The sequence below is a fragment of the Haemaphysalis longicornis genome, unplaced genomic scaffold, assembly GCF_048455015.1.
Source record: "Haemaphysalis longicornis isolate Haplotype H1 unplaced genomic scaffold, Haemaphysalis longicornis Haplotype H1 scaffold_12, whole genome shotgun sequence".
Classification (NCBI taxonomy): domain Eukaryota; kingdom Metazoa; phylum Arthropoda; class Arachnida; order Ixodida; family Ixodidae; genus Haemaphysalis; species Haemaphysalis longicornis.
In genome coordinates this window covers 2,202,441-2,317,866 of record NW_027526225.1, presented here as the reverse complement: position 1 = coordinate 2,317,866, position 115,426 = coordinate 2,202,441, and the positions used below count along the sequence as shown (strand labels likewise).

The 115,426-nt window shown below is 47.2% G+C and overlaps 1 protein-coding gene across 2 annotated transcripts; it reads left to right on the top strand.

The window, feature by feature from the left end:
- Nucleotides 1-11,763: 11,763 nt before the first annotated feature.
- On the top strand, nt 11,764-88,268 carry LOC144162255 (uncharacterized). Of its 2 annotated transcripts, XM_077692714.1 has the most exons (14): nt 11,764-11,946; nt 15,139-15,875; nt 16,609-16,647; nt 26,668-26,775; nt 30,134-30,257; nt 31,943-32,136; nt 38,290-38,427; nt 43,006-43,072; nt 58,680-58,817; nt 68,532-68,698; nt 71,545-71,805; nt 72,665-72,819; nt 82,713-82,815; nt 86,485-88,268. In XM_077692714.1, exons 4-14 carry the CDS (start codon nt 26,701-26,703, stop codon nt 86,686-86,688), a joined length of 1,626 nt encoding a protein of 541 aa, XP_077548840.1. In that variant the 5' UTR covers nt 11,764-11,946; nt 15,139-15,875; nt 16,609-16,647; nt 26,668-26,700; the 3' UTR covers nt 86,689-88,268. The 2 variants fall into 2 exon arrangements, with proteins under 2 accessions (XP_077548840.1, XP_077548839.1); XM_077692713.1 differs by lacking the exon at nt 16,609-16,647.
- Nucleotides 88,269-115,426: the final 27,158 nt, after the last annotated feature.

Here is a 115,426-nt window from a genome sequence, read left to right as displayed (position 1 = left end):
CTCTTGCCTTTCAAGGCCAATTTATAGCCTATGAAAAAGAATAAATAGTCGAGATTGCGAAGGGGAGGAGTGGGAAAGCCAAATCAAATAAGATAACCCAGAGGTCATGGCATGGTCAGATGTAGGGCTGAATGTTGAAGGACTTGCCACTTTCAGCTGATAAGGCCTTTTTGTGGTGGTCAATCGCAGCTTTTGGCAAAGTGCTGGTTGCTGTTTCGCATCACCAACGCATAATACCTTCTGGTTACACCCCAGTGGGAGTTTCACAGTATCCTCTGTGGGTGCTATCAAGACCGTCAATCCGCCTTTCTGTCCTGGGAATTATTGAGAAGTCTTGTTTGCCCTCAGTGGCTATGAAACAGTTGACGTTAGTGTTGTTGACAGGCATATATGCCAGAAGTTCAGAACTGCGGCTGTTGTGATTCCAAGCATGGGAGAGTAACCTGACGTCTCACACTCGACCACAAGACAACCTCTGCTGCTGTAGAATTGGTAGCCATCCGGGAGGCAATTTGTTGAGTCTCTTGTGAACCACCTCGAGCGTGGACCTTGTTCTGTGACTCAAAGCCAGCACTCCAGGTTCTCAGTGGTGTTATGAGGCAAGGATCTTATTATGCACTTGCTGTAGAAGGGGTAGAGTTATGCTCTTTCGTGGTGCAGCAGGGCCATGTTTTGACGATATGGTGGGTTCCAGGTGACTGTGGGTTGGCGGGCAATGAATGGGCTGACGTGGAAGATAAAAGGCTTCAGCAGACGCAGTAGTCGTGCGCCTTCTGTTTGCTAGATCGGACACGAGCGCTCTTCTCACCGCTGCTCTCCGCGGCGCCACGACGAATTACTGGGGCCAACCTGACCACCGCCACAGGAGACTCCATCACCTGGACCCTGATTGCAGGTTTCAGATCTCCCAGTGACTCATCGAAGCTACTCGTCGCTGTTCCATCGACTGCGGCTCGGCGTCGCTTTCACTCATCGCTACCAACACATCATCGGTGGTTCGAGTGAACCTGATTGTGAATCGTGTCACGTACCGGAGACTATTGAACATGTACTGTGCTACTGTCCCTGCTATGCGGATCACCATGGACAGTTAGCCACGTTGCTAGCTAGGTTAGACAATCGGGCATTGTCTGAGGACATCCTTCTGGGACCCTGGCCAGAACCGCAGTGTTCAAACAAGGCCTTCAAGGCAGTGTTGGCATTATAGTGAACTAGAATGATCTAGTGGCGCGAACGGCGAGGAAGGGGCGTGCTCTTCTGTGTAGAAAACACCAGGTGGCGCTGCTGCGCCATCTTCGAAAGGCGCCGCCGCGGCAGGCTGTCGCTGTTCCGATGTTGGGTAGTAATTAACCCTTAAAAAAAAAATGCTACTCGCGTCTGGCATTTCCGTACCTTGCTAGGAACGTTTTGTTGCAAATCTGCCCGTTTGAGCTGTAGGGAAACGGCTATACACCATTTTCCATAAGCAGCCGGGAAAGGAGGAAAATACTCTCAAACCAGTTCTCTCGGCGGCCGACCAGTGTTGCCTGTGCGCGCTGGGCTGCTAACATCGCTCGGCGCGGCGTGCTCCGCTGCGTAGTTCAGGGGTATTTCGCACCGAGTGCTTATTTTTTGCGGAACTTTCAACTGTTTTAGCCAATGCTGCGATGCCGTTCAAGGCGCAAACGTCGCTTGGTCAGCACTGCGCGGTGATGGGTTATTGAACAACCAGAGAAAGCGAGAAACAGTCGCTGACAGTGTGCACGGCACTGCCTGGAGAAAATGCAGTGCGGTTGCGGCGTGTTTTTGCTGCATCGCTTCCCAACACACACCGAGTTGAGATATTGGTGGATGCCGTTGATAAATCGCAACGACTTTGTACCAACGACCAACTCCAGGGTTTGTTGGGGGCACTTGGACGGCAAGCAGACGGAGCAAAATCCATTTATCACACGCAAAGCTGCGACAGGGAACGGAACCCCCTGAAATGTTAGAAGCAACTTTATCCTTTACAATACAGCATTGATTGGTTGGTTGATTGATTCATTCATTCATTATGGTGTTTAACGCCCCGACGCTTCATGGGTGATGAGGCGCGCCGTATTGGAGGGCTGCGGGTTAATTTTGACCACTTGGGGATCTTTCACGAGCGCCGATACAATACAACACAACAACTTCTGGTTCCTTGTAGTCAATTTAAAATACCATATATTGTTTGGTCATTACAGCCGATTGACATTAAACAATACCCTTTTCATCTAATCTATAACCTTTAAAATCACGGTGTTTTGTTTACTTTTTTTCACGCCAACGCATTACACTGCCAAACGATATGAAAGGATAACTTTCTCCATCGCACACTGCTGGTCGATAGCAGGATAAGCAGGCAGCCAAATGTGGAAACGCAGCTCGAGATACGCGTGAACGCTGCTTTTTGGAAAATAGCTCAACCTGTTCACAACGCGGTCAAAGGAAAGCTTCTAATCCTTTGCGTTGCCACGGAATCTAAAGTATTACAATTACAAAACAGTTACTGCTGGTCGCGTAAAGCATTTGTGGTGCAAGCAGCGGTTTCACAAAGGTGAGCTCCGAGCGACAGGCCACATGCGCTGCGCAGAGTTAGGTCAATCATGATCACGATCATGATCAACCAATATTAACTCGCCCGAACGTCAACCCTTTTGCTCAACCTTCGAATAGTAATTTGACTGGTTGTGCGGTCGTGTTATTTTTCAGCCCGGGTAATTTCGTTTCGTCAGTAACCGTCATAAGTCTAGTTAAGAAAGATTATATTGCATTGTAATGTCAACAGCGTAGCAATCGCCTCGTCGAAAGTCCATCGCGAGCACGGATCACCGTGACCCACATATGCTGTGCGCGCTCCGCATTCGACGTCCGCGCTTCTGTAAACATGACTTATCGGTGAACATAACAAGCACGGTGGCGTTGAAAACACGTATTTACTCCCCGATATCGATTTCTATGTCAGTCGGTGCCATACCGGTACGTTTGCATCGCGGAACTGCGGAGCACCACCGGCACCACCACACTGCTACTGCTGCTCGCAACAGCCGGGGTCGGAATTTCCCGCTCTGGCAGCAAAATTAGGACCTAAAATCCGTCCGCAGATGATGAAAACAAAACAGAACACACACACACAAGCACTGCAACCGCTAACTTAACGCCAAACCACTACGGTTCATTCGGTAATGCACGGATACCGAGCAGACACACGCAAAGAACGGCGCACTTAACAGCCCCCCAGGCGAAAAAAACAATTGGAGGACCATTCGGACCTGTCAAAAACACAATTGGGCCAAATGGAACCATTTGCATTTTCAAATGGTTCCATTTGAACCAGTTGTGTTTTCGGCAGGTCCGAATGGTCCTCCAATTGTTTTTTTCGCCTGGGCCAGCGCGGAGGGTTTCGGCGGTCGCTTCATAGACGGCGCTAGCGTCTGGTCAGAAAAAGCAAATGGCGGCGCCCACCTCTAGCAAGGAATATCGCCGCGAGCTCGACATGTAGGTGGCGACAGCGTCGCGCTGCTAGTGTGGATGCTCCGCTGAGCGGCCCGTAAGAATGCACACTGTGGGCGCGCTTCGTGCCTTTTTTCCGCCGTATGTGCGCACGAAAGGTGCAAACAAGAGTGGTATGCTGTAGTTCGGTTCCTCAACGTTCGATGTATAGCATGGAAGCGGCAGTCAGTTTTCATTACTAAGCCAAAAAAAGCTACGACTCATCGGGAATCTCAGAATGGCCGTAATTGTGACAATGAACTTGTACGCTGTAGCTCGTAGCAAGCTCGATCTTTCCAGACTATGGCTTTGAGCCTTCAATAAAAGCATAAATAGAAACAAATCAGGAAGCCTCGATCTCTGAAATTTAGTTTACAACGGCAATCTCAATCACTTTCACTGGTAGCATGACGCATTCTTGCATTTGTGGGATGCCCTGAAATGGTAACACTGCTTAATTGCCCCGAAATTCTTTCAAGAGCTTACGATATTTTTTGTGTTCAAAAGACAACATAAAATTACTGAATTTTGATCAGCGGAGAGATATAAATGTAACCGCTCTAACGGGTCTTTTAAATGAAATTTCAGCGACTCTGAAGGAAAGTTTGATGAATAACGGTTTCGGATCACTTATTTACGGCTTTCGTCGCAAGGGAACTTGCGAATTGAATTGCCAATGCACGCAGTACAATCAACATCTCATGTTTAGCTAGGTTTCCGCAAAGTGCCAAGCAGGTTTACAGTGTGCAAACGAAACTTCTGGGACCTCACAGTGAGCAGAATTTTTCTGTTACGGCTGCTCTGTTGACCATTTGCGTTCCTTTTAAAATCTAACAGGTGCCTGCAACAGCGAGATGTGTTTGCATTATTGCGTATAAGGTCGCTTACGAACCCTAAAGATGGCAATAAATGAAGTTGCGCTGTTGCAGATGTATTAAAACATTTCCTTTTTATTTCTCGTTGCGAATCAGTGCAACGGGTTCCCGGTAACTACTTTGTTTTGTAAACTGAATATCGCATTTGTCTTGGCATTTAATTCTTGAGGAAACAATGAAATTCTGTGCATTTAGTTTTTTTTTTTTTTCAGGAAGGGGAGGGGGGGGGGGGGGTCCTTTCAACGTTGCAAGAGCAGCGAGAAGAGAACGCATGTAACGCGAAAAGCCAAACTATAGTTATCAGTATTACTTCCAATCGAAACTACACTAGGCGTCGTGTTCTGTAGCGGGGAAAAAGCAGTATGTACACGTATTTTCAAAACTGATTAACCCCCCTTTGGTCCGAGATTGTCCAGGAATTGTGGGACGCCTTTTTCAAAATTTATTGAAAGCAAGCATTGTGGGAAAAAATTAAAAAAAAAAACAGCGAGTCATGGCACACACCCCTCACACATGTGGGCAACAACGCGCATTATATTACGCGTTTTCTCCTCTTTCTTTAAACTTAGGTCCACCTTAAGAGGTTAAGACGTGACCATATTAGGCATTTGGTTATGCTGAGTGAGACACGTTTCTGGACAAGGTGATTCATGTCGGATTTGAAAATGATATATATGAAAATGACACACGAAATGCCACTTGACTGACGCAAACTCACAACTGCTTAATTTTACCGAAAAATCCCCCCTAAATACTCTTGCGCATCCATAGAAACGTATTTTAAATAATACGTAAAATTAGCAACTTGATACAGTTGAAAAATGTTTATTCTTCCTGCTCAGTATAAACAACGACTGTCCAAAAATGGTATTTATTTTAGAAAAGGTACGGGAAGGACACGATCACAGAGGCGCTTGCGGGTGTAAAATACGTGTCCGGTAATGTATGGGTGATAGCGCACGGGTCGTGTGCAGTGTAAATGTTTTTGTTTGTTTCTTCTTTCTATAAGGACACAGCGCAATTTTACAAGGGTGTGGAATTTGCACGCGTATGCACAGTTCTTGTCGCTTCTTACCCGTTTCGCGTACTAAACTTTTATCCTTTAAATAATCACCACGCCGCCTTCAAAAAGCACCCTTCGACGTTCCCGAAACGGCAGACGACTGCACTCAACAATAAGAAAAGTGCAATGTATCGAAACAATGTTTATAACACGGTGCACACTCAAGCGGTGACCACAGCGAAGATGTTTCGTGGAATTAAACCAGCGCATTAATCCGCAACGGCCGCTGATTATTGCGTTTCTAGAGGAAATGCGCAAGCAGAGGTAACTATGTCATTGCTTACTGCCAAACGAGCCCACATATTGGTTGTTTCGTCGTGTGCAGCACGCGTCTTGCGCCGCACGCAACGTGAAAAAGCAGACGACGCGAGAGCGCCATCCACACTAGGAGCGGTTCGTCCCGCCGCCGCCAGGGGCCGACTCTGTTCGCGCTCGGGGCGAATAAATCGAGTTGTTTGGTGTCGTCTGCTACCTGCGCAGACGATCGATGCGAGCGTACGCGTTCGATGTGCTGCCGGCGGACAACTGCTATGTTTAATTCTTTACGAATGGATTTACTTTTTATATTTACTGTAATAAAGTCCCGGCATGAACCTACTTGTGAATTTCACTCTACAAAAGCAAATTATACCCAGTATTCACGCGTCCAGTAGCACCCGGCTGATTTTCTCAGCAGCAAAGTTTGCAATAAACAAATTACCTTCAGAGGAAACTTTCCCCAGGCACTTAGTGCTGAAGGCAGCGTCTCCAAATGTGTCGTTTGAGATCGCAGCTTCTGTGTTAGCACGTGTAATACATCACTAAACCTCCTAGTCGTCATGGCCCCTTTGCAGGCCGAACTGCTGTCAGCTTCTTGCAGCACACTGTTCGCAACAGCTAGGGAATATATGTCACCGCTTCCGCATAACACACCACGAAAAGAATGTTTGCGACGACACTTTGTCGTCATGTGGATAGAAGAGCACAGATTTCTCGTGAAAATGTCTAGCTTTTTTTTTTTTTTTTCGTATCGATGTCGTATAGCGAAACGAACGTTTCGATCGTCGGCACAATTTAGCCGGCACCAGAGCTTTGAAGGAAGCTTGACTTCTTGAAGATGGCTCATTGTGAAAGCATCATTCCACAGAACTTGCGACTTCATTTGATGAGCACTGCGGAGAGAGAGCCTCGTGTTGTGGCTGGTGCACCTCATCTTTTTCGGCTCTTCAGCTTGCTTGCTGGCTGCCGAAACTGAAACTCTTGTCCGCCTTTTCCTTTGCGGCTTCCGCGTGCATGCTCCGCGCAGAATTCGAAGCACAGTCAGGCAGGATGGTAGGTACAGCACCTGGAGCCAGTGACAGCTTCCCGCGTACAAGTCGCACTTTACAGACGTTTATTACGTGGATGTAATCACGCAATAAGCACTCGGGCTCAAAGTGGCGCTCACCAACGGCTGAAGATATGGTCAAGAGTTTGTCCAGTCTTCCCAAATTTTGTCCCCACTTTTTGCACAGTTCATCGTCCAAAGGAGCGGCGAACAAAGACGCCTTGGGAGCACCTGCAGGGTAACCACTGTGACAACCCGGAGCAAAGCAATAGGTGTCCGTCCTTCGTTTTGACATCGCGTACCCGGCCTGCAGCCAACCTCTATTCGACAGCACTCGCAATAACTATATTCCTGACGATTGTATACCTCTTGCTTCTGTGGAACATCACGGAAACGTAAAACACGCAGAAAATGAAAAGCCGGCTTCAGCCATAAACAGACGGAGAGTTTGTCCGACCGCGCGCCGCCAACGTATCGCACATCCGCTCGTATCGTCTGCGCCGCTAGCAGACGATTTGTTTGTAGCCGTTGCCCGATGGCTCAAACGGGTCTGATAAGCAACAAAACGTTCCTAGAAAAGTACAGGGACAACAAAAGTGAGCATCTTTCTTCCATAAAGGTTAATTACTGTACCACAGTAAAAAACGGCAGCGGCAATAGCTAGCGAGCGCCCCAAGGAACGGCCCGTGCAACCGCGGTACCGTTTTCGAAGAAGGCGCAGTGGCGCCCCTGGCGGCGGTAGACGCGCTTTGCTTCAGCCCGAACGCTGCAAAGCGCTCCCGTTCGCGCCACTGGATCAAGACATTCTAGTTCACTGTAGTTGGCATTCTCAAAAATCAGCGGTTTGGCACCCAGCTAGATTTTAGCCAAATCACGTTGTGGTGAACTATTAAACATGTACTGTTCATGGCAGAAGCATTTTTGTATATCCTCCTCAGACCTGGTGGAATGTGTGGCCACACAGGGGCGAGAAAAGCACATTTTTGGAATGTCTGCAGATAGTTTATTGCACAATAAAAAAATTGCACTTCTAGATAAAGCGGATGTTGCGCATCAGGGTGTGCATTATAATGCACACTGGGTCTTAAAACATACTATTTGTACAACACTCATGTACAAAAGAATTCAGCTGCTGCTCCTTACAAACAGACCTCTTATTTCGAGTGGAACTGCTTGTAGCAGTTTCGCATTGCTGTTACGCACAGGAAAATGTTGCACGTTGTGCACACGATCAGCTTCTTTATCAGTGAGTCCTAGGAGAAATAAACGCTAAATTTCCCACCCAAGAGCAAGGAACACATGAGAGTGTAAAGCGGATAGGCATGCAAAAACATAAATTGAGACCGAGAGTGCATTATAATGCCCACTGCAAGAAAACAGCTTGCGCGAACAAAAATGTATCCATTTAAAGTTACAGTTCGTGCGGCAATTACTCCTAAACACTTTGCGAGTAGATTAAAACAATAATTAAAAAGTATTACCCGACAAGTATAGCGTAAGTTGCAACTAACTTGGACGCCTCGAGTAGAACGTTGATGTCGAGAAAGACGCCATGTTTCTAAGCTCAGAACGGCGCTCCCGCTGCGGTGCGCTTCCTGAATTCGTGGGCAGATGGCAGCACATGATAGAGGATGTGGTCGCGCGCGCGGTCTTTGCTGTAGCAGTGGCGCGAAATTTAAAACCGAGGTTGAAGCAAATGTGCATTTTAATGCACGCGAGGTCTGAAGAGGATATAGTTATACTATCACCTCTATGTCAATCATCATACCTGTCATCCTCTCTATCTATGCTCTTTTCCCCCTTCCCCCACCCCCACACAGAGTAGCAGGCCAAAGACTATGCGATCAGGCCGACCTCTGTTTTTTTCCTTCCATTCCATAAATTTCTCTCTCTCTCTCTCTCTCTCTCTCTCTCTCTCTCTCTCTCTCTCTCTCTCTCTCTCTCTCTCTCTCTCTCTCAGTATTTACCGGTTTACGTTGGCTGCCTCTTGATGTGCACTAACCGAAAAATGTGAGTTTGCCCAATGTTTGGGGGGCTTTTCTGGAGAGAAGTAATTATGTCGCATAAAGCAGTGTGGGTCCAATTTTCCTTTGCCTGTACGACAGCATACGGTATTTCAAGATAAGTGAAAAATGCCACTCTCGAAAGCAGTGCCTAAGGTTACAGTACCAACGAGTTCGGTATGCACCGTATGTATGCATGACAAGAAATCGAATCCACTGCTTAGTGTCAATGGAGTACGCAAGGGGAGGTCGAAGAGGCCACGGCCCCCTGCGAAATTCTGGGTTAAGGAGAGGGGAGAGAGTGAGAGAGGCACGTTTATTTAGAGTGACAAATGTTTATTCTGCCTATTATCCAATGGCGACTACTGATAACTATTTTTCTGTCTCAAGTGGCACATCCACGAAATTTATGTGAATTCGACGTCTTCTCTCAACCCAACGATCAGCCATCTTTCAATGCCCCTGAAAAAACGTAAACAGAAGGCTAACCAGAGTATGCCCCATGAATTCCCAATTTTTGTTCTTAAATTATTTTTGGTTTGTTTTTCTTTTGTTTTGTTTTTCTTTTTTTCACCTTCACATATGTTCACCCCCTCATATTATACGTTCATATCATATGTTCAAATGTTCTTAAAGGAGGATTGTGGTCTGTGGAAGCTCGAATACGGGTAGAAAATAGAAAAAAAGATGCTATGTTTTCTTTGCATGCAATGCCATTTACTGTAGCGCTTTCCTAGAGAGAAATCAACATAACGGTTGTACTAAAAGTACAACCGTTGTATCGAAAGCACATTTTAAGTATTGCTCGGAATGCGCTGCACTGAAAAGTAACCGCACATTCTCTTCTTTGCATCTGAATCCACCAAACAAACGTTAAAAAGTATACAGTGTATATGACAAAATGTATTTCATATTCATATATGCATGCACGCATACTACTGTGCAATAAACCAACAACGCAGAACCACAAATGTAAAATGCTATACCTTCGTGACTTCCCTGCGGAACTTGAATGCATATTTAGAATTAGCCTTAGCGGCTCGGATGAGTTACTCGTTTTCCCTCGCCATCTCGGCAGCATATGTGTTGTTCCCCAAATTTGGTTCCCTTCCATCTCGGGTAGTGCGCTCGCCCGCGTATTTTCCCTCCTCGCGTGTCATTGGGCACTCTGTGGACACATTTATCATCGTAGTTGCTGAATTTACGCTCATAAATCCCGCAAAAATAATCGCAGCACGATGGCTAACAAACCGGCCATGCAATGACGTACCGGCAACTGGCCCGGTGTCTAAAAAAACGGTCGGGCCAGTCAAAAACCGAGCAGGTGGCGACCCTAGTTCTGACTGGTTTTGATCTTGGGTGTTGTCCTGGATGGATTTGAAAGAGGGAGCAAAAGCTCATTTTGTTTCAAAGATAGCAGTGCGATAAAAATGAAGGAAGCTCACACTAATGCGAAAGACTTAGCAGTATCAAAGCTGTATGCAACCTTCACGACCATCACGACGGTTTAAGTCCACGATTGCAGACGATTTGCTTCTTCGTTGCTGCAACCATAAAACTTTACTCCATCACAACTGCCTTCATTTTGGCGGAAGTGGTAATCATTAGGCATCACCTTGGAGGGGCGTACGCTATGACCTGTCTTTCTCGTTCCGAGCAAGTGTTGCAACGACTACGGCGAACGCTGGAGGATTTTTTTTTTTTTTTTGCCTGTCTTGGCCAACCGCCCAAGTGAGTATGCGTGGCTTGAAAACGTGCGCCGATTTTGCTGGGTGGTCGCCGCAGTCTTGGCCAATCTCTCTAAGTGGGTATGCTTGGCTTGACAAACGTGCGCTGGGGACGCTGGGCGGTTGTCGCGAGGCACGCACGTACGAGCAGTAGGTTTTTTTTTTTAACTGTCGGGTGGTCGCCGCGAGGCCCGCGCTCACGTGCGCGCGCTTGGCAATTTCTTGGTATTTTTTACTGCGGACACGAAAACTTACGATTTGCTGCAGAGCTTCGCTCTTAAAACACACAAACGGAGACAAGAAAAAAACTGCGCTGACAAGGACGTTAATTCCCGTCCGCCCGTGTCATTATTATTATTATTATTATTATTATTATTATTATTATTATTATTATTATTATTATTATTATTATTATTATTATTATTATTATTATTATTATTATTATTATTATTATTATTATTTTGCGCTACTATCTTCGAATCATGCTCCAACTCGCCCGATTCGCCGAGCAAATTTTGTTTTTCTCGATCCATTCATTCGGTCATTTCATTTGCAAACTTTTTTTTTTATTTCAAATTCAAATTCTGGTGTTTGCGCGGAAGCTACGCCTGGGCTGTAAGGTGCATCGTAGGGGAAAGCTTCGGATTAATTTTTTACCGCCTGGGGATCTTTACAATGCATCGACAATTTCGAAACTGCGATACACGGGCGAATCTTTTGCTTTTCGCCTCCATCCGAAAAGCGGCCTTCTTCGAAGTTCGACAGCTGCATATATCAGCAAGGTGAGCGATTTGCTAGCATGCATTCTGTTGCGCTTCGCGCTGTGGCCGAAAGTTTATCTGGTCTTCCCTATCGCAACTTGTGCAGCTGGGGAGACCAATATGACAGGAATGGGGCTTCTCATCAAATTTCAACAATTTGAGGTAGGGTCGACAAAATAAACAGAGCTGGAACCTCGCAGATTTACTGGCAATGCGTGAATTGCGCGAATAATTTAAAGACCTGGCCGACGTCGAACTATACATTACGGCCTGCTTGGCAGGCTGAAAGAGCGCAATAAATAAAGCGAAGTTTTTGGCTGCCTTCTCGTAATTCAAAAATGGCGCGCTGCTGGCGCCCTGGTGTTCATTAACAGAAACGATTCCGCACTCATTTCTTATTGTCAAAGTCTTTCAATGAAACTTCAGAGAATAAATTGAAAAGGAAGTTTTGCTAAGTTATACGAAAGAATAGCTCGGTAAACAGGAACCAGAGTGCTGCGGCGATTCATCCCGTCTCCCGCGATATCTCGCGCGAATCCCTGTGCGCGAATGCCGAAGCCGCCATGTTTTCGTGAACACTATTTTCAACTCGGCGTGTGGTTATGTGTTCTTTCCGTGCGGCGTGTTTTTGCCTCGATCCTCACACGAAATCGGGATGTTATCGCCGACACTAGCGTGCCACGGATGCGCCCCACCGACGACATCGCCTGAGAGAGGTTCGTGGGCGTTGTTTGTGTTTGTTTTGCCAAAGCGGCGCCGCTGTGGTGCCGTGCCGCAGCCCTCGGCCGCCGAGCACGCCGAAATGAAAACACAGCCACGCTCGCGTGTGTTCCCTTCACGTCTTCCGGCGAGAAACCGTCCTGTCGGCGCGACTCTGGGGCAGTGGTGTTGGGCTCGCTACGCGCGGCGGAAACTTTCCGTCCGGTTCGGGCGTCGAGTGCGACGCATATGATCGTTGTTTGTCGCTCGCAGATGCTCGGCTTTGGCGGCCGCAGCAGCGGCAGCGCTTTTTCAGCGTCGTCCGTTATATTGTTGTGCTGTCGCCGTGTGCAGGCTCTCGCGGTTTTGTTTTGTTTTCGGCGCGTTGCGGGTTCCCCGCCTGCTCCGATATGGCACTGCGCGTCGCCGCTAACCGATGCCCGCTTTTACTTTTTTTCACGTTTTTCTGAGAAAACGGTAGCAGTAATGCGCCCGGGAAATTACGCAACGTTTCGAGATGTCGCCCACCAATGCTGTTGAGAGCGGCAGCGCGGGTTATACCTCGGAGTTCGTCCAGTACTCTGCTCCAAACAGCGGACGATTTCGTTCGCGGGCGTCTGTTCGTAGCATAGTTTTGTTTTTTATTACTGTTCGGCTGGCTGTGACAGCGCGGCGACCCGATGCTGAGAACGCGCTGCCAGCCGCTTTCAGAGCACTGACAAAACGCCGCGCCCAAAAAAGAACGCGCTAGAAAAAAAACGGGTCGACCAGCCATCTAGACCTGACACCTACACCATTCACGCGTCGCCAAAACCCGTGCAGACCCTTTTGCGGAGACTTCGTTGACTCCGCACCCAGAAAGCGTTGTTGCACCCGAAAAAGGAGACGGAGCTTCGTTTTTTGCTGCCATAGAAACGAAAGCGCCTTGGTTGATCGAAAAATTCGCGAGCTTCGGAAAAACTGCGCGGAGATTCCTTGAAGGGTGTTTCACGCACTTTGTGTTACTAAAGGCGCAGGGTATTGCTTTCTCCTACGTTACAAAACAGCGCCGTTGTCAGTAGCGGTGCGCGTAGACGGACGAGCAGACGGGAATAGAAGAAAAGCAACAACAAAAGCCCGTCAAACTTCGCAGGCTTAACCGACCGCGCTCTACTTTTGGTGGTATCCTTGCAGATTTGTTTGAACAGACGCGCGTCGCGGGTTCGCGCTTACCGAAGCCCCCCTTTTTTTCATCGAATCCGCCCGTTGTTAGTGCTTTTTAACCTATATCGGCTTATTTTTCATTCTTAAAACGGGAAGTTGAAGTAAGTCGCAGTTCCGCTGCGCGCGGGTACGCGCGTTTTATTCCAAACACGTGTGAAGCCGCGTCGGCGTGTTACATTTTGCTCGCGTGGCGATAGACGCACAGTGTACTCCAGGGAAGGGGTTTGTGGCGGCGTGCGTAAGACGGCAAAAAGAAAAAAAAAAAAAGAAAACGGAGGAAAGGAAAGCTGTGCTGGGAAAAAAGACCCTCTCGCTTTCGTAAGCAAGTTTTGGGGCGATAATCTTCGTCGCCTCCGGCGTCGGCGACGGTCTGTTTGACTGGCCGCGATCTTGACTGCTGAAGGCGAGCAGAGCGTCTTGAGACGCGTTTGTCGCGCCAGTGGGGACGTAATGGTGTGTGGGAGAGTCGGTTCCCAGTCGCATGAGCTTTTTTTATTTTATTTTTTCATTCTCTCCCTCTCTCTGTCGTTGTTGGATAATGACTTTGCTCGGAGTTCGTCATCCTGGAGAAATTCGCTCAAATTGGAAAGAGCAATATTTGCCTCCCCTCTACCGGCGGGAATTACCCCCACCCCTCCTCCTCTTTTTCTCTAAAGATGGAAATTGAGCGGAAATTGCAAGCTGCGTCAACCTATGATATCCTTCCATTGACCAGTCGTCTCAGTGATTCATTTTAAGGATAAAATTATCGCTTTATAGTTTAATTCAGCTTTGCATTTAGTTTGCCCGTAGGCATTCATTAATGCATCATATCAGCAACAGCGACCTGAGGCATTCTGGGTTATCGTGGACAAACTTTCTGTCGTTACCGATTCGCCGGTTGAGGATTTTCAATTGTAAACTGCGCTTTTGCTGGGAGTATCTGCAGAAGTTCTTTCAGAGTTGCGAAGCCGTGCTCGTTAAAAGGATGCTGGGATGTGCATATTTTTTTTCTTTGCTGACAAGTTTGCTTTAACCAAGCTGACAAACAACTTTGATTGGTGTTGGCCTTGCATGCAGCAATGGCAGTAAACGTAACACGAGCGTTCTGTTCCCATTGTTTTGACACTTACTGTGGGAAAAAAATACAGCAAATATAAAGCTTGCAAGCAGTTGACCGTTGTTTTGGGTCATGAAGATACTTGAGTGACAGGCCTGCTGTAAGGCACAACAAACATGTGCCAGCACTTGTGGCAATTTTAAAAACTTGATTGTAAACGATGTGTGCCTTTTGTTTGGGGTAATTCCTCTCAATTCAGAATTGAAGCGCTTAAAACTGCAGGCAGTTGCCTGAAGGCGTGCTACAAGAAGGCGTGCAATATGTAGCCGCATAACGGCACCTGAACCACCCATGGGCTGCGACACACAGCGCGTATCTGTGGAGGTGTATTGGCTAATGCCTACTCCCGGAATTTCGCCTTCTGTGCAAGGCCCAATACATGAAGTGTTAGGTGTCAGCAGCTCAGCGCATACCTGTTAGGGTGTGTTGGTTGATGTTTCTTACCAGATCTTAATGCGAGGGCATTAAAGGACCCGCTGAGTGAAAGCATCCAGTGGTGACGTGTCAACAAGCGTCTGTGCTCTGGCCTCACTCAGTGGCGCAGCAGTCACCAACGAGCTAGGCCACCCTTCCAGGCCACTGTACTAGTACGGAGTCCGAAGTATCGCATCATCAGAGGCTGCATCTGCGACACTAGGGAAAGGTGGACATTAATGCCGCATCTAGAATTTGTACGTAGTGCTTAGGTGCCCTTGGAATTTTCTTTTTATTTTTGTGTGAGAAAAACAAAATGGTGTGCAAAATTTGATGGCTTTTGTGCTTGCTTTGTCTACACTAGCCAGCCGTTGATGGCCGTGGCGTCTGATCGCCGTCTACGCGGGCATGACATTTTTGTGTCTGGTGTCTCAAAGCACTTACCATTCCATGGACTGTCTTTCTCTTATTGTCCTTTGCCCTCTTGTTGCAGTGTCGGCTCTGCTGCTGTGATTCACCCCCTTCTTCACCCGTAAAGCAGCACACGGAGAGAGACCGCAAAGGACGCAGGATGACATTTCTGACCGCAGCCTGGAGCCCAGACATGTCGAGGTAGCAACTGCAGAAAAACCTTGACGACGCGCGCACGTCGGTGCCGCCGAGGGCGCTTGTCTTTCCACGACGCCTGCCGCTGCTACTTCACCCGACCAAAGGGAGCGAAATCTCTCTTCTTCTTGTGATTCCTGTGACGTGACGTGACGTGGCATCATGTAGGGTGCGTGCCCACAGACACCGTGTGCGCCGTTCGTCGATGCTTGAATCACGGCCCCGTTGCCGCTGCTGCCGCCGGCTTCCCCTCGTCGGGTGATTCGTAGGTGTGCGCGATTTAACCTGTGCTGTGCTTCGCGTGTGTCGTCGGGTGTGCCGCTTGTCTCGCCTCCGCACCGAAGAAGAGTATGGCAAGACTTTGGACGGAGTTGTGACGTCCGGTGGCGGTGTTGCCTGTGCTGGCGTGCTGCGGCGGTGCGGTGAATCGCGCGCAAAGCTCTGGCCACTGTGCGTCCCGTGACTTTGTCCGGCCTGCTGCCTGCCGCTGGATAACGTGCGAGGAGGGGAGGACGCCGGCGTCACGGCTGCGACCGTGGTCGTCCCGTGTCGGGGATCGAGGAGAGGAGGGTCCTCGGAGGCGAAGCTGGGTCTGCTGTGCCTTGAACGTCTTGGATCGCAGAGGTGAGGAGGAGGAGGAGGAGGAGCGTTTGCAGCCTTGAGGAACGTTAGGAAGCATTCTAGCCACTGGGAAGCTCATACGACGGAATTTTATACTAATATATGGTAGAGGAAAATCTGGATCCTAGTGTCCAGGATCCAGATTGTAACGACATGATTGTAAAAGATTATTTAAAGTTGTTTTTATCTGTAAAAAGGTGGTACTCTACAAGATTCCCTTCTCAGAAATTGTTTACAAGCTTTATGCAGGACAAGCGAGAAAACAAAATGTTACCCGTATTTGTTGATTTTGGTTTCAAGAGCGAAGAGAAGCGGTGGGGCTAGCTAGCCAAGTCCAAGTACAGCCACGACAGCACGAGATTTCAGTGACAGATTTTCCTCTAGTGTGTATTAGTACGAAATTTCATGGTACAATAGATTTGATTTCACAGGCTTTGTGAACAGCCGTATCCATAACCGCATCCATTTCCGGGAACAATTGGCTACATTGTAAAAGCGGGGAGGGGGATTGAGAAGGCATAAAAAGGGATACAACAAGCCCTTGCTGTAATGAAATCGCATTACTCAAGCTGTCTTATGGTTGTGGGAAAAGCCACTGCGGTGTACCAAGAGCACATCATACCTACTTTCCAGCGAAGTAGCATTTATAACGAAACCATTTTTGCTGTAACGAGGCTTTGCTGTGTAGTTATGAAAATCCCCGTCTACGTTTTACTCATGGTAACGCGTTTTGCAGGTGGCATGTGGTGAAGACGCAGAGTGCCCTTGAAGGGTCGTAAGTTTGAATTGCTTGCTCGTGCTTTGCATAACAGCACCGCTTTTAAAAAAAAAGGTGGTTCGTTTTTATGTACTGATCGACGAAATGACATTTGAAAGTGGCGACCTAACAAAGACTGCATCAGAATAAATGTGGGTGCTGCTTGTGATGCATTTTTTTTTTTTTAATTTGCGGGATTGGTATTACACAAGCTGAAAGTGCAATTGGCGAAAAGAAATTTGGAGTTTACATTAAAAAAAATATGTAAACACGTAGAATGTGATGGTGGGTGACAGAGTGAAAACAGCTTTTATTGATGAATTCGTAGCCCAAAGAACAAGGACAAGAAAGAGGACACACAACACGGCTACGAATTTGTCAAAATTCCCACACCAACTTGCCCTAGAATCCGTACTCGTGGGCTTTTATTCTTGAAATGTTGGTTATTTATTGATAACAAAGCAAAAAGAGCCAGCCTTACTCGTACAACATTTTCATATCGCAATGAAGGAGAAGCATCTTTACAGCACTCTTTCTTTACTGGTCGAAAAAAAAAAGAAAAATTGCTTTGTAGGCTGTCACGTAGAGAATGCACTGTTGTTACCAATCAATTTTTTTTTAAAACAGGCCACATCTCCTCTAGACGTTAAGCATAAAGCGGGCAAACATTGTGATTCTGGTTAAAATTCAAGTCCTCTCGTCCAAGATGAGTTAATAGGTGTGACAACAGCAATTATTTGGAAAGATTTTAGGCCTAACTAAATCTCTCTATATAGAAAGATGTGAAACTAAGTGGGACGTTGTGCTGATGGCACAACATTAGGCAAATGTCAAAGGCGTGATTGCATTGCAGGGACGGTGTCTGTGTTTTGTTTGTACGGTTGTCCAAGTTGTGACAGGTCCTGTTGAGATTTATGGGGAGACAAAATTTGCGAAGAAAGACTTCGGTAAGGTTCTCCTCCAATGATAATTGAAAAATAAAATACAAGTCGGGGAAGAGGACGTAATCCGAAGGCCAGTACTCTGTGGTCGCATTGTAGACTGGAAGGGCATTAGGCAATTTCTGCTGGCTCAAAGAAATCTGTGCGTTCAGTTGCTGCTTGTGTTTGGTGAATGTGGTGGAGTCTTCGTTGGTTTTCAAGTATCCCGCGCCGTAAGAAATGGTCGTACAAACGGGATTTTCGTATTGTAGGTAGACAAAAACAAAATGCAAGCCGAATGCGAATGAACCAAACTTGTGTTTTGCCTGCATGGCCTCTTAAAGCTAGTGACGTCTTTTGTGGGAGTAGAAACTATGCAGCCGCCTTGATTGGCATTTCACTGCGCAGCCCTGGGATGAATTGTGGCCACTGCTATCATTTCGATCATTGAGTACTGCTACCTTCTCGTTCGCTGTCTCAGCTACTAAGCTTTTTAGTCCACTTTGGTTTTCATTGTGACATTGCCTGGTTGGTTGCTTTCCCGCACCTGCTGCAATGAGTCGTCTCGCCGCCTGCATGCATTATTGCTCCGTGATTCCTATGCACACAAATCCCTGCTCACGCCTTAAGTCTTGCAGCACCGTAGTGTGCTGTGCAGATACACTGTTGTCTTTCTGTTTCGTGCTGTTTTTTAAAGGGGCCACACGGACAAAATACAAGTTTGTTTTATACGAAAGATTTCGTGTTCTGTGGAGCACCCAGCACTTGTCTGGCAGCAAACGATGCCGTATTCACTGAGAAGTTACTCAGTTTAAGCTAACATTTCAATTCTCCCGCCAAATCGTGTTTTAACAACGTCTGCAGTGACATCGTAAGAACGGGTCTTCAAGCTAAACTTGGTGGGAAGTGGAGCCTTGTTTACTGTTAGTCAACCCAGGTGGCACCACCATACCGCAGCGGGCCGTTTTCTGCCTTTGCTTTGTTTTTGACCGTATTTCTACCTGGCTTGTTTTTCGTTAAGGGAGAAAATAATCGTTTTCGCGAAACGTGGTGCAAGCTCAACAAATATGGTCCCTTAAGACACCGTCACTTACGCCAATCGGCCAGTGTCGTCTGAAACAACTCCAAAGAGTCGCACTGCTGTGCAGCTAAAACAAGCATAGTGCAACCTGAGTCCTTCAATGCTTCTCTGGTCATGAAACTCCCGGCCAAGTTTCGTTCGGGGACAAAGGCGACCGCGAGGGGCGCCACCGCAGATCGGAGGGCATCAGGCGGCCGCCGCTGCTCTGTAGCCAGACCGGCAGTCAGGAACGCAGTAGCAGCATGCCCGTTCGCACCAAATTTTTTCGCCACTCACAAAATGACAAGTCCATTTGAGCGGCCCACTACACGTAAAGTGAAAGCGCACTGCTGATAAGGCGGCGAGCGTTTGTTTTATCTTACTCCGTGGTCCGTTCCCTGCCAAACGCGCTCTGACCACGCCCCCGGCTGCCCTCCGATCAACACCAGCGCCGCGGCGCGGCCTCCCGGGGCAGTGTACGAAGCTCTCCCATAGTGTGACGGTGAAGTTTCCCAGAAAGGCATTGAAGGACTCTGGTGCAACGCAGTACCATCAGCAGTACACATCGGTACTTCGATGTTTTTCGTGTGCTTTCGTAAATTCCATTGTTCATGCCACCGTTCTTACTGCTGTAAAAAGAACGTGCCCTAAATTTAAGCGCAGATAGCTCGTTCGGCAAGCTGATAAGCTCTGCCTAATTTGTGTTTGCTTTTGCTGGCCTCAGCCAATCGCACAGCTGGGCACATACGACATCATAGGTTCTGTTGCGGGAAATTAGCTAGTGGGTCGCATGGCCATTCCCTTTTTCCCAATTATATGGCTGATTTAAGCGAAGTTTACAATAACAATGGTGTCGGTATGGCTCTAAAGAGGCAATCTTTCGAATGAAACAAATTTGTGTTGTGGTTGAATTGTCGTTTAACAAGGTCTGATGCACTTGCCAAGAACTCGCTGAAACAGCGGTCACGACAGTTGCGTCGGGTGCGAACGTGGCTGTTTTGCACGGCTTGTGCCAAATGATCACCTGCTCTGTTGTCGGAATGGCGAGTAGCCAAGTGGCACAAGCTGTCAATGAAAAACCAGGCGAGGAAGCGAAACGACCCAAACATGTTCCCATTGGCTTGCGCAACGAAGCAGTGTTGTTTCTAAATCTTGCGACGTTGTCCCGATGCTGAACGTTTTTTTGTTTGTCCAGAAAAGTAGTGCGTTGTTGCCTGTACAATTGCGTTTGTCTTTTTGAATGGACAATCCGTCAAACACGTTTTCATAGGGGATACAAGAAAGACAAAGGATTGCTCTGGGTTTATTTTTCTTGTGGTGTCCAGGCACCTTTGTTGGAAGTAGCAGCCACCTGACCTGCACACATGTGCGTCGGATGTTACCCCTTGCGCAAGAGCAACACCGGCTTCGGGGAGTGCAGTGCAGAATTAATTGTTTTTATGTCTGGGGGATGGTCACGTTGCAAATTGGAAGCATAGTGGGCTTCCCTGTGCAGTTCTTGTCTTCTTTTTCTTCTTTCTTATGTGTATGCGCACGTCTCCATGATGCTGGATTGTCTTGTACTTGAAAAAAATGCTGTGCCCAGCGGACTCTCTTCACGGCCCCTTTAATAAGTACTATCAGGCGGTGGCGTAGCCAGAAATATATTTCGGGGGTGTTTTTTTACCACCAGGAAAAAAAATTAGTGAGGGACTGTGCCAGATGCCCAAACAATATTTACTAGTCATTTTCTGCGTGCACAAATTTCAGAGAGTGGGAGGGGGGGTTGTTTTGACACCGGAACAATTTCCCTCGGCCACACCCCAACTGCCATGCTTTGGCTTTCAAAGCACGTAAGCAGGCAGAGGTCTCCCTGCTAATATATATACATAGGCGGTATTCGCGGAAAAGTTTAGTGGGCGATTTCTTTGCTTGGCAACACTGAAAACGGCCGTGACCGTGGCCACTGTGCCTGCGCATGCACTTTGCGCCTGCATCTCACAGAAGAAAAAAAAACACCAGCGTGCATCGTCTGCCGCGTTTTTCCTGATTCTTGGCTGTGGCGTCAGCAGATATAATCGCCTTCACATTATGTGAGGGTGCTCTACTTGCCCTCTAGCTCTTCGCATCCGTCGTCTCGGTCGTGATGAATGATAGCAGTGACACTTTGAGGTGATGCTAGGATAGAATGAAGTAAAGATCAGACAGGCGAGGAAAGAGTAGAGAAGAGTAGTTCCACTGTGGCTTATCCCGTCGCACACAACACGCCTCGAACACTGCTGGCTGGCGTCATGCTGCGTCCGGGAGACAAGAAGGCTCGAAAGTTCCGGAATGGTGAAACGTGGAGGCGAGCGAGCTTGCTGTGACGAGGAGCGAAGTTTGTGGTGGTTCCAACCACTTCGGAGTTCGCTGGAATGGAGTGTGGCCGATGGACGGGTACTGGGGAGCAGGGACTGGCACTCGTCGACCCACACCAGCAGGTTGAAAGCCAGGCGACATTCAAATCCAGGGTGGCGGCTCTCGGAGACAACGGGCCACCGAAACGAAGTCCCTCCGAGAGCGCCCTATGGCGAAAACAACGCTACGCGATACCCGCGGGCTTTGTAATCAGTACGCGCGGCAGAACCATGTGAGAGCTGAGGGCGCATTCCGCCACGGAGAGGAACACTTGTGGTACGTCGCTTAGATTGAAAGGCATAAACCCATGTTTCTCCACAGGGATGATCTTGGATGAGCGTTTGATCTCGGTGTGATGGCCTGATGCGTGTGCTGCCATGATGGTGGCCGTGCATCGCCGTTGCAAAGGCGACACACATGGTGGCCTGCATGCACGCCACGCCAGTGAATACAACCTATATATTTTTGAGGAAAAAAAGTCAGGTTTGAGGAGCAGGCCTTGCCCCTTCCACACACGCATGCATACATGCGCTCACACTTTCGCTAACTCGCTTCCTTCCTGATTGTGGCTACACCCACTGAACCCGAACCTATTCACGTTGCGCAGTGCGTGCGCTTTCTGGTTACTGACATTCCGCTGCTTTTTAATTGTTTCCTGACTAGTACAGAAAGGGCTGAATGGAGCTGACGGGTTTACAAAAAGTGCAGACTGCCGCGGGCGGCTGCCTCCAATTTCTTCACCGCGTGCTGGAAAGCTGGAAACGTATTTGAGAAACTTGGAAGCGGTGGTTCCGCTGATGGATGTATCGGTTGTCGCAGCCATATCAGGTGGCAGGAGAGGAGCAGGAAAGCTCTGATATTCGATCGTGGACTCGACGCAGAGCACGCACGTAGGTTCCTGCTCATTGATAAAGCGGCCATGAAGACAAAATACAACCATTCAGTTTGAAAGAACTCGTCACCAGCCAGCCTCCTCAGGTCCACTGCAGGACGAAGGCCTCTCCCACTGACCTCCAGCCGCTCCTGTCCTGCACTGCCCGAGTCCACAGTTTGTCCCCGAATTCCCTTATTTCATCCCTCCATCGGGTTATTGCACTTCCCCTTCTTCTGGACCCATCTCTTGGTATCCACTCTGTTACCCTAATTGTCCACCGGTTATCCGTTCGTCACTCTACATGGCCCGCCCATTTTGTTTTCTTTATTTGAACTTTGATACCTTCAACTCTAATTTGTTCTCTGATCCAGGTGGCTCGTTTCTGTGCCTGAGGGTTATTCCTAACATTATTAGTTCCATGGCCCGTTGAGCTGACCATGGAAAGAATTAGCCTTCGCTAATTCGCTCACTCCATTTAAGCCACGAAATACGATTAAAAATGTTGAAACACTTTCAAATTTCATCCTGCAATTACGTAATATGGGCAGGAGTCGAGCAATAGAGGCTGATACTAAAAACATAGTTGTTATTGTATTAAAGGCTGCACTCAAAATTTTCACCTTTTGAAAACACTATTTCCGTATAGTCTGCTGAAAAAGAAAGTTAGATGCAAAATACAACAGCGTAAATACGGGCGTGGATGCTGCAAGTGGTCAGCAAAAACTGGTGATTTTGAAACCGAAATCGAGAAGACTGCGGCCACTGAAGTGACGTTGCAGCCATCCAGCAAGCGGCCGGGTGGTCATCAGCTCAGGAGCAAGCCTGCGCGCAAGCATAGGGGCAGCAAACGGGTGAAGTGTTCGCAGCAAAGCTCGACCGGTTCTCCAGCTGCATGGCTGGCCAGAGGAAGAAGCCCCCATCAGCTGGAGCGTCACAGGCGCATTATGGCTGTCTACGCGATCCGCTGGCAGGTGGAGTGTGGTGTGCGGCGGAGCTTTCTTGAACGCTTCTGATGGATTAACGAGGCATTTCATGGGGCTACCACTCGTGTCCCAACCGATTTGGGGGTACTTACTACACATTAAAAATAAATTTGGTCAAAGTGAAATTTGAGTGCAGTTGGCCTTTAACTGCACATTACTATTCGTATGATACGGTTACACAAAACTACAGGATCCACTACAATCGCTCAGTAATGTCGGTGGTCTCGGTCAGCGGCCACTAGTCACACAAGATTCTGTGACGTCATGGAGAAGTTGCGGGAAATTGGCTGGAAAGTCACCATTGCTTCATCTGTTTTCATTAATATCTCCGTTATTTGTAATCGAAGATTTCGGTAAAATTGGTATCGTTGTAATGGGGAAAAAGAAGCAGTCTTGTTAAGGAACCAGTCTGGTGTTTTGTCTTCGTGGCTCCTTTAAGATGTTTGGCCGATTTAAAAAAAAGAGCTGATTTGTGCGCCATTTCAAACATGTTTCTCTCATCTCAGTATTTCTGGGAGAACTTCGCTGGTACACAACAGACTGCGCCCCCTAACCTTGTCGAAGTCGAGCGGCTTGGCTTGGCTTGGAATGGCAGCACGTGCTGGAAGCAACATTTGGTTTCCCAACATGTACAGAGCTGGCACTTCACGATGTCGATGTTAACGTGATGGTCGTCTGCAGCCTGCTCTGTGTTCTGTTCTGAAATGGGTCCAAGCCTCACACTTCGCGCGCACTCGACGCCAGCCGCTGGCCTGCTTTGAACACTTGTGGTATTCTCTTGAGCAACTGCTGAAAGGAGTTCCCTCTGCTCATCATCCATAGTGTGAGGTAAGCAGTTTTAAAGCGGCCGTGAAGACAAAATACATGTCGGGTTTGTTTTTAAAAAGACTGCCTCGTCCCAATAACAGTACTGCCAATTTCATCGCAAACTCGAAACAAATAACACAGATATTAAAGCAAACAGGTGAAGCCGTAACAATTCTCCAGCCACTTTCTGGCAATTTCTCTGTGATGTCACAGTCTTGTGTGCAATTGGAGGGCGTTTGCCTAAGCCACCGCCAAGAAATGTGACTGGGAGGATGTAGTGGGGCCTCTGGTTCTGCTTGATTGCATCACTTGAATGCTAATGTGCGGTTAACACACTGATAAAAATGTTTTAAAGATGATAGTCTTTCTTGGGCTACTTAAAGGTGCCATGAAGAGGAAATACAACTTCGTTTAATTTTAAATAAACTAGGATTCAGTATCTCACCCAGCTCCATTACAGCCCCAAAAGATGTTTTTTTTTTTTAACGAAAAAAAAAGCAGGAAGTATTAAAAAGCTTCCAAATTTTGCTCCACAGTGACGTGTTATGAGCAAGTATGACGTCATACGGGCCAACAATAAAACATGCTTTTCAGTGCGTTAACTGCACGTTAGCATTCAAGCGATGCGGTCAAATGGAACTAGAGGCCTCATTACAGACGTTCAGTCATGCAGTCATGTGTTGTCGCGACAGGTCAGTTAGGCGGCTGCCAATCGCGCGCGCAAACAAGGTTCCGTGACGTCATAGAAAAGTTGCGGGAAATTGGCTAGGGGGTCGCGACTGCTTCACACGTTTTCTTTAATATCTCCGTTATTTGTTCGAAGATTGCAATGATATTGGTATCATTGTTATCGGGACTAAGCAGTCTTTCTCACGAACCCAACTTGTATTTTGTCTTCATGGCTCCTTTAAACCCAGAAATTTTGGTTTGTCTGTCTGTCTGTCTTTCTGTGACTCGATTCAGCCACCCGGCCGAAGTGAAACGAAGTCTGCGCAATAGCCTTACACACTCGCAGCCAAATCTAAACGTCTAAGTCCGGTTTATATGTTCAAACTCGTCAACATTGTTAAACAAGAACATGACCTTACGCAAATATAAGACAGAAAATTAATACGCAAGGGATATTTACAGTGTTCCTTTATAAAAAAATCATAGATGCTTGAGTTTTGCTAAATAAAATACTACATCGAGTGCAGAAAAAAAATTCACACTGTCGCCCGTGCCGCTATAGCTTCTGGCGGCATTTTAAGAAATCAAGTGGCAGCAGTTACGAAAGGTTCCGCTAGATAGGTTCCACGTTCCGCTTGGAATGCACATGGACTAGGGCGATGCGGTTCTATATAACGTTAAAGTAGGGTGCCTCGATTCATGCGAGTCTCCGCCTTACAGCAGCACTGGCATCCAGGCACCCGGCCTGGAGCAGTGGAACGCGGCAAATTTAAAGCGACTTGAGCAAACCTTTAGCGTGCTTACCTTGGAAGGAGCGCGACACAAGAGGAACAACATGAGAGGCGAGCGGGAAAGCGAAGGGAGGCCTTTACTTGGCAAAGGTCAACAAAGACTATCGTCTTTTGTCGACATTTGCAACGAAAGGAGAAGATACGCGGTCATTTTTTTAGTGCCAGTCCATAGCATGCCACTCCTGCCCAGACTACATCCCTCTGGTGCAAAATTTGTGTTTTTAATATTTCGTGAATTTTTATGGTTAAAGAAATGTCTTTTACATCTGTAACGAAGCTGAGTTACCAAAGTTTAGTTCTTTCACATTGAGCAATTTTGTGTTGTGTCTTTAAAGGCCTGACTTCGATCTCCAGCTGTTGGGACAATTTTTTTTACATATGTAAGATGTGGCCTGTGCAGTCAGACCGACCATTGCACTGGATCACATTACAGAAATAGCGCTGCGGCACTTTTCATCATGTGCACTGACTGCTCATATCAGGCCACTCCCCAAACAACTTTGATGATGGGCAGCAAGTAGCTTCTAGCATAAACAGGCAAGATGCAGAAATGAGTTCCAAGTTACTCTGCTCCTGGTTTCCTTGTTGGTTGATGTGCTGCCAACGTAAGTTGCGCAGAATTCCAAATGACTGAACGCTGCAAAGTACAGTGCTACCTCACACCCACTACCTCAAAACTGGGTCAAATCCTAACACATTTATGAATTAGCCTCCTTATGGGACTCCTTACATTCCATTTTAGACTTCAGAAGCATGTTTGTTGATGCATTGTGTGTAATCTCTCCTGGATCTGATCTCAACAGTATCTTCTGATTCTGTTGTCAGAATTTTGCCACCGACTATCGCGTATTTGATAACGATAACTGGTCTACAAATGAGCGGATGCAAATTCTTTTGATGCTGTGATGGAAATGTACATTCTTCATAATTTTTGTTTCCAGTCAAACTTTCAAATCAATTTAACACCAGTGAAGCAGCACACGGTTTGGGGAAAGGTGTTGTGGCCTTTGCAAACAGTGAACCATGTCTCACTATTTGCTGGGTGGAGGGTGAAGCGGCTTGCGCCTGGCACACGGTTGTTGTGGCTACGTGCTTGGGCCAAAGTTGTTTTACATCGGGCATTGAGTCCAAGCAATAGATGCCTTTGTGACGTTCTTCCAGAGTTAACGCGATGCGTGCAACAACTTGTAATTTTGCAGGGCATTTTGATGGCACCGTAATGGTGTGTCCAAATGGTCGGACAACTTTTTCATTTATTTACTCTTGTGCGTGGGCTTTTATCAAAGGCTCCCACGATGTGTGACTACCACAATGCCTTTTTATATGATGTTTAGCATAAAAAAAAACCTTGGCAATGTCTGGCTAGTTAACCCCATTGTCGATAGGTTGTTTTAGCTGTCCTAGCTCTGTTTCTGGATGCGGGTGGTAGAGGCACTGCAGCTTTTGATTTCTTTGCATGAATGGAGGATGAGATGCACGCAGTGGTGTAGTGGTGGCGATGTAAACTCGTAGTGTGTGTGTGTACAACTAAGCGCTCTCTCTGTCTCCTCCCTTGCAGGCCTGTCATGGTCTCTGGCGGGGGGCACATCTAATGGCCAATCACCAGCAACAGCCAGCGCATGACTTTGCACCTGCCTGGCTCAAGATACCCACCTATGACACCACGGTGAGCCATTCCCTCCCCACGGTGTTGTGGTCGGCTGCGCTTTCTCACTCGCGCTTCTGTTTCGGCAAGGGAAGTGCCTGCAGTTTTATACCCTTGCTACACTGGCGGCTCGAATGCCTTTGAACCGAATGTCATTCGGCTCGGATACGAAGTTGGGCTGCTCCACCGAGCTTTAAAATGACATTCGGCACAAATGACATTTGAGCCGAAGGAGCACCTTGAGAGAGACTTTGGGCTCTCGAATGCCATTTCTTGCACTCTCACGCACAGTGTTTCAATTTAGCATTAAGAAATATATTACTAGCCGACTTAGTACAAACAAAATCTTTTCATTTGGGGGGTCTTTGCATACTTTTAATTCACTTAAATCGTGACGTCAAGATGTAATGATTCCATACTCTCAGCACCAGTGCGAGCAAGTGACAAACCGGTGTGGCCAGACAGCAGAAAACATGCACCCAAAAGTACAAATAAAGAAAACCTTGATTGCGATTGAGAATTAGATAGAAACTGTGTGAAAGCTTGCGTTATTTTAATTTGATATCATTTTTTACGCCCAAAGACTGCTGCTAAATTTGATTGTTGCATTTTTGTTTGAGTAAAAATGGAACACGATGGCAGCAGGGCCACGCAGCGTGGTGAATGATTGTAAAGCTTTCAAATGCCATCGACATTGTAGTGGAGCCCGGTGGGTTCTGACTGGCATTCAAAGCCCCTCATTTGAGTCTAATGGAATTTGGTTCAAAGGCATTCCAGATGCCAGTGTAGCCAGTGTATTAGTAACGTTGGGAGTTTGGGCTAGTTGGTTCACCACGATCCAAACTATGGAGCAGAAAAACGCCAGCAGGAATGAAGTGGGAGACATATGCAGTGCAGCATTATGTCCCTTTTCTTGTTCTTGCATGTGTGTGTTTTGTGTGCTGCGGCAGTGGACGTCTCGCCTTCACGTTGGTGTTCTTTGTCGAAGTGCAAAAAACAGTGGGAAGTTGTGTCAGCGGAATTAAAATGCTGCGAGAGGCTGACCAGGGTGAAAGAGGCGCAAGGAAAACACACGGGGACAACAGACTAGGACAACTTCAGTGAATCAGCTCCATTGGCGATTAGGAGTTTATAGCATGTGATGGTGTAGGATATAGGCCACAAGCTGTTCCGCGGCCGCTGAGCCCCCTGGCTTCTTGTCTGCAGACGCGTCTGAATTGACTGTAAATGTTTGGGACATTCTTGAGGGGCAGTTCTCAGCGAAATCTTGTGTGAGGTATCCGGAAGGGATCTGCAGCGTAGACAAACTTTTAGAGATTTTTAAAATGTTGCTAGAACTGTGGGAATTAAAGGAGTACTGACGGAAAATTTTTGCGTTCAATTTTTTTTTGCGGCTATAGGTGGTGCCCACTTATCACAGAATGGCATACCAGATTGTCCAACACAACATAAACAATTACTTACAGCTTCGTTTATTGGTGTCAGTGGTTTCGGTAAAGCGAACACTGAGGCAGCCGCCGTGACAGGAAGGCGCATTTGACGTCACTGTTCTTGTCGCATCGCAACCGATGCGATCTGGGCGCGCGCGCGCGCACCAGATCAGCCCGACTTGCCGTGACGTCAGTCCCAAAAACTGTGATGTGATGCCCAAGGTGGAAAAGCGCACCCCAACAGCACCGTGGCCGCCTCGATACGTCACGGAGCCCTGACGTCGGCCGTTTGGGTCGAAGAGCAGATGACGTCATGAGCTTGCTCGATGGCGCGGATGAGCTTTCTCGTGTGTGCAAGGATTAAAGTTGATTTGAACTGTGTTCTACTGAACGGTTATGGTTTAAACTTTTAACGGTTATCTCCATATACAAAGGAAGCTGTTTACATAGTTATCTGAAGTTTGAAATTTCGTGTCAGTACTCCTTTAAAGCCCAAAGTGTGGAGGCTTCGCGTCGCTTGTGAGTGAGTGTTGCTCACCATTGTTATACCCGTGCCACACATACACGAAAAATGACATTACGTGTTTAAGGCCTTAAGATAACCGAATGACATTAGCCGTGCTACACACGAAAACGCAAAGGCATTAAATGAGTTAGGCATGATGGCGATAATGACCAAAAAGAGAAATGCACGCGTATTTTAAAAGTTTTTAACGTGGAGAAAAATGTTTTACAATAGTTATAAATGTTTTCTGTGAAAGAAAACATGAGAAACAGTGTTTTCTAAACAATGGTATGAGCCGTTTCTGAAAGTGGCTTCAGCAGCTGCCGCGTCGCCTGTCAGCGGTAGCCAAATCCGAGAAAATTCAAAACGGCCAGTAACGCGATGTTTTGCCTTTTCCCGCTGTTTTTGGGAACTTCGCCTTCTTCAGAACTTCGCCACCAAGAGTGTACAAAAATCTTCTTACATCGAAGTTCAGCTACATTTCTGCATCAACGCTGTGGTGCTAAGAGTTTTCTTGGTTTCATTTGGTGCTCATCGCATCCAAGAATAGGCAGATTTAAGGCGTTCGTGAAGGCGAATGAGTTGTGCGGAACTCCTTAAACCAAAGATGACATTAGAGCGAATGGCATTAGATTTTTGCGTGTAGCAGCGAATTAATAGCGTTAAAACTTACGGCATCAAGTATTTAATGTCCTTTTTCGTGTATGTGTGGCACGGTATTAGATTTGTGCATCTCACCATTGCAACATTGCACTGTCATCTGCTTAGGTTTTTTTTTTTTTTCGTAAATCTCAGTCAAAAGCTACAGCTGTTTTGTCTACAACATATATAATTTCTCTTCAGAAAGAAATCTAAGTCTGCAATGAGGAGAACGAAACAATTCCTTGACAGTTTCTAATAAACGTTCTGAGATCAGCACGTGCGCACCTTCTAGGTTCGGCGACAGCCAGATATAGTAGATAGTGTACTAAGCAGCCAGGCAGCGCAGCAAGTATTGAAGGCTCTTTGCATTGTTTGTGTTTATTTGTATTTGCCCACACGGTCATAAAATTCCTCAAGTAGGGTTACAGAAGTGGCCAGTATAAAGGACCCTGCGGGAGCAAGGATGTTTTCTTGTCCCTCCGATCTTGATTCGTTCCTCAAGATGAGTCTTGCGAACAAAGCAGCTGTCTATGATGGAAGGGGATGCCAGTGATTCGAGGCTGTTTGTTAGAGTCCTTTTTGTTTCTAATGAATGCCTTCGTCCGTACGCACATTTTACCAGTACAAATAAAGGAGCTTGGAGGACTTACGAACAGCGTACGAGGTTGTTTCTCGCCTCTCCTGGCTGGGCGTCTATTCATTGCCTTGCAGCAAATAAATTTCGCCCACCTGTTCTTTCTTTCTGCGAATGTGCCGGGGGCCTCGTTTTCGAGTCGCGCTCGTTTTGTTTTCCGGTCTGCAGAAGAACCCAGACGGTCCGCAGCACAGCAGCCGGTCAGACGAACACCGACTGGCTTTCCACCGCCGGTCGGGGGGAAGCCTGCGGTCCGGTTTCCACGGCGACGGCTACCGAGACAGGGACCTGGGTGAGTGTCGCGTTGACGACGCCGCTCTCGTCTCTTGGGACGCGAAAAACGTCACGAGTTGCTGTTTGCCGACACCCGGCTTTCTTTTTTTGTTTTTTGGTTTTAAAGGGGGCCAGAATACAAAATAAAAGCAGTGCATTTGATTCATTAGAATCGAACTTGCATTTTGTATTATTTTGTCTTTGAGACTTTTTGACCCAAGAACAATTTGACTCTGCCTAGTGACGTCACTTTTGTGTGAAATTTGAAAGTTTGCCAATGTTTCTTGCGTGTTTCGTTTTCTTTCGGTTAAAAAACATATTTTGTGGCTGGAATGGAGCGGAGTGAGTTACTAAAGGCCAGTTCTTGGGCAAAGTTGTATTTTATCTTCATAACCCTTTTTAACGGAGGTTTTGTTCTTGGCGAGGTCAGTGTTGCTTGACAGGTGACGGTAAGATGTCGGTGCTACAAGTATGACCGTATTCGGCGTTGGCGTAAATGTGCGCTGGTATTTGTGAAACAGCAATGAAATTTTGAGTGCCAGTCACGGGTGGCCATGTTAGTTTAGGCTCACACTTTAGTTTTATTTAGAAATGACGGCAACCATCGATGCTTTTCTTTCGAAACTCCAGTTTACTGATATATAGCGGGTTTTAACTCTGAATTATTGAGCAGTTTTTTCCATTGGATTGCATCATCTAAAATTGGAGGGACCAGCACATCACATCTAGCGACTTTGAATGATCGAGAGTCCGCGGTAATTTAAACTGTTGCTGCCTAGAGCAGACCAGTGAGATGTATCAAGAGGTGAGAGAGAAAGAGAGGGCAAACTTAATTGGACATAAAATGAGTTGCCGTATTTTCAAGCGTATAACGCGCCCCTGTATATACTCCGCGCCCACACTATCATCCCTCCGGAAAAGAAAAAATCCTCGCGTATTTCCTGCGCATTTGATACAGGAAAGCTACTGCTCAAGCAACACATCATATACTATGTAGACAGAAAAAGTGTATGTTTAGCAAGTAGAATACACTGCTCTCGCTAGAGCTATCACTTCAGCCGCAGTCCTCACTGTTACACACAAAATCATCTTCACCTGGACACAGCTTGAGCCGGGTTCAAATTGAACGTACTCTTTGAGAGTGCTTTCGAGCGATTTAGGGTCATGACTTCGTAGGACGGAAGTCATGACCACTGATTGTCCACCACCGTACGAGGCATATTTTTGACAGTGTTCTTGTTGAGTAAGGAAGGTGCAGGCGAAACTGGAACGAAGAAGTGTGAGAGAAATTGCAAAAAAAGCGAATCCACATTGTGACCCCGTGTTTTTTTACCGCACTGTGGAAGCGGAGTAAAAGGGTAGGCCCGAAGGTGTACCTGGAACACGCAGCTGTTTCCTTCCATATGAAACGTAAAAGTGTGAGTGGACCAGCCAATGCCAAACCCAGCACAAGGCAGATAGAAACAGATCCCTGGAGCCTCAAAGCAAAGAAATGGCAAACTGTTAGGTGCCCTGTTGCACGCTAGAGCACGAGATTTGAAACGGGCACGACAGGATGTAAGGCTTTGAAGTGGCTGAAAGTGTAGGCCCAAATCGAGCGCACTTCGATTGCGGTTTTGCTTCGTGGCGACCTCCTCTGTGCTTTTGTTGTTGTCGTCGTCGTCACTGAGCTGGTGAAAACGGTTCCCCTTCTGCCCTTTGCAGGTGGCCGACAGTCTCCGCTCGGTCATGACAGTCGCGGAGGCCTCCCCTTCTCTTCCTCCCTGAGGCACGGCTCGCTGGACGCGGAGGACCGGCTCTTCCACCACTCGGCGCCAGGCCACAAGGGGCCCCCACCACCACGGCGGCCGCACAGCCGGCACGACTTCCGCGACTTCCTCCAGCCCCCCTACCACAAGGTATCACTGCTTGTTGGCTCCGTGTGGCTCTGAAGGCAGTAGCCAGTTCTATCCGGTCCAATCCAATCGGGAAGTGCAGTAAGCTTGCACTGCAGAACACTGAGCTGCTTGTGGGCCTTGTGAGGCTCTGAGGGTGATAGCCGGTCCAGTCCAATCCAATCCAATCCAAACCAATGGAGAGGTGGAGTCAGCTTGCATTGCAGGCGCCTGAGCAGTGCGTGTGTGTATTTCGGAAAGAGGTATTTGGAACTGTTGCGCGAGTTACTGCCCTTGAAGGCTTTACTGGAAAAGGAAGCTTTACGTTGCGTGATGGGGAGCAAGCGTAGTGAATATTGTTGCGTAATATTCGGGAAGTGGGGGGCAGTGTCACAAACTCTCACGTACAGCGTTTTTGTTACTGTATGGCGAAGGGATCATACCACAGCCCGTACGTCACCACGCTCCAGTTTTGTTTCATGTCCTGCTTTGTGTCATTTCATAATACTGTGCTGGGGTCGGTATCCTGTGCATTTAATTTAACCACTTTGTTTGCTTGGTGTCCTTGCGGACGTTTTCGTCGATGAAAAATTTTTCAGGCGGAGGCTTCGCTGTCCTTTGCACATACGGGGTGTTTTAACACTTGTGGGAACATCTTGAGAGTTGATTTTTACCAAATGACGATGGTCATTTGTGCCCATACTTTGCACGAAGGACATAGTTTAAGGGGGGACGAGGGTCTTAAAACTAACTTTTTTATTTATGGGTAGAAACTTATGAAAATGTCCACACAAATGTATTTTTCTCTGTAGATTTCAAATATCCAATTATATTTGAGCTGCTGCTGTTAGTTTGAAAGTTATCATGGAAAGTCTAAACCATAATTAGGTAATTTTAGGCAGCTTTAATGAACTTTCGCATTGCATTTTGTAGCTTTTTATTACATGAATTGATAGCCAGAGAGTTGCCATACCCGATAACATTCTTCGTTTTTCTCTAAAGTCATGGCATCCAAAAAAAATATGTCAAGTATAAAAGATGGCAGTATTCGATATTTTGGCTCATCAAGATAACTGCAAGTCATTATTTATGCATGGCCTAAATAGAAAAACTAAGAATGTCATCGGGTACCTTAGGTTGTACTGAAGAAAGCGGTACCAAGATTGACCTTATGAAGCAAAAAGAAGTTTCCAAAAAGCTGCGTAAGGCTGAGGTAAACTACCAAAAATGTGAAACTGAGAAAACTGCATTTGAAGTTTGGCCATGTGTTATAAAATGAACGGTCAGTAGTGTAACTGCAGTATTTCCCTGTAACAAAGACATGGTCTCCCCATTCCCAAATCTGTCTTTGGATTCCAAAAATGTCAACCACAACTGGAGATACCAGAGGCCAAGTAACGTACACCATCAGGAATTCAGCAAAATTTATCGACTTCAAATTGGTTGGCGTCTTGCTGGCGTTGTGAAAACTGCAACAGTCCTTCGTAAACTGCCATCATTCACTACAGTGCGCTTTGGTACCCAGAATTTTGGGTACGGCGGAGGAGGGAGGCGTGAAACTTGCTTCAGATGCCCCCCTTTTTTTGTTCTTTGGTGAGGCTATTTTAGTCATGGTTTTTGCGCAGGAAGTTTGAGAGGATACAGGGGTGGGACACTGCGCAGTGCGTTCTCTACAAATGCATCACGTCGTTGGCCCTGAGAAGAGCCTTTTGGGGGGGGGGAGGGAGGGGGGGGGGAAGTAGCCGAAAGGCAAGCTTTGTTGGCCTATGGCAACATGGCAGGAAACGTTCGGGCGATCCTGTGACAAAACTCTGAGCTTTGATTTCGCAACATTGAAGTTTTAAGTGGGAGGGGGTGCTTTCACAAGTTGCAGAAGGCTTGCTATACCACTCCAATGCGTGACGACCGTCCCCTGGTCATTCACGTGCCATCAAACAAGACATCAATGTTGTTTGGTGGCTGAGCAAGGTCCCTGTACAGCCCTTGACGACACACACACTATCTTCTTCAGAGGCTGCTGCAGTGTCCTCGCGAACCTGGACCACTTTTTTCAAGTGCGTTTGGAAAGTCTTGTGGTGTAGGCTAGCCTCTGTGGGATAAGTTCATCCCAGCACAAAAATCCGACAGAGCAGACACCCCCTTTTCCGCTGCTTTGAATACTTTTCGAAGCTGTTATATTCACCTCGAAAGGAGTGATGTTGCCAGATCCTTCGATGCTTGATGACAAAAAACGCTCCACACGATGTTCGTAAACCGAGCACGTCACCTGGAGCCTCACGGCGAGTCTGTACTGCCTGTCAGCCGTCTCAAATCCGGCGCCGCCAGCCCACACTTGCCGCACTCGACGTGCGCAAAAGGTCTTTCAGCATTGCCATATCCACTAAGACAAAATCTGCCGTATTCTACCTCCGAGTGCACCAGATCCACTTCAAGGAGGTCGAATTTCCGCTGCGTTGGTGATTTGGTCTCCATGCCGCGCTTGATCTCGCGTGCGTGTTCCGTACGCGCGGCGATCTCCTCCGCTGTGTATTACCTTGTGTCAAGTCGACAAGACGTGCTCGGACCAGGTCTGGATTCCCAACGTAGTTGGTCAGGCGATGGGACAGGCGAAGCAATACGAGGCGGTGAACAATTTTCATCCGGCTGAGTCGAGCAGCCCGAAGTTGTGCTACGAAGGCGGACGACGCTTTCGCTTCCCGTACGCATCACGGGTCGTCCTCATCAAACGGACGTCTCCTGGCATCAGTCACGAAAGTGTGCGATAAAAGAATCTCAAGAAACCGCGAAAATGTCTAGCAAAGCTACTCTAAGCGAGCGTTGCGCCAGAAGAGCGGACTCCGTCAGACGCGTGTAGCAGACGCCATGATGGCGAAAAAAAAAAAACAACTGACGTAGCAGTCGCGCCGACCAATGGGAGGCGTCAGACGACGAACTCAAACCGCGCGCGCGCTGCAGCCAATCGGTGGCCCAGAAGGGGCCTTCGGAAAACTGGCAAGGGCGGTCGTTCTACTCAAGCGACGCCATTTTGAGATGTCGCGAAATGCACACAAAGAAACAAGCTTCAAAACAAGACCAAGATGGTGGCGATCGGTCGGCTGCTTCGCCCGCGGCGCGCGCGGGAATTTGAAACAACTTGCCCGATTCGGGGCATTTCGTGGCCCCCGAGGCGTTTCAAAACATGATTTTAGAGTATTTCCCGATGGAATTTAGCGTTGATATTTTGAAGGCAGGTGCTTGAAGGTACAATTATTCCAAAAATTGGGTTTTCTCAAAATCAACATTTTGGCCATTTCTGACCATTCTAAGACCTGCGTCCCCCCTTAAGGTCCACTTTGTCTAACACTACAATCAGAGTACTGTACTCATCCGTTTGTTTTGAAATAAAGCAAAAATGTTGCACCTCTGAGGCCAGCTTTTGGAAAAGGCCTCGACAGGTTGCACAACCCCCTCTATCAGTGGAAAAAGGAAACTTGTTGTCTTCTAGCTAACTTGCACAACCACTTATAGCAACAGTGATGGAGTAAAGGTCATTGTGGCAGCGAAGGAGAAACAAATCGGCTCCAATCATGGGCTTAAACCATTGTGATAGTTGTGAAGGGTGTGTACAGCTTCGCTACCTTCAAGTCGTAGGCGTAGCTTCCTTCATTCTTTTTCGCACAGTTTGTTTGCCATTGCCGCAGTAGTTGATCAGCAGATTGAGCCTGAAAAATCACGGAAACGACTTGTGCCACGTTAAAAATACTCGCAGTTAAGGCACTTACAGCGGCACGCAGAGTAACAGCTGGCTGTGGGGACACATGCAGCTGCTACTTGCGCAGGGGCAACTTCCGTTGTTCTTTTTGAATTGTGTCCAAGTTTAGCACGGATGGCGGGTGCCACCGTTCGGTATCCTGTCAACTCCGGGGCCATTCCCGCAGATAAAAATGTCCTTCATTTGATGTCAAAATAAAGAAATAAGCGCAGTCCCAGATCTTGGGGTTAAACCAGGTAGACCATGAAATGCTGGCTTCATGGGAAGTTTGAGCTTGGGGCATTGCAAGTGTTTTGGTCAGACTTAACATTTCAAGTGTTTTTAAAAGTGTCTCAGCTCCCCGCACACTGCACTTTCGCACCCACGTGGTTTGACACTGGCAGGCAGCTCGAGCTCTCATAGTGACTGCTTTGTGTAGTTGGAAGCACGTAACCTTTTGTTTCGTTGTTTAGCTAAGTCTAAAGTTTGACTTTGTACTAAATGCTTCAAAGAAGGGATAATTCCTTGTGCCAATTGCGGCTACCTCTCAAACAACAATGGCATTACGCTGCCTTGCAGGCTGGTTTAGTGCTTTATTTCAGTTTTCAGAATCTTTTGTTCAGTATTGAGGTGTTGACTTTTGTTCGGTCACGAATTGCCTATACTGATTGATTGATTGTAGGCTTTAACACGCCGACACAACGCAGGTGGTGAGGTGCGCCGTAGTGGAGGGCTGTGGATTAATTTTGACCACCTGGGGATCTTTAACGTGCGCCGAAATCTTGTACACACGGGCATTTTTGCTTTTCGCCTCCATCAGAAAAGCGGCCGCTGCGGCTGGGAATTGCCTATATTGGTGTATTGGTATGAAGTGCTGGCAATTTGTTAAATGTGGCCACACGGACCATCTGGTGTGTTGTCAAAGCTGAAAACATGAAAATTGGCGGAGAGGGGGGAGGTGCTGTGAGGGAAGCAGCACTTTCGGACATGCTTGTCTTGTAAAACTCACGTGCGAGTCCGTCGAACTAGCTCCAAACGCAAACTGTGCATTCTGACTTATTGTATTTACTCGAATCTAACGCGCAACTTCTTTTTTTTTTTTGGAAAAATAGGTCCCAAAATCACATGCGCGTTACAATCGAGTACGACTCAAAACTGCGGCGTTGTATCGCCATCGACGTTTCAAGATGGCCGCTTGACTACTGAACGCGTAGCCAACGCTTAGTAGTTGGCGCGTGTTTGCCTTTATTGTCTGTGCAGTCTTTTTTTTTGCGTTCTTCTGTTCTTTCCGCGATGGAATTTCCCACTGCGAAGACACGGCAGGTTCACCACAATGCTGCGTTCAAGAAGAAAGTAATCTTGTGCTCTGAAAGCTATGAAAATCGGGCCGCGTCACAAGCGTTCAATGTTTCGGACAGTTGCGTGCGGGACTGGCGCAAGCAGAAAGAGGAAATTTTCGCAAGCAAGGCGGCACGCAAAGGGTTCACCGCACCAAAGAGGGGGCGATATCCCCAAATAGAAGACTCGCTGGCAGAGTACGTGCAGCAGCAGCGAGCGGCTCAGAGACCCGTAACAACAGAGCTGCCAAGGCAGCGACAGCGCTGCCCTGAACCGTCGTCGTGGGGACTGTCTTGCCGGCAATAACTGGTACATTCCATTTTGTACCACCTTTGGAATAAACCTTGGTTGTTCCTAGTGAGAAAAGGTTGCATTTTTTGTATTAAATAATGAAAGTCTAGTGTGCGTTAGAATAGGGGGCACATCAGGTTCGAGTAAATACAGTAAACCTTGCCAAGTAATTGGGTAACATTCGTATCTGTCTTCAGTGCATTTTTCCAGATGTACGTGAGAAAAGTTGACGATGTGTACTAGGAGTTTACCACATGACAGGCTTGTTTCATGCAGGTGTAGGTTTCGTTGTAGGCACAAAGCTGTTTCTATCTATCTTGTTACATAGCCAGTTAGGATGGTGTACCTTGTTCGAACTTTTTGGTGGCATAGAGTAGGGGTTAAGGACCGTATTACCTGCCGCAGTGGCTCAGAGGCTAAGGAGTTGTGCTGTTGAGCTCAAGGACGGGAATTTGTCCTGGCCGTAGCGGCTGCTTTTCTGATGGAGGTGAAAAGCAGAGACGCCTGTCTTACAATTTTTTGGCGCACGTTAGAGGTACCAAGGGGGTAGAAATTAACCCGGAGTCATCCTCCCCTACATCGCGCCTCAAGGCCCAGCTTTGGCTCGTTAAATTCCGTTAAAAAAAGCGATCAAAAGAAAGGAAAGGTGCAGGTTTTTTTTCCGTCTCTTGAAATGCAGAAAAAGAGAAAGGGGTTTTTCGTATTCCTGCGTAGCCTTTTGCACGGTCTCTTCTTTGCACTCTGGCCAGTTTTCGAGTGTCGTGGTTTCTCAAGAGGGGTGCGTCGATTTACGTTGCCGATTTGTGCATTGTTTGCAGATGAGTCCCGGAGCGCAGAGCGGTGCCGACAACGGGAGCAGTGTGGTGGGTCCCGGCGTGCCGGCGGCGACAGGACCCGCGGTCTCGTCTCAGCACGGCAAAAAAGATCTCTCCGGCAATAACTTCAACCAGGAATTTGTGAGTACTGCTGCCCGTCCCATTCTTCTGGCCGTAGCTTAGTGAAGGGACGAGAGGGGGTGAAAGCGTGGCATGCCAGTCATCTCTTCGGGCTTTAGCCGGTCTGCTAACTCTTTTAAAGGGACACTGAAAGCTGAATGAAATTTTGTTGTAACTTAAAGACTGTACGTATCATAGCACTCTCGGCTTTTGTTTGATGAGCAACAATATGTTATTTCCTGAGGAATCCGTAAAAGCAAGCTGCCATTTCTGTCTCCCACATCCCGTTCGTTTTTTCGTGACATCTCTTTGACCGAGGAGGCTGGCTTTCACTTTTATGATTTGTCGCCGACTAAATGAGAAATTCTTTTCACCGCTCCAGCGGCAGGTGTGCCTGCGTACACCAGACACGCAGACTACATCACACCAGCCGCGAACGAAGCAGCGACAAGCGCCGTTTCAAATATCTTGCTAGCGCTGCTGCCCAGCTAGGCGTCGCTCAAGCGGGAGCCTTCATCTCGCCTCGTCTGGCGATCATGTCCATCTCATATTCTCTTCTCTCACAGAACGCGCCGACTTGGCGTGAAATACACACTCGCCTCCCGCATCCGTCTCGAGTAGTTTTCGTGGCCGAGGCTTTGCCCGGCCCGAACATACGAAGGGTAGAGCTACGCGCTCACGATTTACGGATTATTTATCAGCAGCGGGTCGCAGTGAATGGAAAAAAGCACAAGTTTGGATCAGTCGGATAACCTTGTGCAGTAAAAACCCTAACCTTTCACGGGTGATAAGGTTCAAACCGGGTGCGGGCACACTTTAGCGATTGCAACATCCGTGCGCGGAGAACGGATTAGAAGCTCAAGCGGGTCGCCTAACCACCTGCAGTGCACCTTGTCCTTTTTGTCGTTTCCTGCAGGGGATATTGCTTGGAGAAGTTCGGGCATTCACCGTGGCAGGTTATTGACATCGCTAATTGCGCGCACCAATGCTTTTCCAAAACAAAAGTCAAGGCATGATGGCAGACTCTGAAGCGTGAGGGAAGCAGCCTGTCTCGCGATGTATAAAAACTGTAGTCTGTGTTTTTTTAAATAACATCGGCTCACGCAAAGTTATGATTAACATTTATTTCACGGGCTCAACCACTTAAAAGAACCGTTTATTTGAGGGAAACATTTATAGATGCTCCTCCAATGAGCGCTCGCCGTTCACAACTCTTGTGGCGTCAAAAACAGTCGTACTCAAAAGCGTTCAGGTCGTCGTTGCTTGTTTTCACGTTTCTGGCATTTTCTGCCTTATCAAACAACTGCTGGTTGCGAGAATGGGGTATTTAGATTCTCAGCGGAGTTATCTATCGATACAGGCCAACTTGTGTCCACCCTTTAGGGTCCCTTTAAGGCTGCTGTAAGGCATGGTTTGTATCGCAGTGAAGGTGAGTAGACACCTGTGTGTAACTAATTAAATCCGGCAGACGGCCATTGCAGGCGCTGCTTAACAAAAGGGGGAAGCCATGCAGGTCTTCTTTCTGGAGATTTTTGCGAGATGTCATGACTGCTGCCGAAATGTCATATACAGTCAAACCTGGATGGATAAAATGAAGTTGATAGAAATTCACAATTCTTCGTTACGTGCAGGGTTTTGTTGCATGCAGGTTTCGAGTGCGACTCGTGCGAATGAAGCAGAAAGGAAACCAAAATGCTAGACAGGAGTGAAGCTTAGCTCACCTTTGAGGGATTTATTTCGCAGTGAAAAACTGCGCTATTTGCACCAGCTGCTTTTTTGCACGAGCTTTGGCATTACACGGCATCCCAAAAAGGCAAGGTCACTTACCCCTGTGTTCACAAGAGTACCTTTTAAGGATCGTTGTTTCGAGAACCAAACTTATGCTGAAATGGAACTTTTTTTGCGAAGTCGATGCTCTTTTCCACAATCAACATTGTTGAGAAGGTGCGAGCTCGGATACTGTACCGGGGGCGATCTCGCCGGTGGAGACGGCATTTAAAATTGTGAGCTTGTCTTTGAAAAACCGAACTTCTCAAATTTCTGGCTGCAGGGCTCATCACTGCCGAAACGACACCACAGATAGCACTGGAGACGCACGACTACACGTTGCCAGGCAGGCCTAGCGCCTAACCAACACCGCACTCACACGTGGAAACGCATGGCAGTTTGCAGTGCAAGCGGAGTTTGCTAAATTAGTGCATTTCTCCAGCCGATTTTTCGGAAAAAGTGCAAAAAAAAAAAAAAACAATGACCTATCAATGTAGCGAATTCGTTACGTCAAAGTTATAACTGCCGGAAAGCCTTTCGTTACATCGAGGATGCAAACACGGATGCAAACTGGGGCTGAAAATGGGGAATTGAAAAACTGAGTTACATCTGGGAATTCGTTGCATACAGGTTCGTTACATCCAGGTTTAACTGTGTGCGCCACCCGATTTGAGGGGAGGTTGCGGGCAAAGTGAGATCTGCCAATGATTGCACCCTTTTTTTTTTAATTAAAGGGGCCATGAAGACAAAATGCAATTTGACTGATTAAGAAGACTGCTTCGTCCCAATGATAAGAATTTGAATGAAACTTCAAACGAATAATCTAGATATTGAAGAAAACGGCCGCGACACTCCCTCACACTTTCCAGTGATTTCCCCCTGACGTCACAGAATATTGTTTGTGCGATTGGTGGCCACCGAACTCGCCCATTGCTAAGACATGTGACTGGGTGATTGGTGGGGCCTCTAGCAATATTTGCACATCGCTTGAACGCCAACGTTCATTTTAACGCGTTGAAAATGAGGTTTTCGGTGCTGGCCTATGTGACATCACTTCTGCCATGTCACTGTCACTGTAGCGTGAGATGTGAAAGTTTTCCCAATACTTGTTTCATTTTTTTTCTTTAGTTTTTTAAAATTAATTAGGGGTATTTTCTCTTCATGACCCCTGTGTCACAAAAGAGAGAGATGGTTGGCCTCACTAGCTGGCCTCACCGAAAAGTGAGCCAAGAACAAAGAACATCTTCCTTTTCACAGCAAGATAGTTGGGGCCGCTCGCCTTACAATCAGTGAGCGCATACCCCGGCGGATAATTACCCGGCCTAGGGCGGCATTACCCCTGCACCTACCGTTAATTTCCCACTGCACTGCCCCTAACATTATTGTTATTGTTAATTATTATCATTGTTATTATTACCGTAATCCTGTATGATTGTAGGCCCTCCTTTTGCCTTGCTTGGGCGTTCTTAATTATAAAAAGCAACAATGCGGGGCACTTGCTTGATTGCATGGCTCGATTGCTCCCTTCGGTGGTTGCACTTGTAATGCCTCTGCTGGCTGTGCAAGTACTGCGAGCGTGTTCATGTGTACGCTACTACTCGCAGCACGTCTTGGGATGCATTCAGGGACCTCGGCACGTTCGTTTGCCGACCAAATGGCAATTTTTTTGAAGCGAAGCTTTCTACGCCTTGCGGATGGGGGTGTAGTTGCGCCAGAAGGCACTGCAGGAAAGCCAACTTCACGCAGCGGGCTTTCACAAAGCCACGTCAATCGCACCACACGCGTAGACAATGGGAGGTCCTTACGCACAGAACACAATACGGTAGAGCACTGGGATACACATTCGCATTGCAGTAGAATCGCTGGTGATGACAAACGTTCCACCATTGCATTCGCGTCGCTCAGCATTTGTTTTAGGTTCGATGCGCGGGTGTCGGATTTGGACTTTGGCACTTTGAATTTTGGACTTTTACTTTGACTCAGGTTGCGCGGGAGAAAGCCTTGCATTTTAACCATTTTTGTCTTAGGAAAGGGGCGTTGATTTTTTACATTGTGCCGAGGCATTGGGAGCCTCAGTTGTATTATTTATTTATTTATTTATTTATTTATTTACAGTATACTGCGGTCACGGAGGACCATGCAGGTGGGAACGTGGTGATGCAGATATACAATTTATGTGGCACGGCAGAAGCAACATGGCGCACAAGCACCTGAAGTAACAAATAGAGAAGGAATAGACGTATCGGCGTAACTAGAAACATTGAAAAATGGTTCAACTCAGCCAAGGAACAAAATAACACACCTTACAGAAGTGTTCAATACACATCACATCAAAAAGACACCATAGAAGTCTCCGAAAACAATGCCCGGTGTGCAGAATACTTGACTGCTAACAACAGATAACAGGGCATCAATAAAATGTCACCCTTTCAAAAGAGGCGAAATACAAAGGAAATGTGACAAGGTCATTAACTGGTTGACTGCGTTTCCAGATCAGTCAGCAGTGCACTCTCAAAAACACTTACAGATTCTGATGAAACAATTTTTTCAGACAACGAATTCCAATCAACAATAGTTCTAGGAAAAAATGAATATTTATACAGGTTCGTGCGAGTTTGATAAGGAAGGATGTTATGCACATGCCGATTTCTGGATGTGCGACTCAAGAAAGGCTGAATAGATGCGTGTGCATTTACGTTGTGCACTGTCGATGAAGGAAGGGTGTGTCGAGCGCCATCTTTCAGAAGAGCGTGGCAACCAGGTGCGTGCCTTGCGGTACACCCCGTGCCCTGTGCCTGACTGACTTGCTGGTGCTGTTTTTTGTGTGCGCAGCCCACGTTACCTGGTGGGAACGAGGCGCCTGCTCCACAGCCGGTGGTCACCAATGGCAGCGTCTGGGGTGAGTGCGCCGTTTTGTTTTGCCTCCTGGGGAAGCTGGACCTTCGATCGATGGGCTCAACAAGACGCGGAAAAAAAAAGTTCGGAAACAAAAAAAGACACGGGGAATAGAAGAAAACACTTTGAAGTGATTTTTTTTTTTTCGACAGAGCCAGATTTACTTTATTTATTTATTTAGGAATACTGCAGGCCAATTCTTTGGCCCTGGCAGGAGGGGCATTACATAATACAGGGATTAACAATAGTAATCCGAAAAAGGGTTAGAGTGGACTACACTAGCACAATGGGCAGACATGTTGCCAAAACAAAAACAGGAAATAGAATCATCGTCAACACTGAATAACATGAATACCGTATAAACCGGATTATAGGTCGAGTGGGAATATAGGTCGACCCCCTACCCTGAGGTGGGAAAAGTTGACAAAAAAATAATTCGGCACAGAAGCGCACTCACAATGTCTATATTTATTTTCGACGCCCGTCTGTCACTGCCACTCACTATGCCTGCCGAAGTCACTCGTCCGAGCTCTCAGAGTCGTCCAAGGATGACTGCTTCGCAGTCATCTTCCATGCAATCAGGCGCGTTGCTGATGAAGCACTTCCTGAACGCTCGTGTAACCATGTCGTCGGGCAGCGACTGCCAAGAGGAGGACACCCAGCTTGACACGGTCGCAACCGGCCCGTATAGGTCTTTTTGTTGTCGCCGGCTATCCACTCATTGTACAGTTCGCGGAGCCGGTCCGCGCATGGCCTCCGGAGCGATCGTGAGCGAAGTTCCCGGACGAAGTCCGCCACTTTGTTCTCCAACTCGGTGTGGACCGCTTCACGTCCACGGAACGATCAGTTTCGGGGGTTGCACGCGCACAGCTTGGTTTTTGGCTCCGCCAGTACCGCACACTTTTCTCCGAAACGCCTAACTGGCGTTGCGCCGCCATATTCCCATTCTGCTCGGTGACTCAATCGCCGTCAGCTTAAACGCCGCGGTGAACTGGCGTCAACTGCCGCCACTCATCTCGGAACAGAGACGTACAGAAATGTATGCACGCACGCGTAATACACGAGTAAAAGACAAAAAACTAGAGAAAAGCGAAATCAAATAAAAGCCTGATAGTGCGAGAGAGCAGTCCGACACGAGTGGCAATGGCGACGGACTGCGCTTGCACATTGTTGCCAGACAACGATTTACATTCTGCCAATGACCGCTATATAAGACGAGGGGTGACTTTTGTGCAAATTTTTTTGGAAAAAAACTCGACCTATATTCCGGTTTATACGGTAACTGAATAACATAAATAACGTAAAGCGAGATTGAGAAACAAGCGGGAGTTCGTTACCAGACCGCAAATGCAGTGCTGTCAAAGTATCTTTTACGTGTCAGTTAGGGGAAGTTTATGGCCCCAAGTAATTGAAAATTATGCAGTGAATTTGGGCAATATTGGGATGAAAAGTTTGGATTTGATTCATATTGAATTGAACCGGTGAAGTTGTTGCGGCATTCTAATGAAAACATTATTTAAATTGACCTTCAAGAATGGTGCGATGAAGTTTGGACGGAGAAGGCATTAAACATATGCAACAGGGCTTCAAGAACAGTAGAAGTATACATGAAGGGGAGATGAGTCCTCTTGGCAGCATTAGCAGCTCATTTTGAATTGTTCCGTAGGATAATTTTTCGTGGGCACACCTGAAGGCACTCACGAAGTAAGCAAGCTCTTCATGGCCTTGTTGTAAATCTCCAAAATGCTTCGCAAGAAGGCTGGTCATGTCTTCTTCTTCACCTGAATGAAATGGTTCGTACCCTCAAAGGGAGTGGGGAGGGGGGATCTGCGAGGGCTTGTAGGCGGTAACTATTTAGATATGCCCGGAAATGGTAAATACGGGAGTAAACAGATAAATATTGTGGGCTAACGTACAGGATAGCAGAGGACCCCGGCTAGCTTCGCTAGAGTACGCTACGCGCCGTACACTAGCCCTGCGGAATCCGAAGACTCACGCACGGGTTCGAGTACCCACATGCGGTAGACAGGCTCCGGCAATCCAAAATGAGGCTTTATTGCCTGGCAGATACAGGGCATACACCAGACAACACGACTATTGCTCGCGGGGAGACAGTGGCTCCTGTCGCTCGCTCAAGCCTCTGGGCTCAGACCTTGATATCCGTCATCACGGCCGCGGGAGCAGAGGAGGCATCCCGTGGCGACCGATCAGGGCAGAATCTCTCAGCAGAGTCCGTGGAGCCAACTGGGTTCACCGTCATCGGGGCATTCGGCGTAGGCACTGCCGAGCCAACCGACTCCGACCAAATCGCCCAGTCCACTCCCGGCGGAGCGTCCGTTCGTCCTGCAGGTCAGCTCGGAGGGGAGAGGAGATTTTCCCCAGGTCGGGGAGAGGGTGGCGCGAAGGAAGGTGGCAAACTGGTCCTCCTTCCCCCGCGCCCTCGCACACACGTTCGCGGCGAGCCGGTTCGGCGTGCACACGGGGTCACGAAGAGGTCACGACTGACGTGACGCGCCGGCTGCCCAAAATGGCGGCTCCCAGCTCGCGAAAACATGTGCAGGCGAGGCGTAGGGAGACAAGGGTCCCCACAATATAACCAGAGTTACTCCGTAAGGATGCGGGGGGAGACTAGATGAAATGGTAGTTTCACACCTCTCAATTTCAATCCGTTCACTTCTTCCGTTCACTTTGTTGTCGACGTCTAGAGACAGAGGTTTCGGTGATCTCCTAATTGCCGTCTGAATTCATGATACGCCAGCTCCGGGGGAAAAAAAAACACTTCAGAGAACACCCACAAAACAGTTTTTGTGGGTGTTCTACACCTAAACACGTTTTGTTCTAAACAAACAAACAAAAACACGTTTTTAGGTCTAAAGTTATTTGGTCGAGTCCAATGTGCTCCCTTAGTGGCTGTGGTGTCACTTACTAACACGACATGCCTTCACTTATAGTTGCTGTAATTTGTAGGTACACATCAAGAGGTAGTGCCACACTTACGTGCCCTATATAAGGGCCGACATCCTTCAATAATGGGAGGTCTGGTTAGTCTGAGTTTGGGATAAGCGCCTGACACAACTGTGGCACTGACATGGTACCGTTGCTAGAGTGGAATGGAAGCATAGAGTGGTTCAAACAGGCCCCAAAATGTGAGGGAAAAAAAAAAGTTATTTCTTTTGCAGTGCGCAGCCAGAAGTGGCGAAGACTGGAGATGCCGAGCGGAACGCGTTCCGCTCCCCGCTAGCAGACGACGCTCGCTTTCCTAGCGCAACTCGCAACCGCAGCGCCGCGGTGGCGAGAGTCGCGGCTGGCCGCCTTCTCTCCACGGCCGCGGCGGGGAGATACGGAACTGAAACTAAAGCGGGGCAAACTGTTCGCATGGCGACGCAGTGAAACATCCCCCTCGCGAGGGGCACGATCAAATGCAGAGCATTTCCGGGGCACGTTACGTTAATGTTGTTGCACTTGTGGCAACTGCTGACGAGAGAGCGCTCGTCAGCAGTAAAATTGGCAGCCTCGGTGCACGTTGAGTCCGAGAGAGGGGAGAGCGGGTCCTTGAACCATGCCTGGGCGCGCTATCGAATGTTGATCGCGCCGATAGCGAAACGTCTGAGCCGGGCATGTCGAGACGAGCGATGCGGACAGCTACGGACACCAAGAACGGGTGACATTGCGAGTTAAACAAATGCTCTGCATTTAAAAAAAAAGGGTCGAACCGTTTATGGGCACTGCGAGTGTTGCCCCTCCATCGTAGCGCAGCGGATGCAGTACTGCGCCCCTACGCAGAACACCCGGGTTCAAATCCCGGCTGGGCCATGTCCGCTTTTTTTTTTTTTTACATAATACCTCATTATGCATATAAAAGTGCCTAACTGCACCGTATATCGTTACTGTGCACTAAATCACAAGGTTGGTTTATGTTGCGCGAGTGTTGGGGGGGGGGGCATTTAAAACAACGCACACATACTGACACTTTAAAGGCCCGATCAAAGAAGAGGGCATGCCAATAAAGTTTAATCACTAGAATAAAAGGCTTTGATTGCCAGACATCCAAGCAATATCGCACATTTCTGCTGCCACGTCTAATGCGAGAAAAGCTGCAACTAAGAAATGAACAAAGAAATCCTGGTAATTGTTCATCATTGCTGCGGAGAACTCTCTGTGTGGAATATTTTTGAAGTAAATGGTGTGATTGAATTGATTGGAACAGGTCTTGTCAAGCCGTAACGTTTGCATGTACTGTGCTTCAGCGCGATACAGCCATGAACTCGTCGTCTGCGAGGGATGTATACTGTTGCATGTGTTTTCTCGCTAACGCGGACGACACATGTTCTCAGCAAAAACAAAAAGAAAGGGGAAAATGCACAATTATTGCTTGTATGGCCAAATTGTTTAAAAACTAAAAGCTAATTGCACTGTCATTCGCCAAATGAATAACAAAGATTACCCCATCCGTACTCGGTGATGATCGTCTGCTTCGTCATGACATTGATGGCTGCGCAAGTAGTGACCATGGCCGTTTTTTTTGTTCTGCCTTTGCAACTGACCAACTGACACCTGCTAAGGCAAGAAGCAAGCTCGTCATTGTAACACTAGATAAAAGGAAATGCTGTGGTTGAGGGTTCTGATCAGCGGGTGCATTGTATAAGTGACTTGGCGCCGTTTAGTAAGTTTTTGATAAGCTTGCACGAATAGATTGATTGTAGGGTTTTACGCGCCGACGCAAGGCAGGCAATGAGGCACGACGTAGTGGCGGCCGAAATCTCACACACGCGGCCGTTTTTGATTTTCGCCTCCATCAGAAAAGTGGCTGCCGCGGCCGGGAACCAAACCCACGTCCCCGTGCTCAGCAGCGCAACGCCTTAGCCACAGAGCCACTGCGGCGGGTAGCTTGCATGAATTGAGAATTTTTTTATGTAGAGGCCAGTGGTCCCGGTTAGAAACTATATGCTTCTAATTTTATTGTGCTGCCTGTGGTCACACTCGTGAAATATGCGGTTTACACGGGCTATTTTGGTTAGTTAGAGACGTAGCTTAATCAGGCACATATAGAAAACAGTGCCAGTTATTGATTCACAGAAACGGTGTCATCACTAAATTCTGTTGTATTTAGTTGTACACCGCGACCCTAATTTGTGAGCGACGTGCATGAATTCAGCTTTGTTACACCTTTAAAAACTGCGTTTGCTACACAACATTAGTTACCTCAGCATTGTAATCGCAGCGCACGCAAAAGGTTCTGTTTTGTGTATTTTGTATCGATGGGGAGAAAACAAAGCGAAAGGCCAGTTCCTGATTTGCTTATGGGGTTAGCTTATGTTATCTTTTTGCCCGTAGTAACATAAAAGGCACTGGCTAAACGAGTAGCGACAACAGGCTCTAAACGAGTAGCGGCAACAGGCTTTTCCGCAGTGCATGTGCACTCGCAGTGGAAGATAGACTGGATGATAAAAGGAAGGGGCCTTATCTTTTGGCCAACACCACACACTGATAAGGCTGTCCAACACCTTTTATGTAACAAAGCGTATGCACTGCTTCACAGAACCTCATTTTCTCATTGAATAATGGACAACTTTTGTCACACTCTGGTAATGATCCCTCTTCCCTGTATTTAAATGTTTAGAAGAACGGCAAACGGGTCAAAGTTTATCGTTCTGTGGCGTTTATATAAAGTGGTTGGTGCTTCAGCAAAGGTTGCGGACATTTATTATGGCACGGTCGTGGCACCTTGTCCTTTGGTGTTGCCTGCTTTGTAAAGTAGAAGAAGAATTCGACAGCACCAGAAAGATGTCAGAAAAGGCGATGCAAGCTTGAATGCCTTGGTGGATCATCACGTGACTACTAACCACGTCATTGATTGGGATTCTGCAAACACAATCGCATCAGAGAAGCGCCTGTCGACGCGACTACTTTTAAAAACAGTACATATTCAAACAACCAGAAACACGATTAACCGGTTGCGGGGTGATCTCCCCGAGATATACGTGCGCACTCTGCGCCACCGAACGTATAAATAGGCACGCCCTTTCAACACCCCTCTTCATTGTGAACAAAGGACGCGTACGGGCCCCGAAAGGTCTTTATTTGCTTATTTGTTTTTTGACAAGGCAAGTGCCTGTGTTTCATCTATGAATCCCCCTCGCTTGACGAGTTTTCGTCGAACCTTGGACTATAAAGTATTGTGTTTGCAAATTTGGGCCGGAAATGCGCCCGACGGAATCTGTGAATAAATTTTTAGGTGGGAAATGGTAGAGGTGAGACGTCAGGAGCGAAGCATTGGGCACTAATTCGTGCCCTTATAGGACGGCCTCCTCAAATGGCATCAGCAGCATTCATGCATGTGTGGGCATGTGCGGTGCAGACGTTAAAAATGTACGACTGAGGCAATGTCACTACCAAGGCAGAAGCCGGGTGCAAAGGGTTGCAAATGACGAGTGGTACCACCACACTATTAGGTAGTCGATTTGGGGGAGCGCCTGCGAGTTTGGTTTTAAAAGCACGGCCTAATATCCTGCGTCTCTGCGTGCATGTCCGGTTTCGTTCCTGAAAATTGAACGAAAGTTCGTGATAGTGATGCTTGGGACTTCTTTTGGTGTATTTGTTGCTCAAAGGTGGTGTGATAGCTGTTGTTTGTCAAAGTAGTAATAGGGGTCTTGGCAAACGCTTTCTATTGAGTTCTGATGTGAGCTCGGTGCGAACATCCAAGGGTCGGGGAACCTGTTCACGCAACTAACCTCAAGCTTCACTGCCCACGTGCACATTTGCACGCGAATGCGGTGTCTGCGTCTCGGAGCGGCCAGAATTCACCCTGTTTGGACGCAGCTCCTCGAAGATGCCATTTGCACCCTCTGGAAGTGGCACTTACCATGTGGATGTTAGTATTACTGCTATGAAAGAAGGCCTCAATTCATGCGTCAGCTCAAATGAGCCCTTCAGGACGTTTTCTCGTGAAGCCACCAGTAGTCACGGGGAAAAAAGCTGCGGCATGTTCCTCAGCCTCTGTCTCTGCTCACGGAGCTAATTTTGGTTAATTAGCCAACTTTGAATAATTAGCTAATTTCAGCTAAAAAGCCTAATTTCACCTTGGTTTGAAATGCATCCAGTTTCATGGATGAGCTTCTTGAAGTCAGTGCCGATCGCCCATTAAAGAGGCGCGTGAGTATTCGAAACTTGGAATAGTTGAGTGCAAATGCGATATTTGATTAAGCTTAAAATTGAATAACACTGTTCGAAAACTTTCGAATATCAGTTAAAAGTAACGGAAATATATGATTTTTTCTATCAACTCAGATGCATGAAATTGGGCCTTGTTGAAAATGAGAAATGGCCTGTGAAAGCCCACCCAAAATACAGGGTAATCTCAATAAGGTCATGGATGGTATTAATTTTGGGATGATATAAATTGGAAAAGTTACCCAGCCAAAATGCGTTGCGTCCACTGGGCTACATTTCAGTCGTCAATGAATGCAATAGATAATGTGGATCAACGAGTGCGTCTAGAGAAATAATATGGTCTCCGCAATAAGCTGTGACAAATGGTCGAATTCATGCATTTCAAAACAAAATTTCACCACATTTCACTGCTAAGACCGCTCCGCAATTATGCCAAGTTTTGTTTCATTCACGACTAACACTGTGAAATTATAGTTATCAAACATATACCGAGTTATCAAACATATATAGTTACACTACTAGTGAAACACTTTTGAGCAGGGTCATCGTGTGAGGTGTAACTTGTCTCCACGTAAAATACATCAGTTGAACTAGAAGCAGTAGGTTAGCTTTCTTATGGGTGTCTTCCAGTCTGGAAATTTTTTACAAGGGCTGCCCCAAGCTGGAGTGCTTTTCTAAGTACAGGTTTGTTACTCTGCTTGCTATAGAAATTGTAAATTTCAATTTTCGCATTGAGGAATCAAAAAATGTTTGATTCAATTTAAAAAATTTCACTCCGATACGAAACTAGTTGAACACATTCCTTCCTTGTTCAAGCAGTGTGTTTGCTTTGAAAGCAAAAAATTGCTGTATTCACACAGGCTTATGATTAAAGAAGCCATGAAGACAAAATACAAGTTTGTTCTATCCGAAAGGTTTCATGTTTTATAGCGTCCCCAGCGCTTGCGCGGCAGCAAATGATGCCGTATTCACTAAGCAATTAATCAATTCGGGTTAAAATTTTGATTCTCCCGCCAAATCTTGTGCTTTGGTGACGTCTACAATGAAGTCATAACGGCGTGTATACAAACAAACTTACAGCGCGCCATTCGGCTCTGCAGCCTTGCTTGCCGTCAAACCTCCGAGATGGCGCTAGCATAGTCAGCACTCCGCCATTGCTTTGTTTTTGACAGTATTTACACCTGGCTTGTTTTTGTTACGGTAGAAAGCAATCGCTTTGTGAAACATGGAGTATGCTCGACAAACAGGGTCACGTAAGGCAACGTCGCTTACGCCAATTGGCCAGCGTTGTATAAGACAAACCCGAAGCCCCGCAGTCCTGTGCAGCTAAAACAAGCATAGTGCGCCCACTACCAACAGCAGTGTGCATCGGTACTTCTATTTTTGCGTGTATTTTCTTAACTTTTGTTGTTTACCGCACCATTCTTGCTGCTGTAAAATGGATATGCATTGCATTTAGGAGCAAATAGCTCGTTCGGCAAGCTTATACGCTCTACCTAATTTGCGTCTGCTTCTGCCGGCCTCCGCCAATTGCACAGCTGGGCTCATATGACTTCATAGGTTCTGTTGCGGGAAAAGAACTAGTGGGTCGCATGGCCATTCCCTTTTTTCCTAATTATATAGCTTATTTGAGCAAAGAGTACGTTAAAAGTGGTGTCAGTGTGATTCTAACAAGGCAACCTTTCGTATGAAGCTAACTTGTGTTTTAAGTGCGAATGCACTTTATAAGCGACCCCGAACCTTCCGCCGTCCGCATAGCAACAGCTGCGGGTGCACGCGCTTTTCGTCTTCCTTAGCAACGGGGGGAGATAAGCGCGCGCTGCCTGGCCGCTGACATGGCACATACCCACGTGGGAGATTGGCCAGGAATAAGTGCGAATGCACTTCTTAAGCGAGCCTGAATCGTCGCGCTCGCATAGCGCCTCCTCTCCCCCCTCGCCTACTCTCCTAAAGCCCCTTTACTACTCTCCAGCTCGCAACACCCTCTCTTGGCGCGCCAGCCAGGCCACTACACTATATAAAAAAAAAACAGCATCCGGCGCCAGGTTTCGATCTGCGGACTTTGCGGCCGCAGCGCGACGCTCTACCGACTAAGCCACGGACGCGACGTTGATATCAGTATTAGTAACGCGCCTTATATCTTTAACGCATTCAAACTACGTCGTCAGCGGCGTGCATTGGCGACTCAGCGGCGTTATAGCGGCTTGATAACTGCGTGGTGTACACGTGATACTACAAACCCGCTAGTTCTGCATTCTCTCACGTGACTGCGCCTCCTCTCCCTTCACTCCGGTCGGCGCTTCGCAGCTGCGGTGCGCTGCGGTGCGGTGCACTCCTCCTCTCGAACATACACGTTAATTCACCAAGATTTCCGCAGAGGGACAAACGAGGCGTGTTAAGCCGAACGTGATCACGAGGGGGTGTTAATGTAACTAACGGGCAAAATGCCACCAAACTTCAACAAACTCCCCCTCATAGCATCACCCCGTGCTTCGCACTTCCTCATACTCCCCTTCGGGGAAATGCGGGGGAATTTTTTGTCTTCATGGCTCCTTCTTTAAGTGTTTGTGACTTGCTAAGCGTAGGCAGACGGCAACTTTGACTGAACTGAGCATGATATTTGGACTTCGACCTGAACAATGTTAGAGGAATACTGGCACACCCCCTCTGATCTCCCAGTGTCAGCAACGTATGATACGTCTGCAGTTCTCTATTGAGAAAGCTTTTGAGTCATGGGGCGAAGATGGTGATGAGACCCAACCTACGCACAAACTGTTTTTTTTTTGTTGTTGTTGTTTGTTGTTGCATGTAAATTTTAGCTGCGAGGCTGCATTCTTCCCATAGTGGTGGCTAGTGTGAGGCCTGTGGTTGGTGGGAGTATTGGCCCTTGCAACCGTTACTACTTCCAAGGCTGCTAAGGGAGATGACAGCGCATCTCTGAAGGTAAAAATCGCAACATTAGAAGTACAGTGTAAACATCAAAAGTAAGCTGAAGTCTTCTTTATTTACCACTTTTCGGTTTTTGTTTTTACATATCATCGCAAACAAATGAAACGAAAAAGGCCTAACCCCACTGCTGTCAAAAAAGCTCCTTTTAATTTTTAAGTAAACTCATTAAAACTTGCCAATCTTGCTGCTTTTTTTTCCCACTGATTTCAAATATTCCACTATTTTTTCAGTTGGTCGTATAATTTTCAAGATAATTGGAGATAGTCATTTTTGGGGGAACAATAGACAAAACAGTTTGTCATAAAACTGTCATCTTTATATTGATATGAGGTAGACCGGTATTTACAGGTGGCCGGTTACAGAAATCACGGTTTAAGAGAGCGCCGCCCAAGCAAGGGACCGAACTACACGCGCGTCTCCCTCAGCGTCTTCATCTCCCCTCCATAAATGATGCTCCCGACTCGCAGCTGATCTCGTGAGCCCTTTGCAGCAACTGTATCAAATGTCTCGTAACAATATTTTGCAATACTATGAACCCTGGCGAGTGCACTAAGAGCATCGGTTTTTAGATGCACTGCTTGGAACTAATTTTGCAGCTCATTAAACCTTGGTTGCACCAGTGGCAAGGAACCATTTCGAGTGCCCATTTCAAACACCAAAGTTTAATGAGCTGTAAAATTAGTTCCAAGCGGTGCATCTAAAAACTCTTACATTGCACTCAGCATGGTTCATAGGTTAGTTTTATGACCAACACACTGTTTTGTCTATTGTTCCTCCAAAAATGGATAATTATCTCTAATTATCTTGGGAAATAATTGACTGGCTCAGAAGATAACGGCATATTTGAAATCAGTGGGGAAAAAGAAGCACCAAGACTGACAAGTTTCGCAGAGTTTATTAAAAGAAATAGTTTTAGTAGGCGCTGAAAACTACTAGCCTGAAGAGGCTTTCTGTAAAGAGTGACAGCGAGGTGAAAACGGAGATGAGATCAGCGTTTTGACAGCAGCTGCATGAGCCGAACGGATGCAAGAAGGAGTCGTCCACGCGTGAATTCCGCGATAAATGCGAACACAGTGGTTGCTGCACATGGGCCCTTGGCATTGGACATGAGCCTACGTCTTTATGCCGTCTTGAAGAAAGAGCCGGCCACCAAACCTGACAATCGTATGGAAGCAAGGCGACGAGAGCTGCGGTGCTGTTACTGTTGATGCCGGTCTCTACCTTGACTGCTGTGCTTTTCAAGCTGCTTTGCGGGTTTATAGCAGCCGTGAAGAGCTTGAAAAAAAAAGAGGTCATGCGACAGGCATCTTTGCTTCATGTGCAGAGAAAACATGGAATGAAGTTCGCGTGCCAGGCTTGCAGAAGTGGCATTACGTGTCTGGCACAGACCTCAGCAGCACCGTTGGCGAAAGTGGAAGCTCGTCTTGAGGTTATGACCAGTGCGACTCCTTTCGTCTCCAAGGGAGTCTCCTATGAGCTTCGTCAGCGACCCAAACCATGGCATTGCTGTTGTCGATTTTCATGTGACGTCTTTCTGGGCTACGAGCAGTCGTGGGGTGCAAGACTTCTCTGCACTTTGTTTTTGAAGTACAGTAGATACCGGTTAAGATGAACGACACTTTTGCTCTCTTGTAACATCCACACTGCAAAAAACCTTCGCTGAAGATGAATTTCTGATAATATGAACATATTGCCGCAGTCGCCCTGAGTTCGTCCTAACGGGAGTGTACTGTACGTGAGATATTTATCCCAGTTGTATTAGGTAATGGGTTGAGAAAGCTTGTTTTGGAGATTTGGCGGCAGTGCAGTTTTGTCAACTTGGCAGTTGACCAATTGACTTGGCAACTTGACTAACTGCTTGCGTACCAACGATGTGCTAAGATGGCACAACTCTTTTTTTCTGCGGGGGAAATGATGACGTCTTGAGGAAGGACGACGTCTTGTTTCTTGAGGAATTAAGATGGACCAGCACTACATTCCGCCATTGTATTGGAATGGCTGCTATCTCGTAATCTCTGGTTCTGCAGTGATCACCCAATTTACCTGACGGGAGAACCTTAACCAACCTCCGACATCCTAGAGCCATTCCAAAGAAAAAAAGACTTGCTGAAAGGTGTTGACAGTAACGCTAACATGAAGTTGATCGTGCTGTTAGAGGCAGCAGCTTGTTAGCACCGAGGTTCAGCGTACGGTATTCAAAACACGCAGAAATGAGTGCTACAAGTGCATTTCTAATTAGCAACACGTCGTTAGAAGTCTAGAATTTGCTTGGGCTACCTAGTAATTCAGTAGCTTTATGTTGAAGAAACTGCGTGAGCGTAGAGGATAAGGAAAAAGTTAGTATTAAATTCAGGTCTTGTGAAGTTCATTTTGTTCATTGATGTGTTTGCGGAAAACATTACTGCTTTGAAGGTTGCTTTATTACTTGCGCATTGTCGCTAAGAGAAGACAGGTTATTAGTCGACAGTGAGAGAGCTATCGTCACGTTTTTGCTAGCCTTCTATTGTGTACTTAGGGCAATGAGTATCCAGATGTTGTTCTGTTTTTTTTTTCCCCTCGCCAATGGAGGATATTGTCATGATGGCGTAGGCATAGGCCTCCAGATTGGCTTTTTTTTTTTTTTTTTTCAAGTGAGCTCCTTAACCATGCAATACAGTTTCTTTAGTTTGAGAGAACTAGCCTTGGGGTAACTCGCTAAGGTCCATTCCAGCCATGAAAGAAGTTTTGTAACAAAAAAAAAATTCAAGAAGTAGTGAAAGACTTTCGCTGCTTTTATTATATGTTTTCTTTGATATCTCCATTTATTGTTTGAAGGAAGTTCGCAATAAAGTTGGTGTTATTGATATAAAAACGGAGCTGTCTTTTTAATAAACCAACCTTGTATTATGTCATCATGGCTCCCTTTAAGCTCAGGTTGGGATAACAGCGGCAGTCGATAGCTTCAAAACAAAAATGGCGATTCTCAACAAGGCGTGGTGTCATATCTTGAGATTTCTGTCCGTGGTCTAAATGCATTTCAGAGAACTTATTGTAGAATTTACTACGGGGAAACTTGGTGGGGGCAACTAGCTGTTCGCAGAGCGGCGACGGAATTGGTTTTTGTTGACTTTGTTGAAAGCTTGTTGATTTAGTTGGCACTACACAATAAGTACTTTTTGAGGTCCAGGATTAAGTTTGTCGCTTCCAGACAAGCGGCTGACACAGCATGCCAGCATGGGGAACGACAACAAGCAAGCTTGTAGGTGAGATAACGGCAGCAGGAAAACGATTCAGCGCCGTTGCTGCCCGCAGAAGAGCTTCAAGAGGGCACAATAACCTACTGATGCAGAAAAGGAAAGAATTCAGCACTGTTGCTGCCCGCTGAAGAGCCTAACAATGTCCAGGGCTGTTAAAAACTAGTTGTCCCTGTAGAAAACTTGACCGTGGTCCTGCCCAGAGCTTTTCAAGATTATTGTCGTCGCCATTCAAACAGCGGTCAGCTTATTCAAATAGACATCCATAAATGAGAAGTTTGGAAGTCTGTGAAGAGGACGGATACAGCTCAGTAATCACCAAGACCGTCACAGGAGAGTGTGACGGGGCACTTTGATTGCGGACTGACCTTGTGTTCACCTGCTGTTCAGCAGGACACAGCTATCATTAAGAAGGGCTACAAGGACATGGCAGCTAGCTGGACCGCTGGGCACATGAGGGACTGTTCAAAGAATAAAATCGGCGTTGTGCTGGATCCAGGCTTTCTTTTTTTTTTGCCTGCTATGGTCCTGAGATGCAAAGCTACAGCTGATTCGAATGATAGACTAGCGTCGCGTCAGTTGGATTTGTTGGCTGGTATTGGTATTTGTTTGCAACCGACAAGTAGCACACCCCCTGCGTTGTCAGGGCATGGTTTTTCGCAATGCAAACAGTTCCAACTATTCTCATCACGAGAAATGGTGTGGGGAAAATTGTTTGTTTATTTTGTTTTGTTTATTAGTGACTTCCAAGCAAATGAGGCATTTCTCCATGCTGAGAGAACTACAGGAGGGTCATTCAGTCCTTGGTCTGCAGTTGACCTGTCCGTTTTTTTTTTGTTTTGCTTCTGTATACACATAGTTGAAAGCATTTTGTCTGCAATGGACCTGTTGGGATTTTTTTTTTTTTTTTGCTTATGAATACAGTTACCTAAACGAAATTTACGAGATGTTCGTACTTCCGCCGGTGCAGTCACCACAAGGTTTAATAGGGCTGTTCAAGTTCCGAATTGTAAGGGCTTATCCAAGTAGCTTGTCATCAGCTGTCGAATATCCAGTGTTTGTTCTCACGCCGGGATACTCCGGAAAAGAAAAAAAAAAAAAAAGAAATGGAGGTTGCATGTGTGGTTGTGTGGGGTGCTTTGGTCAGTGTGCCGATGTTTCGCGATGCTTAGCGGTAACGCTACAACGTCAGCGAGTCGTCTTGAGCCCAGCGTCTAACCCGAAACACCCGGAGAAGCTTCAGAAGGCATTCGAAGCACGGCAGACGATCGTCGAGATAGCGAGCGGAATACGTGGTTGGGTAACCGGTGTAACACAGGCGAGGAGTGGGAAAACGGCGGTTACGACGCGCTCGGAGACGGTAACCTTCGCGCCGCTTTGAGGGCGCCCGCTTTGACGGCCGGTGCGGCCGGCAATCTCGGTTGGCGCCATTTTGAAATTCGGCAAAGGCGAGAGAGCGTTCGCCGTTCGGGAACAAGTGCAAAGATGGCGAGCGCCGGCGACGTGGAGTTTGGACCTTCTGAACGTGGGTTTCGGCGCGGTGTCTGCGTGAAATTTGGGTTGACTTGTTCTTCGCGCGTGGCTTGGAAGCCGTTCGTCCCAGCGAATATTTTTCGCTTGCATTCGGGGTAAATTTAAAAGACCGCGGTGATTTTAGTAAAGTAGTTTTAAAATATGCAACGCAGCAACGTTGCCTGTTGAAGAATGACATATTCTCGTGACGTTTAGCTTTTCAAGGGCGGCGTCGTCTGCTTCGGCGTAATGATGTTTTCAGGGGGCAGTTTCTTTTTTAATTGGTTCTGGGGTTGCGTCCGGCGGTGTTTTGCTTGCAGTGTCCACGTTTGGCGTTTTGGTTACATGATCCGATGTTTCTAGGCGGACGTAAGCCTTTCGTTGCCTGTTCTTTTTTTTTTCTTTTTTGACCGTGGTGACGGTGCTGGAGTCTCTTCCTGAAGTGAAGAAAGTTGGGGGGGATCATTTCCTTCGTCTTGGAGAGAACACGCGGAGAACGTCAAGGTCACGGCGATAAGATTTCTTACTGATTGGCCCTGGCGTCCCTCACCGACCAATCACGTACGGCGATGTTCGGTTGCGTCACATTACGAAGGATCGTCTCGCGGATTGTGAGAAAATCCGAGAAAATAATTCAAGAATCAAGGGAGGACAGTTTCTCGGGAGAGTTCCTGCCCGTCGTTCACGTGGGGACCTTGGGTTTCTTTTTCTTCTTCATCATCTTCGTCCTCCTTCGTGCGCTTGCAGAGAACCCGCGTAACTCCAAGGTCCACGGGACTGTGCTGAAGAAGGTTCACCTGATTCAGCGGCCCTCACCGCGGCCCGAGACCGCCGCCAGTCTGCTCGAGGCTCGCTCCAAGAGTCCCAGCTCTTCATCTGCGACCGGTAAGTCCCGGGGTTTAGCGATTCGCGGTTAGCGTTAGCGTCTCGAACAGCCGTTAGGCCTTTTTCTTCTTGCCTTCTCCAAAGGGCCCTTGCCGACGATTTTTGGCACTAAAGGAGCCGAAGGGCGGCGATGACGAGGCCTAGCGTTAGCGTATACGGTGCGACTGGGGAGACGGGCTCGGGCGTCGCTGCGCCGGAACGCTACGTGAGCGCTAAACGTTGTCTCGCTCCGAATACTTGGGCTGGTGAAAAATAAATTAACGTCGTCGCCGTGTGACTTGGTGAATGCGGGCACGGGTGAATGGGGGCACCGTTATACGTCGCCCGTGAGTTTCGCTTCGTTGAGCTCGACGATTGGTGGTTCGGGTGTGTTTGTGGCGCAGCGGACGCGCGGCGTTTTTTTTTTTTTTTTCGTTTATTAAGAGTTTATTCATATCCTGGGAGCTGTGGGGTACTGTTATTAGGGGACGTGGGTTGTGAAGCTTATTTTTGCAATTTTTCCGTGAATTCTTCCCTAGGGCGACTTGGCGCCGGAGGGGGGGGGGAGGGGTACCGTTATCAGTTAACGTGGGTTATAGATCCGTGCCTCCCCCCCCCCCCCCCCCTTTCGGCGATCTTTTTTTTTTCGTGATTGTTCCAGTCGCATTTGTGGCGAAGCATACTAAAATATTTTCAGTGGAGTTAGCATAGGCCCTGGAAAGAGAGTGCAGGGCTGCGTGCAGTCAATGGTGGAGTTGTGGATTTAAGGCCACTTGTATTTGTGAGGCAAGGTGAATAGCTATCAGAAGTCGCTGTTTTAGTGGAGTTTTTGTGGTGATTTCAGGTACACGACTAAATGAATTAGAACGTAGCCATTTGTTGGCCTAGTGCAGTGGTTCTGTCATGAGCGTTCCGGGGACCCCTTTTGGGTCTGCCAACATGATGTAAGACCCCGTGAATTGACCCGTGTCGCAATGTCAAACATTTAGAATACACAGCTAAAGTAGCCCACCGATATTCAGTGTCCTTTCATTTGTGCTGATGGATGTCACTTGTCGAACACTTTGGTCTTACAGCTGAAGGTCGCTCAAACTTTTATGTGCTGCCTTTGGGTGTCTTTGCATAGCTGGCATGTTGTGAAAAAAGCCAATGTTAAAAAGATTTGCAACAGGGATGGTAAAATGAACTTGCGTGTCATGCAGTGGAGCCACATTTTTGCATTGGCAGCGAGATTTTGAAAAAGGGAGTGTCACCCGTTTCCTTAAATTAGGGTGCACTGTCAGAAGATATGGGGAGTCGACTCAAGAGAGCCAACAAACCCCACCGAATCTACAGGGCACAGGTGACAAAGGGGGTGGCCGTCTGATGTGCGGCTTTCGCCGACTAGAGCGGCAAGAATGAGCAAGAGCCTTGAACGAAAAAAAACAACACAAAGACTTATATTTAGACAGGCAAATCACAAATACAAGCACAAGGTAACGGATCGATAATTACAGACAACTTAGATGGAATTTCAAATACAAGAAACAGTCCAATTCGACAAAATGATACAAACAGGAGCGCTAACAAATGAAGATTACGAATCGGAGCAGTTAACTAAAAAGGAAATGAACAGTTCGATGCATATGAGTGACAGAGTCCCAGCATATTCACCGACCGGGCCGGACGATGCACCGCTGTCGGAGGCGAGTCGGCTACCTGGGAAGCGTGGCTTCGCTGTAGGCCAGGCCGTCCGAGACGATCACGGTCATTCGAGGCCCGGGAGCACGTTGGAGTCCTCCAGGGCGCGGGTCGCCGATGGTGTGATGTACAAACTGGCAGGTGCAGTTGTCAATCACGACGTCCAAACGTAGCTGGTTTGCTTAGGCGCGGCTCCGCCTTTTATAACCGTGCCGGCGCGGAGGGGGAGAGCACAACACACAACGCGCCCGCCGCCGTCAGCGAATAACTTCACTCTTCTCCCTTCTAGAATCATCGCCGCTCTTTAGCACTGGCAAGGCCACGCGCACCTCCTCGAAAGTACTGGAAGCTTCGACGAAACCGGAGCGGCGGGGGCTTTATTTTTGTTGTTTTCTTGCCGGCGAGCCGGCGCATGATCGTATTACCGCCTCTTCGTTCGCGAAAGTTCCAGCCTTGTCTCGGGGCGAATAGAACCGAGTGTACGAAGAATTAGGCGCTGTACAATAAAATGAAAAATTTATACGGTACTTTAGACGTCGTACGCTCGAGTTTGTGACACAGCCCCCCAGTTTCAGAATATTATGCAATAATATTCCCAAAACTCACAAAGTCGTGCGTACGCGTCGTTCACACTTAGTGAACCAAAGAGGCTGTGCTTACTAACACAAAATAAAGTACAGCCCAATGTTCTTCATAATAATAATGACAGGTACAGAATTCACGTACAGAACAGCGGTTTGGCGCAGATTTCTCAACAAATACACATCATAGGGACAACTCATAAGTTAAGAACAATAAGGTTCTAGCATTCGAATTATGCCAGTGTTCATAATAAATGTCTGGCCAGTAGTCATTACAAGTCCGAAACTCATGAAAATACAGCGTGCGCTCCAGTGCGAAAGTCTCGTAGTCTCAAATATAGTGAGTGTACGTCAGTACCCAGCATACAATGCACTGGTACAATGAACTCATACGAACCATAACTAATATGCTGCTTAGAAACGATTACATGCAACCGCAAAGTTAAGGAATGTCACCACTAATAACGACAATAATACACGGCAAATGTACTGTAGAACAGTCAAGGTAAACTTTACGCAGAACGCAACTAGTACGTGAATATACACTGTACAGCCAGAGTGACAAAATAAGTACAACTTTCGCGTACAGTACGACAGAGAAACGAGGTATAAAACGTTCAGGTATACAGTACTCGACGTGAAAATACAACTTTGTCTTACACAATTCCACTCATATCCCACGTGCATACCTAAATTTGCATTCTTCATGCTTAGCCCGTGTCTATCGGGCGCTTCCGCAACTGCGCCTGCGGAATTCTTCTCTTCTGAGAAGATCCTTGCCAAATGTCGCGCCAAGCGACAAAATCTATCGTGACCGCCGTGATAGCGGTCTCGTGAAAACGTTTCACTGCCTGGGCCTTCACCTGGTGAACGACCGAGTGGCTAATAACGGATTGGCGCTTCTTCCCACCTGTCCGTCGGGACAAATGGCAGTAGAGATGTTTTCTCTTACTCTTGAGCCCAAACCTGCACTCTTTGTTTCGGCAGCTCAGCTGCTTGCACAATTTTGGGAGGCCGGTTTTCATTGACTTGCTTTTTACAGGCCCTTCGGTACTCCTTTCTCTTCTAAGCGGCACAGTCGCAGCGGCCGCAGATTTTGAGAGCCGGAACTGTGCTGGCTTCCCTTTTGCCGGTGCCCGCGTTAGGGCGAGCACGGCTTCGCCTCTCTCCGAAGCATCGGATCGGGGTTCTTCTTTCGCAACAGCGGGTGGTTTCTCTCCCACCGCTGAAGTCACAGAATCGTCGCCGACGCTTATGTACGGCGCGTTCCCTCCGCGGAGTGCGGCTCCGCTTCGCACGGGGGTTTCAAACTTGACCTTAGGGTCAGTCTCTTTGCTCCTCGAGCTGTCAGTTACGCACGCGGCGCTAGCCTGCCCAGCGAGTTCACAGTCTCGAACTGGGTCTTCCTGCACAATGAGCGAGCAATTACCCGTGTCTTTCGGAAAGACAACGGTTTCCTCGGGCACTCTCCCCGCAATATCGGGTACCCCTTCGTCTAGAGGGTTCGGCCCCGACGTCGTGATGGCATCCACAACCGGGATGTTATCTCCATCCTCAAGTTCCGCATCACCTGTAGGATCATCGTCCTTCCAGGTCTGAAGTGGTGCGCTTTCGCGCATATCAGGAGGTTTTTCCTCCTTGCTGATTGCGGATCCTTCCGCCTCTTTGCCTCCGGAGCTATCCTGGCATTCTTTTGCCTTCTCACGGTTAGTACTTTGGCCACTATTCTCATCTCTCGAATTTTCATCATTGAGTTCATCTTTCCGATGGAACTCATTTCGCACAATCTCTGTGCTCCCATTCATATCTTGAGAGGCCGCAGCCACAGCTGCCTCTCCAGCCGACTCATCGGGGTGTGGCTCCTCGATAAGTGGCTCTTTCACCTCCACGGGTGGCGGTTCTTCTGGGGCAGTTAAAGTTATCGGGTCGTCGGCATCTCTGACTCCATCGATGTTGCCGAGGATGAGGTCATACATGGACCTCTCCATGCAAAGGGCGGTTACGCTTCCCGTGTAGTAGGGAGTCTCCACCTCGATCTGAGCTACCGGCAACTCTCGCATTGAGCCATCCATGAAGAACACTGGGTTTGTTTCCCCAGTGAACTCCTGTTCTCGGACTAAGTCCGTTCGCACAATAACTGTGCTGGTGCCGGTGGAGCGCAAAACGGTAATGGTTTTGCCTGACAATTTTCCCTCAGCCACCGGCACTGTCTTCGACCCGACTGCCGTAATGGCACCGACGACGTGAATTTTCGTGCCCCTTTTTCGCTCCTCAGAGCCATCAGTAACATCGTACTGTCTGGATGCCTTGGGAGGTGCGCATTTGCGCAAATCTTGGCGCCTTTCATCGTTGCTGCTCCTGCATGTCGCAGCCTGATGTCCAGCCCGCCCGCACTTAAAACATCTGGAAGCACTACTTCTCTTAAAGCTGCTCCAGCAGTCCTTGGCAATGTGCCCAAACTTGTTACAAGCGTAACATTTCAGCGGGGGTTTTTGGCTGGTCCTCCTTCGGTCCACTGCCGCGTTTCCGAAATTTACCTTAACCTTTTCAAGGTTGGTACTGAGACACAGGCGCCTATTCTCTCCTCTCATGCTCCGATCCTCTGATGAGCAGTCGAGCTTCAAACGTTGAGCATCAACATTTGCTCCTGTTAGCTCCTCTTTTCTTGCTTTCTCCTCTCGCTCCAACCGAAGTTGTCTCTGAAATTCTTTCTCTCTTTTCCTCTCAGCTTCTGTTCGTGCTGCCTGTCTTGCTCTCTTAACTTTCTCGTTTTCTTCTTTTGCTTTCTGAGCTACCCACTTCCGCAGTTCGGCCCCTGAGAGGCCCAGCTTACAGCGCAATGCTACAATTTTCTCTGAATCCATGATTGTATATGTATCGCGATCTAGCCACAATACTCTAGCCTCTAGCTAGGTATGTCTACGCAGAGAAAGTTAGCGAGAGCACCCGCTTATAAAGGCAGTAGCAACCTATGCCAAAAAAAGTTCCAGGCTCTCTCTCCTCCTTACCGCTCACATCAGACGTCCTGTCGCGGACGCCAGAAATTGTCACCCGTTTCCTTAAATTAGGGTGCACTGTCAGAAGATATGGGGAGTCGACTCAAGAGAGCCAACAAACCCCACCGAATCTACAGGGCACAGGTGACAAAGGGGGTGGCCGTCTGATGTGCGGCTTTCGCCGACTAGAGCGGCAAGAATGAGCAAGAGCCTTGAACGAAAAAAAACAACACAAAGACTTATATTTAGACAGGCAAATCACAAATACAAGCACAAGGTAACGGATCGATAATTACAGACAACTTAGATGGAATTTCAAATACAAGAAACAGTCCAATTCGACAAAATGATACAAACAGGAGCGCTAACAAATGAAGATTACGAATCGGAGCAGTTAACTAAAAAGGAAATGAACAGTTCGATGCATATGAGTGACAGAGTCCCAGCATATTCACCGACCGGGCCGGACGATGCACCGCTGTCGGAGGCGAGTCGGCTACCTGGGAAGCGTGGCTTCGCTGTAGGCCAGGCCGTCCGAGACGATCACGGTCATTCGAGGCCCGGGAGCACGTTGGAGTCCTCCAGGGCGCGGGTCGCCGATGGTGTGATGTACAAACTGGCAGGTGCAGTTGTCAATCACGACGTCCAAACGTAGCTGGTTTGCTTAGGCGCGGCTCCGCCTTTTATAACCGTGCCGGCGCGGAGGGGGAGAGCACAACACACAACACGCCCGCCGCCGTCAGCGAATAACTTCACTCTTCTCCCTTCTAGAATCATCGCCGCTCTTTAGCACTGGCAAGGCCACGCGCACCTCCTCGAAAGTACTGGAAGCTTCGACGAAACCGGAGCGGCGGGGGCTTTATTTTTGTTGTTTTCTTGCCGGCGAGCCGGCGCATGATCGTATTACCGCCTCTTCGTTCGCGAAAGTTCCAGCCTTGTCTCGGGGCGAATAGAACCGAGTGTACGAAGAATTAGGCGCTGTACAATAAAATGAAAAATTTATACGGTACTTTAGACGTCGTACGCTCGAGTTTGTGACAGGGAGAAATGAATGGGAGTGGGGGGGGAGAGAGCTTGGGAGGAGGCTTCGCAGACCCTTGAAATGCCCTCACGGGCTGCCATTTGATTTGTGAATGGGTCATCAGGGGGACAGGCATTTTGGAAGGGGAATATTTCGGTTCACAGGGGCGTTGGCGCGCGTCAACTGCTGCAGGACTTCTACGCGCGCTTTGTGTTCTACGCACGCTTTGTGGCTTTAGGGGTGGAGAACGGTGGTCGTTGGGCCGTAATTTTTTTTTTGGCCGCTTTTCCCGCACTGCTGCTGCTGCGGATGTGTGGATTAACATTGAAATGGCCCCTCCTCCTTCCCCTTCAAATTTTAATTGAAAGGGACAGACAACCGGTTTTTGTTGAGTACGTTTTCTTTATCCCAAACAAAAGGGCGTCACTTAAAACACCTTAAACTAAAACAGTTTTACTGACAGCTCCCGAGAGCTTTCAGAATCTAAATTTTTAGATCTACCAGCAGAATGCTGGCAAACGTGATAGTGAGCTGTGTGGTAACACACTTTTAACTGTACGTGAGATCAATGGGGAGGTATTTAAAAACTTGTTCCCAGCTATAAAACAACAATATTGTGCAACCTTCTTTATTCCTTCGTGCGGTTTTTGGATCACTGAAAACGACGGAGCTATTTGGACACGTAACGTAGTGTCACATTTAGACACTGCGTGTCGCCGCCTTTCAGACTTCGGAATTTTAGTGCAAAATCGAAATTATTTCCGCCTGTTTACTTGGAAATTCCTTGCAGTTACCGCAGTATCTGGCTTTCATATCAACTAGACTTCATGCACTCCACAAAAATTGGTTGTCCGGACCTTTAGAAGCATGCACAAAATAGAAGCTTGCTTTCTTTTAAAGATTTAGTGTTTCACAGTGCCCCAGCACTTACTTGTCCGGCAGAAAGTTACGCTTTATGCGCTGAGGAATTAATCAATTTAAGCCGAAATTCTAATTTTCCCGCTAAATAGGGGTGTCAGTGATGACGTATCCAGAGCAGGTAGTAAAACGATTGTTACTACGGTGATTACTAGGTCTGCAGCAAACGGCCAAATGTGTTTTGTTTCCTCGTTTACTGTTTGGCCTCCCAGATGGAGCCAAGATGCTGCTCAAGACTGCTGCTGTCTGCACTTGCTCTGTTTTAGCAGTAAAACTGCAAATCGTAATTTTTTGTGTTTGCAGTTAAAAATTTCAAGAAATTGTCGTGCACGTGAGTGAGTGCGGGCCTTGCTGCGACCGCCCAGTGTGCCTAGCGTGTGTTTGTCAAGCCAAGCATACCCACTTAAAGAGATTGGCCAAGGTTTGCCACTGGGGAAAAAAAAAAAAAAAAAAAAAAAAACAAACGGCGTTTGCCGTATTTTACGGCAACACTTGCTCGGAACGAGAAAGACACGCCATAGCGTACGCCCCTCCAAGGTGATGTCCAATGATTATCACTTCCGAAAGAATGAAGGAAGCTCACACTTATAGCAACAATGATGGAATAAGGGTCATTGCGGCAGTGAAGAAGAAGCAAATCGTCTGCAGTCGTGGACTTAAACCTTCCTGATGGTTGTGAAGGTTGCGTACAGCTTTGGCTACCTTCAAGTTTTACGTGTTTGTGTGAGCTTCCTTCATTTTTTTTTTGCTGGATTTGTGTCTCGATAAATAATGTTTGTTATGGATGATAGTACTCGTTTCGTGAAACATTGGGTATGCCCGACACGCGGAAGACGATGTTGCTTATGCCAGTTGGCCAGCGTAAGCTCAACGGGCCGGACGGCTGTGCAGCTATGGCCAGCATAGTGCGTGCAGTATGCACTGGTGCTTGTATGTTCGTGTGCGTCTGTAACTTCTGTTGTTTATCACACCATTCTTATTGCTATAAAAGGATTGTGCGTTAAATTTGAGCGCAAATAGCTCATTCTGCAAGCTTATAAGCCCTGCTTAACATGCGTTTGCTTTTGACAGCCTCAGCCAATCGCACAGCTGCCTGTAATACGTTATAGGTTGTAGTGTGGTAAGCCAGCTAGTGGGTTGCGGGGCCATTATTTTATTTTATTAATTTCAGAGCTTATTTAAGTGAAGTTTGTGTTAAAAGTGGTGTCGGTGTTGTTCTAACGATGCAGTCTTTTGAATCAACCAAAGTTGCATTTTGTCTTCATGACCACTTTTAAAGAGTGGAACATTTAGGTGTGCTTCATGCAGATCCCACTGTTGCAAAAAAGAAAAAAAAACGTATTGTTTGCCGGGTCCAAAGGCTATTGGTCATCTGACACTTCCACATTTCATGCGAAAGTTTGCTCTTTGAAATTTCAAAGCAAAAACATGTTACCAAGGTTGATGAACCACATGTAGAAAAAGTCTACCACGTGTAGAAAAACCACATGGAGAAAAACCTAGCTGCTTAAAGGGCCCATGAAGACAAAATGCAAGTTTGGTTCATTCAAAAGACATCCTCGTTAGAATCAGGCTGACACCACTTCTAACATAAACTTTGCTCAAATAAGCTGTATAATTATGAAAAAAGGGAAAGGCCATGCGACCTACTCGCTCATTTCCCGCAACAGAACCTATGATGTCATTTCGTTTCCGGCCTGATTGGCGGAGGCCGGAGAAAGCAAATGCAAATTAAGCAGCAGGGCTTATAAGCTTGCTGAATGAGCTATTTCTGCTTAAATTTAGCCTACATTCTTTTTATAGCAGTAAGAATGGTGGGACCGACAGTGCAAGTTACGAAAGCACACGTAAACATAGAAGTAGCGATGCGTACTGTTGTTAGTAGTGCGCGCACTATGCTTGGTTTAGATGTACAGCACTGCGGGGTTTTTGGGGTTGTCTCAGACGACACTGGTTGATTAGTGTTAGCGACATTGTCTTACGTGACCGTATTTGTCAAGCGAGCACCATGTTTCACACAACGATTATTTTCTCCATGAACAAAAACAAGCCACGTTTAAATACGACCGGAAACCAACCAAAGACAGAAAACAGCTTGCTGCGGTGTGGTGCCGCCATCTAGGTTAACTAACAGTAAGCAAGTCTCCGTTCCACACCAAGTTTAGCTGAAAGACCTGTGCTTATGTCATTGCAAGCGTCGTTTAAACACACGTTTTGGCGTGAGAATCAAAATTATAACCCAAATCGTTTAATGTCTCAGTGAATAAAGCATCATTTGCTTCCGGACAAGCTCTGGGGCACTATAGAACAAGAAATCTTCTAAATAAAACAAACTTGTATTTTGTCTTCATGACCCCTATAAGGCAGAATATGTCTCTGATTTTTCTTTTCCCCATATTGTGGTGCCATCTAGTGGTCTGCTTGGGGCAACAACCTCAGGAATTTCCAAGGGCCGTGAAGTTTGGTTGAGTGCCCGTTATTTTGCACCGGTTAAGCCATCTATGCCACTTAGAGTGGGTGTCCCTCCTTCCCTGTCCAGGCGGAGTGGTGCCCTCGGTGGTTGGCGTGGTGCCTGTCGTGGCAAACACCCTGAGCCCCAAGCTTGGTCGTCACGTGAGCCTGGCGAGCGCGTCCCCGGCGCCCATGAAAAGCATGGCGGCCGCCTCCCAGAACTCCCTCTACAAGGCCCTCATGCCCTCCAACAAGGTCAGTGGTGAAACGTCACTCTCCCTGCCACGAGCTAGAACGACGGCTACGCAGTTCCTATTTCCTATTGCAGTGCAGTAAAACCTCATTACAAGAGACACTTGGTTATAATCGATGTTTAAATGAAGACTTTTGTTGGTTTTTCTATGTTTGCTATGTTAGCAACATCGCATACAAGTGGCCTTGGTTACTGGGGACACATGTTGCGGGGCCCCTTGAGTGCTTCTTGTGACGAGGTTTTGCTGTACTGCGGCAGGACCAAGATGTTGCTGGTTGAGATGCTGCGATTACGGTCTAAGATGTTAAGTAAGGTTTACGGGCCGCAGTTATATTACGGGATGGCCTTCGTGGCGAAAAAGCAGCAGCTGCTTGGCAGCTTCTTCTTCTTCTTCACCAAGAAGGCTACCCATAACAATATGCATTGCTGTAACATTGCAGTTAGGGGCTTTTGGGCATCATGCGGTCTGTGCCATTGCGGTCCAGCTTTCAAGAAAGTTAGGTGGGTTAAGAAGCTTGCAGTGCGTTGGATGGCTCTAATTGGGACTAAAGTTGGCTTTGCACGTGTGCGATCGGAAGCTGACTCGTGTGTTGTAGCCGACTCTAGTTGGGGAAAAACAAAGCTAAAGCCCTGAATTCTTAGCACTCTTAGGTCCAGAGTGCAAAGGACTCGCCGCGGTGGCTCAGTGGCTAAGACGTTGCGCTGCTGAGCACGAGGACGTAGGTTTGTTTTGCCAGCCGCGGCAGCGGCTTTTCTGATTAGGGCAAAAAGCAAAAACGCCTCTGTGTACGAGATTTTGGCACACGTTAAAGATCCCCAGGTGGTCAAAATTAATCGGGAGCCCTCCACTACGGCGCGCCTCATCGCCTGCGTTGCGTCGGCACGTTAAACCCTACAATCATATCAATGCATAGCATAAAGGGAGTATGTCCATCGTGTTTTTGAAACTCGCGCGGCATTTGCCTTGGTGCTGCCTGAGAATCGCAGATGGGGCAGTTGCTGTTTGGTAGGTTGTGGCATAACTGTATGGTGGCAGTGGTAGTACCGTATTTACTCGAATCCAATGCGCCCGTGATTGTTACACGCACCCATTTCTCGTGGTCCGAAGAAGAAAAAAACTCTATGCCGGGCACTAGGCTTTCATTATTTAACTCAAAAATGCTACTTTCTCACTTGGAGCAAGGAAGGTTTATTCCAAATGTGGCACGAAATGAAATGTGCCGGTTATTGCCCGCAAGACAGTCACCACGACGACGGTCCGGGGCAGCGCCGTCACTGCCCCGGTAGCTCTGTCTTTACGGGTCTCTGAGCCGCTCGCTGCTGCTGCACCTACAACGCCAGCGGGTCTTCTATTTGGGGATATCGCCCCCTCTTTGGTCCGCTGAACCCTTTCCGTGCCACCTTGCTTGCGAAAATTTCCTGTTTCTGTTTGCGCCAGTCCCGCACGCAACTGTCCGGTACACTGAACGCACGTGACGCGGCCCGATTTCCATCGCATTCCGTGCACAATATTACTTTCTTCTTAAATGCAGCATCGTGGTGAACCTGCCGTGTCTTCGCAGTGTGAAATTCCATGGCGTAAGGAGCGCAAAAAAAGACTATGCAGACAACAAAGGCAAAGATGCGCGCGCCGACTACGAAGTGCTGGCTACGCGTTCAGTAGTCAAGCAGCTATCCTGAAACGTCGATGGCGATAGGGCGCCAGTGTTTTGAGTCGTACTCGATTGTAACGCGCATGTGATTTTGGGACCTATCTTTCCGGAAAAAAGGTTTGCGTTAGGTTCGAGTAAATATGGTATTTCTTACTGAAACTGCATCTCACTGCTAAGCATATCGTTAGTGGTGTATCCCGTCTTGTGACGGCATCTTAGTTCTTCCTAAGGAATATGTCTTTTAATACTGCTTACTTCTTTTTTTTTTTTTTTTTGCTTAGGACGTGCAGTGTTGTGTGAGCCTTTTGTGTGAGTGTGTTGCTATTGTTATTTGAAAGCTGTTTCACAGCCATCAGCTAATTAACGCAGGAGTGTGAACTCGCTCACAAGTCACAGACCTGCCAGCCTCTGGTTGGTGTGCAAATTGCTTTTGATTTAGCGCGGATGGTGGCAACAGAGGGTTGACGGGATTGTGCCATGGCAAACGCAGTTCCATTACGTTGTGGCAGTGTTCTTTGCTCACTGCGCCTAGTGACGGTGATTTAGTTGTGTTTCTTTAGACATCCGCGTGTTATGCGGAGTGCACTTTAGACGCACTTTAACATGCAAGGCGTGCGTTCATTGAAGGCATTTGCGACGACTGTAGTGCCGGTGTATCTGAGGTGGAAACTTGAGGTGGCCAGGGCATGGAGTGTGAACAAGACTGAAGGGGAAATGGCGCTTCCTAGGGTGGCCAGATAACATCGCAAGCGTTTGGCCGAGGTTAAGCTAGGGGAATCTGTCGCCGTGATCGGCATTTTGCTGAGCAGCCCCGGAGTGAATTGTGGCCGCTGTCGTTTCGACCATCAGGTGCCGCTACCCTCTCCTTCGCCGTTGCAAAACTTCGTTGTCACCGTTGGTCTTCATTGTGACAATATCTGGTCGCTTGGCCATGCTTACCGCAATAGGCCATTTTGCTTCCTGTATGTACTCTTGCTCCGTGGGCTAGGGTGATGTCGATGAGCTCACACTTGCAAAAACGCTGAAGCCTCCCCTCTTGCTCACCGTGCGTGGGGAGCTTTGGTCTTTACATGAAGCGCAACCTGATGGTGCCAACTTTGAAATGTAGGCTAGTAGCGACCGAGTCAGTGTTGTGGTTCCTCTGGGACGTCAGCAAGGAGTATTGTCTCTCCCCCTCACCCCCCTTGGTGGTGCAGAAGGTGCCGCAGCCCCCGCAGCAGCACGGCATGGAGGTTCTGGTGAAGCACCCCAAGACGCGGGGCAACAAGGGGGACTTCCTCAAGGCGCTGCGCTCCAGCGACGACGGCAAGGGGGGCCCGGACGACGAGGGGGCCGCGACGGGGGCCGCCAAGGGCCCCCAGGACGACTCCTCCGGCGCCCTCTCCTCGCCCCCGGCCGAGCCCCGCAACCACCGGGACACCAACGGCCACCACCACCACGGCTCCTCCTCCTCGCAGGTGCGTTTCTATAGCTCGTTCCCTGCTGGGTGGAGAGGTGGGGTTGGTTTGAGTAATTCTCCAAGGTGCGCGCAATTATTACTGGCCAAACCCCCGGAGTGGCTATGGGTGGCTATGTTAAATGTGCTGGGAAATGGGGAGTTGTGGACAGCTCATCATCACTGGCCGATCTATGCGACAGTTTTGGGCAGCAATGTTGCTGTTGCAGGCACATCTTTGGCCAATCCCCCTTCAAGGTATGTGAGAATTGTGGGCGGCTGTGTTAGCGTCGCAAGGAAACGGGAAGTGGCAAGTTGGCCCTCTCATGGCAGCTGTCATTGTCTTGGGCCAATTGCCCTGAGTGGGAATTAAAATTTCCAGGTTAGTACATCGCAGTACAGTAGAACCTCGTTACTGAGACACCTGGTTACAAGAGACATTTGAATGAAAGCATTTTGGTTGGTTTTCCAATGTTAGCAACATTTCATACAAGAGACTTTGGCTACAAGAGACGCATATTCCGGGTCCCTTGAGTGTGTCTTGTAACGAGGTTCTGCTGTAGTAACCAAACGGGTATTGGTGAATGCACCTAGCTGGGTGCGCTGTTGTGCCTATGGGCTGACAGTGTATTTTAATTCCAGAAATACACCAGAATGGCAATTTATATAATTGTGTGCAGATTTTGTGTCATGTAACAAAGTTGTGTGTGGGTGTAATTTTTTTGGGTGATCATTAGATTATTGCCTAATGTAGATCTCATAGTTTCAATATCTACATTGCAAGTGGCTTGGAAACAGCAAATGAAGTAGGGGCGTGCTGTGTTCCTGAGTGCGCTCGCAGAGAGGGGCGTGTCGAAGTGTTGGGTGCCTGTCTGTTGCAGGCGGACGACAACGGCACTGGCAGCCAGGGCGGGGGCGACTGCAGCGACTCGGAGGGGGCCGACTGTGATGTGGGGAAGCTCTCCCTCGACGACGACGACGACGGGTCCGGACGGCAGCACCCGCCGCTCTCCAGCTCCCTCGAGGCCGAGCAGAGGTGGGTGCCAAGATCATGGGGAGGGGGACGTAATCGGAGTTTTGCTCAAAGTACACAGCAGCTCGGAAACTCCCCATAGTCTTGCGTTTCAAACTCCTGTCTGTCAGTCATGCACCCCTCCATCTGACCACGACGATGGTTAAACTTGTACTCACGGATGGTTTGAACTTTGACACGCTGAGTTTTGACTTTGGCTCGCAGCGGCTCTGGCTTTGGCCCTTTGTCTTTTGATTTTGCCCGAGAGTGCTTCGCATGCAACCATCGTCATCGCGTGGCGGAAAGGTGCATGATTTTTCTCTCTAATTTCGCACGTCTGTGCACCCCTCTCCAAATCCAAAAATGCTTCGAGCGTGCCGGAATGGCGCACTTGGACAGACGTCGGCTTTACAGTGCGAGGGAGCAAGGTTCGGTTCCAATCACAGGAAGCATTTTAATTTTGCTTCACTTCATTCACGATCATCATCAGTGTCAGAGAAAGTTGGCTTCCCCGCAGTGCGTTTTGGGTGGTGGCCTCCAGGCGACATCAGTGGCAGGCTCAAAGCTTCGCTTAAAAAAAAAAAAAAAACGATCTGCAGTTGTCCTCTTTGCGCTGGAGGAAAACAGGGGCAGGCAGAGGGCCAGTTGACTAGCCTGCCATCTGTCGGCAGCAAGTTGGAGTGTTAAGGGGGGACGCGGGTCTTAGAATGGCCAAAAATCGCGAAAAAACGTGTTTTGAGAAAAATACATTTTTGAAGCCTTTGTAACTTCAAGAACCTACTCTAAAAGTTTCACCGCTGAATTCGATCGTAAAGGGTCCGAAAATCAACTTTGTAAACATGACGGCGACCCCAAATTGTCGAAAATCGGGAAAGAAATGCTTGAATTTCGCGCGCGCGCCATGCGCGAAGGAGACGACTGGCGGCAGCCATCTTGGACGCGTTTTGAAGGTCGTTTCTTTGTGCGTATTTTGCGATATCTCAAAATGGCGTAGCATGGCGAGGGCCCTCGCTCTCGCCGTTTTTCGAAAGGTCACGTACGAGCCCCTGATTGGCCGGACCGCGGGCGCGCGAGACGAGCCCCTCGTATCGCGTCTCTGATTGGGCGCCGCGGCGAACCCGGCTCCTTTTGCGTTTGTATTTTCGTTTTTCTTTCCTCGCGTTCGCCTCCACGGTAGTTTATCTCATCGTGTCTTTTTCTCTCTGCTGCTGCAATTTGGTGCAACGTGTTCTTTTTCGTGCTACAATACCGGGAGATGTTCGCATCAAAAAAACTACGCGTCAAGCGTACGGGAAGCGGCGGAAACGCGCGTGGAACGGCGGGGCGACATCGCCTGTTGCGTCTGAGACAGAAGATTTTCGGAATCTCCGGCCCTGGCAAGTTGCAGTGCTTCAGGCGTCGGCGAACCGTCATCCGGCTCCTCGAGTGCCAATCAGGACCGCATCGACACCGTGTATTACACCGCTGGTGAATCTGCCGAGCGTGCTAAACATGCGGCGGATGTGAAGAAGCGTTTGGCGTCGCAGTCGGCGATAGGGCGCAAGTTCAAACTTTTGGAAAGAACCAGCGAGCGAAAGCTCGGAAACTGGCACGGAATTCGTCATCGTGGACTTGAACGTGATAAATTCGCGATAATCATTGCATTCGAATTGCTCTAGCAGGTGACGCTATTTGTACAACCCTAGGGTTTCCTGCAGTTTTTAGTTTTGAGGGATCCCTCTCCCCCTTCCGCGGTGTTTTTTTTTCTCTTGCAGTTGAGTTATGATGATAAGGCTGGTATCATTGCATTTGTATTGAATTGCTCCAGCAGATGATGCTATTTGTACAACCCTAGTATTGATCACAAAATAGCAATATCCAGCTACGGCCATGCAGTTTTTTTGTTTTGAGATATCCCTCTCCCCCTTACGGGGCGATTTTTTTTATCTTGCAGTTGAGTTATGATGATAAGACTGGTATCATTGCATTCGTATGGAATTGCTCTAGCAGGGGATGCTATTTGTACAACCCTAGTGTTGATCACAAAATTGCAATATCCAGCTACAGCCCTGCAGTTTTTAGTTTTGAGGGACCCCTCTCCCCCTTACGGGGTGTTTTTTTATCTTGCAGTTGAGTTATGATGATAAGACTGGTATCATTGCATTCGTGTTGAATTGCTCTAGCAGGTGATGCTATTTGTACAACCCTAGTATTGATCACAAAATTGCAACATCCAGCTACGGCCATGCAGTTTTTTTGTTTTGAGACATCCCTCTCCTCCTTACGGGGTCTTTTTTATCTTGCAGTCGAGCTATGATGATAAGACTGGTAGCATTGCATTCGCATTGAATTGCTCTAGCAGGAGATGCTATTTGTACAACCCTAGTGTTGATCACAAAATTGCAATATCCAGCTACGGCCATGCAGTTTTTAGTTTTGAGGGATGCCTCTCCTTCTTACGGGGTGTTTTTTTATCTTGCAGTTGAGCTATGATGATAAGACTGGTATCATTGCATTCGTATTGAATTGCTCTAGCAGGTGATGCTATTTGTACAGCCCTAGCGTTGATTAGAAATTGCAATTCACCTACGTCGTTGCTTTAGTTTTGAAAAGCATAACGGAATAATGTCACTTTTTCATTGGCTGCTGTGCTTTAGCATTACAGGTAGCAGAACAGACTGCAGTATGTGATGCGTGGGCTTGTATGTAGTTTTTAGAGGCACTGGAATAAACTGGGAAATAGTAAATCTGGTTTCCGGTTTATTAGTAGAAAATCTACTTTTTCTCAACCGTTTTCAGAGATTATGCTTGGCTTTACGCTGAATGTTTTACGCTTATTTTTGTGGTACAGGCACATACTTAGTGTGCTTTTCTTCATGAAGAACTGAGCTACACAGTGATGCCATTTTTGTTATTGTAGCTGTGCTGTAACAAAAGTTACCATGATCGGAAACTTCAAATGCATTTTTCTCAGTTTCCTTTTTTGCGAGACCGTGCTCCGCCTTACGGGGGGGTTTTGTTATGTTGCTCTTGAGCTAGGATGACAAGACTGGTATCATTGTATTCGTATTGAATTGATCTAGCAGGCTATGCTATTTTTATCACTCTGACGCTGTTCACCTATAAGCAAAATTGAGTAATGACGAAATAATTTTATAGAAATTGTTGGTATAAAATGTTCACTTTTTTCATACTTTGCAAAAGCTTTTGAAATGAATAAAAATAGCATAGCCTGGCAGAGTGGACCTTTGGCATTATGTCCATATAATTCATCTTTGAGCTTGATAAAGCGAAATAGCTCTAAACCCCCGTAAGAAATGCCTCAATAAATTCATTTCACATCACTGTATTTCTTCAACAAATTCTGCTATGTTAAAACCAATTACATATTTGAAATCAGCATAAAAAACTGCTCAAGACTGCCAATTTTCATCAAGCTGGCACTAAAAATAAAAAAAATTGTCCAAAGACCCACCTCCCCCCTTAACTGAACTGCTTGCGGCTGCTGCCGTAGGTCATAAAAGGAACAACTGTGAGAGAGCGTAAGTGAACATCGCCTAATTTGATGTTCCCGAACTTCAAAAGCGAGCTTTATCTTTTCTGGTGGCATTGTCGAGTCATTGCTGAGCAAAGTTCAGCTTTTGTCCCCTCGGTGCCTCTCAGGTACACGCAGTTGCCCCTCTGCTTCCACAAAGCAAGTGTGCTCGCGCTGCCCGGGTTCTGAAGCGGAGTTGTGCAGCTGGTGTATATTGAACAACTGTGACATTCCGTTTCCCTGTGGATGCGAGCCATTTCCTGTACACACACGGTGCCACCTAGTGGTGGTTCACTTGTATTGTCCTGAATGCGATGAACAATCCTGCTGTTCAACCTCAGTAGCCCAGTGGGTAGAACCACTAACCTTGACACAAGCAGACCTGCTTCCAGCGTCATCGGCAGAAAATTTTTGATTTAAGAACTCACTTTTTTTTTCTACTGTAAAATGTTCTTTTGGCTCGGTTCTACACGTTGTTCTTGTAGCTAAGCGTCGTGTTGGATCTCTGTCAGTTCAGGGGTGGCGTGCCGCATATGAACATGTTTAATTTCGAAGCTGCAGTGCTGGGCCTCTTGCCTATCTCTGGACAGTTGAACCCCTTTATAGGAGACCTGTACCAGGGAGCAGTTTCTGCCCTTATATGAGAGATGCCTTATATGAGAGGTACTTTGTATGAGAGGGTACCCTGTTCTCGCTTTCTGATCAACACCTAGTTCTATGTAGGCATCCTAAGACTATAAAATAAGCACAAAAGAACGCTACCGCATGGTACAAAAGGTTTATTATAATTCGTTTTGCCACCAAAATTTATAAAATAGTTCTGAAATGACTGTATTTGCAGCGCTTTTACAGCAACTTCAAGATTTCTCTTCTTACCCTGTCTGCAGAAAAAAGCACCGTAGATGTTGCAGCTGCAAGCCTGATGCACAGCCAGAGCGCACAGCTTCTTTCGATGTGTGCTGTGGCCATTCGTCAGGCTTGCAGGACTCAACATCTGTGATGCTTCTTGGTTGGGAGATACCCAATCGGGACAGCCCACTGTGCGCTCCAAGTATTCTTGGCTTGCGCAGGACCCCACATGTGCGGTTGTGCTTGTATGCTTGGTAGGAGGCTTTAGCCTCTTCTGTACATTGCATCTTTATTGCCGGAGATTCTCATCGTCATTACAGTTGAACCTCATTACAAGAGACATGGATGTAAGAGACAAATGGGTATAAGAGACACTATTCACCCACATTGTTGGCTGCCCTATCTTTCCCATTAAATGGACCTCTTTTATAACAGACATCAGATGTAGAAGGCAGTCGGTTATAAGGGACAACTCGTCCTTGAACTTTAATCAACAATCTCGCTTGTAACAGACATTTTAACTTCAGATGCAGTGCCACCAGTCACTAATTGCAGTTGCTTCCATTGTGGAAACACAGGTGGACGACAGACGCCTGCAGTCGCTATTTATTATAACTTCAGCAAACACACAGTCAACTATGAAATGACGATGAGAAGCCCTGCCAATGGAAATGCAACTGACAGAAGTGGTTGAAGCTTGCTGCCATCCATTGAATGGAGTGCAACCGCACATGCGGGCTCTCCCACTCGCGTAGCTCCCGATCAAGAAGCATCGCAGATGTTGGGTCCTGCTATCGTAATTAATAGCCTGAGCACACAGTGGAAGAAGCTGTGCGCTCTGGCTATTCATCAGGCTTGTGAACTCAACATCTACGATTCATCTTCCACAAACAGTGAAAGGTAAAAAAAGCTTGTAGAATCGGTTGTAAAAAAACAGTGTAAATACAGTCCTGGAGCCAACAAAGATTCAGAACTGTTTCACAAATTCTGGGGGCCAAACATAAATTAGAATGAGCCTTTTGCAACATGCTGAGCGTTCTTTGGTGCCCACATTGAACTAGGGTCTGATTAGAAAGTGAAAACATGGTTCCCTGCTTATAAGAGACATCTCGTATAAGAGACAGAAACTGCTCCCCGATACGTGTCTCTTATAAAGGGGTTCAACTGTACATAGCTGAATGAACCAGTCTGCATTTGCTAAAAGTTATAATAAATAGCGACTGCATGCGTCTGTTGTTGCCCCCTTTGTTTTTACACCGGATGCAACTGCAGTTAGCGACTCTTGTTGCAACGGCAATTCGCTACTGGTGGCACTGTCTGTTACAAGTGAGATTTTTAACCAAAATTCAAGGATAACTTATCCTTTATAACCAACTACTTTCTACATCCGATGTCTGTTATAAGAGGTCAGGGTAATGGGAAAGATGCACCGGCCAACCATGTGCGTGAATGGTGTCTACTATACCCGGTTGTCTTTTACATCCACGTCTCTTATAACGAGGTTCAACTGTATCAGGTACAACAACTTAAATTAAGCACGGCAATAGCTCATGTAGTGTATCGCTCCCCCGAAGTGACTAAATGCCACTTGATGGATGGCATCGCCTGCTTTTCCTCACGTTGTTTGTTTGTTGTTGCTGCAGTTGTTCATAAGCAGATGAAGTCCAAAAAATCCCTGAAAGACTCTCATCCTGTTCAAAATACTCGTGGTTGCACACTTATTGCGCCGCCCGGAGGAACAGCTGGTTGCTGTGGTAGGGCGCAGGGTCAATTTTTGTTGTCGTTTTCAAGTTGTCCCTAAGCTTAGGGGTTCTCTTCTTTGATATCGGGTGGACATGGAATGCGGAATTGGAACTGCCCATGGGTAGTCAAGACGTAGTTTGCTTTTGATTTTGATCGCATGTTTGAAGTACAAGTTGTTTGCTTACACCCGAAAGATGAAGAGGGTCTCAGGCTTACTTGGTTAGTGCAGACAATGCTGGTTAGTTCTAAGTCATTCATTTTTAATTAAGGCCCAGTATGGTCTGCGGTATGGGTCCACAGAAAGTGGTGTATGTTTGAAAGGGGAGCACAGTACGCTTGCTTGCTGATTCAAACCTCAACAACACACGGTGGTTTGTCAAAACAAAATTTTCAGTCCACACGGACTACCTGCTGAGACAAACAGCTGTTTTTGAAACGGCGCGTGTGAATGCAGGTTGTAGGTTATTTCAGGGCTGATACCTGATGCGAGCTGACCATCGAGCAGCTACCCGTATTTGCACGATTCTAATGCACCCCTGATTGTAGCGCGCATGTAAGTTTACTCATGAAAATCTGGAAAAAAAAAGAAACAATTTAAATATAAGTATGCCAAAATTTACTAGGGTGATGTAGATTGTCTTGGGGTTGGATTGCGTCGGATTTTGGGAGGAGTGAAGCCGATTTCAATTTTGTGCCCGACTGCAACGTGCACCAAATTTGAAGGCCAATTTTAGCGAAAAAGGGGGCGCGTTAGAATTGTGTAGATACGCTATTTACACACCACGATTGGCACTACGAGGTGTGGCCTGTTTGGGCTTATTTATTGCACTGGAGGGAGATGGCTTGAAGCCACAGTTTTCATGTCCTTCTCGTTACAGGCTGTGTAGAATATGGGTGTCCCTCGTACGGGGTGGTGTGTGCAAAGCTGCCATTCCTAGTCCAGAAGTGAACGCTTGCCAGCCTCACATATTTTGAGTTATCTGTCAGAACTCGAACAAAACTGACCACCCGAGTCCGTAGTGCTTGACAATTGGGAGAAGCGACCTTCACCACGCACATGCTCAGCGTTTTCTTGTATGCACAAAGGCAGTACGGCGTCGTAGTGAAAAAAAATGTGGGATTGCCTAGCAAACGTTTATTGAAAAAAGATAAAAAAGGCGTTTTGGCTTTCACGCGGAGGCCTTGTTCAGTTAGTCTTATAAGGCGGGTGGTACAGTCTAACCCACTTATAACAGTATTGAAGTGCCACAAAAAAGCCATAGTTATAACCAGTAATCGATATTACAGGTTTGGATAGAAAAAGTACTTTTGTAAGCATTCGGGGGTTTTCACCCAGCATTTACAACGTGGAAATGTAACTGCATGGCCGACCACCGAGACACTCCACGGGGCCTCTGGGAAAGGCCATTATCTTTCGCGTAGAAGAAAGTCTCCGCGTCCAATCCTTGACCTTTTCTTTCTTTTTTAACGATTTGCGGATTTCGCACTACTGAAGTGGTGTTGTTTTCTGCCGTTTTTTTTTTTTTTTTTAACATTGGTAATCAACACCACTGTAGGCTTATTGTAATCTGGACAGTGTTGAAGAGCTGCCCCCTGCCTCCCTTACTGCCTGGGCCAGCTGACAGCAGGAGATAGAGATAAGAGGGGCGAGCTCTCTTCCTTAGCGATAGCATGGCTTTTTATTAAAAGGCACCAGCTTTTTCTCAGTGTTGCAAAGATGCCGCAACTTATTTCATGCTTAAAAGGTCACGCTTGGTTACACACAATGCACCCACGATCTCTCGCAGATCTCCAAATACTGCGCTTTAGACGTAGGCTCATACCGTCGAGCTCAACTGTTGTGAACATTCATAAGGAGAATGAACATTGTTATAAGCGGTTTATTTTACCGTAAAACATATTAGCAAAGTTGATGGTGCCACGGCTGTTCATTGTTATATCCAATATATTGTTATAACCGGAATCGTTACAAGCGGGTTTGGGCTGTATAAGCGAGTATAAAAGGGGGGGAAAGAGGTAGCCGCTGGTCATGCTGTCTGTTATCAATTTCTTTGTCGTGTTCTCTGTGCTAACTTCGAAAAGGTGCTGCCAGATGCCGTTTGGTATGAAGACAGCTGCTACCTCCCAAATACCCATGACAGTGTATGCCGGTGGGACACCCGTTATCTGGACCCCTTCTAGCACGGTTGTGTTGGGCCTTTGAAAGTTGATTCCAAGGTACACTAGTAGGCGTAATGGAGCACACGCTAATTGTTGCATGGTTAACCAAGTTGGGTCTCTTGTGCAACAATGTGCGGTGGGTGCAGTTCAACTTCCAAAAGAGGAGGTGGGGGGTGTATTGACGCAGCCACATGCCGTATTTTCGCACGTATAACCCGCCCCTGCATATAACCCGTGCACCCATTTTCCGTCGACGAATAAAAAGTATATGTCCCTGCATATTGCCCGCATATTTTATACTAAAAGGATGGACCAAAGCTACTGCTCAAGCAACATTACACAATTGTTTATGCAAAAGAACTTGCCTAGCTGACTGCGTAACTAAATAACTTGCCGCATGCATTTTTTTTTTTCAGGTTGGTATATTCTTCAGCTGTACATGTGTGCAAAATAAGCTCTGTCTCTGGGATAACAGTGGCTTTGTCGTTATTACTGCTGTAGGGGCGTCACGTCCCAACGCGCATTGCGGTGAAGCTGCACCAAAGGAAATACCTCGCATATATAATCCGCACCCCTACTTCACCCCTGAAATTTTCACATTTTTGGGGTGGGTTATCCGCGCGAAAATACGGTATTGCCCCCCCCTTTCTTTTTTTTGGGGAGAGGGATGTATTAGGTGAACCAAAGTGTCCGCCTTCACGTGCAATGAATTTTGTTGAGAATTTATAAGAGGAGGCCAGAGATATTTTGACTAATGACTAACCACTTTGTTGGGAATGCATTAAAGACCAGCGCCGTTCAGCCTGCATTCATGTGAAGGCTTCTGCTGGTCAGTCTGACTTCTGACAGCCTCACTTGGAAAGTTTCATTCGTGTCACGCTGGTCATACCAAGGCGGCTGTAGCCGTCTTTTCTTGCAGTGAGTGGGACTTCAAACCTGAAGCTGTGAGAATAAATTCCCCCCCAAAAAATCGATGGGTTTGAAAAAAACCTATAAACCTATGAAGGGTCAGTTGCACAGGTTTGTTGCAATAATGCAAGTTTACTTTAGCGTGCTATGCATATTGCAGTCTGGTGTTTTTTCGTAATTGTCTTGCCCTATGCACAGCTCATTTTGAAACAAAATTTATGGGATAGATTTATATTCTGAAGTGGTTTGACAGCTGGAGAGGGCAGGGCGCCATTTACATTTGGCAGCCCGTCAAAGGGCATGCGCAAGTGCACCGTCTGTCGGGGTGTCAAAATAGGTTTTGCTAACAAAACATGCAGAAAGCGCATTTTGATGTCCCCGAAGGATGTTCCTGTATGTTGATGCCCATTCCACCGCTCCAAGGCAAACCTCTCGCTGCTCCAAAGTACTGTTTTTGCTGCTCCAAAATTTGTTGCCAAAATGGCTCGGGCCAACAGTGTTGCCAATATTGGTGTTTAAAAGCCTTTTCAGAACGCCTACAGAGGAACACCACTTTTTTTCCCCTAGGGGGCCACCACAAAATGTTCAGCTGGTTTATTCTCAATGAAATGTCAGGCCTCTTGGTGCAGCAACATGCAAGGTTGGCTGCCTTAGCGTGCTCGCACTGGTGTCGCCCGGGACAAACCCGGAGCCGTCCTGTGTCGAGCGTCGCGAATGTACCACGTGTTCTTCCTCTGTGCAGGCTTCTGCGTGAGATGGGCTGGAAGGAAGAGGGCTCGGATGACGACGCCTACGCGCCCCTCACGGAGGACGAGCTCCGCGAGTTCCAGTACCTCGCCAAGCTGGTGAGTGCTGTTGTACCTTGTGACACTGTTGCTCCGGCCGTGTTCCGGCTGTGTTCCGGCCTTGTTCCGGCCATTCCAATCGTCCCCTAAAACAGGGATGGGACAGGCTGCTCACGTTTTTCGCCGTACTGCCTGTAGTAGATGGAGTAAGTGGAACAGCTGTAATAATTTTTGGCAGCTTTGTGTAGCAATGTAGAAGGTGTGGGAAGGTGCAGTTTAGGCATGGAGAAGGAATCTGTAGCACCTGGGGACGCATTCATTTGAGCTAGGCCTAACCGCGAGGAGAGTTTGTTTCACATGCCCTGTGCCGCCCTGTCTGGGCCTAAATTTCCCATGTTTATTTGAAGTTTTAAGAGGTGTAGTCACTTCTTATGTCAGTGCACGGCCTTGATGCAGGTTGTGCAAAGGGGAGTCAGCTTTGTAGAGAGGGCAGTGTGAAATCCTTGTGCTCACCGCAGGTGGCTGTTCTTGTATGTGGCTGCTGAATGGTTGCTTGTTAAAGCTGGAGAGGTCCGGTGTATTTTTAAAGGTATAAAAAAATGTAGAGGCCGGTTTTAGGTTGAGTGACAGCAGGAACTCCGGGGTGCACATTTTTCGAATGTTGGTAAGCTTTGCGAGACACCACCATTGTGACGGAGCATGTTCAATTTCAGCGGTAACTAAATTTGGAGAGTAAATGCTTGAGGTTAGCTGTGTTCCCGCTTTCTTTTCTTTTTCTTTTTTATTCTTGCATATTTCTGTGGCTCTCAGAATGCGCAATAAGCACAGTAATTCAGGAACGTTAAGTGTTTATGAAGATTATTTGAATGCTAGGTGCTTCAAGTCTGTTTGATACGGGGTGTGCTGTGATTCGTTTCGTGAATTTCAGTTACAAATATTCAGTTACAAATATGCCCTGGATGCGACTGAAGACCACTTGGTGTGGTGTGGAGACGAGGCTTCTAGTGCCGACGTGGAATCTGGAGGTGTAGATGGGGCAACGACCAGTGATGTTAGCAGCACTAACTCGGATTATTCCCACTTGGGTCCCCCACTACCAAACGTGGGATGGTGAAGTTCGGTGGTGGCTGGCCACAATGAATAAAGTTTTGTGCTTTGTGCCTATGTCGACCTTGTACTTATATTATGAAGGCAAGTCCTTTGTGGAAATGTCTCGGTTGTGTATGCCTATTCGAATCTTATTTAAGGGGGGACGCGGCTTTCAACTTCGGAAAAATGACCAAAACATCGTTTTTTTGAAACCCACATATTCGGCTTCTATGTTTCCTATTCTGTGCGTCTGCAAAGTTTTTACGCTAAAAAGCGTCGCAAAGTGGCATAAAAAAATACTTTTGTCAGGCGCGGTGACAAACTATCAGCGCAAAAGGGCGAAAAAACGGCAATTTTCGGAGCGCTCTATCTCCGCAACGGTGCCACCGGGCGCGGCCATTTTGATATGGTTAGATCGGCCGAGCGATCGTCTTTCCCGTTCCGCTCGTCTCTTTTATCTTCGTTCATTCACAAACGCACAAACGGCAGAAAAGAAACGACGCACAAACGAAGCTAGATATAGATGCTGAAGCGCTATTGGTCCTCCGGTCGGGGCGCAGAACACCGACCCTCCTGATTGGATGTCGCGGGCGCAACGCAAGATGGCGGCCGCCTGAGCTGCGTAGCGAGCGGATTGAGTTCATTTTCGCCGCTTCGCTCAGCCGAGTTTCTGTTCAATCTGTGGTATTCAACACGGACGTTATCGCGATGGGAATGCCAGAGATAACGAGCCAGATTACGGGAAGTTGTGTGGCTCGAAAGGCGGAGGTCATCGAACGCTTCGTGGTGCGCGTGACTCTACCGTCGCCAGACCCTGGAGGGTGACGCGGTGTGCGCGCTTGCGATAGCGGTTCGTGAAGTGAACTTTTAGTCGGATTTGCGATGTTTACACGCTTAGTTATTGCTGTGTTTTGACTGTGGGCTCGCTAGCCTTGAGAAAGAAACGGTCGACGCGTTAAACGCTGCGGCGCGCACGGCATAGCCGACGCGCATTGGAGCATCACATGACTGGGCAACCGGTTACGATTGAACGCCAGTAGTTGTAATTAATGCCTGCGACGTTAGTTTGAATCTTAAAAGCGACCTGACCAGCCATATCAGGTATAATCAAAGCTCGATATGTCGCGGTAAGCGTGCGCTGCGATGCGCGCGAGCCATATCGCCTTTCTTGCGCAACGTTTCCCGTGCACTTGTAATTTTCATGCAAACAGGTTTGAGTTAGTAATATAGGAATAAAAATATGCCCTCTGCGTTAAAAATGTACGTTACTGTGGCAGCATTTAACAGTGATTTTTTTAAGGAAATTATTGATACCATTGCTCGGGCATACTAGCTGTGCTGCGAGAAATATTGGATGCCTTGAATGTCAAAAGTAGTAAAAAAAAAATATGCTCTTGCATTGAAGTTGGGAGTTATGCAGAATACTCTACCAAGCTTCAAAGTAGCTCATTTTCAACCTTGTGGTATGCAAACTTTTGGCAATGAACACCTGCACTATGAGTACTAAGTTGCTGTGCCAGGCAAGATAAAACATGAAAAAAAAGCCAAAAATGTTCAAATTTAAGTAAAAAATAATGCTCAAATTGTTGCCATGGTGACAACACTGCAAAAGGAGGTTGTCCAGTGCGATACAGCCAACCAGCTAACCTACTTTGCATTGAAAGCCCATTGAAAGCCATCTCCCCCTCCGTTTGGTCTGCTAACTGGGCTATGTACTGTTCACAGAGGAGCTGAAAATTATGTTTTCTGGAAAGAGAAAGGCTGAAAAGGCACTCCAATTTCAAGGCAAGGCCTTCCAGAAGCCCCATGTTCAAAAGGACATGAAAGGCTACAACCGTGACGACTTTTGATATGTGAAACCTATGTTGCAACTTCGGAAGCCGTTTTCTCAAAACAGTTTTTTTTGCCACCTGTGTCGCTTGTCCCAGGGATTTCTTCGTGACCGCTGGGTCTATTTTGATTCCGTTTCTTGCATTACATTCCTTGATGAACTGTTCAGGTCGTGACACTTTTAGTTTTCCAGATTTGTTTTTTGTGATTTTTTTATTCAAATAATCGTTCACAGTTGACATGCCTGTTGCACATTAACCTCTAAAAAAATGAAAACTAAAAAACATTGTGTTGTAAAAAAAAAATTCTAAAACTGTCACGACCTCGTCCATTCATTTGGGAATGCAAAGCACTTCGAACAAGTTTTCTATCGTGTTTTATAAGCCGCTCAAGCTCGGTACAAGCGTAACAGAAAGAAAATTTCATACATAAAAAAGTTATCAAAATATTAACTTCAAATTTTTATGGTGTTATCACAGAAGCATTTCCAGTTGCTGTGCCAATTTTCATCAAAATCCACAAAGAAATAAAAAAGTTGATTTTGGAAGCCACGTCCCCCCTTAAGCGCATTTTTATCGCCCGGCATTTTTCCCCCCCGCAAAAATACCACATCCCCCGACTTCACGCTGATTTTTCCTGAAAAAAATTGCGAGGATTACACGAGTAATTACGCTGGTGTATTGAGTAACCCTGGTGTTGAGAGTAAGCTGATTTTTCCGGAAAAAAAAGTGCGGGGAGTGTGCGTGTAATTACGGTGGTGTAGTGAGTAACCCTGGTGTTGAGAGTACGCGTGCTTTCTTGCCTGTGCAGCACCAGGAGAAGCAGCAGCAGCAGCAGCGCAACGGCATGCAGCGCACCAGCGTGCTGCCGGATCGTGGAGCGAGCCTGTGGAGTCCGCGCAAGGCGATGGTCGGGCCGGCCTTTGCGGCGGCGATCGCTCCCGTGCTCGTCGGCAACGGCTGCAGCTCGTCGTCCACCTCGTCCTCCGACTCCGAATCCGACGACGGCAACTGACGCATCTGCCGCTCGTCGTCCCTCCTGCCTCGCCGACCCCCGCCGCCGCCACGTTGTTCCGCTCTTGGACCGGTTCTTTGTCGAGACTTTCTCCTTTCCACTTCATTTGCTTCCCTCGCCTGGGAAGGTGTTTATGTGATGAAGGGGATCCCTCTGTCCCTGTGCGCTCTTCTTTCTTGTTTGCGCTAGTGAGTCGAGGGAGCTGGGACTCTTTCTCGCAGTTTTTTTTTTTTTTTTTAACATGAGTCATTTGGGGTGTGTTTCATTCCTGTCTTTTTTTCCCTTCTTCCTATTCGAAAATGGCGGCGTGTCGTCGCATCTTTGAAAGACTCGCCCGTGCTGTGGTTGACGGTAGAGAAAGATGGGAAAAAGAATGATGACTCTTGCTTGCGTGTGCCGGTCTTGTTTCTGTGTGTCCAGTTTTCTGCAAGCGTGGTGACAATGTTTGCGGGGACAAAAGTTTGTTTTTGTTTTTTCGTGGGTGGCTCCGGTTGCGTGCAAGCGTGGTGGGTTTTTTTTCTGTCCCGCAAGAAAGTGCTGAAACGAAAGTGCCCGTTTCCTCCTCCCCTCCTTTGTTTTGGTGTTTTTGTTTTAAAGGGCGGACATTACCTAGGGTTATTCTTTCATTGCGCAGCCCCTATGTGCCATGTTCTCTGTTTCCTCACGTCTGTCCATGGCGGCTTTTCCCAAGTGAGAGAAGAAAAACAGGCCAGATACCGTGGTTTTTTTTTTGCGGAGGGTTGGAGAAGCTGTTTCTTGTGTTGTGAAAACCAGAGTGGCTGATCTTGGGATGCACCTTTGTACACACTGTGAAACTTTTCTTGTTCCGGGGTTGTTTATTCCTTGCCAGGAACCTCTGGCAAGCCATCGGAACACAAAAAGAAAAAAAAAAAATATCGAGATTTTTGTGCCGCAGTCGGCACGATCCTCTTTGTTGAGTGCTGTTCCCAAAGACTCTTTCTGTATGCTATTGTCAAGTAATTTTTTTTTTTTTACTGAAATAGCGTTTCGCAGCGAGCCAGTTGAGAACGCAGTGTGATGTGATGTTGATTTTATCGTTTTATTGTATCTATTTGCTCCATCAGCAAAACCGCAAAAAGGCAATCGCGATGTCCCTACGGTTGTAAAAAAAGTTTGTGACATGACCTGAACATATTTCTGTTGCGCAAGCTTGGCTGCGTTGAAATTTTTAACTGTGGCACTTTTCCCGCCTTTCTCTGGGGTGAAGATTGCCGTGGGGATTTTTTTTCCCTCTGCGAACCAGCACCACGTCAGTTTGTTCAGTGTTCAGTCAGTTTTTGCCGCTGTGTGATGTGTAGAGGTGCGCACAAGAGGGTGGTGTGTCGTCGAGGGGTGGGCGGGGGTGGGAGGCGCGGCGGGGTGCTTTGCGCAACGAAGTTGGCGGCGGATTGAGACGGCAGCGAAGGAGGCTTGCTTCTTGCGGCCGCCATCTCCTCATTACCTACTTTCCTTCTCTCTTTTGTACAGCGACTTTTTACGTTTCTTGTAAATGACATCCCTTTCCGAAGCGATTTGATCGAGCACGGTCTTGTTGAGAAGATTGAATAAAAAAAGTGAAGCGGAGGGGAGTGGGTACGGCTGAGTCATTTCTCTCTGGTGGAGTCGTCGGCCATCGTTGCTTTGACCCTGGTTGGAGCGCTGCTGAAACAGGGTTGAGTCAAGCTGAATGTTGAATTAAGTTGGAAAGAAAACTTCGACACCAAAGCATTTTGTTAGATTTCCCTCTAGTATATATTATGAAACTCTATGGGCAGTGGTGCCCTGGGGAAACGAAAGAGGTGCTACCATACACATCATCATTGTCATTATTTTTGATTAAATATCGCGATCATTTATTTTCTTTGCGTACTGTGCAGTGGCAGTTCAAAAACTAATATACGCAAGTAATTTGTCATCATTTGTATGTTAATCAGCCTGCCAACATAAAACCAAATCAAATATTCATTCAACGTCACAGTAAAAAGTAGGCCCATTCTGAAGAATGGATGGATTGTAAAACGCTTAATGAGCTTAGAGGGAAGGAGTGGAAAGGTGTGGTTGGCCTCCCAAGTCCAGGAGGCCTTTTGTCCGGGTTGCCTCCAGGGTGCACCGTACCAGGGCGTACCGCACCAGGGCGTACTGCACCAGGGTGCACCGTACCAGGGCGAGCTGGCACTCCCATGCGGGGCTGGTCAGTTCGAACTGCTACTGACCCGCGCCGCTAGAGTCCATTATTTGCCTCCGAATTTTAATACTTCGTCCTTCCATCGAGTAGTTGGCCTTCGTCTTTTCCTAGGCCCATCTTTCAGTGTTTACTCTGTCACTTTAGCAGTCCACTGATAGTCATTTCGCCGAATTAGGGGGTAAGCCTAAGTTCATTTCTTTTACTTAATTTGAACTTCTACTTTAGCCTATTCTCTGACCCGGTACGCTGGTTTGTTGTCTCCAAGTTTACTCCAATCATCATTCGTTCTATTTCCCGTTGAACCGACCCAGTTTGCTTTGAATTTGTTTTTGAAGCTGCCACGTTTGTGCTCTTAAGTCATCACCTCACATTTGTTTTTGAACTTGCTGCTGAAAGTTCTCAATGACTGGCAGGCCCGGGTCGTTTCGTTCACAGAAACACATCTCTCTCAAAGCGGACTGCGTTAGGAGGTGCTCGAACCTGCGGCCACATAAGCTATTCTATAGGGCCCTTACGGCCATGTCCAAAGCCAACGCCCACGCCACGAACCCAAAAGAAATGCTGTGTGCCCGCAGTGCAATGATCAATCGGGTTGACGCCGGTTTCATAAGGTGAGGCACCAAGGTTCGAATCCCACCACATGAAGCGTTTTCATTTCTTTCCAGTTGGATTCACGTGTTATTGTTTCCCACCGCTGACAACCCGTACCCCTTGGGCCTTCGGGGTAACCCCGTGGTTAGGTTGCCAGTTTTTGTAGCGTGAGCTACACTGGCCGAGGTTGAGCAGTTTCGCGTGGCTCCTGAAGAGCCGTGCTGCGCATGCGCGAGGAGCAGTGACGTCTGACGGCGCACAGCTGGCGAGCCGCCGCCGCCATGACTGGATTAGTTTGGATTACATTGGATTGGATCCGATTCGATTATAAATCGTTTTAGCAGCATTAAGCATGATAATCGGCTAATCCTGGGCAACCGGGAAACAAGAATAACCAGCTGGACCTTAACTCACCCAATACGTATACCCTGGCATAGCCGAGATAAGCCACTGCTAATTTTTTAAAAAAATTCCGGGCCTCCGCCAATCTTCCGCGCGCGCTACCTTATTAGGGAAAAGGTAGACGAAGCGGGCGTCACGGATCGTCGTTCGCCCTTCGTATTGGATCCAACCAAACAACCGACCTCCGCCGATTTTCCGAAACGACTGCCCCTGGTAAGCCGGTTTCTCTTCTCTCTTTAGTGGAATGTGATTGCTTCCGTGTGGACTGTAGGGATTCAATTCAACAAATCGAGGGTCCATTAAAATGTGATAGTGTCTATTATCCCGGCAAAAGTGAGAATTACCGTCACAAATTTCTCACAGCAGTCGCCTCATTAGCTAAGCACGCTATAGATTCTATGGGATAAATCTTCCCTAAAAAGCCGTGTCTGCAGCTGATAATACACTGTTTTAAACAAAAAGCTAAGGTTCGAGTACGCCATCGTGATGTTTCTTTTTTTTAACTTCGAGAATTCTTCGGTCATCGTGATTTTGTTAATACGTTTTTCACTCTGGTTTTTGCTATATCAAGTGATTGCCGCACAGGACTTTTAGAATAGGTTGAATTATGTTTAATATAGGTTGTGTTTTGTGTCGTTGGGCTGGGTTAGATTAGGTTTGTTGCAGTTGGGCTGGATTTGGGTAGGTTAGGACGCGTTCGGTTAGGTTACGCTAGGTTCGGTGCGTTTATGTTACACTAGGTTAGGTTGGGACGTAATATTATTCAGCAGATTTTAGGCCAGCCAGCTTTTATGGAAAATGCCGCGAGAATTTCGCGGAGGTAATTCTGACGGCTGCCGTGAGATTAGACGCAGCCTAATCCGGAGCCCTCCAATACGGCGTGCATCATCGCCTGTGTCAAAAAACAATAAAAAACTGTGTTGGGTGCCGTCCGACGGCATTCCAGCACAGCGATGCAGCCTTGACTTGAGTGCCGTCGGACGTTATTTGAATATTTAAGGCTACACGACACACACCTCAGTGTTAGGGTTGCCACCTTTTCCCGAAAAATAAACCGGCCCTTCAAAAAAAGGGAGGGGCGGGGGGCGTCGTATATAGAAAGTTGAATTTGTTAAAAAATGGCCGCCACATTTTTGGTTTTTTTTACTTGCAATGTCATTTATTGTAGAGTTTTCCTACAGAGAAATCCCCATAACGTTTGAATCGAAAGTTATTGAGATTTTGGTTAATGCTGTGAATGTGCTTCACTGAAAAGTAACCGCACTTGCTGACCGCGCCGGCGGCATTTTGTTGTGTTGTTCCTCCCTTTGGTCCCTTTCCATCTCAGTAATCGTGCTCGGCCACGTATTTTCTCGGCTCGCGTGCTTTTTCATTGCCGGTCGACACATATTTATCGTCGTAGTGGCTGTATTGACGCTGAAAAATGTAAAAAAAAAAATACCCGCGGCACAATGACCAAAAAACCGGCCAATGTCGGCCGGTTTTCGGTACAGACCGGCAACCGGCCCGCTGTCTAAAAAACCGGTCGGGCCGGTCCAAAACCGGTCAGGTGGCAACCCTACTCAGTGTCTGCCGCTGTGCTGCAGAGATTGCGTCTTAGGTTCTTGCTATCAAGGACGGTAGTTCGAGTCCTGCTGGTGTCCCCTCTACTTTTACACCGAAGCTGTCTGCGACTAGGATCCAGCTGATTATCTCCGGCCACGAACAAAGTATGCAAGAATAGCACGTGAGCGTTGCGCCACCTTGCGGAGCCCATGTTGGTGATAATAGAGAGGCGGCTCGCTCCTCGCGCTCGTGGCAGTGGCTCGTGTTCTGCCCCAGGAATCGGGCGATCGGCGGCTTGGCTCCTTTCTCCGTCGCTTTCCGCGACATTCTGGTGCCGTCAAACCCGGGAGATCGAACCACGAGCAGAATCGACTTGACGCGGCGCAGACGCCGAGGTACGCTAGGCTAGGGATTCCTTGGGATCCAGCCAAGGACTTATACATACCCCCTAACACCCCCCTCCCCCCCCCCGCAGAAGGACTTCGACACCCCCCCCCCCCCCCCCCCCAAAAGATTCCACAACCACAAGCACCCTGCCTAGGGATTTATACAACACCCCCCCAAAATAGAAATTCTGCATAAACCCCTGGATCCAGCTGATTTGAGACGCCTCGTCCTCGAACGCTGCTCGCCGCTCGTGCTCGTGCCGGAGCCACCCGGTCGTCCGGCTTCGCTGCCGTCGGCCATGGAGGAGCTACGCCGTCGCCGTGACTTCGCGAGGCAAGCCATCACAAGGGGCATAGCTGCAATTGAATCGTTGCTAGTGGATGCAGACTCACCGACCGAGCAGATCCGCTCACACCTGCTCGCCGTCAACACCAAGTACGAGGAGATGAAGGTCCTTGACAAGCGCGCCCAGGAAATCATCCATTTAGACGACTTGGAAGCTGACTTCTTCACCGGCTTTAATTACGACGGAAAGGTGCACTTCATACGCGCGCACGTTTCCTTCGCCCGACCCTCAGCGGTTCCTTCTGAAGTTGCTGCTCAGAGTAACGGAGCGCCGAGCCCTGATTTTGCCGTCCCCCTGCCCGGCAAGACTGCGGCGCTCCCCGGTGACAGCAAGAGAACCGTGGAGGTCGGCGAATGGGCACGCTGTGTGTGAGCCGCGCGTCTGGGATCTACACGGCCGCACATCCGGCGAGGACTCTCATCGCCTGAAACAACTGCCGGAGCTCGCGCCAGATTCCCTGGAGGGGCTATTGGATAAACCCATCATCCCGCTTAGCGACGACTGCGTCGTCCTCGCGGACGGCCAGGTCACCGGGCTCTCCAAGGACCTCGTGACCACGAAGTACAATGATGCGGCCGACCCGGAGCGGCCCAGCTTGAGGTTCTCCGGCAGTTCGGACGTCGCTGCCGCTCGTGAAGGTTTCGTGCTACACCGACGCGTGGGTGACCGTCGCGAGAGGGAGCCATTCCCACTTGCACGCCGGTGGACGTTCTGCTACCGGCGCTGGCTTCTCTGCTGGCGTAGGCCCGTCCAGGATTCTCCGCCGACGACCAATGCACTGGCGCTTCGATTCGGTTCACGGGAACCACCAAGTGAACCTGGTTGCGGCGAAATCATGAACGGCAACCAGGCAGCTTCTATGACTCTGCTTGGCGGCATCATGGAAGCTCTCGCATCGGCTACCGAGATCGACGTTCCGCAAGCATGGTGGAGGAGCTCGCCATACTGATCCGTGCCACTCTCGACAACAAGTGGTCCCCTGTGACCAGCTACAAGCCATGGTGCTCGGCGCATACTACATGCGTTCCAGCTAGGGGCAGACAGCGGAACACGTCCATCGAAGACAGCTGCACCGGCAGCGCGAATTCCCATATGACCCCGGCGGTTACGGTGGATCACAGGGCGACCAGGACGGCGATCGAGGCACCGGGCGTAACCCTCACGCCGGCTTGGACCAGGATGCATTGCTATATACCGACCAGCGCGACTACGCCATCACCCACACCAACTTGTTCAATGAGGATGGCGAATAGGAGCACACAGCCGCGAAGGAAGCATGCCGCAGCAAGCTGAACAAGATGACGCTGTGGTCGTTCTAGATGCCCTGCATCCTGATAAATGTCGTGCCCAGCTTCTGTACCTGGACATCCTCAACTGTGTGGGCGAACTCGGGGTGCGCGACGAGATGTTCACGTGTGTTCCAGCTCCACAAGTACTTTTATTCCGTTTGGCTGTTACTCCATGAACGTCGTATGCTGCGCCGGACCACCCGTCTCGTCTAAACTACATGAATGTACTGCGGGTGTGAACCGCCTACTACCGGCTTCCTCCTGCTCGACCATCGCATCTTGGCGGCGAGGCGGCTCGCACGGGCACGGCGGCACGGGCATGGCTCGCTCCTCGCGCTCGTGGCAATGGCTCGTGTTCTGCCCCAGGAATCGGGCGATCGGCGGCTTGGCTCCTTTCTCCGTCGCTTTCCGCGACAGCCCACTCAAATATCCGGAATCGTGAAACTGCGCCACACGTCAAGCGTAAAAAAAAGGGTAAGTCTCGTGCCCCGCGCGGGGTACGAGATCTAGCCCCCTCGCGGTGGCTCCTGCCCCGCAGAAGTGACGTCAAACTAAACTAGTCACGTGACTTCCTGTGGCGTCTTTTGTTTTTTTTTTTTTTTTCGCACATTTGAAGACGGTGGTTGACGGCGTGTGTGCGCTATGTGGGGTTCCGGCCTTGGCTCCAACCGCAAGCCTGCGCAACGTTACATCCTTATCGCCTAGCACAGCGGCTGCCTCGCGGCGCTTTTTTTTTGTTGGGAGGATTGTTTGCAGTTATTTATTGAGTATTTCTCGTGAACTTACTGCTGCTAGTCTTGGTAAGCCTAACGCATCCTATTTTGGCAAGCTGCTTCGCCCCGCTTTTTTCCGTGCTCCTTTTGTTGCTGTTAAATATGTTGCTAGCTTCATATTGTCTTGCAGTTCGCGTGCCATCGGCTTTATGCTCCTGCATTCGTTGTCTACTTGTTCCGATCGCTACTTGCATTCCGAGCCTTGTATTTTGATTCTGGCGTGAAACGTGTTACGTGCGGATCAGTTTTCCAGCGCTTTGCGCCGTGGCTAACGAGGTAGCTGACTTTGATGACGTGATAACGCGAGCAACGCAGTGTCAGCGGCGTCAGTGTGCCCGAATCAAGTATCGTCAGGTAGCGCAGGGCATCGTCGAACGCAATCCGTCCTTGCGTGTAGCCTGTTCTGCAATTTTTCTCGCGGGGCATTGCAGGAAACGTCACTACCCCGCGAAACGATCCGTGCACGCTGCATGCAGGGAGCGCAGCTACACTTTAGTGGGTGGCCTGGTGAATGGGAGAGCCCAGCAGCCGCCCGTCCATGGGCAACATAGGTACTTAGCTATCGCTGAAACCAGCCGCTCACTGGCTGGCTTCCTGTGCAAGGAGGCTCAAGCTCCAAATGTGCAAGTTCGGGAGAAGTCAAGTCGATAAGATCGCCGTTTGTGCCAAGCTTGACACTTGTGTTAAATAGTGCTTTCAAGTTTGGTGTGCTCAAGGTAAACAAGTGGCTCTTGTTGTTCATCTATGTTTTTCGAATTTGTTGCTTCGAATAATACTATTGTGCTTTCATGATATGCAAGACTTCAAATGAGCTGCGAATTCTAAGCAATCTGTAGGCAGCCATTATTGAATGCACAGGAAACAACGTTTTGTCTACCTTAAAATTTTCTACATAGGGTACGTGGAACTGCCAGCTAGCAAGTTTAATGAAAGGTTGCTATCTGCTCAATTATAGTAAAGAGGTAGCAAGGGATAGATAGGATAGCCCTCCCTCCTCACCAGCTGATCGTTTAGCAGCGTCTCATAACTTCGTTCACAATTACCGCATGGATTTTATTTCCCTAACCTTTGCCCCACTGCCTTCTGCCTTCTTCAACCCGGTTAGTCAACAAACTTCATCCTGCATCTGTTCTGATTATGTATTTTGGTACGCTAGTTTTTTGTTTACTCGTGTTTGGCTTGGAAGTCAACATAACCAACAATACTTTCATGCCCACTCAGTTGGATGGCCAGTTATGGAAAGAGCTTCTCTCGAAGGCTTACAGTGGATTCACGAATTCTGATTGACTGTGACATTAATGTACCCATCCGGAGCCCCCTGTGGAATTCAACTTGACGTTAATACTTGTGTTCACAGCTGGTAATTGTCTGCTCTGTGTTTGGGGGAGGGGGCTGAACAGTAAAAGTTTGTAATTGCAAGGAGATATTTCATGTTCTTTTGCTTTTTAACTCTGTGCTGTGTAAAAAACTGTTTCGGCTAATTGCTTAAGTGACTATACTTAGTCGTAAGGGCCATAATGCAGTGTCCCATATTTTGTTTGCAACGATGCATACCCAGCAGAGCCCAACTGCTAGAAAGCACATTCTCTGGTGGTGGTAATTAGCTTGAAGAAAAACAGGGCACTGAAACTATTTTTTAAGCTAACAAGCCTAAAAAAAAGGTTATGGAGCACATCTATGAGGGAATGGTTCTTGTACAGCTTGACATTATCCTCTCCCGAGAGTACTTAATACCTTGTGCAGGAACTGGAGCCGAGGACACCTATGTGGACGTGAATGTCTTTATTGGTGTTTGTGAATATTGCAGTACAGCTGAAAGCTGTATGTATCCTGGAAGGCTTCAACAATAAAATGACTCCAGTGAACGTACTTCTGCTTTGGTGTCAATGGGCAGCATGTGAGCATTGATAAGTGCTTCGCTGTTGACATTTTTGGTTGACAAAAACAGGCTTGATCAGGCACTGTAGCAAGTCTTCATGAAAAAACACAGGAAAGGAACTGGACAAAAAAGCTGCGAACACATGGACACTGTTCATCACAGCACCTTTCCTTGTACTTCAGTACTGTTATTGTCGCTGTATTTTTCCCCAAAATATAAACCAACTCGCCCAGATTCACACCTTCAGACAGAAAGCAAACATGGTGTTTGTCAATGACAAGTGATTCTATCAAAATTCCGTGGCTTTGAAAAAAGTCAGTGAGTAGCTCTACTTTCTCTGCACAGTCTGTGGTGTGAAGTTCCTTTTCCAAACAAAACGCAAGGGTTTCTTGGCACAATACACAGAAAAAATGCCAAATAAGCAAGTGATGCCTTCTAGCACTACACTACAGTCCTGCAGGAAAGCCAAACAACCAAGTGATCTTTTTGCTTGAGTGCAAAGCTCTGCAGAGAAGCCAAGAAAGATTCCTTTTTTGTTGACACCAAAGCTCTGCTGGAAAGCCAAAACGTGTGGCTTCTGTCACTGCTGATTTGCTGTAAGACGGGCATGTGAATGTATTGCAGTAAGGCATTTGTTGTGTACATGTCCTTCACACCTAGATAAATATGAACCAGGCTGGCTGTGTAACAAAAACGTCAAGTGAGGTAACAACCAAATGTTTTATGTAAAATGTTAGAATACTGTTTGTTATAAATAGCAATTAATGTTTTAATATGGTTTTGACAGTAGTTTAGTGACCTGTTGGAAATCATAGGCTAAAACTAAACAGAAGCAATGTTTCATACAGCTGCAATCGTGTGAAATAGCAAAAGAATGGTTTGGGCCCTAAATTCAGCAGGCATGTTCCAGGTGGGAATGTGTTTGTCGAGCACAACAATAATAAAGACATGGGAAAAAAGGGTGAGCTGAGTTGAGTTACCCCCAAAGTATTGGTAGACAGTTAGAATGCTTACAAAAATTTATAAATAGTTTGGATACCCTGAAACAATAGGGGAAACTTCACTTGCCCTGGTTTTAAGTTTATTAGTATTGAGCTTAATGTACCCCACACAACACCATTGAAGAATGTTACGCCTGCATGGACACAGCAGTGTTTAAGGTATAACACAGTTTTATTTGAGCAGAGGTAAATAAGAGAATATTCCATAATCAATCCATTTATACGTAAATTAGAAAAAGTATGGTTTTTGAAGTGAAGCTCGGAAGCATGCTAAATGAAAGGGACGAATGGCGAGTTGATGTTGTTACTAATCACAAATTTCAACTCAACCACCTTGCCCGAAACAAACCCCTTCCATGGAGGGAGTGTGTGTAATCGCAAGATTTTTAAAGAAAAGTTTGTGAATGCACTGTACACGTAGGCCAGAAGGTATTTCGACACCCCAGCCGAGGACTCGGAGTCATCAGCGGTCTTTTCTGCTGTTTTGATGATCAAGGGCTGTTTGTTCAGGAACCACCACCTTTTCTCCCTTTGGCCACCATCTTTTTCAGTCACTGCATTCATTTGCTTGCTGTGGGAGCTAGCAAACATGAGGATCACCTATAGGCAGGATTACCTCAGGATCGCACAATTGCTGGAGAGGCTAAACAATGTTTTCAAGATCCCCAACTGTGAGCTTGCACTTTTTTTTTTGCGACAAAAACAAAGACATCTAGATAGGCCTTTGAGAGCTGTCTGAAATCACAAAAGTGAGTATTTTGCGCCCAAACTGGCCAGCTAACCTCACTAGTCAACCCACTCGTTGAATGCCTCGCATAAAAATCGAGACTCACTGCATGGGTTTATTGCATGGCATTGTGTGGGTGGGCTTTTGGTTTCCACCTATGAAGCCTGTTGGTTGTGTTAGTGTCCAGTCCTGCTGTCAAACTTCTTTTGAGACTTGCACTGCCCTGGAGTGTACCACCGTGGATTCCTTGGAATTTATGTTGGCCATGAAAAATCCTAGTAAATCGTTACAAGCCCCTGAAGCTGGCTGGCAAGTGGGCATTTGTTTAGCGACAACTGTTTAGGGGCACAGTAGGCAGGCTGTTACAGAGGCTACGAAGAAAAAATACAAGGTTCGTTCATTAAAAAGACTTTGCCCAAAAAACAAATGACATCAATTTTATTGTAAACTTCAAACAAATAAGATAGTACAGAAAATGTGTAGAGCAGTGGAAGTTCCATACACACTTTCCAGCTATTTCTCTATGACATCACAGAATCTTGTTTGTGCAATTTACAGCCACCAACCTAACCCACCGCAAAAAAAGCATAACTGGGCAATTTCAGTGGGGCCTCCATTCCGTTTGATTGTATCACTTGAGTGCTAACGCACAGTTAACACACAGATAACTGCATTTACAGTGCACGTCCATATGACGTCACTCGTGCCCATATTACATCAATGCAGTTTGAAATTGGGATGTTTTTCACCATTTCTTTTGGTTAAACTCGCACCATTACAGCCTTGACCTTTGCCTATCAATTACATTTGCAGTGTGCTCGCTGCTCATACCCATGGACACAAACCATCCGCTGAGGCTTTCACGTCCCAGGCACATCTTCAGATTCTCTTTGACGTTGACTATTGTGCCTGCGTAGAACCCATGGGTTTTCATATGCTGGAGACATGATGGTCGGCCAAGTGTTATACCCTTCCTGTTACCGTCTGTACAGCTTCTTCTCTGACCCTATCGGCTGGGTGTCCTGAATTAAGTCCCTTTGCATGAGGGGAATGAGTAAAATCTGGCCAACATAGCCACATATACAGAGACGTGAAGGTTATGCCAATGCAGCAGCTATGGCATGAAGCGCCTAGCTAGTGTACCTTTTGGAGGACCCAGTTCCTAATTTGTCATAGCATCATGTGTGTGCCAATGTGAGGAGCTGAATGCATGATGGAAACTACCCAGCCACAATCTGGCCCACGGGATACGAGACTGCCAATGTTCTCACTCTTTCACATCCTTTGTATCGCAGATGTATTTCTGCCACATTTTACTGTAGTGAAATGGCTCACCACTACAGCTACAATAATTTCTTCTGAAAAATCTTTTCAAGCGCTGAATACCATGCATTTATGATGCAAGAAGCTCATGATCACCAGACTTTTCCGCGCACAAAACGTATTTCGGGTAAACAATTTTAAGCCACAATTCAATATACTCGAAAATATATACAAAAAACGCGACAAACTGCCGATTTTCGGGTCTTTTTTGCTAATCTCCTTAAAGGGGAAACTACTGTGCTGGGTTGTACGCGGTACATGTGTGGGAACACCAATGATTACCTTTTCTAGCTATCCGTGGTTTGCACTTGTAATGCGCACATGCGACCAGTAAAATATCAGTGGCCGCGTCTAGCCTACGTCCTGAGCACTGTTCCGCGCTGCTGTCATTTTGAAAACACACCGCGATTTCAGGCCACCCATTTAAGCATTCTGAACTTGCCGTGGTGCAAACTGTTGATAGCAGATGCCGCCGCGCGGACATGCCGCAGCAGGCTCACATAATCACGCTCGGACGGTGTCTTCTTATGTGGGTTGTTCAAACGGGGCCACTCGGCTGCGCGATGTCGTAGCGTCGTAGATCTAACGCAGGTACCATCGGCATAGAGCAGGCGGTCACAGGTCAGCATTACTCGAGAGCGGATTTCGCTACCGTGTGGAAAGGCTGGCTTGGTCCCCGCATACGGCAACGTTCTCGCACATTCTGATAGTGCTTCTAACTATCAACTCTGATTCATCTACGTTGTCGACCCAAGAAATTCAGGCATTCAGGGCTTTCGACACTTTCGGATACGCCATTCCGCCAGCAGCGGCAGCATCGGCGGCTATATGACGTCACTATGACGTATCTATGACGTCACGCGGGGCAGGAGCCGTTGCGAGGGGGCTAAATCTCGTGCCCCGCGCGGGGTTCCAGACGCTGCCTAAAAAAAAATACATAAAAGGGCGGTTTTACTACATCCTAGACAATGTTATAGAAGTGTGCTGACACTGTATCCCTGGAAATGTGTCTTCCCAGCAACTGGAAATCCTTTAGAGCTGAAGCCGACCTTTAGGGTACCTCTGTAAGCGCGGTCTTCGTTAGTAAGCTCGTTTGCATTGTGTGCGGCACACTGAAGCATGACCATATCCGGTGGGAGTAGTATTTCAGAAAACGGTTCTAACTCTTGTGTTACCGAAGGAATACCGAAACAATTTATACGACTTTGGTCCGCTAAGACGTCTCCATGATTAAGGCGAGATTTATTCAATTGTCATTATGAGGTAGGCCACAGTAAAAGTTGTAAACGTTACGCAACTACTGTCTGCTGTCAACACGTTTTCGTTACAGACGGAGGTAGCTTACTGAAAACGACTGTAATTGCTGATCTACCGGGACTATCCGGAAACAAATTTCATATATGGCAAGTAGCTGCTAAGCCTACTCCAACAGTACGCACCACAGCTTGGCTGGTCATCCTTTTAAGATTTGACGGGTACTGAATTGGTTTTTCATATTTACTTTGAACTACAATTTTCATGGCTAAGGGTAGTTTTTTTGTGTTTTTAAATGATTGCCTTCTTTTCGTTAGGTTATATTAGGTTAGGGTACGCAGCGCCACGTCAAGGAACGCGAAGTAGAGCCAGCCTCTGTATTTTCATTCTTTTTAGGAAAGAAGCACCTTAGGACTTCGCTTTGTTCTGGGCTTGGCGTCCGTGTACACCGTATTGCGCATTCGCGAGGAGCATTGTATTGAACTGGATTGGAATGGATTGAATTGGATTGGATTTGATTGGGATGGATTGAATTGGATTGTATTTGGATTGGATTGAAATTGATTGGGTTGGATTAAATCGAATTGTATCGGATTGGATTGCATTGAAATTGTATATACTGTAAACACGCGTTGTCACTCATTTACATGCGCGAGTGGGCAATGCCACGGGTGATTTACGGTAAGAACGATCCCCAGTGATTTGCCCACTCGTCATGATTCACTTCGTGGAGATGCGTGAATTTTTCGCGCAACGCTGGACGACGTCTCTTAGTAGAGTGGTTATTTTACCATCCATCGGAAGTCCAGTCCTGTCAGACCTGGAATTTTTATTTCAAGGGAAAGCTGTTTTTCTGTGTTTTCGTACATTTTTTGGCGTCAGAAACGTAGAAATATAAAATTGGGCTGGTAGTCCAAGTTCTTATAGATTTACAGGCATGACCATTATTTAGGTTACCTGGCCATTAAAACTTTTGTTTTAAGTAGAAAAAGATTTTCTTGTTTTCCTAGATGTTGCAACAACCTCATTGAAAAAAATAAATGTAGTATTTACAGATTTACGGACATTTTGACAAACGAAGATTTAATTTCCTTTCCCGCCTCGCCATCATACCCTGCATTGACTGGGACTTTTTTTTTTTTTAAAGACGATAGTCTTTCTTGGGCTACTTAAAGCCAGAAATTTTGGTCTGTCTGTATGTCTGTCTGTCCATCTGTCTGTCTGTGACTCGAATCAGCCACGCGGCCAAAGCAAAACAATGCCTGCGCAATAATCTTATATAGTCACAGCTAAATCTACCCGTCTATGTCCGGTGTAAGGTTCATACTTGTCAACATTGTTGAAGAAGAACAAGACATTACGCAAATATGAGACAACAAATCAATACAGAAGTGATATTTGCAGTGTTCCTTTATAAAAAATCAGACATGCTTGACTTTTCCGGAATTAAATACTTCATCAACTGCAGAAACAGAATTCACTCCGCCGTCGCCTGCTGTCGCCCGCGCCACTATAGCTTCTGACGCCATTTTAAGAAATCAACCGGCAACAGTTACACAAGGTTCCACTAGATAGGTTCCACGTTCTGCTTGCAACGCACGTGGAGTAGGGAAACGCGGTTCTATAAACGTTGAAGTAGGGCGTCTCGATTAACGCGCGTCTTCGCCGTACGGCAGCGTTCGCATCGAGACACCCGGGGTCTATTCGTTTCGCCTGCACCGCGGGAACCAGTTCAGGCGGTGCCGCACTTCGCCGTTCGTTTCAGCGGTGCAGCTCGCGGCACCTGAACCGCCCCGTTCGATTCACCGGTGGTGCAGACGGGTGCAAGACGGGTTCATGGCTTTGCCTGCACTCCCTGCCGAGGAGGTGCAGAAGCAGACGACAAAAGTGCAGGTCTGGTTCCGCCGATGGCGGAACCCGCTTTGCACCGCTGTGAACTGGTTCAAGAGGTGCAGGCTGAATCGAATAGACCCCCGGTTTGGAGCAGTGGAACGCGGGAAATTTAAAATCATTTAAGCAAATCTTTGGCGTCTTTACCTTGGGAGGAGCGCGACGCAAGAGGAACAACATGAGAGGTGAGCGGGAAAGCGAAGGGAGGCATTTTCTTCAAAGCCGATAAATACTATCGTCTTTTGACGGCATTTGCAACGAAAGGAGCAGATACGCGACCAATTTTTTTTTCATAGCCTCCAGCTTTGAAAAAACGCAACAACGGTGGTGCCTATCGCAAGGGGCATCCTTGAAGAACTCTTGCCCAGAAAACTAGCAGTTTTTGTTTTTTAGGGACGAAGCACCTTAAGGCCGAGGCTTGTCCAGCGTCCGGCGTCCGTGCTCACGGCACAACACCGTGTAAATCGAAACATCTGTGAACAAAAGGTTCACAAGAGGTTAACAATAACAAAATAAAAGGTTTACAAATGGAGAGAGAGAGAGAGAGAGAGAGAGAGAGAGAGAGAGAGAGAGAGAGAGAGAGAGAGAGAGAGAGAGAGAGAGCGCTCCTAGAGAACCGTGCTGCGCATGCGCGAGGAGCATTGGATTAGATTGAATTGAAACGGATTGTATTGGATTGGATTTGATTGGAAATCGTTTTAGCAGCAGTAAGCACTCTCACTGGTGATTTACGGTAAGAACGACCCCAGTGCTTCGCCCACTCGTCATGATTCATTTCGTGGAGATGCGTGAATTTTTTTGTCTCAAGGCACCAGAAGATATTCTGTTCTGCCATCAAATGACGACAGCAGGGCCGAAAGGACTAGCCCAGCCTTTTACAAATTTCAGACGATGTGCTAGTTGAAACGTTCTGGCAAGTCTTAGAAAAAAGAATAAATGCATGCCCACCGGCATGAATATAGTTAACTATAATTCCACTTTTAATCATTAAATGCTTTGAAGCTGCTTTTTTTTAAACAAATGCGCCTATTATGGGTATCGCATATGTTGGAACGCGGAAAAGTGATGACAGATACACGTGACACCGCAACTGCTCTAGCAACAATGATATCAACTACAAATGCCCATTTTTTTGCACTTCTTGCAGCGTACGGAGATTCCATGGCTGCTCCCGCTGCCGAATATGGGGCTTTTCCAGGTATGTTTCGGCATTTGCTCCTTCTGAAAGCGGTCATGAAGACAAAATTGAACTTTGTTTAGTACGCACGAGCTAGTTTTTGGTAGCTCTCTCATCTCCAACGCTGACACGAAATACGTATTCGTAACCTAAAAAAACTGAAGAAACGTCAAATATTCTTTCAAATATAACGCTACAGTGAGGTATTATGGTCCGGAGGGACGTTATATGGGCCATCACTATCCATCCATGGGCTTACTGTTCGTTGGCATTGCTGCGATTCCAAAAGATGGACCTGAAAGCCCAAAACGATCACGGCGTCACGTTTCTTGGCAGTGTGATAAGTCGGTGGTTGCCAATAGCAAAGAGAAGATTATGTGACGTCACAAGAAATTGTTCTGGAAAGTGGACAGTGCAAAGAGAAGATTATGTGGCGTCACAAGAAATGACAGGGCAAAGAGAAGATTATGTGACGTCACAAGAAATTGTTCGGGAAAGTGGACAGGGAGTTGCCACTGCACCGTGGGTCTTCTTAAACAGACTTGGTAGTAATGAAATTACAGTAATTAAATTACAGTAAATAAATTATTTGTTGCTGTAATGAGTAATATACTGGATTACTTTTGAGTTTAGGTAATTTAGTAATGTAATAAATTACGTCAAACCAATAATTTCGTGAAAATTACTCATTACTTTCCCAATTACTTTTGACTACGAGGAAGCCCGTCCGCTTCTCTTACAGCATAAAAAGTTGACCAAGAAAAGTTGACCAATTAGGATAGAGTTCCAATGCCCAGAGAGTCTCTGGGCATTGGAACTCTACGAACGCGAAGGAAAGAACGCTTCTGTGAGAGCTCTGAATGAGAAAGTGTATACGAGTTGGAAGTGTATGATTGATGAATTTTTGTTAAAGTAATTTCAAAGTAATTACATTACTTTTAAAAAGTAATAGTAATGTAATGTCATTAATTTTGGCCACCTGTAATTTATAATGTAATTTAATTACATTTTAAGAAATTCTGGAAAAGTAACGAGTATTGTAATTTATTTACTTTTTAAAAGGAATTTTGCCATCTCTGTTCTTAAATATATCGATTACTTGTTAGAAGTTTGCAATAGAATTGATGTTCTTGTTATCGAGACGAAGAAGTCTTTTTAAAGAACCAGTCTTGGGTTTTGTCTTCATGGCTCCTTTAGTAAAAAGTAAACGTTTAATTCCACGTCACTTTCTTGGGGGCGGGGGGGGGGGGGGGGGAGCTATTTTTGGTAACGGAAAGCATGTCCCCGGTTTCAGCAGAGTAATCGTCATGTCTGTCACACGTATGTCTATAGAGCAGCGTTGCGGGATTGGAAATAGGCTTCGAAACCATCCCCTGGTAAAAATTTCACCAGATTTCCCCAGCACTAGAATGCGGCCGCTATTACGCATTTTGGCTCCTGCAATTTGTATGTGCATGGAATTCTAAAAAAACTAAGCCTTTTAAGATGGCGTTTTGGTAGCTTTGTGCGATCCATCCATCCTACGGAGAGGGTAGCTTGATCACCGTTAAAATTAAATTACGGAGAGGTTTACTTGATTAAATCTAATTAAATTAGAAAAATAGGTTTGAAAGAAGCGAAATAACGTGTCTTTCTTCATATGCGTTGCAGAGCTTGTTTAAAGAACACTTATTCAATTTTCTATGGACACGCTCGCAGAGGAAGTTACCGGGCTTGAAATGCATTAGTCGGTGTGCTTTATCACTTATATTCAAACACAAAACCTGGTACAACGTAAACTCAAGTTTATTAGTGAGCTATTAACTTTTTCCTCTTTATTGTCCCATCAACATGCCATACAAAGATTACGTATCTGTCACAATTTAGAGAGAATACGCTAATAAATATACGCCCTCCATGAAGAATCTCTAAGGACGTTCTTCACTGTGCTTTGTTGGAAATGCAAAATGTCTCATTTGAGTTTTCGTTCTTTTCGAGCAGTGGCGAAAACCCAAAAAAACATATCGAGCACATTAGAACACGCCCGCAGTTTATCTATTGGAGCTGCTCTTGGGGTTTAGGAGCGGAAAAACCTGCCATTCAGGAAAGGAAATCGTCGTTCGAAGCTGTAACACCATTTTTCACCAGTTTTCAGCAGATATTGTCTGGTGTAGCCGTACCAGTGCCTCAACACGAGTAGCCGCCAAGTTACACCAGTTTTTTCACAATCTCGTGCCGCATTCCACCATCTGGCAACGCTGCTATAGAGTTAACAAAAATGGCGACGCCTGCCATGCTTATGCAGCGCTTTTTTCTCGAACTGTGAAGTGCCCGTCGAACTAAATGTATTTTGGGCTTCTGAACACCTTCCGGGAGCTTCCTCTTTTAAGGAGGTGTTCCCAATTTCTCGAGGCCCGCAGTCAGCCGTGGACATACATTAAGGTCTTACTGAGCGAACCCCCTAACCGAGATGACTTATGACTCTTCCAAGGCACTGGCTGAGCGCATTTTGGCGCCTGCGTCAACGGTTACGAGAGTCTAAGACCTATAGAGAGAGCCCTAATGCCGTATAGCCCCTTCGTCAATTTTTGGAAACTTCAGTAAGAGATCTGGGAAAGGTTCGAGGATTGCATACCAATATATATATAAGCCGGTCTGGTGCTCATGCGACGACAAATGGGAACATCAAACGCCATGGAACGCTGGTTGCCTGGTGACGTTGAAAAAATCTTGCATCACTCCGTCTAACGACGAGGATGGTTGAACGGGAAGCTTTCCCGTGAGATATTCTGTGGTTGGCCAATCCGACACTGCGAAAATGTGCTACTCTAGAGGTCCGCCCCACATTTATAGAATACCCACAGAAACTCTCGGGTGTGCACACCGCGGGCCTAGCGTTTGGGTTTTGTGTGTATACATAGGGCGCGAATCGGCGCCTGGTGCTTGGCTCTCGCTTTGATCATGTTGAAAAAGGATATTTTCGTGAGGTGGTACTGGCAACAAAGTTTTTACGGGCCCGCTTCACGCTGGAATACTTGTCAAGCGTGACGCGCAAAAGACTGTACCATGACCTTTCGAATATTGTTTCGCCTGTGCCGATGTACAGATCCATGTGCCGTGCAGGGCCTGGGCAGGACGTAATTAAACGAGTAAAGATAATGGCAGTGTCGCTATGGGTTAAAACGTTCTTTTTTTAAAGGAGCCATGAAGACAAAATACAAGTTCGGTTTATTAGAAAGACTGCTTAGTCCCGATAACAATGATACCAATATCATCGCAATCTTCGAACAAATAACGGAGATATGAAAGAAAACGTGTGAAGCAGTCGCGACCCCCTAGCCAATTTCCCGCAACTTTTCTATGACGTCACGGAACCTTGTTTTTGCGATTGGCGGCCGCCTAACTGACCTGTCGCGCCGACACATGACTGGACGTCTGTAATGGGGCCTCTAGTTCCATTTGACCGCATCACTTGAATGCTAACGCGCAGTTAACGCACTGAGAATTATGTTTTATTGTTGGCCCGTATGACGTCATTCTTGCTCATAACACGTCACCGTGGCGCAAAATTTGAAAGTTTTTAAATACTTCTTGCTTTTTTTCGTTAAAAAAACCATATTTTGGGGCTGTAATGCAGCTGAGTGAGATACTGAATCCTAGTTCTTTCAAATTACACGAAGTTGTATTTTCTCTTCATGGCTCCTTTAAACTTCACGTGGGCGTCCTTCCAGTAAAAACCTGGAAAAACAATAAAGGCCTCTACCTTCCATGGTGGGTTGAGTGTTACCCATGCATAAAACCCGAGACGGTTGAACATGTTTTCTTAGAGTGTTGGGATGAGGTATTCTGTTGGGATGTGTTTCAGCGAACATTAAAGAAGGACTTTCCACTGTATGCCTACGGGATCAGGTTTCTACCCATTCAAAGCGAGGATGGGGTACCATATGACCTCGTCATGGTTCTGGCCCTGCACGGCATTTGGAAATCGCGCATGGCTCTACGCCATCGCGACATCGATACCAAACGGTCCAAAGAGTACTTTTCTGAGTCTGTTCGTCTGATTATTGAAGTGTGGAGGGCTCAGCCCGAGCCTCCGGAATGGTTGCCCGTGTTTGAAACATTAACAAACATGAAACAATTTTAGCCATTACTCAGCCAGTCAAGTGCTGGCTAGCGGTTTAAGGAGTGTAGTGTTTTGTTTATGGTGTGTCAAAGTATGGCAATAAAGAAAAAAAAAACGAAGAAACGGGAGAGACGCCGGCTTTATAGCGCGAGGGACGCAGGTTCGATTCCGGCCACTGGAAGCGTTTTTTTTTCTTTTTCACTTCACCTTGATCTTTCATCATCGTCGCCAAAGAAAGTTGGCTGTCCTGCAGGGCGTATTGGCATACCATGGCCCCAGTGAGGACACGAAAGCTTCGCCTTAAAAACCCCCGCGGCTCATTTTCCTAAAGTTATGGTCGTCTTTTTGTTCCACCTTGCGGGAGCGGTAAGCTCCAGGGCACGGTGCAAAGTGTGACGCTTCAAACTGATAACCAGGGCCAGTTCAAGACTGAGGCGGTTTTCGTATTCTTTGTACAGCATAGGATCTGCCATGTGCCATAGACATCTGCCCCCAGAAGGCCATAGATAAGTCACAGGCTCCCGAAACCCCGTTAACGATGGCTCGGCTCCTCCTGGCCCAGGGGAAGAAAGCCTAACGTCGGTGACTCCTCGTATTCTCCTGCAAGAAAACCAAGCTTTCTTTATTTTAGGCTTTCGCAATATACTATATACAAAAATAAACTCTACATCACTGATCATGTATCTGAAACATCTTTATATAGTTTTCGCCGGAATTTCCTTAATCTGCCAAAGAGAAGAATCAATTAAGGCCGACAACATTTAGAATACCAAATTCCCTTTCTTTTAAATATGGTGGGGATGCAAGTAGATTTTAGGAAGGAAATATCGAATCACACATTTTAAAACTATAATGATGGAAAGTAACGTTCAGTGTACCTAATTTGCTTCTGTGCCTTGTATTACTTGATATGGGCCGACAAGTTCCTTTCTTCGCAAGTACAACTGGTATTTTTGTTGCCATTGTTATCCTGTGCTTATCGTAATGATTTATTAACTAAAATGACATTGTGATATGTACCTTTATTTTCAAAGCACAGCGGTGCCTTTTTTTTGTTTTGATAAGAGTGTGTCTGCATGTAAATCAACTTCCCTGTAAAACATTTTCTTGATATGTTCTGCTTTGCGAATTAATTGCCATGTTTTGTTTTGTTTGTATTAAAATGTACCCGCGTGTCAACTGTGCTCGGAGGGAAGGCCTCTGCCAGGCTAGCCGCCTTTTACCTTCCCTCCGTTTTTCTGTATTGACAAAATAAACTTCAATTCAATTCAATTCAATGCTGGACGTGCCACTGCATGTGGAGCGTGAGCGCAACCTGAAGGTGTCGGATGGTGCCACGAGTTCAAAACCTTTCCAAAACCTTAGAAGGATTGCCTCAGAGATGGCCACCGTGAACACGATCTCACTTTCATGAAACATCTCTCTTTCATGAGCGCATGGCAACATCCAGACTCAAACATCATCTGGTAGAAGAAGAGCAGTGTTTTCACCTTTGACAGACGGCATTCAGACTGAACTTTGAAACACAAAAAATTGTGGTTGATTCCTCTGTCACAGGAATCGGTAAAACACGAAAGTAGAATGTGCAGCGAAATCTGCAGCTGAGCATGATTGGCGGGTCGGCGGTTGTCTTGTGTGTGTGCTTGGTGAGCGACGTCCTGTGGGCGGGTCGCTTCGGCAAAGATGTACTGGCGTCATTTCCGTGACGGATATGACGTCAGTGAAATATTGGTGTATCCCGGCATAAAACACTCTCGTGTTAAAATATAACGAACAACCCTACGTATAACGTACTGTTTGGCTCTAAATGCTGCTTCCCCACAAGAAGACCCTATGTGCACGGGTGCACCCTTTACAGGCCGCTTGCTTCTTTGTAATGGCGCCACTTCCGTGATGGATATTACGTCTCTCAAATGTTTGTGTATCCCAGAATAAAGCACTTTCGTGTTAAAACTTCTTTCTCTTACAGCGGCTCTGTGAATTACCAATCAACGGCGGCCCTGCAACATTGCCGAGGCTGATCTTTAGAATTTTCTGATACCGTTACCCAATGGGGATTGCTGGAAGCGTTGGTTGAGACCTACCCGGACGACACATCACGCACTGTTTGTTGTTTATAAGACCGTACAAGTCTGATCCGGATCATGGTACGACGTTGTGATTATGGTGAATTCGCCAGCGCTTGATCGAACCAAGCACAAACGAGGACAATTCGTGCAATTTGCGAACCGTCCAGCCACCAGGATGGCACGAGGAGACACCAGACATCGACGCAGCAACAAGAGCCATTCATGAAATAGTTGAGACGTCTATGCAATATTAGGCCCGAGAGAACTCCAGACATACGTGGACACGTTCAACCAATCCGAGGCAACAACGGCGGTGATGCCCGCTGTGGGTGACTACGAGAAGCCACATACCACCCCTCCATGGGGATGCTGATTTTGTCAGGGCAGACCTTAAGCTTCGTGCTATACACGGGGGATTGTGTGCAGTACGACGAGTGATAATGCGTCACCCTGATGGTGGTCCCAACACGTCATCTTCCTGACCGGTATCGTCCAGGCAGAATTTGTTCCTCTGCAGTCCAACAAGGAGGAACACTATCGCTTACGCCATCGTAGATACGTACGCGAACATGAAACGCGACATTGGGGTCACCATGCGAATACTGTGGATCATCCCAAAACGCCAAGACGTCGGCAAGGACCCACAAACTGGTTAGCGAGGACTCAGTACACCGTTACAGGTGCGTTGACACCACGAGGCCACTTCTTATGGAGGCGAAAAGCGAAAACGCCTGTGTGGCGCGATTCCGGCGCAGTTATAAATCACCACGTAGCGGAAAATATTCCGCAGCGTGCACTACGGCGCGCCTCAAAGCCAAGGTTTAGCGTAGGCGCCTGAAACACTACAATCAACCACAATCAAATAAAAACCACAAGGCCAACAGCCCTTACCAAAGACCCTGATTAGCAACGCTCCCACCGCGGTGTCACCGCCGACTCAGGGTGCAAAACTTGAAAGATTCCTCGCATGCAGGCCTTACACAAGGCTTCGCGTATTTTTTCACCGTGGCCTATAGACTACATCTGTGGGAATTAATTTTCTGCTCGGTGACGTTTCCACCACCACTGAACGAGGGCATCACATAATGACCCTATAACATCAGCATGTTAGTGAGAACGCCACCATGCTAGTGCTTTTTCCGCAACAAACACGGTAAAGCAATCCGCTCTTTCGTAGGCAAGCGCCGTACACGTGCGAAACTGAGTGCCTTCCTTGGAGGAACAGATTCGACCGGCCGACTAAAAAAATTGTTTATTCCTGTGTCATAGGAATCGCTAAAACACGAAAAAAAAATGTACAGCAAAATCTGCAGCTGAACATGATTTGTGGGTCGGCGGCTGTCTTGTGGGTGTGCTTGGCGAGAGGCGTCCTGCTGGTGGGTCTCTTCGGCAAAGGTGTACTGGCGTCATTTCCATCAAGGATATGGCGTCAGTGAAATCGTGCTGTATCCCGGCATAAAACACTTTCGTATTCAAATATAAAACCCGAAAACGAACAACCCAAAGTATTACGCACTCTGTGGTTCTAAAGTTGCTTCCCGAAAGAAGACCATGTGTGCAGGGGTGCACCCTTTACAGGTCGCTTGCTTCGTTGTACTGGTGTCACTTCCGTGACGGATATGACGTCACTCAAATGTTTGTGTATCCCGGAATAAAACACTTTCGTGTTAAAAATTGGCTCCAATCCACGCTGTCAATGTGGTTGGACTGCACCCACAACGATTACCCATGTGGCGTCATATAAATTCAAACACGTGGCTCTACAAAGAGTGAAACCAGAGACTGCCAGCCGTTACCTGGGGTTCGCGGGGGCGGCGTCCCGAACGCCGCCGCGTCGGCTACGGACGGGCGAGTGCGGCGGACGCCGCTGCTCTAAACCGGCCGTTTGTCGGCAGAAACGAAAGGGAGAGGAGCGTCTTTCGATGGGTGAGGAATGGGGCGGCACGCGCGACTATGGCGTCACCTCTCTCACTGCCTCCCCTCACTGTTCTTAGGTGCGAAGCACTTTAGGACCTCGCTATGTCCGTGCGTTGGCGTCCGTGCACACATCAGTATAAACCGAATATGTGCACGTAAAACCGCTTAAAAGGTTGCAAAACGCGGCAAAAAAGCAAGAACCATAACTGCCAGAGCTAATTTGCGGAAAAAAGGTTAGCGAGAGAGAGAGAGAGAGAGAGAGAGAGAGAGAGAGAGAGAGAGAGAGAGAGAGAGAGAGAGAGCAATTTCGCGTGGCTCCTGGAGAGCCGTGCTGCGCAAGCGAGGACCACTGGATTGGAATAAATTGGATTTTGGTTGGATTGGATTGGATTAGATTTGGATTGGATTGAATTGAATTAGATTGGATTGGAATTTTATATACTGTGCACACGCGATGTCACTCATTTATATGCGCGAGTGGGCAATCTCACGGGTGATTTACGGTAAGAACGATCCCCAGTGCTTCGCCCACTCTTCATGATTGACTTCGTGGAGACGCGTCATTTTTTTTATGTGTCGCCTCCAATGAGCGCCTCCTCAGACGCTGAATGCAAAACCACCCTCTGTCCCTTCCCCATCTCCCCGTGTGGGCGTAGTGTAGTCGGCAAGTCGACGGGCTCTCGCGCCGCTTCTCTTGGGGCCCTTCTTCGAAACCTGACAGTGCCAGTAGTTTGTGTGGCGTGGATTGTAGTAGTAGCCTTGGATGTTTAGTAGCCTCGGATATTTTTTGTGTAGCCAGTAGAAGTTTTCAGCTGACGCGGACACGGAAATATTCTTGACTGGTGTCAGGTGTACTGCTTTGCACTAAAAAATTGGCAGTGGCGTAACTAGGCTATGCCAGGACATACGTAGCGTGAGCTAAGGTTCAGCTGGTTATTCTTAGGTTTCTTGGTTTTCTAGGATTAGCTGATTATCATGCTTACTGCTGGTAAAGCGATTTCCAATCCAATCCAATCCAATCCAATCCAATCCAATCCAATACAATTCAATTTAATCCAATTCAATACAATACAATCCAGTCGCGGCGGCGGCGGCGGCTCCGGCTCGCCAGCTGTGCGCCGTGAGACGTCATTGCTCCTCGCTCATGCGCAGCACGGCTCTCCAGGAGCCATCCGAAATTGCTCAACCTCGGCAGTCTAGCTCACGCTACAAAAGACGGACGCTTTGTAGCGCGTGGTAGGCGACGCCACTTTCCCCGGTAATTATGACCACCAATTCCTGCCGCCTCTGGCTTAGATGCGTCCTTGAAAACTTGAAACAACAGATGAAACGAAGGAGGATGGGCGTTAAATGCAGGTCGGACATAAATGGCATTGTCTGCAACGTCATTTGCCGCGAAGAAAGCAGATACATGGTAAATTATCTTTTAACACGAAAGTGTTGTATTCTTGGATACACCAAGATTTCGCTGACGTCATATTCGTCACGGAAGTGACGCCAGTACAACGAAGCAAGCGGCCTGTAAAGGGTGCACCCCTGCACACAGGGTCTTCTTGAGGGGAAGCAACCTTTAGTACTAAAGAGTGGGATATACTTAGGGTTGTTCGTTTTCGGGTTTGTACTTCAACACGAGTGTTTTATGCCGGAATACACCAAGATTTTACTGACGTCATATCCGCCACGAAAATGACGCCAGTACGCCTTTGCCGAAGCGACCCGCCAGCAGGACGTCGCTCGCCAAGCACACCCACAAGGCAGCCGCCGTCCCTCAAGTCATGCTCTGCTGCAGATTTCGCTGCACATTTTACTTTCGTGTCTGACCGATTCCTATGACAGAGGAATCAAGCACAGTTTTTTGTAACTCTGGTGGGCTGGCTTTAGTGAAGCTTGGATTGAAAAGCATATGAAGCGTCGGTGTTGGGGGTTTGTGATTTTTGTCCTGAAATGATAAGCGTGTTCCTGTTTTTTTTCCAGAAGGTGTATACTGGCAGCAGCAAGACTACTGGGGTCAGCCGGGTAAGCCAAACGCTCCGAAAATCACAGTTTGTGTCTTATTGCTTCCGTACATGGTCAACGTTAGCTGAAGTGAATTGAAAGGATAGATTGGGCCCAACTTTATTATATCTTGGGGTATTATATCCCCTTGCAATAGGGTGATGAAGGCCGAATGCAGCTGTGTTTAATTTCGAAGAACCGCGTTTACTTATTTACTGGACATCATCTTAGCCCCAAATACGTTTTTCTAACAACCAAGAAGACCACAAATGCTCGGGGAATTTTCAAATTTTGCCTTACTCCACTGGGTAGTGTAGAATTAAGAGAAGAGATTGCAAATTCAAAATTTGGTGGTTCAAGGCGCCATAGCTACACCGGGGCTATGATGCGTGCCTTAAAGCTGCGGAAGAACTTACACAATTTGGAAATCTTTAAAATGCGCTGAAATTTCGACAAGCGGGAATTTTCGTTTCTCGCCTCGATAAAGGGAATGGCCTGAAACCAATACTCGATGTATTAACCGCACGTTAGCATTGTAGTGAGACAATCAGACTCAACTAAATGCACCAAAACAATCGCAAAACATCTTTCTTGGTGATGACGCCATACTCAACGAAATAGTGGGTGGTAGGTCCCCACGGCGTCTTCTGTTTTCCTAATACTGTCCATACTAGTTCTGTTGTGTCGCCTTCAAATTGCTTTAATTTTTATTGAGACGAAACATCGTTTTGATTAAATGAAACTTGTATTTAGTCCCTATCGCCCCTTTAAAAAGTGTGCCTAAGAACACAATTCCTTAGCGTTAACGAAATTTAATGTTACGGCGTTTTAAATATATGCTTCAAATTTTCTAAGATTACTTTGACACAACCTGGTTCCACCTATACCATGGCCTATACAAACGAGTCAAGCTTTGATTGTCATACGAGGATGCTTGAATGACGACCCACCATAGGCGCGTTTTCTTTCTCAGGCCGGGTGCAAAAAAATCAGCGCAGAAACTTACTCCACGTGAAGCCTTTGGTAATGCTCCGTAATTTTGCCCCGGAACAGAGGTACCGAAGCCGTGGCCCACGGCAGTAGCCCGAAGCTTTGTCCTCATTGAAAACCGCTGTGAGCGTGAATGGTAGTGTTTGTGCTCGAATACTGGTGGAATGTCGCCATCTTGAGTTGCAACACCAATGTATATACATGTGCATGCAATCCCGACCATTTCATCGCCGATATGAGCCAAGCGTACTAAAAAGTGCTTTACTATAAAACCGGTGCCAGTGACAGAAAAGTAAAGATTTTCTCCCTAACGTCGTAATAGCTACCGCTAACTAAGCTAGTCAGCTGGTCTCCTTTTTGACGGTTATCTGCGCATGTCGACCAAGTTAGGGGTATGCTCACATTTCTGCGTACCTTGGTCTGACGACACGCGACAGATCTGCAAAAGTAGATATGCTGAACACCCTATTTTACACTGAATAGCCGTGCAGTGAACTATTCTCACAGGACTACCGTAGTTCCCCGCCTCCCCGCGAAGGAGGTGAAGGACATACGGACGAGAGTTCCGCGGCTGCCTATTAGCATTCGTAGGACTTGGCTAGAAGAGGAAACAGCGTGATTGGGTAAAGGAGGACATCGTATCTGCATTCCTGTGGCAGTTGGACCTTACAGATGCTTGAAATACACTGCGGGCGTTCTGGCGGGACAACAAAGAATTGTCGGGGCCATGGAGGATCCAGAGTCACTTGGGGAACGCCGATGTGGGAGCTCTCCTTTCACCTCGCCCCCTTTTTATGCGCCACTTCGGTGGTGGCATACTGAGCGGCTTCAATACAGCGTGGTGAACATTCTGTGATTAGTCACCGATGCAATGTCGAGTAGCACGCAGTAAATGT

Bases quoted from the DNA above. Each gene is read 5' to 3' on its own strand.
- LOC144162255 (XM_077692713.1), top strand. From the start codon at position 26,701: ATGGCCAATCACCAGCAACAGCCAGCGCATGACTTTGCACCTGCCTGG. The intron at 43,073-58,679 runs GTGAGTGCGCCG...GTGCGCTTGCAG, and splicing joins CACCAATGGCAGCGTCTGGG to AGAACCCGCGTAACTCCAAG. The intron at 68,699-71,544 runs GTCAGTGGTGAA...TTGGTGGTGCAG, and splicing joins CCCTCATGCCCTCCAACAAG to AAGGTGCCGCAGCCCCCGCA.